Genomic DNA, 123857 nt, shown 5'->3' with positions numbered 1-123857 from the left:
TAACAGGATTTCATTCTTTTCTTTTTTTTTTCAAATTATAGTCCGGCGCTCCAACAGTTTGAGGGACTGTGACCTGGCCCTCTGTTTAAAAAGTTTGAGGACTCCTGGTTTATTGGGTAATGGATGATCACTGCGTACATAGATATCTTGTTTGTATTTGATGCCCTCAGCAGACAAAGATTCAAGTAGACTTCTTTAAAATAACATGTTTATTTTACTCACGACTTCATGTATTTAAATACACAGGCACATTTCTTGTCAGGTTAAACAAGAAATCTTTACCTTGTAATCTTTATCAGTCTCTTCAAAACGATATTGTTCTGTACTAGGGCTGGGCGGTTTCGTTTCGTAATTTCATAATTCGTTAAAAATTCGATATTTTTTTTGATAACGAAGCGATATTGAACCATTTAGGAGCAACTAAAAAAAGAAACAAATTTTTCCAATTCGTTTCGTAATTGTTTCGGAATTGATTCTTTATTGATTCGTTATTGATTCGTAAATGTTTCGTTATTATTTCCGCATGTCTGGTGCAAGTTTTAGGGCTGCTGTTTGTTTTCTCAGTGAAAAAAAATATAATTATCACACCAACAGTCAACAACAGAGGGAGAGGGAAGCTTCAGAAGGTTTTTTAGCGTTTTGCGCGATCGCGGCCGCCGTTAACGAATCGATTTGTAATCGATTCGTAATTGGTTTTTGATTTCCGAAATTTCGTAAATATCGAACTTTTTTAAAGGAAAATTTTGGAATTCTTTTAAATAACGAAATGCAAAAAAACCCTAAAAACGAATCGAGTTTAGAAACAAATTTTTCCGTGTTTGGACAGCCCTATTCTGTACAGCTCTCTTTCATAACAGTCTACTTCCAAGGTACTTAAGCCTCAACAGTCTTTCTAACTTCCTACACTGGCTTCTATACTCAAACTGACTCAAGCCTCTTCTAACTTCCTGCACTGACTTCTGTATTCAAACTGACTCAGAGCTCAACTGTCATTCCTCAGTCATCCTTTTTAAACTGCATTCTAAACAGTCACTGAACCAGTCATATGGTCTGCAGCCCCTCCCACTGCCTCAAGTATATAGAGCTAAGAAAATTGCAAACCAAAGAAGACATACACGTCAAGAAATAAACGACACATTATAAACAGACAAAACATTAAATAGAGGTGGCTTGTGAATGACATTCCTTATATAAAACTGCAAAATCAAGCTTTTTTGGAGATAGATAGATAGATATATTTTCAAGCTTTGGATAGCTGAAAAGGTAGGTACAGAAGATCAATTGTAATCATTTACTAAATCTTGAATTTGAATAGTTGCTATATTTCCATCACTGACCATTAGGTGGCACTTTTGGATAAACATTTTTCACATTTTCTGCTCCTTCAATTTGTCGTTGTGGCCGTTTGTTAACCCGAACATTTAATAATAATAATAATAATAATAATAATAATAATAATAATAATGTCTGCTGGCAGAGGACTCTTACAAGTAAAACAAGCAGTTGAAGAAGAAAAACATGCCCTGGCAGAACAGGGTATAGGGTTACAGCCTGTGCTGGACGGGGTCGCACTCCCCTTGAAGGCACAGGTTCGCAGCTTGGGTGTAACCCTGGACTCATCGCTGAGCCTGGATCCCCAGGTTTCGGCGGTGACCAGGGGAGCATTTGCACAGCTTCAGCTCGTGCGCCAGCTGCGCCCGTATCTTGGGAAGTCTGACTTGGCCACGGTGGTACACGCTTTGGTCACATCCCGCCTCGACTACTGCAACGCTCTCTACGTGGGGCTGCCCTTGAAGACGGCCCGGAAGCTCCAGCTAGTCCAGCGCGCGGCAGCCATGTTGTTAACTGGAGCGGGACGCAGGGAGCACACAACGCCCTTGCTGTCCCAGCTCCACTGGCTGCCGATTTGCTACCGGGCCCAATTTAAGGTGCTGGTGTTATCCTACAAAGCCCTAAACGGTTCCGGCCCAAAATACCTTGAGAACTGCATCTCGGCCTACGAGCCCACGAGGACCTTAAGATCATCCGGGGAGGCCCTTCTCTCGGTCCCGCCAGCCTCACAGGCACGCCTGGCGGGGACAAGAGAGCGGGCCTTCTCGGTGGTGGCCCCCCGGCTATGGAACTCCCTCCCTGCTGAAATCAGACAGGCGCCTTCCCTCATGGCCTTTCGCAAGGGCCTGAAAACCTGGCTCTTTGAAAAGGCCTTCAACTAAGTGCTATGTTTTTGGAATGACCACCGGAATGGACCATGACTACGAGATTGATTATGACCCAAACAAGACGAAGCGGATTTTTAGTTAAGTAGCTGTGTATTAGTAAGATGTGTGTTATGGTCCTGATTTATTGTAACCTGTTGTCCTTTATGTTCTATATTCTGTACACCGCCACGAGTCGCCTTCGGGCTGAGAGTGGCGGTTAACGAGTGCAAATAATAAATAATAAATAATAAATATGTCAAGGAAAGCCAAGAAACTGCTTTAACTGAAGTCAATAATTGGAAACTTCTCAAAGCACAGCAGACAAAGAATCAGTACAAGAAAACTGCACTACAAACCAGAGCTGACAGCTGGCACAACAAAGCATTGCATGGGTAGTTCCTTGACAAAACTGAAGGAAAAGTTGATAAGGAGAAGACCTGGTTATGGCTCACGAATGGAACCCTGAAGAAGGATACCGAAGGCCTGATTCTTGCAGCCCAGGAGCAAGCCATCAGAACCAATGCAATTAAGGCCAGGATCGAAAAATCAACTGATGACCCAAAATGCAGACTGTACAAAGAAGCTGATGAAGCCATGGATCATATCCTCAGCTGTTGCAAGAAAATTGCACAAACGGACTACAAACAAAGGCACAACTCTGTGCCTTTTATGATTTGATTCTGTTGTGAGCCGCTCCAAGTCCTTATGAAGAGGGGTAGTAAAGGTAAAGCTTTCTCATGACACTAAGTCTAGTCGTGTCTGACTCTGGAAGGTGGTAATTTGTCTTGGGGGGTAATTTGTCCTTAAATTGTGCATTCTTATCCCATCCAAATGAGTGTCTTAACAAAAGAATAATTGGGACAGTCCCTACCAAATACAACAACAACAACAAAACTTTATTTATATACCGCTCTAGCTCCCCAAGGGGACTCGGAGCGGTTTCCAAGTAACATAATCAATACATACAAAGAAAAAAGCATAAACATAAAATTAACAAGTCAGTATAAGCATTAAAACCACAATAGCACATATCAGGCTGGTCAGGTGGCACGCACAAATATGGATTATCTTTTTAGGCTATTTATTATTTGGTTTAATGTAAACATTCTCAGTGTTCATTTTTTCCCTTTATTAAAATGCAACCAGAAATATTTGCCAATCATAATCTCTTGCTACATTTTAAATTTCTTTTCTTCCATAAAGAAGTACAGGATGTTTTGACTGAAAATACTATTTATTGTTTGCAGCTGTCAGGACTACTTTATTAATGTAAAAATAGATATTATTTATTGTGGTTTTCATGCTAAAGTCAGTTTCAAAGTGAATTCTTGGTACAGGAATATTCCTGCATCAGGACAGCTTCATTCTTTCATTTTTCTTTCCCTTTTTCCTGCTTCCCACTACTATTTCCAGTGGTAGGAGGCTGCTAAATTCCCTTAAGATAACCACGAAGTTTTGCACTGCAAAACGAATTACAGTACAGGGCCCTGGAAAGGAGATTTTCTCTTACTGGCAAAGACTTGCAATGATGTGTGTGGCTTTTTTAAAAGGCCTTGGCAGTTCAGATGACTTCTCAAATGAGCCAGCCTTTATTATACTGTTTTAAAACTCTCTCTCTTGGAACTTGTCCCTTTTAAAATATTGTATTACATTATAGCAGAGGAAAGTGACAAAACTTTGTTAGTTTTCCAAATCGTTCCAGACTGGCATGACAGCAACAGACTTGGTTGCAATGGAAAATGGGAATTAGAGAAAAGTTGTCACAATATAAGAAGGGAAAATGAGATAGTGAATATAATCGTTGGAGGCAATGCAGTCTAACTGCATTGAACTGCATTATATGACTCCAAATTGACCATATAATGCAGTTTCAAACTGCAGTATACGGCAGTGTAGATGGGACCTCTGATATTCCCTGGATGGTGAAACCGTGCTCTGATTTCACTCTGAATACGTAAGCGTCTACCCAAGGTGCTGAACCTATTTTGGAGCTAGGTTTCAGGACTGTGACTAAAGCTTGGAGAAGATTCACTGTTCACTGAAAGTAATGCTTCTGTCTTCTATATGAACAGAGACAACAGCCTTATGAAAAACTGTTTAGTGCCCATCTTCTCAAAAACATCTCACAACATGGAACGTATTTATTAGATACTAGCTGTCCGCTGCCACGCCTTGCTGTGGCCCAGTGTGTATATGTGTTTTCTGTGTGTATATATATGTGTGTGTGTGTGTGTGTGTATTTGTGTATATGTGTATACATGTGTGTTTGCGCATATATATGTGTGTGTGGTTTTGTGCATGTGCTGTAATGTATTTTTTGTTTTTTGGCTTTTTAAGTATCTCCTGCTGTGTTTTCCAGTGTTTTTATGAGTGATGGTCACTCGATGGCCTGATAGGTGTATTGTGTCCAACTTTGGTGTCAATTTGCCCAGTGGTTTTTGAGTTATGTTAATCCCACAAACGAACATTACATTTTTATTTATATAGATATAAAACATGGTTCTACATGTCTATTGAAATAATGAGCAAAGAATATGATGAAAACCAAAAAGCTCAGAAAAGTGGTCATCTTATCCTTTCTACATTACTGATTTAACCTATCAGACATCACAAAGATGTCTGAGATGCTCTTACTTCGATTCACCTCTTAAGAGTAGGAAAAAAGGGGGATCATTAAACCAAACTCTTCATACTAGGTTTGATTTTTATTCTGTTGGTTGATGTCATTGCCTGATTTTTAACCTACATCCTAAAATCATAGAGTTGGAAGAGACCGCATGGGCCATCCAGTCCAATTGTCTTCTGCTATGCAGGAAAAGCACAATCAAATTACCCCCGACAGATGGCCATCCAGCCTCTGTTTAAAAACCTCCAAAGAAGGAGCCTCCACCACTTTCCGAGGTACTGAATTCCACTGCTGAACAGCTCTCACAGTCAGGAAGTTCTTCGTCATGTTCAGGTGGAATCTTCTTTCCTATCATTTGAACCCATTGCTCCTAGTTTCCAGGGCAGCAGAAAATGAGCCTGTTCCTTCTTCCTTATGACACCCTTTCACATATTTCTACATGGCTATTATGTCTCCTTGAAAGGGTCTTTGAGTGAAATTAGCAATAGCTAAGCAAGGGGCTTTGAATGAAATTAGCAACAAAGGAGAACTGTACTCTTTCTCTGTAGGAAAGGGGCAACACGGAAGAAAATGTTTTAAAAACAAGAGGTGACATTAGAGGTCATACAAAGTTCGAGCTTACGTAGGAAGTTGGGTTGTGGTTAAGCACAGAGTCTGCACGTGCAAGAAGGTACTTTCCATCAAAAAGTCAAGGCAGGGGGGCTGGAAAGCGAGTACTTTCCATGACCAAAAAACCCTTGTATTACCTGAGTATAAAGATTTACAAAAGCCGAGGAGGGGCGCAGCAGTCTGTGGAAGCACATGCAGAAGTGCTGTCTGTCCGCCTCATGCTGATCAGCTTGAATAAACTGTGTCTTACATGAACCTATTGGACTCTGTAGATTTCTTCGAAAAGGGACCTCGCACCCTAGACCCATGATCCCTTACATCCGTGATGGTGAACCTATGACACGTGTGTCAGCACTGACACGCATGGGTATTTTTGATGACACGCAGCGACATGCGGCCTACAAATTTAACATCTGCATGTTTGAGCATTATTCACTCCATAACTCAGCATGGAATATACATTTTTCTTATTTAAACTATAAATATTGCAAAATTATGGGGTTTTTTCCCTCGAAGTTGACACCTCACCCAAGTTATGCTCAGTTTTTTGGCAAATTTTGACACACCAAGCTCAAAAGGTTGCCCATCACTGCCTTACATCCTCTCAACCTTCTCCTCTGCAGGCTAAATAGACCCAGTTCTTTAATACACTTTTCATAGGAATCCATGGTCTTCAGACCTTTGATAATTTTGGTCAACTTCCTCTGGACACGTTCCAGCTTGTCAATATCTCTTTTAAAGGATGGTGCCCAGAATTGGACACAATATTCCAGCTGAGGTCTGAGCAAAGCAGAATAGAAGGGCACCATTACTTCCTGGCTCTTCAATACTGAGTTGTAGAGATCAAAAGAGTTTTGTCATTACTATTGTTTAGTAGCTGTTTTATTATCTTATGCTTTTAATTATTTGTCTGTAAAGCCCATCTGAAGTCTGTTCAAAAGGACAGAAGTTATCCTGGGTATAGCAGTAGGAGTTTAAAAAGTGTACGTGACGTTGCATCGTGGCGCTAAGCACATATGGAAAATAATCCTCAGTTCTTGGCCAGCTTGGATATATGAATCACCAGTAGCTTGGCCATGTTTAGGTTACAAAGACTCACTTTTTTTGGAAACCACAAAATTATATCCTCTTAAAGTGGTTAGTGTTGGCATTACCCGCACCCTGTCTCCTAAAATCTCTTCTTTTGCAGCAAACCCAAATCTTTTCTTACACGATTTCTAATTTGTGGCACCACACCACGCCATTGTAACAGCTTGTTTGTACAAAACCAGGCAGACACCAATGTCAACTTGGAAGTAATAGTAAGATGCCGGTTTGTCATAATTTTCGATTGAGTTCAAGTGTGGTTCATTTCTCCCAAATTACAGAGGAGATCGCCTACAGAAGAGGAATCTCCTCTGTATCATGAGAGAGGGCTTTTGCTGCAGTGGCAACTTAAGTTGTTGAATGCCCTCCCTCTCGAGGCCAATTGGACTTGTTGGATTCAATTTGATACCAGGTTAAACCTTGTTATCCTCTTTAAACCTTGTGAGGCCTAGGGATCATAACCTGGTTGGGCTGTGAAGCATTCCCCCCCTCCCCAGTGCTTTATCTTCCAACGTTTCACAGATGGAAATTGGTACATGTGCAAGCAGAGGCGGCCCTAGGTAACTTTCAACGGTAAGCAAACAGTATTTTGCCCCCCCCCCCCAACCATTCACTGATATATATTTTCTGTTTGTCGTGGAAGTCCTGTGTGCCATATTTGGTTCAATTCCATCATTGGTGGAGTTCAGAATGCTCTTTGATTGTAGGTGAACTATACATCCCAGTGACTACAACTCACATATGTCAAGGTCTGTTTTCCCCCAAGAGTGCCTCAAGAGTGCCCCTTGGCAAAATCAACTATACTGCAAATGCTTACTTTGTGTAATGGGTTGAGCCGCCCCTGTGTGCCAGCAACAACAGAGTGTAGTTAAGCTAAAAGTATTTTTTTTCAGTGTTGGGAGCGACTTGAGAAACTGCAAGTCGCTTCTGGTTTGAGAGAATTGACCATCTGCAAGGACATTGCCCAGGGGATACCCAGATGTTTTACCATCCTGTGGGAGGTTTCTCTCATAATCCCGCAGAGGAAGCTGGAGCTGACAGACAGGAGCTCACCCACTCCCCGCATTTCAACTGCTGCCGGCACAAGGGTTTAACCCATTGTACCATTGGGGGTCCTATAATTAAACAGACAAACTAGGAAAAGCTGCTGCTTTTTGCTTTTGCCTGAACTTCCTGGGGAAAGACAAGATTCTGCTCTCGTTATTTCCTCCTCTGTATTTGCACTTTGAACTCAATTTGCAGCAATTCAAGTAGAATACGGATCGAGGAGAAAAGTGGGAGAAGGAGAGGAACTGGGATATTTTAAATGCAGATGAAAAAAATAGAACGACAAGAGGGTTATTCGGGGATTGTCCCTGCCAAATTCAGATTGAGCTTTACTAAATATGCTGATAGATATTGTGCCATCAGGAAACTGGAAGATTAAGATTTATTATCTCATGTCCTGTTTGTGGAAATAGTCTCAACAAAGTTTATTCAGGCATATTTAAAAAATAAAAATGTCTGAAAGCCAAGTGTGAGTGCAACCAGGGCTTTATTGGTATATAACAGTGGTTCCCAAGCTGTAGTCTACGGACCACTGTTGGTCCGCAAGAATGGAAATATGGTCCATGGCCTCACCATTACTACATTGTTGCCTCACAAAACCCTCTTATAGTGCCAAGCAATGGGGATGTCAGGAGGGGAGAGGCTGACTACCCACGAAAGATTACTCTTACCACATCTGCTCTAGATTATTAAATATGGTTTCCTTTGGGTGAGCAGATAGCAACTACTGGATGGCATATGTTCTGTGTCAGAAACTAGAGCTGATGTGGTCTATCCAATGCAATTTTCTGAATCAGCACCCCAAATAACCAAACTGAATCTAAAGTTGACCAAAAACTGATTCGTAACCCTTTTGGTACTAATATTGTAGAGTGGTTCCTGGTCAAAGAGGTCCTTGGTCAAAAAAAGGTTGGGAACCACTTGTATATAAAGATGGCAGCACTAGAGAGCCATAGCTCTTTTTTGGGCTGATTCTGTCTTTTGGAAATAGAGACAAACTGTTGAGTACTTGTCTTTTTTTTTTTTTTTTTTTTTTGTCCACCAAAACATACATCATCATCTAACTCCTGAAGACTCCATCGTGCTACTTTCTGTTTTCATTTACCGTGCGACATCCTTGTATCGATTTAAAAATAGAATCTGGGCCTTGGAGCTGGAAAGAAGTTTGGGAAACAGAATGCAGCGCCAATAGTCCAAAGGCATCTTGCCAACTGCAGTCTGTTGAATTCTTAGGCAGTGTACTGTTTGAAGCCTCAAGCCAAAGTCTGTGAAGCTGCCTAAAGAAGAAGAGACCTGTATCATAATATCCTCGACAGAATTTTTTAAACAGGAAAAGTCATTTGCGGAGGGATGATCAGGAGCAAGGAAATGGCTCTGCTCCTCGCTTCCTCTTTCTTCAACTATCTTCATCATGTTACAGTAAGCACTGCAGTGTTTCCGATTTAAGACGGGCAGCTAAGATAACATTTCAAGTATCTGCAATTAGCATTTCATGTGCCTTTCACGGCTCACACATAGATATTTATGTGCAAGCGGGCACAACCACCAGACAAAATGCATCGTCATTAAGAGAGTTGAAATTAAAAAGCTGAATATACTGGGTTGTTGTAGGTTTTTTCGGGCTATATGGCCATGTTCTAGAGGCATTCTCTCCTGACATTTTGCCTGCATCTATGGCAAACATCCTCAGAGGTAGTGAGGTGATGCTTGCCATAGATGCAGGTGAAATGTCAGGAGAGAATGCCTCTAGCGCATGGCCATATAGCCTGAAAAAACCTACAACAACCCATTGATTCTGGCGATTAAAGCCTTCAACAATACATTAAGCTGAATACATTTTGGAGCGTGAGGATCCACCTACACTGCCATATAATCCAGTTTCGGAATCCATATTATCTGCTTTGAACTAGTGTATATGGCATTGTAGACTCATTTAATCCAGTTCAAAGCAGATAACACTATGTAACAAAATGTGGAGAAAAAAATATGTTCCTGATTTGAGAATCATATTTCTTGTTTACTTGTGCAGTACTTACTTTGCAAGTAGTTATTATACTCCAGAAATGTTGTTTTGTGGCTGCCACAAACTAAGGCAGGTAGAACTGGCCATGCTGCTTCCATTGCCAGAGTGCTGGACGGTGGAGGGAAGAGTATGACATAGGTCAAGGCTCTGTGAGATAGTCATTGAAAATCTATAGCAAAATGTGCTGCAGGACGTCCTGCAAAGACAAAGCTTTTGCAGCTTCATAAACCTTCCCCAAGTTTTTAGAACCAATCGGGAAATGGCATTTGTAATATAGGAGCAAAAATTGTGTTAGATAGAGTAATCTGCATTCAGAAACTGGATTACATGGCAGTGTAGATCCAGCCACAGTCTTCTTGCCCTAAGTAAATGTGAGTCCCAGGGGTGTAGCCTTATGGGGAAAGTGAGGAGAGAAACAACACAAAACCATCACCATGTTTTTAGAATACTCATACTTTACTATCAGCTGAAGTCTTGTTACCGACATTGGTATTCTTTATTTCCTCTCTTTGTACAAATGAAGTGAATGCAATGTATTACTCTCCAGTCACTGCACTGGCTGTGCAATTCTTGCTGTTATGCACAATGGAGGACCTTCTTGCGACAATACCGGAGGCACTCCAAGTGGCCAGTTACTGGTCAAAGGACATTTAATCAACTACCAAGCTTGCAAACTTTGTGTTTTGTCTGTTTGTTTTGTTAAAAATGTAATACAACTGTCTGGTTGCTCCTGACACGATAAATAAATAAATAAATCCGCAAGATCAATGGGGAGGGAACTTTCCAATCATATGATGGAAAACCTCCTCTGTATGCATCTATTATAAAGATCTGTTTAATTTAGTATTTATAACAGGAGTTGGAATCACGGTGTTGGAAGAAACTCCCAGAATCATCCAGACCCATCTCCAGCCATGTAGGAATACACAATCAAAACACACCCAACAGATGGCCATCCAACTTTTGTTTAAAAACTTCCAAAAAAGGAGGGCCCTTCTACACAGCCCTATTTCCCAGAATATCAAGGCAGAAAATCCCACATTATCTGAGTGTGGGCTTGGATAACCCTGTTCAAAGCAGATTTTCTACCTTGATATTCTGGGATATAGGGCTGTGTGGAAGGGCCTGAAGACTTCTTCACATTCAGAGGCAGGCCTGTAGCCAGGATTTCGTTTCGGGGGGGGGGGGGGCTGAATTTTTTTCGGGGGGGGGGTCGGGGGGGCTGAGTTTCGGGGGGGGGGGGCTGAATCTGAGTGAAAGGGGGTCTAGCCTAGCAAACCTTTTGTATCGTTACCCCAATACCCTCATGCATATGGGATATATTGAGTATGGTGATCAGATCATGATATGAATAAACATAACAGTTTAAATAATGCACCAGTAAGGCCTTTTCGCGAACCACCATGAGAATTTCGGGGGGAGCCCCCCCCCCCCCCCCCCCAGCTACATGCCTGTTCAGAGGCATCGTATTTCACGGTTGAACAGCTTTTACTCTCTTAGGAAGATTTTTCCCTCTAATATTCAGATGGAATCTCTTTTCCTATCATTTGAATCCATTGCTTCGTATCTTAGTTTTTGGGGCAGCAGAAAACAAGCTGTCTCCCTCCTCAATGTGGCATTCCTTCAAGTATTTAAACATGACTATTTAGGCAGCTTTTTGGTTCACTCGTAATTTCTCAGATGTTTTTTCTGTGACATCATTGTCTCTTACAAGCTGCAACAAAATTGTATTTTAAAGTGGTATGTGTCCCTATTCCAGACAATCAGTAAAACAATTTTTATGGTTTCCCAGCTGGAACACGGCTAGTGACTGCCTGTTCTAACTAACTACAGCCAGCCTCCATATCAACAGATTCTGCATCTGTGGAATCAACTAGTTTGAAAATACTCAAACAAACAAATAAATAAAACTCCAAAAGCAAACCCTCACTTGACCATTTTATGTAAGGGATACCATTTTACTGTGGCATTATATAAAATGCGACTGGAGCATTCACAGATCTGGAATCAATCCCTAATGGATAGCGAGAGCCTACTGTACTGCTCAGATCAGCACGTTAATCTATCTTATCTATTCTATACACACAATAAAAGTGAAAATGTGTATGTGTGTATGTGGCTAGGGTGCCCACCTACACAGACAGGCTCCCGCCTCCACAAACAGCTATAATTCAAAGTGCTGACAAGCCATCCAAAGCACTCCCTCCAATGACATTGCAGGTTATAGCAAGCGCCGTGAACATGTAGCCCAAACCCTGCCAATGTCCTCCACCAACATACTGCCCACCACCCAAGTGAAGGCTCTCATATGGGGACAATTTCCTCCTGGATTTCCTGTTTCTCCTCCAGAATGGACACCCCAAGGTTCCTTACTCTCTCCACCCACTGCCTCTCCCTTAACCCTTTCCTACGGCACACAGAAAACAGAGGAACTGATCAGCAACTGAACAAGAAGTTTGGGGAGAATTCATCATGACTTATAGGAGTTGTAGTTCACCTACATCCAGAGAGCACTGAACCCAGCCGACGATGGATGTGGAACAAACTTGGCACACAGATCCAACATGGCCAGTTTTGAATACTAGTGGGGTTTGAGGTGAGTGTAGGAAAGGGTGAATTTTAGGAATTGCAGTTCACCTACATCTTTATGCAGTTTCTAATGGGAGCACTCATTTAAAAAAACCACAGGAAGGACTGACATTTTCTAAGAAACAGCTACAAATTACCAAACTGAAACACCCCAAAACAAACAATTATTTATTTATTTACTTTATTTATATACCGCTTTTCTCAGCCCTCAGGCAACTCAAAGCGGTTAACAACAGCAAAATTCAATGCAAAACATCATAAAACGATTATGGGACAGTTAAAACAATAGCATCATCAACAATTAAACATCAATATAACAATCATTAGCATCTCATCAGTAAAATCAGAATCCAGTCTTATCATCCGTTAATCCGTGTTCCTATATTCATTACACTGCTTAATCGAATGCTTGTTCGAACAGACAGGTCTTCACTTCCCTCCGAAACGCCAATAGGGATGGGATTGATCTGATATTTATAGGAAGGGCGTTCCACAGCCGAGGGGCCACCACTGAGAAGGCCCTGTCTCTCGTTCCCGCCAGGCGCGCCTGAGATGCAGGTGGGACTGAGAGCAGGGCCTCCCCAGATGATCTTAAGGTCCTAGTTGGTTCATAGGAGGAGATGCATTCGGAGCGGTAAGTTGGGCCAGAACCGTTTAGGGCTTTATAGGCTAAAGCCAGCACTTAGAATTGTGCCCATTAGCAAACTGGCGGCCAGTGGAGCTGGTGCAACAGAGGAGTAGTATGCTCCCTGAGTGCTGCTCCTGTTAGTAACCTGGCTGCCGAGCGTTGGACCATTTGAAGCTTCTGAGCAGTCTTCAAAGGCAACCCCACAATGCCTTTTTCAAATAACCCGGTCACTACCAGGTCCCCAAGCTAGTTAAATAATAAATGTATTCAGTTCAGAAACAGACTTTCACAATTGTTAATCCAATATATGCACCACGATTTCACTCTTTAGAAGAGAAAGAAGCCTCTGAAGATGATTAGCATGTAATAGATTGCTTTAAAAACCACGACACAATTTATTATATCGTGACAAATGCATTCATACTTCAGATGTAAAGCATCAGGGGGGAAAATGAGCTTCATTTTAATCTATTTCTGTGCAAAAGTTTTGAGGTGCAAGATTTAATTTTCCCGTCTCTTGTCCCAACCCTTCACTCCATTCCACAGCTGTTAGCACTTGTGAGCTTTTAAGCAAATCTGTCTTGAGTCTTGCAAAGGAGAAAGGCCTGGATCAAATTACACACGGGCTTCCCATTTATTTGAGCCAGGCAATTGTTATGTCCTTAATGGTTCTCCCAGGAACGGAAGAGGAAAACATCCATGGATGTGGTCTGCATTGCAGGACGCAGAGGGCTTGGCTCACTGTCTTATTTTGATGCAATCCCAGATGTTCTAATGGGATGGACTTTGATTCCATTTCCTCCATTATACTATGTGTAGATTGTTGTTGTTGTGTCGCTGCACAGTGTTTACAATTGGCACTGAGCAAGGAATGGAAGCTGAACCTTTCTGCCACCAAATATTGCCAAGAAATGGACCAAGGGGGTCAACTGACAATCCCAGTGAAGGCAAATGCAGAGCCCAGAGTCTGATACAAGCAGTCCTCAAGTTATGAACAAGATAGGTTCTGTAGGTTTGTTCTAAAGTTGAATTTGTTTGTAAGTTGGAGCAGGTACATTTATTCTGACCAAATACATTATCTATCTATATATATATATCTCAGGGCGGCTTCCAGTCAGCAGCAATTCGATGCCTCAATCTATATAAATAAAAATGTAATGTTTTGTCGAAGGCTTTCATGGCCGGAATCACTGGGTTGTTGTAGGTTTTTCCGGGCTATATGGCCATGTTCTGGAGGCAATTTTTCTCCTGACGTTTCGCCTGCATCTATGGCAAGCATCCTCAGAAGTAGTGAGGTCTGTTGGAAGTAGGAAAAATGGGAGAGAAAGAGGGAGGAAAGGTTGGCCACAGGACCGTGTGGCGGGTACAGCTACTATATACATAATAAAAACAAACAGTCAATAATTATAAATAGTTAAAAACATTAAAACAATACAATTAAAATCTACTAAGAATTACCACTCTGGTGGCCCTTATTAGCCGAAAACTGTGGTTGGATGCTCCATCAAACTTATCCATAATCCATTTCCAAGCCATTGTCAACATTGTTATTGTCATTGTCCGCTTAATTACCCGAAGGCCTTACCCACATCCACATTTTAAACTTTTTTTCTAAAGGTGAAGAGGGATGAAGATGACCTAATTTCCTCAGGGAGTGAGTTCCACCAGCGGGGGGCCACTACTGAGAAGGCCCTGTATCTCTTTCTCTTTATATATATACAGTTTGGATAGCATAGGGAAGGATTGACACCCCTGTGGTGTTTGTTTTGCTGTCTATGCCCATTCAAAAGATTTCACCTCACTTTCTCTCCCTGTAATAATTGGATATTGAAAATAAAAAAGGCTTGTTGTGGAAACAAGGACTGATGAGAAAGCGTCTGTGCAGACACTGTTTCCCCATGATAACTCTTTCAGGAGTGGATTTCCCTTCTGAGGAGCAGATTCCTCTCACTTCTTGTTGTCTCACCCCTATTTTTAACTACGAATCGTTTGTAACTTGGGGACTGCCTATAATGACGGAAGCACTAAATTTACTTATTTACTATATTTGTATCATGCCTTTCTCAGCGTCGAGGGACTTATACAACAGGCTGCAATTCAATGCCAAACATACATGTATCAATACACAATTACAATTTAAACCAAACAATTAAAACATAACTTATTAAAACATCAATTAAAATCACATCATCCAAAATGTAATCCAGAGCCATTCCATTTATTAATATATTAATTTGTAACAAAATGAAAGCCCAAAAAATAGCTGAAAATCCAAAACCCATAGGCATAACATTTTAAGAGGTTCAGCTGAAAAATGATTCATGTTGTCCTTTCTGAGGATGTCAACATCTGCCTACAGATTTTCCAGATGTTGTTCCAGATTCAAAACTCACAGGCCAAACTCTTCAATGCAGTGAGTGTTGAGAGTTGGGCTGAAATGACTTTACGCCTTGTTGTCATTGTTGTGTGTCTTCAAGTTTTCTCTAATTCCTGGCACCCTTAAGGAGAAACGATCATGGCAAGATTTATTCGGAAGAGGTTTGCTGCTGCCTTTCCTCTAAGGCTGAGAGAGTGCGACATGTCCGTGGTCCTTCAGTATTTTCTATGGCCAAGCAAGAATTTGAACCCGGTTCCCCCAGAACACTAATTCAGCACTCAAACCTTCATTGGTTATCAGCTTATGCAAACATCCAGGAAAATATGTCACATGCCCTATTACTTTAGTCTCTATTTTACGTATCTAACAGAGAAGTGCAAAACAAACAGTAACTTCTGCATTTCAAAGACAAATGAGCCTGTTCTTGGTTTCATTGTTATGTTATTTTATTGTGTATGATTTTGCTTTATGGTTTTTTGTACTCATATGTTGTATGGATTTTACTGTGTTGTTATTGTGTTTTGGTTTTACTTTATTTTAATATGCTGTTGGGTTTGGCCTCAGCATATTACACCCCGAGTTCCCATTGGGGAGATGATGGGGTATTAAATAAAGTTTATTATTGGGTTGTTGTAGGTTTTTTCGGGCTATATGGCCATGGTCTAGAGGCATTCTCTCCGGACGTTTCGCCTGCATCTATGGCAAGCATCCTCAGAGGTAGTGAGGTCTGTTGGAACTAGGAAAATGGGGTTTATATATCTGTGGAATGACCAGGGTGGGACAAAGGACTCTTGTCTGCTGGAGCTAGGTGTGAATGTTTCAATTGACCACCTTGATTAGCATATAATGCCCTGACAGTGCCTGGAGCAAACTTTTGTTGAGAGGTGACTAGATGTTTATTATTATTATTATTATTATTATTATTATTATTAAATTTCTTAATTCTCATAACTGAAAAGGGATGAAAATCAGGACTAATTTTCTTATCAGAACCAACAAATGACACTGTGCCAAAGTATGCCTACAAGGTCCCAGATGCAATCATACTGGGTTTTTTTGTTCTTTTTGTCGTGTCAGGAGCAACCACTCCTGTTGTGAGAGAATTGGCCGTCTGCAAGGACGTTGCCCAGGGGACGCCTGGATGATTTTTGATGTTTTATCATCCTTGTGGGTGGCTTCTCTCATGTTCCCGCATGAGGAGCTGGAGCTAACAGAGGGAGCTCATCCACCTCTCCCCGGATTTGAACCTGCGACCTGTCGGTCTTTAGTCCTGCTGGCACAGTGCTTTAACCCACTGCGCCACTGGGGGCTCCAATAATACTGTTAATTCTGACAAAATATAGCTCCTCAGATTCCAAGACATTGTTCTACTTCCCACACTTCTCTATATACACAGCAGCACTTTTAAGCCTATCTGGTTTCTATTTTTTGCATGTAATTCAGTTCAGCAGTTTCTCTTCCTTGTCTTCTTTTGCAACTTCCTTGTTCAAGGGCAGTAATCTATAAATCCCTCACTGTGTCCAAGAAGAGGGAAATGTTCTGCAAACGGTTTTGGAGTATTGCCATTTCTAATGATAGATTTGTTTCCATTCATGCAGAGGCTGCCTTCCAGATCTTGTGAAAAGTCTATTGGCCCTTCTACACAACCATATAACCCAGGCCCCCTCCACACGACCCTATATCTCAGAATATCAAGGCAGACAATTTATTTATTTACTTACCATATTTGTATATCGCCTTTCTCAGCCCAGAGGTGACACAAGGCAGTTCACAGTTGGCAACAATTCGATGCCACAACAATTAAAACAGTCATAAATACTATTAAAAACATTTAGCATATAGTATAAAAAAACACTCAGATAATGTGGGGTTTCCTGCCTTGATATTATGTGACATAGGGCTGTGTGGAAGGGCCCCCAGAATATCTGCTTTGAACTGGAATATCTGAGTCCATGCTGCCATAAATCCCAGTTCAAAGCAGATTAATTTTTTTTTTGTCGTGTCAGGAGCAACTTGAGAATTGGCTGTCTGCAAGGACGTTGCCCAGGGGATGCCTAGATGTTTTGATGTTTTTACCATCCTTGTGGGAGGCTTCTCTCATGTCCCCGCATGAGGAGCTGGAGCTGATAGAGGGAGTTCATCCGCGCTCTCCCCGGATTCGAACCTGCAACCTGTCAAGTCTTCAATCCTGCCGGCGCAGGGGTTTAACCCACTGCACCACTGGGGGCTCCGTTCAAAGCAGATAATGTGTGGATTTTATTCAGCTGTGTGGAAAGGGCCTAAGTGGTTCCCCAGAATGAGTTGTAGCTCATTGATGATGCATCTGGTTTCCAGGTGGAAGGTGGTCCCGGTCGGGGTTGGCTTGATGCACCTTCCTCTTGGCACATTTCTCCCTTTCGCCCTCCATTCATGCCTCTTCAAACTCCACAGCACTGCTGGTCACAGCTGACCTCCAGCTGGAGCGCTCAAGGGCCAGGGCTTCCCATTTCTCGGTGTCTATGCCACAGTTTTAAAGGTTGGCTTTGAGCCCATCTTTCAATCTCTTTTCCTGTCCTCCAACATTCCCTTTTCCGTTCTTGAGTTCGGAGTAGAGCAACTGCTTTGGGAGACAGTGGTCGGGCATCCGGACAACGTGGCCGGTCCAGTGGAGCTGATGGCGGAGGACCATCACTTCAATGCTGGTGGTCTTTGCTTCTTCCAGCACGCTGACGTTTGTCCTCTTGTCTTCCCAAGAGATTTACAGGATTTTCTGGAGGCAGCGCTGATGAAATTGTTCTAGGAGTTGCATGTGATGTCTGTAGACAGTCCACTTCTCGCAGGCATATAGTAGGGTTGGGAGGACAATAGCTTTATAAACAAGCACCTTGGTATCCCTACGGATGTCCCGGTCCTCAAACACTCTCTGCTTCATTCGGAAAAATGTTGCACTCGCAGAGCTCAGGCAGTGGTGTATTTCAGTGTCAATGTTGACTTTTGTGGAGAGGTGGCTGCCAAGGTAGCGGAAATGGTCAACATTTTCTAATGTTACGCCATTAAGCTGTATTTCTGGCATTGGAGGGGGAATGGCCGGTGACTGCTGGAAGAGCACTTTGGTTTTCTCGATGTTCAATGACAGGTCGTATGCTTCTGCGAAGGTGTTTAGAGTGGCTTGTAGGTCTTCTTCTGAATGCGCACAGATGACTTTGTCATCAGCATACTGCAGTTCTATAATGTTCTGAATGTGCCTGGGATATAGGACCTGCCTGGAGATTCCATCTGAACGTGAGGAAGAACTTCCTGACTGTGAGAGCCGTTCAGCAGTGGAACTCTCTGCCCTGAAATGTGGTGGAGGCTCCTTCTTTGGAAGCTTTTAAACAGAGGCTGGATGGCCATCTGTTGGGGGTGATTTAAATGCAATATTCCTGCTTCTTGGCAGGGTGGACTGGATGGCCCATGAGGTCTCTTCCAACTCTAGGAGTCTATGATTCCATATGGTCTTCTATCCCAGAATATCAAGGCAGAAAATCCCACAATATTTGCTTTGAACTGGATCATATGAGTCTCCATTGCCAGATAATCTGGGATAAAGATCAGGGATCCTGTGCCCTTCCACACAGCCCTATATCCCAGAATGTCAAGGCAGAAAACCCCCCACAATATCTTCTTTGAACTGGGTGATCTGAGTCCACACTGTCATATATCCCAGCTCAAAGCAGATAATGTGGGATTTTATCCATCTGTGTGGAAGGGTTATCTGAGTCCGTGGGGTTGCCCTTGAAGACTGCTCGGAAGCTTCAAATGGTCCAACGTTCGGCAGCCAGGTTGCTAACAGGAGCGGCACTCAGGGAGCACACCACTCCTCTGCTGCGCCAGCTCCACTGGCTGCTAATCTGCTACCAAGCACAATTCAAGGTGCTGGCTTTAGCCTATAAATCCCTAAACAGTTCTGGCCCTACTTACCTCTCCGAACGCATCTCCTCCTATGAACCGACTAGGACATTAAGATCGTCTCGGGAGGCCCTGCTCTTGGTCCCGCCTGCATCGCAGGCACGCTTGGCGGGGACGAGAGACAGGGCCTTCTCGGTGGTGGCCCCTCGGCTGTGGAACGCCCTACCTGTGAACATCAGACAGGCCCCTTCACTGCTGGCATTCCGGAGGAAGGTCAAGACTTGGTTTTACGAACAAGCGTTTGGCTAAATAGTGCAATGAAATACAGTAAGATGGTACAACTGAGCATAGGAATTGGTATAAAGGATTATGATTACGGATTCTGATTTGTTTGCTGAGGCGCACGTCTATGATAATTTTTGTTTTTGACTTGATATGTTTGTATAATGTGCTTTTAATTGCCTTTTTGATGTTGTTGTGTTAACCTTTACTATGTAAACCGCCTTGAGTCGCCATTTCGGCTGAGAAAGGCGGTATAGAAGTAAAGCAAATAAATAATAAATTATCTGAGTCCACACTGCTATATATCCCAGTTCAAAAAAGGCAGTTATGCTGCCTCACCCTGTGCTTTGAACTGGGTTATCTGAGTCCACACTCAGATAATGTGGGATTTCCTGCCTTGATATCCTGGGATATAGGGCTGTGTGGAAGGCCCCCCATAATATCTGCTTTGAACTGGAATATCTGAGTCCATGCTGCCATATATCTCAGTTCAAAGCAGATATTGTGGGATTGTGTGGAAGGGGCCATAGAGCAGTATAGGAAGGCCCTGGAAGTGTAGAAAGAGCCTGGAAGATAAAGCTGAAGTAGCTTGGCAGCTGCTCTTGGAACTTTGTAATAACTGTCGGCGGGGAAAAAAAGGTACCTCCCTTAAAGGGAAGTCTCAGCGCTGGGCCGATTTGCGTAGCGAGGGCAGGCGTGGCCACTTGCGCCTTTAAGGCGGGGTTTTCCTCTTTTCCCCCCTTTTTGTCGGCGGGCAAGAAAGCAGGCGAGCGCTCCAGCGGCGTCTCTCCGGCCATGAAGCCGCCGCGGTGGCTGGCGCTGCTCCTCTCCTGGCTGCTGCCCTCCTTGGCCGGGGCCTACTTCCCGGAGGAGCGATGGATGCCGGAGTCTCCGCCGCGGGCCCCCCGCGTCCTGGTGGCGCTGCTGGCCCGCAACGCGGCCCACTCCCTGCCCGCCGCCCTGGGGTGCCTCGAGAGGCTGCGGCACCCCAAGGACCGCATCGCCCTCTGGTGAGTCCCTCTGCGCAGGCGCAAGGAGCCGGCACGAGCACCAGCGCGCGCCCCCGCCAGCCCCAGCCCGGGCCCCTCCACTCCTCCCCCGCCCTGCAGAAGGAGCTCACGTTGGGCTGCCAGGACTCAAGGCTGTGGCATCGCAGGAGTTGTGGTTTCCCAAGGTCTTGAGCATTCTCTGTCCAAAGGGTGCTGATTCCCCCACCAAACTACAAATCCCAGGGTCCCTGAGCCATTGCAGTCAAAAGTGGTGCCAAACTGCATTCCTTCTGCTATGCAGATGTTAGAATCATAGAATCCTAGAGTTGGAAGAGACCTCAAGGGCCACCCAGTCCAACCCTCTGCCAAGAAGTAGGAAAATTGCATTCAAAGCACCCCCAACAGATGGCCATCCAGCCTCTGTTTAAAAGCTTCCAAAGAAGGAGTCTCTACCACACTCTGGGGCAGAGAGTTCCACTGCTGAACAGGTCTCACATGGAATCCTAGAGTTGGAAGAGACCTCAAAAGCCACCCAGTCCAACCTTCTGCCAAGAAGCAGGAAAATTGCATTCAAAGCACCCCTGACAGATGGCTATCCAGCCTCTGTTTAAAAGCCTCCAAAGAAGGAGTCTCTACCACACTCCATGGCAGAGAGTTCCACTGCTGAATGGCTCTCACATAGAATCCTAGAGTTGGAAGAGACCTCATGGGCCATCCAGTCCAACCCCTTGCCAAGAAGCAGGAAAATTGCATTCAAAGCACCCCTGAGAGATGGCCGTCCAGCCTCTGTTTAAAAGCTTCCAAAGAAGGAGCCTCTACCACACTCCGGGGCAGAGAGTTCCACTGCTGAACAGCTGTCACATACAATCCTAGAGTTGGAAGAGACCTCAAGGGCCATGCAGTCCAACCCCCCAGCCAAGAAGCAGGAATATTGCATTCAAATCACCCCTGACAGATGGCCATCCAGCCTCTGTTTAAAAGCTTCCAAAGAAGGAGCCTCCACCACACTCCGGGGCGGAGAGTTCCACTGCTGAACGGCTCTCACATTCAGGAAGTTCTTCCTCATGTTCAGATGGAATCTTCTTTCTTGTGTATGTATGTGTGTGTGTGTGTGTGTGTGTATATATATATATATAGCTTCAATAATTGTAGTAATAATAATAATAACAACACGGTGTAACACGATGCCATTTCCTAATTGGTTCTATCATTAAAACATGGGGAAAAAAGTTTATTCAGCTGCAAAAACTTTCATTTCTGTGGGACATCCTGCAGCACATTTTGCTCATGTCTTTCAATGACTATCTCATATGTGTGTGTATGTGCACATACATATTTGTGTGTGTGTATATATATATGCATGTATATACATGTGTGTATATGTGTGCATGTATGTGTAGCCATATCTATCTATCTATCTATCTTCAATAATAATAGTAATAATATTAACACTATGTAACATGATTTTTGCTCCTGGATTGTGAATGTCATTTCCTAATCGGTTCTATCATTAAAGCATGGGGGATAGTGTTGTTGTTGTTGTTATTTGAAGCACAACAAGATGAGTCCACAGCAGACAAGATCACTCTACTGGCTGTTGTTTTGATCACAAATTTGACACTTTCCAAGTGTCTAGGACTGTGTAATGTATTAGCGAATAATATGTGCAGATCCCAGTATGGTGGCTTTTTGCAGCTGGCAGATGATAATTTTGTCAGCGCCGATTGTGTTTAAGTGCAGGCCAAGGTCTTTAGGCACTGCACCCAGTGTGCCGATCACCACTGGGACCACCTTGACTGGTTTGTGCCAGAGTCTTTGCAGTTTGATCTTTAAATCCTCGTATCGGGTCAGCTTTTCCAGCTGTTTCTCTTCAATCCTGCTGTCACCCGGGATTGCAACATCGACAATCCATACTTTGTTTTTTAACACGATCTTGAGGTCAGGAATATTGTGCTCCAAAACTCTGTCTGTCTGAATCCGGAAGTCCCAGAGTAGTTTGACGTGTTCATTCTCTTCAGCAGACTACAAATCTCAGGACTTCATAGCATGGCGTTGCCTTGAATCCCACTTTGGGTGAAAGGTAACATATGAATAAAATGTTGGAGCTAAGAAGAGGAGGAGGATGAAGAAGGAGAAGCAGTAGTGCAGTAATTGTGAAGTATAGATTCATTATGTGATTGTAGTCCTATCATGCACTTCTACTCAGAGTGAAATCTTACTGTGTGGAATTGGTCTTACTTTAGCAGTTTTACACAGGAGTTAATTCTACTTAGCACTGAAGGAACTTCACAAAACAGTCCTATTCACATCCAGGACAAAATAAGCTTGGAATTCAGTACGATTGTGCTCCATCGGAAATACGTTATGGAGCTACTAGGTTCTGAATAAATGTGGAAGTGATAAATTGCCTCACTGTGGATGAAAACTTCCCTTTGCACACATGGCCTTTTGTTCTAAACCCAGACTCATGCAATTAAATGCTGGGCGGTAAGTCAAAACTTGTGTAGGTCCTATTGATTCATCTAACTGGGACTAGCAATTAAATGGAAGTTCTTATCTTTGGCTCCCCTGACTGTGATTTGAGAAGAGGTCCGTAATGTAAGTCCACAAGTAAGGCAGTTTCTAAATGCATACAAAGCATCTTCTGTCATCCGTTTTAATGGGTGGGCATGTATCGTACCTTCGCCCATTATTACAGATCCGTTTGTTGTCCTTCTATGTCACCTGCAATCTTAGAGCGCATCTACACTATATAATTAACGCAGTTTGACACCATTTTAACTGCCATTGGATCCTAGGATTTGGAGCTTAGTGAGGCCCCAGCACTCTTCAGCAGGGAAGGCTAAAGACCGTGTAAAACTCCCATGATTCCATAGCATTGAACTCTGGCAGTTAAAAGGAAGTCAGGCTGCATTAGAATAATAGAATCATAGAGTTGGAAGAGACCTCATGGGCCATCCAGTCCAACCCCCTGCTAAGAAGTAGTAAAATTGTATTCAAAGCACCCCCGACAGATGGCCATCCAGCCTCTGTTTAAAAGCTTCCAAAGAAGGAGCCTCCATCACACTCCGGGGCAGAGAGTTCCACTGCTGAACAGCTCTCACAGCCAGGAAGTTCTTCCTAATGTTCAGATGGAATCTTCTTTCCTCCGTGTGTGTGTGTATGGCTTCAATAATAATAGTAATAATAATAACAACACTATGCCATTTCCTAATTGGTTCTATCATAAAAACTTGGGGGGGGGGAGGGTTATTCAGCTGCAAAAACTTTTATTTCTGTGGGACATCTTGCTGTACATTTTGCTCATTTCTTTCAATGACTATCTCATATGTGTACATACATATTTGTGTGTGTGTGTATATGTGTCTGTGTGCAGGGGCGGCTCAACCCATTACGCAAAGTAAGCATTCGCAGTGTAGTTGATTTTGCCCAGGGGCGCTCTTGAGGCGCTCTTGAGGGAAAATAGACCTTGACATATGCGAGTTGTAGTTATTGGGATGTATAGTTCACCTACAATCAAAGAGCATTCTGAACTCCACCAATGATGGAACCGAACCAAATATGGCACACAGAACTCCCACAACGATCAGAAAATATATATCGGTGATTGGTTGGAGGAATACTGTTTGCTTACCGTTGAAAATTACCTAGGGCCGCCTCTGTGTGTGTGTATATATATATGCATGTATATACGTGTGTGTATATGTGTGCATGTGTGTGTAGCCATATCTATCTATCTATCTATCTATCTATCTATCTATCTACCTATCTTCAATAATAATAATAAGAAAGCAGAGAGTTCCACTGCTGAATGGCTCACACTGCTGAACGGCTCTCATTAATCCTACAGTGTGGATGCACCTTCAGTCCTAGCTAATTCTGAGGTTTCTGGGATATACAGGCCATTCTTCCCCAACATTTTCTGGCCAACGGTGGCAAAGTCCATTTTGCTGCTGTACCTGGCTTTACAAAGTGTTGACACAACCCACTTTGTGTTGTTTTTGGCTTACCCTCTCATATGTGCCCCTCTGTGAGCCACAACCTCTTTGGCTCTTTTTTTGAACTAGCCATAAATCCACTCTTTTATCCATTCTTTTTACTTTGAATCTCCTTCTGGTTCTCTGATTTTCTTTGCCTGCATGTATAGATATGGACCATTCTAGTTCTCTTTCTATCAACCTTTTCCCCCTTTCCGAACCAGTTTTCCCTCCTATTTTTCAAATGGTAAACCTTATCTCAATTTAAAATCCCAAAGCAAAAACAACTAAAGTGTGCCTGTCTTAGGGCCCTTCCAGACAGACCCTATATCCCACGATCTGATCATAGGTTTTCTGTTTATCCCGGATTTTCTGGCAGTATAGACTCATATATTCCAGTTTAAATCAGAAAACCTGGGATTAAATCCTGGAATATATGTCTGGAAGAGCCCATAAAAACAGTTATTTTGTTGATATGCAGAGGAATGAAACTCTTACTGTTGGCTACAATTTAATTAGAGTTTGGGAACATCCTTCTTTGGAATACAGTTTCCTAAATTCCCAGCGAGGGATTCCGGAGAATTTTAGTCCAAAAGGTCAATTAACTTTTCCAAACTCTGGAAGCACGATTGCTCTAATAGAGACAATTGTTTATTTGAGGAATCATATTGGGTTTGTGGTGGCGCAGTGGGTTAAACCACTGAGTTGCAGAGCTTGTCAACTGAAAGGGAGCAGGTTTGAATCCAGGGAGCAGCTTGAGCTTCCGCTGTCAGCCCCAGCTTCTGCCAACCTAGCAGTTCGAAATATGGAAATGTGAGTAGATCAATAGGTACTGCTCTGGTGGGAAGATCACAGTGCTCGATGCAGTCATGCTGGCCACATGACCTTGAAGATGTCTATGGACAACGCTGGCTGTTTGGCTTAGAAATGGAGATGAGCCCCAACCCCCAGAGTCAGACACGACTGGACTTAATGTCAGGGGACAACCTTAACCTTTTTCCTTTAAAGATAATATATTAAGAATTTTTTTTCTAACTGGGGATAGTCAGTCTTTGAAGGCATCTAAAGATCTCCTTCAAGCCCTCAGAAACCACCCCCATTAAAAATGCGCTGTATATTGTTGTCGGCTTTCATGGCTGGAATCACTGGGTTGTTGTAGGTTTTTTCGGGCTATATGGCCATGTTCTAGAGGCATTTTCTCCTGACATTTCGCCTGCATGTATGGCAAGCATCCTCAGAGGTAGTGAGGTCTGTTGGAACATGTTCCAACAGACCTCACTACCTTTGAGGATGCTTACCATAGATGCAGGCGAAATGTCAGGAAAAATGGGCTGATTTTCAAATAATTTAAACCCCAAATCCATCCAGAAGGTCCTCAAAAAAACAAATAAAATCAGCCCAAACCAAAATGATAACTAGAAACAAATTTTGTGTATCACGAGCAACTTGAGAAATTGCAAGTTGCTTCTGGTGTGAGAGAATCAGCTGTCTGCAAGGACGTTGCCCAGGAGACACCCAAATTTGAACCATCAACCTTTCGATCAACAATCCTGCCAGGACATTAGATCAATACCAGTGTGCCAAAATACACTGTAGTGCCACATGGGAAATGTCCCCATCCATTTCCCTATTTCCCATCCTGATCTAACCCCCTTTTCCCATTCAACAAATTCTTTTTCATGTCTCTCTTTAGAAGTGCATAACTCTGTAGATAATAGAGTTGCGAGATGTTATTTGAGGAGTAATCTTCATTCTATACTATGGATATGATTATGGTTATAAATAGCAGAAACATCCAAATGTGACTTGCAGTGTGGAGTGGTATCCAACTTCAGCTTATCCATATCTATGAGAAGCTTTGGGCCATGTTTGGGGAAAGTAATTGCAGAGCGGCGGTGGCTCTATTTCAAGGATGCTAAACATGTTTCTGGCCACACAAAGAAGGCAGCTGCCAGGTGATGGAACTCACAGTTCCATTGAACATAATGGGTAGCTCGTGTTCCAAGTGTCCCTTATTTTTTCAAAAGCCCATATTGTAATCCTTTTTCAGATTCTATGAACAGATATCCCAAGCCCATAGCATTATGCATTCTTGAAATTTCATCTTGACAGCTCCTTTGATAGTTTGGAGATGTGTTTGAACAGATGCATATGACTCCCTTTCCCAGTTTCTGTGTTTAGGAGTGCAATATAAATCTAGATTGCACCTTTGAATACAGATGAATTAATTGAGAGTAACATTCCCCCCTCCCCCCAAATTTTCTGTTCATGATGATAGATGCATGTAGTTTTCTGACATATATGTAGAAGTGAGGCTGATCTCCATTGCTCTGTGAGGCACAGTGGGTTAAACCCTTGCGCTGGCAGGATTGAGGACCGACAGGTCAGAGGTTCGAATTTAGGGAGAGTGGGTTGAGCTCCCCCTGTCAGCTCCAGCTCCCCATGCTGGGACATGAGAGAAGCCTCCCACAAGGATGGTAAAGCATCAAAACATCCAGGTGTCCCCTGGGTAATGTCCTTATTTAAATTACATCAACAAAAGTAACACAAAATAATCCCCTTCTTCTCCAGTAGCCTGAAGATCGGCAGTTTGAATCTGCGGAATGGGGTGAGCTCCTGTCTGTTAGCTACAGCTTCCCATGCGGGGACATGAGAGAAGCCTCCCAAAGGATGGTAAAACATCTGGGCATCCCCTGGGCAATGTCTTTGCAGACGGCCAATTCTCTCACACCAGAAGTGACTTGCAGTTTCTCAAGTCCTAACACACACACAAAAATTGCTCTGTATCCAAATGCCAGTTTAGGAAGAAGGAGCCCCCCGGTGGCGCAGTGGGTTACACCCCTGTGCCGGCAGGACTGAAGACCGACAGGTTGCAGGTTCAAATCTGGGGAGAGGAGGATGAGCTCCCTCTATCAGCTCCAGCTCCTCATGCGGGGACATGAGAGAAGCCTCCCACAAGGATGATAAAAACATCAGATCATCTGGGCGTCCCCTGGGCAAAGTCCTTGCAGACGGCCAATTCTCTCACACCAGAAGCGACTTGCAGTTTCTCAAGTCGCTCCTGACACGACCAAAAAAACAAAGTTTAGGAAGAAGAATTTTCCTTGACATGGAAAACTGCAAGAAAAAGGTTAAACTTTACTTGCTCAGATATCATTTATTCCTCCCTCCCAACAAACACACATTTGTTTTCTGAAATGAACAGAACTTTGATTTTAAAATTTAGATATATTTACCCTCTGATTATTGTTTAGTAAATCAACTTTCTTTTTTTCCTCCCTGCTTTGTAATGTTTAATGGAAAACTGTTTTAAAACCAGTTTTCCAGGTGAAGGGACTATGGCTCTCTTTATCCCCAACCAGCATGGCACAGATGATGGCAAGGGATGATGTGTGTTGTAGTTAAACTTACCTGGAAGGCGATAGGTTAAGGGAAACTGCTTTAACACAATCTGCTCACTTGTGATGGTACTAATTAGCACTGGCTTGTCAAACAGGCAAACTTTTGTAAACTGAATGTATGCCTTGTATTTACATTTTCTCCTGGACTGGCTGTGTATCCTGGTAGTTAATACATTTAATCCACCCTAAGTCCCCTTGGGGAGATAGAGAAGAATATAAATAAAATTGTTGTTGTTGTTATTTATATACATCAGCGCAGGTAAATTAGTATGTCTGTGTATGTGTATAGAACTAACAATGTTAAAACCAGTCCTGTATTATTCCACACACAGCAATGATCCTCAAACTTAAGTCATCCAGATGTTTTGGTCTTTGGCTCCCAGAAGCCCCAGCAAGCTTGGCCAACAGTCAGGAATTCTGGGAACTAAAATCACAAATATCCAGAAGACCAATCTTTGGGGACCAGTAGAGCCTATATATTCTGAAAACACAAAATTTCGGGGCTAGGCTTAGTACAATATGCCCTCAAAATGGGCTAAACCACAGTGCTGCAGAAATATCCTGCCAGTCAATAGGTCAGTAGTTCAAGCCCAGGTCGGGGTGAGCACCCACCGTTAGCCCCAGCTCACCTTCCCACCTAGCAGGTTGAAAGCAGAATGTGAGTATATAAATAGGTACTGCTTTTAGTAGGGAGGTATTAAAGGCACTCTTAAGGGCATCGATTGGGAGGAAACTCCTTGGCATGGAAGATAGAGTGACAGCACCCCCTGTGGCTGGAGTTGAGCACAGCCTCCAAGATGCTGGAAATACGATGGGGAAAAACTGCCTTTACCTCTATCTGTGTTGTCTGTCCTTGTTAATTGTATAATGGGCATTGAATGTTTGCCGTATGTGTGTTCCGTAAGCTGCTCTGAGTTCTCTTTGGGTTTTTTTGTGTGTGTTAGGAGCAACTTGAGAAACTGCAAGTGCCTTCTGGTGTGAGAGAATTGGCCGTCTGCAAGGACGTTGCCCAGGGGATGGCCGGATATTTTGATGTTTTACCATCCTTGTGGGAGGCTTCTCTCATGTCCCCTGCATTGGTAGCTGGAGCTGACAGAAGGAGCTCATCTGTGTTCTCCCTGGATTCGAACCTGCAACCTGTTGATCTTCAGTCCTGCCGGCACAAGGGTTTAACCCACTGCACCACCTAGGGCTCCCTCTTTGGGATGAAAAGAGCGGGGTATAAATACCGTAAATAAATAATTAATAAATAAATTCCTGGCTGATCTTAGAATCTAATCAGGGCTATAACTGTTCAGTACTTCGAAGGGACACCACCAAGGAATACCAGGTGCCATAGGGTATATTTCAGAGGAAAGAACTAACAAAACCACTTTTGAGTATTGCTTACCTAAGAAAACTCTGTGAAATTCATGCAGTTGCCATAAGTTAACCAACAGCTTGGAAGCACCTACACGTGCCCATAATGTGTCCTGATTAAGGTACAAACTCTGTAGCACTGATATCTTTGGGGTTCTGGAGGAACTGTTGACAGGGAGGTGCAGAATGAGATTTTCATCTGCTGGACCATGTTTTCATTATCCAATGTCTCTTTAGGGTGGCAACCGATCACAACGTGGACAACACAACGGCTGTACTTCGGGAATGGCTAACAAATGTTCAGAGCATGTATCACTCTGTGGAGTGGCGGCCCATGGAGCTCCCCAGGTGAGCAAAGCAAGAACTGTGGTGATTCAGGGAGGGATATAAGGCTTATCTCTAAGTATGGGGAGGCAGAGGTGAAAGCCTGGAAGCCACGTCTGAAGATGGTGCATCAGAAATAAGTAACAACACAATAGACTACTCGCCAGTGCAGTATTCTCTATTATGTATTTTGTGGGTTACGTGGATAGACAGATAGTCTGCTAGAGAAAGAGAAAGCAAAGATAAGAAGAAAAAGAAATGTTCAGGTGGGTGGAATACAGAAGGTTCAAAATATGGTTGGTTCTCTGTATCCACACATTCTGTTTCCATGGATTCAACCATCAATGACTTAAATTTTCTTTCAAAGCCCAAGAAGTAAATATTGATTTAGACATTTTAGATAGGAGATATTCCCCCATTGTGTATAAATTTAGGGGTCCTCAATCTTTGGGTCCCCAGGTTTTTTGGACTACATCCCGCAGAAATCCCAACCAGTTCACCAGCTGTTAGGATTTCTGGGAGTTGAAGGCCAAAACATCTGGGAACCCACAGGTTGACAACCACTGGTACAATGGATCTTGGGTATCTGTAGATTCCTAATATCCACAGGGGAGCTTGGAACTAAAGCCCAGCAGGATATGGGGAACCCACTGTACACTGTAGCACATCATGTCTAAAAATTACATTTGGAAGCTACGCTTGAGTTGGACTGTACTGACACTTCCTTAAAATTGAATCTGATTGGTTACGTTAAAAAATTACCCATATTCTGCACCCAGGGTTCTGTTGCTTATGTGAATATGTGCACAATTTAATGTCATGCATGCAACAATTCGGCGCTCCATGCGGTCATGCTAGCCACATGATCTTGGAGGTGTCTATGGACAACGCTGGCTCTTCGACTTAGAAATGGAGATGAGCACCACACCCCAGAGTCAGACATGACTGGACTTAATGTCAGGGGACAACCTTTACCTTTACTATGCAACAATTCACATTGTTTTACTTAATTCATATTGCTTGTCAGGGGGATGGATGAGATTCTATGCACTGCAGTTAGATGTTCTGAAAATTTACTTTAGCCACTCATCTAGCTGTTTAATAGATAGTTGCCTTTTTTTTTGTTGTTGTTCAAACTTGACTATATAGCTATAAGGGCTAGAAACCTGATTTGAAAAACAACAGCAAACCACAGATTCTCAGGAAATTAAATTTATCCATACCGTATCATTTGTCAATCACAAAATAATATCATCTCTGTTAATAGCCAGCACTCTGAGAGGAGTTAAGGTTTCCTGAATGCTTTCTTTTGTCCTTTTAGTAACTTAAGTACAAAGAAAGTACAGATAACAGTGAAAGTTAATAAACCTAAATAACCACTTGTGAAATCCTTCTGGTCCTCTCTTTGTCTGCTTTGTTTTCTAAACCTTATTGAACTTAAATCTCTCATGTTTGTACTCTTGTTGTTGCTGATACAGTTTTCTGCTCATTTTAAAGCTCCTTTTGTGAGGATTGTTCAATTTTATTTCGAGTTGCATTTTTGTTTGTAACTTGGCTCGAGTTTAATTTTTAGATGTTTGCATCTAAAAGTTTACGAAAAGAACAAACCTGCAGAGCCAGGATATGCAAATAACGATTAAGTTTAGCTTACCTATGTGTCAGTTAATTCTTGATATGGTTCAGTGAGAAGATTCAATGCAGTTGTTTCAGGGCTAGGCCCAGTTGTTTCTTTGCTTGAATTGATTTTACAGGGTTATTGATTTTATGTAAAAATAAAATTCAGTGTTTTGACTTCTTCATTTTTAGTTGCTCCCTAAAATCTGATTTTTGTGAAATTGCCCACATTACACAAATTATATTTGTTTGCATGTGTGTTTCACATCATTTCTGCTGCTTGTGTTCATGGAAGAAGAGAAAGACTATGGCTGCTAAACCTCAATTGAAAGCTTGTAGCCTTCCAGGTGTTGTTGGATTTCCACTCCCATCATCCTTCACCATGCTGGCTTCGATTCATGAGTGTTGCAGGCCAACAACACCTGAAGAGCCACTTGTTGTCTCAGATATGTGCAATTGCCCCATGTATTGAATCTTCCAACTTGGAGTAAAGGCATGGACTAACTTAAGTCAGTTCTCTGAAGTTGATCCTTCGCCACTTCGCTCTAAATATTGATTTTGGAAGCTACAGAGTATTGTTCTTCCTTCAGCTCCTTCTTGAACCTTTAAATAATTGAATATCACAGGGCAGACATCCTGTTATTTTCCAGTGATCCTTCTACCAAATCCATAAACACACTGTTCTTGGCAACAAATTCCTTTCAATTCTTAGTAGAAGCCAACAGGCAGACTTTCCTTCATACACTTGGCATATTATTCTGGTCATTTATGGAGGCCTACATGGTTTCCATCTATTGGGGGCAGGCTGGTGGGGATGAGTGGATATTTCAAAGCCTTTAAATCTGAGCCTCTTTATCCACGCCAGGTCATATCAAGATGAGGAAGGCCCCAAGCACTGGTCCAACTTCCGTTACGAACATGTCATGAAGCTTCGTCAAGCGGCTTTGCAGGCAGCCAGGAAAATCTGGGCTGACTACATCTTGGTGAGGAAAAGATCTGGAGGGCAGTCTGGTGGGAAGAGAATTGGTTGTTAAAATGGGATTTCCTTCTTCCTTGGATCTTCTCTTAAGGCATTTTTCGTATGCGGTGTTGCAGCCCTGTTTTCTACATACCATGGACATGTGACCCATGATGCTTCCCTACTCAGCCATAGACTTGAGGATTGTTGCTCAAGAGACCAGTATTGTCTGGGCAGTTGTATTTCCTATTGCAGGTGCAGTTGAGGAAATGGAAGTAGTTTACCTGAGCTTGTTGTAGGTTTTTCGGGCTGTATGGCCATATTCTAGAAGCATTCTCTCCTAATGTTTCGCCTGTATTTATGGCAGGCATCCTCACAACCTCTGAGGATGCCTGCCATAGATGCAGGTGAAACATCAGGAGAGAATGCTTCTAGAATATGGCCATACAGCCCGAAAACCCTACAAAAACCGGTGTTTCCAGCCATGAAAGCCTTCGACAATACATAAATTACCTAACTTTTCTAAGGATACTATAATGCAAAACTGGGGTGTGTATGGCCTTCCAGATATTAAAGTATGGTATATAAGTATGGTAAACAAACAAACAAACAAATAATAAAACCAGAATAAAAGTAATAGAAATATAATTGGATGGTTGTAGGTTTTTTCGGGCTATATGGCCATGTTCTGGAGGCGTTCTCTCCTGACGTTTTGCCTGCATCTATGACAAGCATCCTCAGAGGTAGTGAGGTCTGTTGGAAACTAGGAAAAATGGGTTTATATATCTGTGGAATGACCAAGGAGGGACAAAGAACTCTTGTCTGTTGGAGCTCCTGCAGAAGTGAGAGGATCCCTCTTGTCCTTTGCTGAACGTAGCATTTGTTGGATTTTCTTGGTGGGTCTGTAGATAGTTTGTATGTTGTGTTTCCTCATCAGCTTCCCTATGTGGTCAGTGGTTCCCTTGATGTATGGCAAGAACACTTTTCCTCTGGGTGGATCTTTGTCTTCTGCTGGAGTCTACCATATACCATGCAGCTGTGACAACCTACATAGGGACCACCAAACGCAGCATTGCCCAAACACGAATCAAGGCACATGAAAGGCACTGCAGACTACTTCAACCAGAGAAGTCAGCCATAGCAGAGCACCTGATGAACCAACCTGGACACAGCATATTATTTGAGAACACAGAAATGCTGGACCACTCTCACAACCACCATGTCAGACTACACAGAGAAGCCATTGACATCCACAAGCATGTGGACAATTTCAACAGAAAGGAGGAAACCATGAAAATGAACAAAATCTGGCTACCAGTATTAAAAAACTCTAAAATTACAACAGCAAAACAACAGAGAGGAAACAATCAAGGACATCTAGTCACCTCTCAACAAAAGATTCCCCCAGGCACTAACATGCCACACCAAACAACTGCCAGGCCATCAAATGCTAATCAAGGTGGTCAGTTGAAACATTCACATCTAGCTCCAACAGGCAAGAGTTCTTTGTCCCACCCTGGTCATTCCACAGATATATAAACCCACTTTCCTAGTTCCAACAGACCTCACTACCTCTGAGGATGCTTGCCATAGACGCAGGCAAAACTTCAGGAGAGAATACCTCTAGAACATGGCCATATAGCCCAAAAAAACCCACAACAACCCAGTGATTCTGGCCATGAAAGCTTTCAATGAGAAATATAATTCCTCTTATTTAATGGTTTCATACAGTGTTGTTCTCTTCTCAACCCTTGTATTCTTTTTCTTCTCCATCCTCTTGTTTTTGCTGTTAATTTGTTTAATTGGTGTCCTGTAAAACCAACCAGAAAGGAAAATACCAGGTTTAAAGTTAACATGCATTCATTGTATTACCTTGCATAATGTTATAGGATATAATTAAATGTGTATTTGGCCAATGTAGGTAGAGATTTATCTTCTTCCCAGCATCTTCACTTCCCTAAATCTGGCTATTTGAAAGGGTTCACTATCACAAACACTAGCCTTCCTCCAAACCCCGTTGAAGTACCCTGTCTTCTCTGGCGTGTGCCCTGCTTCCTCGTGTTTCCATTTCCCAGGCGGGAACAGCTGTGTTGAGATGTCAGGACAAAGTGGAGCCCCGTCAGAGCAGCTGTTTTTGCTGGGCATTCAGCCCCTTGGCTTGCCATGCCTTGTACTTCCGTTTTGGAATTAGATGCTGGCCTACAGCCCAGAATTACTGGTAGCGGGGTGATTTGAGCACTATCTATACCGCTCCCTGCAACAGGCTAGACAGTAGATTATTGTGCCTTTCTTCGCTCATGAAAAGCGGCAGCACCTGTTTGTTGTCAGGTTCATTTCAGACTTGGTAATATCCATGGCTCTTTAGATATAGCACACAAAGTGCACTCTTGGCTCCAGTAGTAGAATGGAGTCCTGAAATAATTCCTTTATTGTATCAGTTTCCCTCCCGAGCTTAGCATGCTCTTACCTTCCATTTTTCTAATGCCAATGCTTCACACTTGCGAATCCCTTGTTGCCTCCTTGTCACTCCTTAGATGCCTCCTCCTTGTACAATATTTGCTCTCCTTTCTTAGCCTTCTTTGTTTAATAATAATAATAACAACAACAACAACAACAACAACAACTGCAAGAGGCCACCTTACTTGGATCTGCACGCATCATTCGAAAATACATCACACAGTCCTAGACACTTGGGAAGTGTTTGACTTGTGATATTGTGATACAGAATCCAGCATATATATCTCATTGGCTGTGACATTCTGTGTTTTTGTATCAGTAAAATAATAATAATAATAATAATAACAACAACAACAACAACAACTGCAAAAGGCCACCTTACTTGGACCTGTGTTTTTGTGTCAGTAAAATAATAATAAATAATAATAATAATAATAATAATAATAATAAATCCATAGATTCAGGCGAAACATCAGGAGAGAATGCCTCTAGAACATGGCCATATAGCCCAAAAAAAATCTACACCAACCCAATAAAAACTCTATTTATATCCCACCCCATCTCCCCAAGGGGATTTGGAGTGCCTTTACAGCAGTGTGAATAAACAATAATAAAACAAATAACTTATTTAAATTACATAATAAACAATAATAAGACAAATAACTTATTTAAATTACATAAACAAAAGTAACACAAAATAATCCCCTTCTTCTCAAGTAGCCTGAAGATCGGCAATTTGAATCTGCGAGATGGGGTGAGCTCCTTTCTGTTAGCTACAGCTTCCCATGTGGGGACATGAGAGAAGCCTCCCAAAGGATGGTAAAACATCTGGACATCCCCTGGGCAATGTCTTTGCAGACGGCCAATTCTCTCACACCCAGGCATGTAGCCTGGTGGTCCGCGAGAAGGCCTTACTGGTGCATTATTTAAACTGTTACGTTTATTCATATCATGATCTGATCACCATACTCAATATATCCCATATGCATGAGGGTATTGGGGTAATGATACAAAAGGTTTGCTAGGGTAGACCCTCTTTCACTCAGACTCAGCCCCCCTGAATCAAACTCAGCCCCTCCCGAATCAAAATCCTGGCTATGGGCCTGCTCACACCAGAAGCAACTTGCAGTTTCTCAAGTCACTTCTGACATGAAAAAAAGTATATCACCTGAGTATACGCAGGGGAGGCCCTGCTTTCCGTCCCGCCATTGTCACAGGCATGATTGGTAGGGACGAGACACAGGGCCTTCTTGGTGATTTCCCCCCGGCTATGGAACTCTCTTCCTGGTGAGATCAGATCGGCCCCTTCTCTCTTGTCCTTTAGAAGGATGGTAAAAACTTGGCTGTGGGACCAAGCTTTTGGGACAGGGAAATAAAGCAGCAATAGAAACAATTACCAAGCCAATTAGATTTGATGCTGATGACCAGGACGGTTTTAAATGGTGTATTTTAATATTGAGATAAATGTTTTTAATGTTTATGTATGCGTATACGGATTCTTGTCCCGACATTGAATGTTTGCCGTATATATGCTGTGCTCCGTCCTAAGTCCCCTCCGGGGTGAGAAGGGTGGAATATAAATATTTTAAATAAATAAACAAACAAATAAATATGAAAATCCAAGTCTATCATGAGTGCAAACTAGAAACTGAAATAGAAAAGAAATGAGAGTACAAGCATTGGTTAGCTAGGTTTTCATGCTGGTGAGCAAATAGGATAGTTGCTGTATATTCTGGAGACTGAGAATATATAATATTGATATTGTAACATCTCTAGATTTAACATTGTGCTTTTTCTCTCTCCTTCTCTGTCTCGAATTAACACGCACCTCTGCAGTTTTTGGATTCGGACAATCTGCTGACCAACCCTGACACCTTGAGCCTTTTGATAGCTGAGAACAAGACTGTGGTGGCCCCTATGCTGGACTCCCGGGCGGCCTATTCAAACTTCTGGTGTGGGATGACCTCACAGGTATGCAGGTTGAGGATTCTCAGGCTCCTCTGCATTCCACATCTCTGTGAGTTCATGGGAATTGAGGCCCCGGCCAGTGGAACATGACATGTCCCTGTGGTTTGTGTATATTGAGACAGGAATGCAGGGCTCTATGTACACAGTGCCTGGCAGTACCCTGGAGATGTGTGTGTGACTATAGCCCCTAGGTAAAGTTTAAAAGCTAACAGAAGTCTAAATGTAATCTAGAAAAGATCTTTCCATGCCACAATTCCGTTCTTTCCTTCATCCCAAGATCCATTTTCTCCTTGTTTAGAACTAAACAGCAGGTAGGCCCTACAATTCAAGTGAGTCCACTTACCAGTTCATGGCCATGGTAGCCATGAGTTTCTTGGACGTATCCAACAAGGTGGCCTCTATTTAAATCTTAACACCACTCAGGATAATAGACCTTGTTCTTTGATCAAGATCCTGTATAGTTGAGTCCGCTTGTGAGATTGATGTGGCTCCACTGTTGCCACTGCAGTTATGCTCAATCACTTTCCCACAGTTATTCCATTGCTTATCCTTCTGGGACGCCTCGCAGGAATGGGTCTCGGAGGTACTGCTCTGCAGTGGCTCCGGTCATTCCTCGAGGGTCGGTCTCAGAAGGTGTCACTGGGGGACTCCTGCTCTACCCCACAACCTTTGTCTTGTGGGGTTCCTCAGGGTTCAATACTGTCCCCCATGTTGTTTAACATCTACATGAAGCCGCTGGGTGAGATCATCCGGAGTTTCGGGGTGCGGTGTCATCTGTACGCAGATGATGTCCAACTCTGTCACTCCTTCCCACCTGCTACTAAGGAGGCTGTCGAAGTCCTGAACCGGTGCTTAGCCGCTGTGATGGTCTGGATGGGGGCGAACAAATTGAAATTGAATCCAGACAAGACAGAGGTGCTCCTGGTCAGTCGCAAGGCCGAACAGGGTATAGGGTTACAGCCTGTGTTAGACGGGGTCGCACTCCCCCTGAAGACACAGGTTCGCAGTTTGGGTGTGATCCTGGACTCATCGCTGAGCCTGGAGCCCCAGGTTTCGGCGGTGACCAGGGGAGCATTCGCACAGTTAAGACTCGTGCGCCAACTGCGACCGTACCTTGGGAAGTCTGACTTGGCCACGGTAGTCCACGCTCTGGTTACATCCCGTCTTGATTACTGCAACGCTCTCTACGTGGGGTTGCCTTTGAAGACGGCCCGGAAGCTCCAACTAGTCCAACGGGCGGCAGCCATGGTATTAACAGGGGCTGGGCGCAGGGAGCACACAACTCCTCTGCTGTACCAGCTTCACTGGCTACCGATTAGCTACCGAGCCCAATTCAAAGTGCTGGTTTTGACCTTTAAAGCCCTAAACGGTTCTGGCCCTACATACCTATCCGAACGTATCTCGGCCTATCAGCCCACCAGGACCCTTAGATCTTCAGGAGAAGCCCTTCTCTCTATCCCACCTGCTTCACAGGTGCGGCTCGTGGGAACGAGAGATAGGGCCTTTTCTGTGGTGGCCCCCCGGCTTTGGAATGCCCTCCCTACTGAATTAAGATCAGCCACCTCGCTAATGGCATTTAGGAAAAAACTAAAAACCTGGATGTTTGAGCAAGTCTTCAATTGACCTTCGTCGTGATGTTTTATCTGACCATGGATTAGCAATCAAGACAACGAATTGGATGACGATTTTAACTATGAGATGTCCCGATCTGTATTGGTGGCCCAATACTGCGTATGTTTTTTGTATGTATTCTTAATTTTAATTTTATATGCTTAAGCGAATTGTATATTTTAACATTGTATATTTTAACATGTTGTAAACCGCAATGAGTCGCCGCACAGGCTGAGATATTAGCGGTATACAAGCATACCAAATAAATAAATAAATAAATAAATAAATAAATTATGGTGCAAGAGTCAGAGAAGTGTCAAGGTTTGTCTCCATGGCCAGATCAAGATCAAGCTTCAGACATCTTTTTTGTATTTCGGAATTCCAGCTAATGAATTCTCAACTTGCACCAACTTCCACAATGACCATGCAAATAGAAGTTGGACTTAAGCTTATGTATATCATTAACAGGGCACCAGCTTATACCTATCAACTCAAGCGGTGAGATGCACTATATCTTTTGGATGACTTACCAGCACAGTTTATTTAAGTTGGATAGAACAGCTGATAAGATGTGGTATCACTGAATAACTTGTCAGACACAATTGTTTCAGACATACCCAACTGCTCCCTTCCACCTAGAGCAGTGGTTCTCAACCTGTGGGTCTCCAGGTGTTTTGGTTTACAACTCCCAGATAGTTCGGCCAGTTTGCCAGCTGGGAGTCGAAGGCCAAAACATCTGGGGACTCACAGGATGAGAACCACTGATCTAGATCTTGGTGATAAACGTTAGATCAGCATACTTGTCCAAAATGGAATAATGAATTACAGCAGGTTTCCTTTTCTCTGGCCTGATTGGTATTAGAGTGCCAGCAGTTAAGCTCTAATGGGAAATCAGTACAGTGGAAAAACGTGCAAGAGGGTATGATCCATTTGTCTATCACCTGTATCACAGCTTCTTAAACCTTTCCACCTCTTCTGGCCTCAGAAATGTTTGCATGACCCCAGGTATATAGGTATATAAAATAGGTATACAAACTAAACATTTGCTGTTAACAAATCCACATTTGTAAGGCTTGTTAAACAGACTGATTTTCATTTTTATGATGTACAGCTGTAAACACTGCACAACAGATTCAAGTAAATGTCTAAAACAGCCACTAGGTGAGGTTCAGAAATAGTTTTAGGACCCCAACATTGAGCTCAGGGGACCCCATATGTGGTTGGGACCCACAATTTAAGAATCCCTGATCTATATCATCTCTTCATCTGGTTTGCCAAATGCCCACTGCCATTTTTCATCCCTTCCTCATGTTCCTCATCACAAACCCATGGGTTCCTTATTTATTTACAACATTTATATGCTGCCCTTCTCACCCCGAAGGGGACTCAGAGTGGCTTACAAGTAATATGTAATAAAATATATTATATTATTACCATATCAAAATATTAGTATTATATATTACTATATGGGAGCCCCTGGTGGCGCAGTGGGTTAAAGCGCTCAGCTGCTGAGCTTGTTGACTGAAAGGTCGCAGGTTCGATTCCGGGGAGCTGTGTGAGCTTCCTCTGTCAGCCCTAGCTTCTGCCATCCTAGCAGTTCGAAAACATGCAAATGTGAGTAGATCAATAGGTACTGCTCCAGCGGGAAGGTAACGGCGCTCCATGCAGTCATGCTGGCCACATGATCTTGGAGGTGTCTATGGACAACGCCGGCTCTTCGGCTTAGAAATGGAGATGAGCACCACACCCCAGAGTCAGACATGACCGGACTTAATGTCAGGGGACAACCTTTATCCTTATATTACTATATTGTATTATAACATTATACTGTAATATTATTAGTAATATTATATGTAATATAAAATATATGATTATAATATATTATTATTATTATTATTATTAGTAGTAGTAGTAGTAGAAGAACATCATAATATATTATGATCACAGAGCAGCGGTTGGCGCTGGGGGAAGGGGTTCCCAACTGATGACACTGGAGGCAAGATGGAACTGCCTTCCTGGCCCCTCTCTTCACTCTGATCTCAGAGCAGCAGTTTGTCTTGGAGGGGGGAAGGGGCTCCCAACTGATGACACTCCCAACTTATGACAGCATGGTGAGCCCCTGTGTTTTATGTCTGCTTTTCTTTGCAGTTAAACTCCTTTGAAATTCTCCCTCCCTTAGGGCTATTACAAGCGCACACCTGCCTACATCCCTATCAGGAAACGTGACCGCAAGGGCTGCTTTGCTGTTCCCATGGTGCACTCCACCTTCCTCATCAACCTGCAGAAAGAGGCCAGCCAGAACCTCGTCTTCTACCCACCCCATTCAGACTACACTTGGGCATTTGACGACATCATTGTCTTTGCCTTTGCCTGCAGGCAGGCTGGTGAGTTGGAAATGCTGCCTTCTCTTACTGGGAAGGATAGCAACCTGTCTTGTATATCTGTTGAGCAGCCGCAGTCTTGTTCGGACAAACCAGCATCATTTAGCTGAGAACCACAAATAAAGTAAACTGGGGTAACTTTGGTGTGAGCGCTGTCATGTGGACTGTAGTATGGTGGTGCCTTGCACATATCCTTGCTTTGGTTACCTGCCAACTTGTGGTTTGCTCCCTACTCTGTGCTTTATTTATTTATCTGTTTACGACATTTATATGCCGCCCTTCTCACCCCGAAGGGGACTCAGAGGCGTTTACAAGTTATATGTACATACAATATATTATATTATTAGCATATCACAATATTAGCATTATATATTTCTATATTGTACCATACCATTAAACTGTAACATTATTAGTAATATTTAATATATGATTAATATTTATTTATTTATTTACTTTCAGTATTTATATTCCGCCCTTCTTACCCCGCTGTAAATACTCCGTAATGCTAGGGGGGAGCGGCTGAGGTAGTCCTATGCTGCTCCCGAGCAGTAAATATCACACTTTTAAGTCTTCTATTCTCAAATTAGGGATGGACAAGTGACTATCTAGTATTGCATCTGCCATCTTCTCTAGCCAACATAGCCATTGGAGAGCTGGGCCTTCCATGAGTGTCTGGGGTGTTGACTGTCCCTGGGCCTGAGATTTATCACATGATGGGAATGAATCTCTTAAGCTTAATTACAGGAAATCAGTATTTTTAACTAAAATACATTGGACATTTGGGGGCCCTTTTTTGCCTTTGTCCCTGCCTATATTGGGAATGCAGTGCATTGAGAACTTTGAAATGGAGTTGTGCTATGTATGAAGCCAAAAGAATCCAAGTTATGGTGGTGCAGTGGATTAAATTGCTGAGCTGCAGAACTTGCTGACCAAAAGGTTGGTGGTTCGAATCTGGAGAGCAGTGTGAGTTCCCGCTGTTAGGCCCAGCTTCTGCCAACCTAGCAGTTTGAAAACATGCAATTGTGAGTAGATCAATAGATACCACTCCAGCAGGAAGGTAACGGCGCACCATGCAGTCATGCCAGCCACATGAACTTAGAGGCGTCTACGGAAAACGCAGGCTCTTCAGCTTAGAAATGGAGATGAGTACCACAGCCCAGAGTCGGACATGACTAGACTTAATGTCAGGGGAAACCTTTATCTCTACGTATTATCGTATCGTATCTTGTCTCTAAATGAGTGGATAGTACGTGAGCCATTTTGTGGGCAGCCAGCTGTGGTGCAGGATCTCTTGAACAAGAATTTCCCCAGGTTAATTCATATGGAGGTGAGACTTTAGTATTACATGCCAGTATAACATTGGTATATGTCTCATTCACTCATTGCAGAAGGAGCAATTTACTGTCTCCCTCATGCAGATACCTTCCCCCCTCAAAGCAACATTTCAGATGCTGTCCCGTTGCAACAGTGCTGTTTGCTGGCTGGTGGAAGGCAGGAAATAGCAGAGCAGCTTCCTGGTTTATGCCTGAGGTGGGAAACCCAATGATGAAGGCATCCTTAATCACCTCTGGAGGATGACATTATTGCTGTGCACTCATAATAATAACAATGCTCTTATATGCTTGTTCTCCTCCCTCCCATTCCATTTGTTTAGAGGTCCAGATGTATGTGTGCAACAAAGAGGTGTATGGCTTCCTACCTGTGCCTCTGCGATCCCACAGCACCCTGCGTGACGAAGTGGAGAGCTTCATGCATGTGCAGCTGGAGGTCATGGGTGAGGACTCTATGTAATGCTTGGTTTTTGCATTTTTTAAAAACCAGAGGGGAAACTTTTAAATCCTTGTGTGTTATTGTCTATATGTGAGTTATATTAATTGTGGGATGTTGACGGCAGGAGTTTGTTTCCTTCATGACAATGCGTGTCTGCACACCGCTCATGCAACACAAGAGTTGTTGACTTCATTTGGTTGGGATGTTTTAAGCCACCCCTCTCAAAGCCCTGATCTTGCACCCAATGACTATAATCTGTTCACTAAATTGAAGGAACACCTGAGTGAAAAACGCTTTCCCAACAATGACGAGGTGAAAATCAAAAGTGATGAACTGGCTGAAAAAGTTGGAGGGAAACTTCTATGATACGGGCATCAAAAACTCATTTATTTTATTTATTTATTGCAGTTACTTATACCCCACCCTTCTCACCCCCGGGGGGGGGGGAGGGGGGGACTCAGGGCGGCTTACAAACAGAGGCACAGATTCGATGCCTATCAAATTATACAAGCATACATAAAACAATTTAAACACTTAACAGATTAAAAACATCAATACATAATATAATAAAAACAGTCTCACGCACAGTGATTCAGAGTTCCGAAATGTCCATTCATTCCAACAATTCCATTCATCCCCTTGCAACAGTGACAAAATTTATTGAACTGAATGGTGATGATGTGAAAAAATAATGTAATACCTATACTACAATCCATGTAAGTTTTATTAAAATACATTCATTCTTTGTATTTTTAAAAAATACTGTAATCTTACATTATGGATAACCCTTGTACATTGCAACACTACATTGTTGGGTGTGTTCAGCTTGGAGAAAAGAAGGCTGAGGATATGATAACCATGTTTAAATATTTGAAAGGATGTCACATTGAGGAAAGGAGCCTTGTTTTCTGCTCCTCTGGAGACTAAGACACAATGGAACAATGGATTCAAATTGCAGGAAAAAAGTTCACCTAAACATTAGGAAGACTTTCCTGATGGTGGGAGGTTTTCAGCAGTAGAATATGCTGCTTGTGGAGTGGTGGAGTCTACTACTCCTGAGGTTTTTAAGCAGAGGTTGAATGTCCATCTGTCAGGGGTGCTTTGATTATGAATTCCTGCATGGCATACGGGGGTTGGACTGGATGGCCCTTGGGGGTCTCTTCCAACTGTGATTGTATGATTGTAAGTTTCAGCTGCACCCCTACATGCCTCAACCTCGCTGCAGTCAACAGGACCTACTTCTAGCAAGCACAACTCTAGAAGTGCTGCTGAACTCAAAAGACCCAACAGCTTTTCAAAATAACCAGACATTTTATTTCCCAGCTGCAGCCTTCATGCCTTTCCAATCCAGGGGAATGTGGTGGAGCTACTCACGCTGAATATTTTTTAGCATAAGGCCTCGGATATCAAAAGGCGCCTGTGTGACAACTCACCATCTCTTCTGGAGGAGTTTGCTGGACTCATTCCCTTAAGTTTGCTGCACAGGCGCTCTTTGTCCATCCTGCAGCTGCACAAAGGTCCTTTTACAAGGTCCAGGAACTGTCCTTAAAGGGGAAGTGGTGCCTTAAGGTTCTTTCACGTGGCTTGATTTGCAGTATGTCAGGAAAATATGGCTACATTATTCTGATGTAACAGGACAGTTTTCAAGAGAATCTCCATAGGTGTGGTTGGTCCTGGGTGGCATAGTTTTCCCAGGGTACTCTATCACTCCAGAAAGCATTTTGTTTTGAAAAGTTTTGAACAAAAAGAAAACATCTGTACGTCTCAGATTTTTCTTTCCACCTTTTCTTTGATAGAAAAACTTTTGTTTAGTTGCAGTCATTTTGTGACCTGGGATTTGGACCACTGTGGAAGAAGTGACTGGCTTTTTGTTTTGTTTCACTCTCCTTAAACAACATGGTTGCTGCTTCTGATGTTTTGACTAAGGGATCACATTATTTTAGGCAAAATTGCAGTGCGTACTAACGTCATTTGCTCTTTGTTTTGTTTCACTCTCCTTAAATAACATGGTTGCTACTTCTGTTGTTTTGACTAATGAATCACATTATTTTAGGCAAAATTGCAGTGCGTACTGTTGTTGTTGTTGTTGTTCGTGCTTTCCAGTTGCTTCTGATTTGTGGCAACATTACAGCAAACCTCTAAAAGAGTTTTCCTGGCAAGATTTAATCAATTTTTTTTGAATGCATTACTTTCCTCTAAGACTGGAAGAGTGTGACTTGGCCCCTTCTACACTGTCATATAAAATCCAGATTATCTGCTTTGAATGGGGTTATATGGCAGTGGAGACTCAAATAATCCAGTTCAAAGCAGATAATATGGATTATCTGATTTGATCATCTGATTTGATCATAGGAGCCCCCGGTGGTTAAAACCCTGTGCCGGCAGGACTGAAGGTTCAAATCCGGGGAAAGGTGGATGAGCTCCCTCTATCAGCTCCAGCTCATTCAGGGACATGAGAGAAGCCTCCCACAAAGGATGATAAAAACATCAAATCATCTGGGCGTCCCCTGAGCAACGTCCTTGCAGACGGCCAATTCTCTCACACCAGAAGCAACTTGCAGTTTCTCAAGTTGCTCCTAACACACAAAAAACCCCTAAAGGGGACTCAGAGCAGCTTACAGAACACACATGCGGGAAACATTCAATGCCACGACCAAAAAAACCCCAAACATCTGGATTTTATGGCAGTGTGGATCCAGCCTTACTGTGTCACCCGGTGGAAATTTGAATCATGGCTGAGTGGGAATTTGAATCATGGTCTCTAGCGCATTACTCCATGTTTTTTAAAAAAATATTTTTATTGCAGATAAAAAGTTGCTCCCTAGAGAAAGGAGCTTCCAGATAACTCAGTGTGATAGAAGTAAATGGTTTATCTTATTACATAAAAAGAATGGGAACAATGTACTTTAGGAAAGTAGGAAACATGAATACCTAATCAGTTGAAAGAAGATGAGAAAAAAAACAAGAAAGAAAAAAAGAGGGAAGGGGAAGGGGGGGGGATATAGAGTAGCTCCCATGTCTTCCCAGGTTGTGGAATCCTCTTACTATTTTTGAATGTACCAATTTTTGTCGTCAGATTCATGTTGATATTTCCCTTGAGTTTTGTTTACGTTTTAATAATATATATTCCTGTACTTTTCTTTTTTTATAAAGTCCAGGACTTTCCCCCAGTCCATTCTGTGGAAGTTTACTTTTCTATCTGACATATTTTTTAGTAAGAATATCCATATTCATCGTATCCATTACTTTCATGATCCATTGATCTATTGATGGTATATCGTCGTATTTCCAAATTTTGGCTAGTGATTCACGCTGTCGTGTCAAGTAAAAAATTTTTTTCTGTATTTTTGTCCATAGAGAAGTCTTTTATCCCTAGGAGAAAATACTCTGGTTTTAGGTCAAATTTCAGTTGTAGGATTAATTCTATTTTTTTGTGGATTTGATGCCAGAATTTCTTAACCTTTTTACATTTCCACCACATGTGGATGTGATTACCTATATGTTTTCCACACTTCCAGCATTTCTCTTTTATTTTGTTGTTGTTGTTGTTCATTCGTTCAGTCGTCTCCGACTCTTCGTGACCTCATGGACCAGCCCATGCCAGAGCTCCCTGTCGGCCGTCACCACCCCCAGCTCCTTCAAGGTCAGTCCAGTCACTTCAAGGATGCCATCCATCCATCTTGCCCTTGGTCGGCCCCTCTTCCTTTTACCTTCCACTTTCCCCAGCATAATTGTCTTCTCTAGGCTTTGCTGTCTCCTCATGATGTGGCCAAAGTACTTCAACTTTGTCTCTAGTATCCTTCCCTCCAATGAGCAACTGGGCTTTATTTCCTGGAGGATGGACTGGTTGGATCTTCTCGCAGTCCAAGGCACTCTCAGAACTTTTATTTTATCCTTACTTTTATTTTACCCTTACTGAATTTTGATATTTTTTCAGGTATCAGATACCATCTATAAAATTATTTTTACCAGTTCTCTTTAAGTTCTGTTAAGTAAGAGTATTTCAGTTTCTTTTTCCACATCTCTTCCCATTCTGGCATTGTTATAGATGTCTTTAAATGTCCACGTGAGAAATCCTCTTCCAGCAGCGCAGAAGCAGAAATAATATACTCCCTTGTCTTGGCAAGCTCCTGCACAGAAAAGCCTAAAAATGTAACTGTTGCCAGAACTCCCAGGCTCAGCTAGTCTCTTGGGGATGGCCCAGCCAATCGGCTTTGTGCTTTGCATTTTTCAGTTAACACACTCACCAACTGATTTTTATATGCTCCAACAGAGGCAAGTATCTGTTTAGAATAGTGGTTTTCAACCTGTGGGTCCTCAAATGTTTTGGCCTTCAACTCCCAGAAATCCTAACAGCTGGTAAACTGGCTGAGATTTCTGGAAGTTGTGGGCCAAAATACTTGAGGACACACAGGTTGAGGACCACTGGCTTAGAAGCAACTCAGAGGGAGTGAATAGCTTCTTAAACCACAAGAAATTAAAAGTTCAGTCTGTTAAGGGAAAATGCCACTTTTAAAAGCTATGGTATGCCTGAAGGTTCAGTTGAGGCAGTCATCATCTGTAGGGAAAGATTTATGCTTGTGTCTATATGCATTGGCAGTAAGCCAAGAATTTGGGAGCGTTCATCATAAAATATGTCTCTGTTTTTGTTTCTTTTTGTAAAAAAAAGCATCCTGAAAGATGTATTTGCCTCAGATATATGAACCCTTGGGGGGATTTTTTTTGGTAGAGGTTATATGTCATATCATCTGACTTTATGTTCCTTTTTTTTTACAGTTAAGTACCCACCAGTGGAACCTTCTAAGTATGTGTCTGTGCCTCCAAAAGTCCCAGAGAAGATGGGCTTTGATGAGGTGAGAAACTACAAGAGTTTATTCTGAAAAAGAAATCAATATATGCTAATTTATGTAGTTTGCCAAATATTCCTCGAGGGAAAAAGTTCAAAATTTCGTTTCCTGGTGGTTATATGGATTTTTAAAATATTGGTCCAGTTAATCGCCCATCTTGCATGGTTCTTGCATGAGCCATGTGATGTGGCGGCAAAAAAAGCCAATGGGATTTTGGCCTGCATCAATAGAGCATAGTGTCTAGATCTAGGAAAGTCATGCTACCCCTGTATTCTGCCTTGGTTAGACCACACCTGGAATATTGTGTCCAATTCTGGGCACCACAATTGAAGAGAGATATTGACAAGCTGGAATGTGTCCAGAGGAGGGCGACTAAAATGATTAAGCGTTTGGAGAACAAGCCCTATGATGAGCGGCTTAAGGAGCTGGGCGTGTTTAGCCTGAAGAAGAGAAGGCTGAGAGGAGATATGATAGCCATGTATAAATATGTGAGAGGAAGCCACAGGGAGGAGGGAGCAAGCTTGTTTTCTGCTTCCCTGGAGACTAGGACGCGGAACAATGGCTTCAAACTACAAGAAAGAGATTCCATCTGAACATGAGGAAGAACTTCCTGACTGTGAGAGCCGTTCAGCAGTGGAACTCTCTGCCCCGCAGTGTGGTGGAGGCTCCTTCTTTGGAAGCTTTTAAGCAGAGGCTGGATGGCCATCTGTCAGGGGTGCTTTGAATGCAATATTCCTGCTTCTTGGCAGGGGGTTGGACTGGATGGCCCATGAGGTCTCTTCCAACTCTTTGATGCTATGATTCTTTTGGGAAGTTTTTGTTGGATGGGGTGCTGAGGCCGGCTGCACTCAGAAGTTCTGAAATCAAAACTTTGAATTTTTCCCATTTTGGGTGTTTAGAGTGCCTGCCTTATATGATCCTGATATCTTTAATGGGGACCCATGGGGAAATGCCTTCCCGTGAGACTGAGTCTACTCATGCTATGGAATGAACTATTCAGATCTTAAGCAAGAGGAGTAATTTTTATATATGTCGTGTGTTTGTATGATGGTGGACACCCATTTTTGAATGCCCTCCTCACTAAGTCCCAGCAAATAAGGAAGTAGCACGTAGAACGTTTCTAGCTCAATCTGCTACCTACGTTGTTAGTTTTCTGCTAGATTTAAAATGTTATTTTTAAAAAGAGACAAATGCCATTTTTGTCGCCTTGAGCCTCTTACTTCCTCATCCTGTTACCAAACATGGTTGGGGCCTATCAGGTTGCCTCACTCCCTTCTTTGCCTTTGGGCCCCATAATGCAGTTTCAGAATGTAGATTCACCTCCTTGAACTGGATTATACAAGTTTACACTGAACGGTTTGGGACCCGCCTATCTGCGTGACCGCATTTCTGTGTACGAACCCACACAATCTCTTCAATCTTCTGGAGAGGCCCTACTCATGCTTCCACCTCCTTCGCAGGCGCGATTGGTGGGGACGAGGGAGAGAGCCTTCTCGGTGGTGGCCTCCCGATTCTGGAACTCACTTCCCAAGGACATCATGCATGCCCCAACTCTGGCAGTCTTTAGGAGGGGCCTGAAAACGTGGCTGTTCCAGTGTGCCTTCCCAGAATAAGGAAAATTCTCAGCAATATGTCCTCAGAATGCACTTTACTACTGGTTTAGGATTGACTGTGTTCCCCCATCTCTCTTTGGAAACCCTATACCAGTTATATCCTACCTTGTTCATGCCCAGCGTTTATTTTTTAATTTTTAAACTATTACATTTGGCCTGGCCATAGGTTTTTAGATCCTTGTGTTATTGGTTATTGGTTATTGTTTATATGTGATTTATATTAATTGTATTGTATTTATTGTTTTTGTTTATTGCTTTTGTTTATTGATGTACCGTTGGGCTGGGCCTCATGTAAGCTGCTCCAGGTCCCTTGGGGAGATGGTGGCGGGGTATAAATAAAGTTTTATTATTATTATTATTATTATTATTATTATTATTATTACACTGCCATATAATCCAGTTCACTGCACTATATCACAGTGTAGATGGGGCCCTTCCTTGGTGACTTTTTCATGTGTCTCTCCCTTCTTTTTAGGTCTTCATGATCAACCTGAAGCGACGGACAGACCGCCGAGAGCGGATGCTGCAAACCTTGTACGAGCAGGAGATTGACTGCAAAATCATAGAAGCCGTGGACGGGAAGTGAGTGACAGGGAGATGACATTCCCACCTCTGGGGTGGACAGAATGCTTTGGGGGGCTTTAGCCTTCGGAGATAGGATGCAGCGCTTGTGCCTCAGTCTCGCCAATATGAGATATGTGATGTAATTGGAAAGTTAGACTCATTTCAAAGAGATAAAGCTAGATATTTGTTAACAAGGCAGAGAAATTTGGGAAAGGGACAAGTGCAGACTCACTGAATAGGAACTGCTGAGAATGTCTGTGTCTGGTGGTCTTTTTTTAATGTCAGGAGCAACTTGAGAAACTGCAAGTCGCTTCTGGTGTGAGATAATTGGCCGTCTGCAAGGACATTGCCCAGATGTTTTTTTAAATAATCTTTATTTAAGTTTTCATTTAAAAGCAATACAGAACAGAAAGAAAATAAAAATGTGTAAGATCAATTCAAATTTCAAAAAAAAAAAGTGGAAAAGGAGAGAAAAAAAAGAAAAAAGAGTGTTTGACTTCCTGATATCTCCTAGAGGTCTTCTTCACTTTCTTCTTATTCTCTGCCTTCTCTCCTTCTCCTTCTCTTACTCTTCCTTCCCTTCCCTTTTACCCTTTCTCTCTTTGTTGTTGGTTTTAAATCAAAATCTTCCTCGACACACCCAGATGTTTTACCATCTTGTAGGAGGCTTCTCTCATGTCCCTGCATGAGGAGCTGGAGCTGACAGATGGGAGCTCACCCCGCTCCCGGGATTCGAACCACTGACCTTTTGGTCAACAGTCCTGCTGGCACAAGGGTTTAACCCATTGCGCCACTGGGTTGTCATTAAGATAGGAGTGGGAAAACGTAGGATCTCCCCCAGTTTCTCAAGACATCCACCATTGTCAATGGCAACAGATGTAACCTCAGTGGGGTAGATTTGTTCCTTAGGGGTGTGAGGGGACAATCCCTCTATGGTGGCCTTTGCCGTTCTCAGAGGACTCCTCAGATGACTCCAGAATCAGATCTGGGCTGTCCTCTTCTGAAAGCCTAAAAAAAGCCATCTCAAAATAAAAGTTGTACCACTTTAACTGACACAGCTCAGTGCTATGGGATCATAAGGTCTTTAGTCCTCCTTGCCAAAGAGTTCTGGTGCCTTGCCAAACTACAAATCGCACAATTCCAAAGGGTTCAAGTGGGATCAAACTGCATTAATACTATTGTGCAGATACCTTGTGCACAATAGGATGAATGCATAAGGCATCTGCACGATAGCATTAATGCACAACTTCAAAACTATTGAAAGAAACATGGAGATATATTGTCGAAGGCTTTCATGGCTGGAATCACTGGGTTGTTGTAGGTTTTTTGGGGCTATATGTCCATGTTCTAGAGGCATTCTCTCCTGGCAGGTGCATGAATTAAAATAAATTGGGTCTGGCCCCCTCCCCTGGATAATATGTCTCACACTAACTGTTCCCCCCTCACTTCTTTTTCTTTTCTCTTTCTCTCTCTCTCTCTCTCTTCCCAGAGCAATGAACAGCAGCCAGGTAGATGCCATGGGCATCAAGATGTTGCCAGGTTACAAGGATCCATACCATGGGCGCCCACTCACCAAAGGGGAATTGGGTTGTTTCCTCAGCCATTATAAAGTTTGGCAAGAGGTAAGTGAGGCTTATCATGTAAAACTGGATTGATGAACTTTTGGTTCTCCAAGGCTTAAGTCTACGGCTTCCACAGTCCTTTCCCTTTGACCACGCTGGGTTGGGATGGTAGTTTCATAGTCATCATGTCTGGAGATGAGATCCTTTTCGATCCCTAAAATAAAATAGATCTGTGTGTCATAAGCTGGATTCTGCACACTCCAGACCATCGTAAGTGGGTACAGAATTATGTCTTCTAAAAATCTAATGTAGAAATACAGCAAGCTTCTGCTCTTTAGGGTTGTTTCATCTAGTCCGTCAAAGTTAGTAGCCAACATTTGGTGAAATCTTTTTTTTTATAATGAATTTTTATTTAACAATACAAAAAAAATACATACCATGCACACACAAAACATGTACAATTCCCACCACCAACACGAGGATTGTTTTCTTTTACATTTATATTCTTTTTGATACAATCATTATAGCTTATCTTTATACGTTTCCATCCTGTATACTATATAACATTTGTATCTTATTTCTTATGGCTTGATCTCCGGAATGACTCATAATATAGTTCTTTACCCTTATCCGTCTTTCTTCCATTTCTCTCATTCTATTTTCCTTGATTTTTAAATCATTTAATTTCACATTCATAATTTCAAATTCCATTTGCTCCACCATATATTGGTACCATTTATTTACTGTCCATTTTTATTTATCTTTCCACCCTAATACTATTACTGTTTGTACACTTTCTATTATTGCTTCTTTTATTTCCCTTTTATTTCCCATTTCCTCTTTTCTCCCTAATACCGCTATTTCTTTTGTTATGACCCACTCATTTCCTAGTATTTGATTTGACAAATTTGCCAAAAATATTGTACATATTCACATTCCCACATCATGTGCATAAACCACCCTTTCTGATGGCATCCATGCCAGCACTGACTACTCCCCAACATTTGGTGAAATCTTGAAAGCGTAGCAACTATTTATGTGATTTTGTTTAATAAGACGGAACTTCTGAACCATGCCTCATTGATTATCATAGAATAAAAAATGTAAATAAGGGATTTGCATAAATATGTCTCATATAAAGAAATTTCCAGTTTGCAGAACCCAGCCTTAAATGTTGCAGAATATAGGCTAATAAAGAGCAGAATTCCGATGCACGGGTTTAAAAAAGTGTGTAGAGCAATATACAGACCTGCTTCTGATCTGCTAAGTTCCACGAGTACCCTTTTGCCACATAAATGGGACATTCATATAAACCCTGAGATAGAAGTAGATCAGGTTGGAATTGTAAAGCATAAACCAGAAGTATCTTGCTTTAGGCTGCAACTTGGAAGTTTCTGAATCTGTATAATTAGAAAGGAGATTCCATCTGAACATGAGGAAGAACTTCCTGACTGTGAGAGCCGTTCAGCAGTGGAACTCTCTGCCCCGGTGTGTGGTGGAGGCTCCTTCTTTGGGAGCTTTTAAACAGAGTCTGGATGGCCATCCGTCAGGGGTGCTTTGAATGTAATATTCCTGCTTCTTGGCAGGGAGTTGGATTGGATGGCCCATGAGGTCTCTTCCAACTCTATGATTCTATGATTTTAGGATCTCAGTTTCCTCCTGGGATGGGTGAAAAATGTTCAGTATAGGTAACAGTTGTCTTGTTTCAAAGGGTTTGAACCAAAATAAATGTTTAACCCAGTATATGTCAGCGAAAGGTAAAGATTTTCCCCTGACATTAAGTCCAGTTGTGTCCGACTCTGGGGGTTAGTGCTCATCTCCATTTCTAGGCCGAAGAAATTGTGTTGTCCGTAGATGCCTCAAAGGTCATGTGGCTGGCATGACTGCAAGAAAAGCCGTTACCTTCCTGCCGGAGCGGTACCTATTGATCTACTCACATTTGCATGTTTTCAAACTGCTAGGTTGGCAGAAACTGGGGCTAACAGCGGGAGCTCACCTCACTCACCGGATTTAAACTGGCGACCTTTCGATCAGCAAATTCAGCAGCTCAGTAGTTTTACCCACCGTATCTCCAGGGACTCTGTATCTGTCAGTAGAAAGACATAAACACTTCAGGGTTCCACAGTATTCCTTAGTTCCAGGGCTGATCTTCTGTATTAGCACTGTTGGGATGTTAACTTTATTTTGGCACAAGAGCCAGATTTAAGCACTGATTTGGAGCCGTGCCTGTTTTGTTGTTTGTCCTTGTATGACTTCACATCACTTCTGATTTCTGGGGGAAATAGAATTAATGCACAGGAGTGATTCCTTCATCTGGATTTCTTTGCATTTCCTAACTCTGTGCTGCCATCTATTGGGCATGCGTTGGGACAGAGAGAGGCTTTTCTCACTCTTTGTCTGGTGATATGATCAATGAAATAGGATAGGACAAGGTATAGGTGATGTGATTTAGCCACTTAGTACTTGGGTGAAAAACCAAAATACAAATGTTTTTCTAAAGCAAATCTGTATAAATAAAAATGTAATGTTCGTTGGTGGGATTAACATAACTCAAAAACCACTGGACGAATTGCCGCCAAATTTGGCCACAAGACACCTACTCATCCAAGGAGTGGCCATCACTCAAAAAAATTGATTTTATCATTTGGGAGTTGTAGTTGCTGGGATTTATAGTTTACTTACAATCAAAAAGCATTCTGAACTGCACCAATGATGAAATTAAACCAAACGTGGCACACAGGACTTCCATGACCAACAGAAAACACTAGAAGGGTTTAGTGGGCATTGACCTTGAGTTTGGGAGTTGTAGTTCACCTACATCCAGAGAGCACTGTGGACTCAAACAATGATGGATCAGGACCAAATTTGGCATGAGTATTCCATATGCCCAAATATGAACAGAGATGGCATTTGGGGGAAATAGACCTTGACATTTGGGAGTTGCAGTTACTTAGATTTATAGTAACAGAAAATACTTAAGGCCATCCAGTCCAACTTCCTTCACCAGGGCAAGGAAACATAATCAAAGCCCTCCTGACAAAGAGCCATCCATCCATAGATATAGATAGATGTATATGATTCACACACAGAGAGATATATAGTATCATAGATTTGATAGGGACCCCTAAAGAAGGACAATTCTATGTTCCAGAGTGGGCAAACCAGACAATCTCCACATCAACACTGACAAAGAAACAGCAAGAAATACTGTTTACCCACAAGCATAAAGAAATTACATATATTAGAAATCAACACTTTCTCATTACTTTATTTCCCAGATCACCAGACTGGGCCACAGCAATGTGTGGCAGGGGACGGCTAGTAATAAAATAAGCACAGATAAGGATTTGTTTTTGTTTTTTCTTTTCGTTGATGTCAGATTGTTGAGAGAGGCCTGGAGAAGTCAGTGGTGTTTGAGGACGACCTGTGTTTTGAAATCTTCTTTAAACGGCGCATCATGAACCTCATGTATGACTTGGAAGAGGAAGGCCTGGACTGGGACTTGATGTAAGTAAATGGCGTGGTTGACATTATTATCATTACAGCTGGTAGGGAAATCATGACATTAAGATCACACGTCGCCCACCATATGCGGGTAGTCCCAGAGTTACAAACATCAAGCTTATGTTTCATTCATAGTTAAGAATGGGGGTGAAATAACAGGAAATGTGATAATACCACCCCTAGGAAAGGAAATCCACTCCTGAAAGAATTATCATGGGGAAAAGTTGTCTCCAATGAAGCTTTATCGCCCAATCCTTGTTTCCACAACAAGCTTCTTGCAAAGGAATCCATAATACAATACAATACAATACAATACAATACAATACAATAGAGTCTCGCTTATCCAACCTTCTCTCATCCAACGTTCTGTATTATGCAATGCAGTCTGCTTCCTGCCCGGATCCACAGCTGTTTCAATACATTGCGATGTTTGGATGCTAAATTTGTAAATACAGTAATTACGACATAATGTTACCGTGTATTGAACTGCTTTTTCTGTCAGTTGCTTGTAAAATGTGATGTTTTGGTGCTTAATTTGTAAAATCATAATGTAATTTGACGTTTAATAGGCTTTTCCTTAATCCCTCCTTATTCAGCATTTTCGCTTATCTTGTGTTCTGCTGGTCTGTTTATGTTGGATAAGTGGGACTCTACTGTAGTCCAAAATTATTAGCTTGATAGACCTATGTAAGATCATTTGTGGCTTAAAAGAACTAGTTTAGCTGTATTGTTGAAGGCTTCCATGGCTGGAATCACTGGGTTGTTGAAGGTTTTTCGGGCCATATGGCCATGTTCTAGAACAGTGGTTCTCAACCTGTGGGTCCCCAGATGTTTTGGCCTTCAACTCCCAGACATCCTAACAACTGGTAAAGTGGCTGGGATTTCTGGGAGTTGTAGGCCAAAACACCTGGGGACCCACAGGTTGAGAATCACTGTTCTAGAAGCATTCTCTCCTGACATTTCGCCTGCATCTATGGCAGGCATCCTCAGAGGTTGTGAAGTCTGAGGATGCCTCACAACCTCTGAGGATGCCTTCCATAGATGCAGGCGAAACATCAGGAGAGAATGCTTCTAGAACATGGCTATATAGCCTGAAAAACCTACAACAACCCACTAGTTTATCCATTGGATTTCATTTACTGAAAGTAAATTTGACTTGCCCTGGGTGATGAGGTTAGGAACTATTTTGAAATTCATCTGATATAAAATTATTCAAATGATAAGAATGACAGCAGCTGATTGCGGTCTAATAATTGAAACGTCAACTAAAATTACAAAAGGAGTAATACAGTTGTGGATCATTTTTGAGCTTCTATTCTAGAGGAAGAAGTTAAAATAGATTATAGAATCATAGAATCAGAGTTGGAAGCAGGAATATTGCATTCAAAGCACCCCTGACAGATGGCCATCCAGCCTCTGTTTAAAAGCCTCCAAAGAAGGAGCCTCCACCACACTCCAGGGCAGAGAGTTCCACTGCTTAATGGCTCTCACAGTCAGGAAGTTCTTCCTCATGTTCAGATGGAATCTCCTTTCTTGTAGTTTAAAGCCATTGTTCTGTGTCCTAGTCTCCAAGGAAGCAAAAAACAAGCTTGCTCCCTCCTCCTTGTGACTTCCTCTCACATATTGATACATGGCTATCATATCTTCTCTCAGCCTTCTCTTCTTCAGGCTAAACATGCCCAGCTCTTTAAGCCTCTCCTCATAGGGCTTGTTCTCTAGATGCTTGATCATTTTCATCGCTGTCCTCTGGACACATTCCAGGGATTGCATGTCTGCCTGTCCAGCTGTTTTTCAATAGGAACTTCATGTTGTTGCTGCATAACATCTACACAAAATTATAGAATTGGAAGAGAACACCAGAGCCTTACAGTCAAACCCCCTTCCATGCAGAAACTCACAATCAAAGCACTCCCAACAGATGGCCATCCAGCCTCTTCTTAAAAACCTCCAGAGGAGACTTCACCATACTCCAAGGCGGCATATTCCACTGTAGAACAGCTCTTACTACCAAGAAGTTCTTCTTAATGTTTAGGTGGAATCTTTTTCCTGCCATTTGAACCCATTTCTCTGAGTCCTAGTCTCCCTGGCAGCTGGAAGCAAAAATTGTCTCCTTTTCCATGTGACAACCTTTGAAATATTTTTACATGTTCCTTTGAAAATGGAGTTTCTGAAAGGAGTTCCTTCTTGTTCTTTCTCTCCTCTCTCTTAGCTATATTGGTCGGAAACGCATGCAGGTGGAGCACTCCGAGAAAGCCGTGCCTCATGTTCGCAACCTCGTGGAAGCCGATTACTCCTACTGGACGCTGGGCTACATCATCTCCCTCCAAGGTGCCAAGAAGCTGCTGGATGCCCAGCCCCTCTCCAAGATGTTGCCTGTGGATGAGTTCCTCCCAGTCATGTTTGACAAGCACCCTGTGTAAGGCTGGGCATGGACATTCCTGGGAGCAGGGAAGTGGGAGAGAGGAAAGCGGGGATCTTGATGCCAGTAGCAAAGCTTCTGGTGGACTTGTGCTTTCATAGAATCATAGAGTTGGAAGAGATCCCAAGAGCCATCCAATCCAATGCCATTCAGAAAAAGCACAATCAAAGCACCCCCAACAGATGGCCATCCAGCCTCTATTTAAAAGCCTCCAAAGAAGGAGCCTCCACCACACCCCAAGGCAGAGAGTTTCACTGCTGAACAGTTCTTATGGTCCAAAAGTTCTTCCTAATGTTCAGGTGAAATTTCCTTTCCTGTAGTTTGAACTCATTGCCCCAAGTCCTGTCAGTGTACTTTGGCATATGAGTCTGGTTTCCTAAAATAATGGGAAGGGAAAAAAGTTAATGCAGGTTGAGTATTCCTTATCTGATATGCTCCTGACTAGAAAGGTTTAGATTTTTAGATGTTAGAATGCCTGTTTGTGTGTGTGTGTGTGTGTACATATATATACACAGACTTTCATTTTCATATGTGGACTTTTGACAGTTCAGAATGCATTGACCTTGCTTTATTCCAAATCTTTTGTCTCCATTGTTCTACATCTTATTATTATTATTATTATTATTATTATTACTACTACTACTACTACTACTACTACTACACACACACGCACAAATACATACATACACATACAACCTACTGGAAGCAAGACATAGGTAGAAAGTATGATGAAAACATAGCCATTCCCACTAGGAAGCCCCACACTTGTGTATAGTTAAAATACAAGCCACGGTAGTCCACGCTCTGGTTACATCCTGTATAGACTACTGCAACGGGCTCTACGTGGGGTTGCCTTTGAAGACTATCCAGAAGCTTCAAATGGTCCAACGGACAGCAGCCAGATTACTAACAGTAGCGATGCTCAGGGAAGCATACAACTCCTCTGTTGCACCAGCTCCACTGGCTGCCAGTCTGCTTCTGGGCACAATTCAAAGTGCTGGCTTTAGCCTATAAAGTCCTAAATGGTTTTGGCCCAACTTATCTGTCTAAATGCATCTTCCCTTATGAACCTGCTAGGACTTTTAAGATCGTCTGGGGAGGCTCTGCTCTCGATCCCGCCTGCATCACAAAAATGTTTGGTGGAAACGAGAGACATGGCCTTCTCAGTGGTGACCCCTCATCCATGGAACACTCTTCCTGGGGACATTAGATCAGAGTCAAGACTTGGTTGTTTGAGCAAGCATTTGAAAATGCAAGGTAAAAGACATAGGAATTGGAACGACTGGACGACGAGATGGGACAATGTTTTTTATTAAGAGACGCAAATGATCTATGTTTCAATATTGTTGTTATGGTTTTATGTTATGTGTTAATGTTTTTAAATGTTTTATGGTGTTTTTGGGCATCAAATCCTTGCCATTGTAAACCGCCCTGAGTCTCCTGAGGGCTGAGAAGGGCAGTATACAAACACAGCAAATAAATCTATATAAATAAAAATGTAATATTCGTTTGTGGGATTAACAGAACTCAAAAACCACTGGATGAATTGACACCAACTTTGGACACAAGACACCTAACAACCCAATGTATGTCCTTCACTCCAAAAATTGATTTTGTCATTTGGGAGTTGTAGTTGCTGGGATTTATAGTTCACCTACAATCAAAGAGCATTCTGAACCCCACTAATGATGGAATTGAACCAAACTTGGCACACAGTTCTCCCATGACCAACACAAAATACTGGAAGTGTTTGGTGGGCAGTGTCCTTTGGTTTTGGAGTTGTAGTTCACCTACATCCAGAGATCACTGTGGACTCAAACAATGATGGATCTGGACCAAACTCTACACGAATATGCAATATGCCCAAACATAAACACTGGTGGAGTTTGGGGAAAATATAATCTTGACATTTGGGAGTTGTAGTTGCTGGGATTTGTAGTTCACCTACATGTATGTCTTTAACTCAAAAAATGATTTTGTCATTTGGGAGTTGTAGTTGCTGGGATTTATAGTTCACCTACAATCAAAGAACATTCTGAACCCCACCAACGATAGAATTGGGTCAAACCTCCCACACAGTACCCCCATGACCACCAGAGTGCGCCACACCAACACGTGGAATGGGACGGCTAGTAAATAAATAAGTTTACATGTGTAGCAAGGGAAAAGCTTCTTTCCATCTCACCTCTGCCTCTTCTCCTTCCCACAGCTCGGACTACATGGAGCACTTTGAGAATCGGAACCTACTGGCCTTCTCCGTTGAGCCCTTGCTGGTCTACCCAACTCATTACACAGGCGACGACGGTTACATCAGTGACACAGAGACCTCTGTGGTGTGGGACAATGAGAACATCAAAACCGACTGGGACCGGGCGAAGTCCCAGAAGATGAAGGAACAGCAGGAGCTGAGCAGTGAGGCCAGGAACACTGATGTGCTCCAGTCTCCTCTCGACAGCGCAGCCCGCGACGAGCTATGACCCTGCGGGGGGATCAGAGGAAGCCGGGGTGGGGAAGGGGAGAGGCTGTAGGAAAGAGGGCATTGGGTGTGAGCATGGTGGGAGGAGAAGACCTCTCCCGTCCTCAAGGTTTTGAGGGTGGGGGTTTTCTCCAATGTCGGTCTTTTCTATCATACCTTGTGGCAAGACATAAGGGTAAACTCCACTCCCAGCAGCATGGGCAACTCAGTATGGAAACAGTCAGTTTGCTTGTCCTCCCATCACCCCTGTCCCTCTTTTTTAGAAAAAAATGTTGCAGGTGTTAACATCCATGTTTATGTAAGAGAAGTTTTATTCTCTGAACAATCGGTACCATACAGGGATCCATATATCTGCTAAGAGGAGGGGACGGCAGCGGTTAGTCCTTGAGAAGAGGGTCTGAGACACAGCCCAGGTGGACAGATCCCGGTGTCAGAATACTCTGTGTCAGAAAAAATACCTTGATGTACGATTGAGACCTGTTTGGTTATTTTTATATAAATTTTCTACAAGTGAAGCTTGTAAAAGAATGCTGACTATTCTTTTCATGATACCTTGCCAGTGTTGAGGTTGCGGCCTTGTGCTTTGAATGTAGAAAAACACAAAATGGCAAAGGCCTCCATGTGCTGATTGACAGTCTTCCAAGAAAGCGACTTGCGTGGTAATGTGTACTTTTTTTTTCCGTGTCGGGAGTTACTTGTGAAACTGCAAGTTGCTTCTGGTGTGAGAGAATTGGCCTTCTGTAGGGACATTGCCCAGGAGACGCCTGGATGTTTTACTATTCTGTGGGAGGCTTCTCTCATGTCCTCACAAGGGAAGCTGGAGCTGACTGGTGGGAGCTCCCCCCGCTCCCCAAATTCAAACCACCAACCTTTCAGTCAGCAGTCCTGCCAGCACAAGGGTTTAACCCAGGTATCCTTAATAATAATAATAATAATAATAATAATAATAATAATAATATAAAACTTTATTTATACCCCACTCCATCTCCCCCAGGGGGACTTGGTGCCGCTTACATAAGGTCATGCCCATCAATACAGTAAACACAATATAATACAGAAACATAACAAAACCAAAAACATAAAATACAAAACCAATATAATAAACAACACAACAAAATCAAATCAAAACAGTAAAAACATTCAAACTGCGGCCCTCCAGCTGTTTGGGCCTTCAACTCCCAGAATTCCTGGCAATTGAACAGCCTCATTAGGGCTTCTGGGAGTAGTAACTTGTACTTTTTTCGTGTCAGGAGCGACTTGAGAAACTGCAAGTTGCTTCTGGTGTGAGAGAATTGGCCATCTACAAGGACATTGCCCAGGAGACGCCTGGATGTTTTACTATTCTGTGGGAGGCTTCTCTCATGTCCTCACAAGGGAAGCTGGAGCTAACTGACAGGAGCTCACCCCACTCCCCAAATTTGAACCGACAACCTTTTGGTCAGCAGTCCTATCAGGACAAAGCCATCCTCAAACTGCAGCCCTCCAGCTGTTTGGGCCTTCAACTCCCAGAATTCCTGGCAATTGAATAACCTTGTCAGGGCTTCTGGGAGTTGGAGGCCCAAACAGCTGGAGGGTCACAGTTTGGGGATGCCTGGTTTATCCCATGCCTGGTTTATTCCATTGCGTGGGATTGTACTACTGAACAGGTAGTTACACAAAGGAATTCGCATACCATCAAGGAAAACTATGCATTAGGCTTGGGTAACAACGGAAAAATTTGTTTCTAAACTCGTTTCGTTTTTAGGGGGTGCATTGCGTTTTATTTTTTTAAAGAATTCAGAATTTTTTCTTTAAAAAATTTCAAAATTTACGAAATTTCGTAAATTTTGAATCGATTCGTTAATGGCGGACGCGATTGCGCAGTATGCTAAAAAACCCTCCAAATGGGACAGGGGGAACTTCTGAAGCTTCCCTCTCCCTCTGTTGTTGAGTGTTGGTGTGATAATTTATTTTTTATCACTGATAAAACAAACAACAACTATAAAACTTGCACCAGACATACGGAAATAATTACGAAACAATTACGAAACAATTTTGAAACAATTTTGAACCAATTACGAAATAATATGAAATAAATTGGAAAAATTGTTTCGATTTTTAATTACTCCTCACAGTAGTCCTGCATGGCTCAATATCGGATCGTAAGCTAATTTAAATACGAATTAATAACAAATTACAAAATTAACGAACGAAACCGCCCAAGCCTACTATGCATCCTATTCTACATTATGACAAGTTAATCTATAGCACTGGTCTGTCACAGTGTGTTGAGAGCTTGAATTGTGTTGCCTCTGCTTGAAGGGTTTCTCCATTGGTTGTGGTGGGAGCAGAACCACCACCTTTTCCATTTTAGTCTACAAATCACTTTTTTGAGTAAAAAGAAAAGATTGAAGGAGGAGAAAAGAGCAAGAGAATGACCTTAAAATGAAAGACGTGTCTCATGCTGCAAGCCAGGGTAAAAAAGGTAGGTGATACAGTGGAAAGTGAATGGCCTGTATCCTCTTGAAGGATGACAAATTGCTATCAATCATCTACTGGAAGGGCAAGAATCAATTAACTGGCTTTGAATTATCTTCTCATTGAGATTCAGTATTTTCTCCATGAATGTCTCTTAAGTCAGGATTGTTAAGGGGAAACTCCCTCTCCATGTACATGTGTACAGTTGGGAAATACTGCAAAATATTGATGCTAGGAGGAATGTCAGCTTATCCAGGGAAGTTTGAGGAGGTCACACAATGGTTTTACCTTCATGGAAGCTGGAGGGACATAATGCCATCTAGTGCACAATACAGACTGGACTTCCAGTAATAAGTGGGATGCCGCAAGCCATGTGCTTGTGGTTGCTTTGCTCAGGAAGGACCACATACTTTGCATAGTGCATGTTTGTATTTATTTATTTATTTACTATTTTACTATGCCATTGTGTATAATGGGACTTGAACATCCATTGATTTTAGTATCAATGCAGGGCCCAAGAACCAAACCCCAAAAGATGTCTAACCACAGAAATGTTTTTTTCCCAATGTAGGACATTCCAGATTTTCTGGATGGCCGTTTCCATCTTCTTCATGGGTATGGCCAGTGCTGGCTATGATTAAACACATTAGAGGAAGGCCACAACTTGAGGAATATTGGCTTGGAGATAAATGTATGAGATATAAGCTCCCGCAGAGCTCTTCTATCATATTTGTCTTGATTCTGTGAATCCTCCTGGCAGATGTGGCTTCAGGATGAGTAAGACAGCACAAGCTCTGCTTTAAAACTAATAAGTGTATGTATTCACAAAATACTGTGAATCACACTGGCAATAACGATCCGCATAGTTAAAAGCAATCGTATTCCCCGTACTAACCTATGGATGTGAGAGCTGGACAACATAGAAAACTGAGCAAAGGAAGATAGATGCTTTTGAACTGTGGTGTTGGAGGAAAGTTCTGAGAGTGCCTTGGACTGTGAGAAGATCCAACCAGTCCATACTTCAGGAAATAAAGCCCGACTGCTCATTGGAGGAAAGGATAGTAGAGACAAAGATGAAGTACTTTGGCCACATAATGAGAAGACAGTAAAGCTTAGAGAAGACAATGATGCTGGGGAAAATGGAAGGAAAAAGGAAGAGGATGGATGGCATCCTTGAAGTGACTGGATTGACCTTGAAGGAGCTGGGGGTGGTGACGACCAACAGGGAGCTCTGGCGTGGGCTGATCCATGAGGTCACAAAGAGTCGTAAACGACTGAACAAATAAACAACAAATTCACAAAATGTGTTAGATCTTTCTAAGACACTGCTTAATGTTGCGGTTACAAAACATTTCACAACATTAAAAACCACCCATTTGCGCAAATCTGTTGGCAACAATATGCAATGTTTACAATGGATTCTGCAGTAAATGCTTTAGCTGTAGTCTACAAAAAGGGGAAATGGCCTGATTAGCAAGCCTTGCAAATGCTTCACAGCTAAATGGCTTGTACAAAGGCCTAAGTAAACTGCACAGTTCCCCAAATGACTAATTGGTTTCCAGGATATGGCTTTAAAAAACCAAACACATCTCTTGAATCACAGGGCAGTTTGTGAAACCCTGTAATATTCCTACCAAATTGCAGTCAGTTTGTAAAATGTATTGTCAAAGGCTTTCATGGCCGGAATCACTGGGTTGTCAGGCTATATGGCCATGTTCTAGAGGCATTCTCTCCTGACGTTTTACCTGCATCTATGGCAAGCATCCTCAGAGGTTGTGAGGTCTACATTGAACATCTCTACAGGGAGAAACTGTTCCAAGACACACGAACAACCCAGTGATTCCGGCCATGAAAGCCTTCGACAATACATTGAACGTATTGTCGAAGGCTTTCATGGCCGGAATCACTGGGTTGTTGTAGGTTTTTTTGGGCTATATGGCCATGGTCTAGAGGCATTCTCTCCTGACCTTTTGCCTGCATCTATGGCAAGCATCCTCAGAGGTGGTGAGGTGATGAACCAACCTGGACACAGCATATTATTTGAGAACACAGAAATGCTGGACCACTCGAACAACCACCATGCCAGACTACACAGAGAAGCCATTGAAATACACAAGCATGTGGATAATTTCAACAGAAAGGAGGAAACCATGAAAATGAACAAAATCTGGCTACCAGTATTAAATTACAACTGCACAACAACAGAGAGAAAACAAACAAGGACATCTAATCACCTCTAAACAAAAGTTGCTCCAGGCACTGTCAGGCCATTATATGCTAATCAAGGTGGTCAGTTGAAACATTCACACCTAGCTCCAGCTGACAAGAGTTCTTTGTCCCACCCTGGTCATTCCACAGATATATAAACCCTTTTTCCTAGTTCCAACAGACCTCACTACCTCTGAGGAGGCTTGCCATAGATGCAGGCGAAACGTCAGGAGAGAATGCCTCAAGACCATGGCCATATAGCCCGAAAAAACCTACAACAACCCAATACATTGAACATCTCTACGGGGAGAAACTGTTCCAAGACACATAAAAATTGGAAAAACTAAGGACCAGGAAAGCACATCTACTGTGCTCCCTGACTTTCCTACAACTCAGTTTGTAAAATATTTTCAATTTTATTTAGACTAGAATTTCTTCACATATGTATTTAAAAAATATCTCAGGACAACACAATAAAATCAGTTTCTCTATGGGTTCTGTGAGAGATGAGGATTGTGTTAAGTGATTTCAGGTGTTGCAAGAATCACAAGCGTGCAAAGCACCAAAGATCAAATGAAACACCTACAACTTGAAGGCAAAGGAACAGAGGCTTTTATTCACCTTGGCCAAAGAGGATGCCAGCAGAGTCTGCCCTCTAAAGGCTGACAAAATCCAGTGTAAGCATACTGAAATATTTATAGGACTTTGACAGCAGTTTAAAACAAAGGACTTTTGCCACCCTGAGCAATGATTGACCCAGCCCAGGGTCGGCTAGGATCCGTGCGCTGGTTGACTCTGGCACACCATTCATCATCGCCACTGATTGGCTCGTGAGCCTGGCAGGAACGTTAATATATTGTCATTGAATAGAAAGAAGTCACCATAGTACTAGCATTCAGAATCATAAAATGAATTTAACCAGTTGGATATTCAGGGCAGGTGTACTAAATACTGTGCTGATGGCCAATAATTTCATGGTGTTTAAAAAGGAAACATCGAATCTGCAGCCACGTGATATACCACATGCCTATTGAAGTTTCTGTTAGGCAAAACTACCCTAAAATAATGCAGAGCATCCAAAAACAAACAGGATGCAAAAGTTGAGCATCGGCTCATTAGCATGCAGAGCGAGAAGTGCAGTGTGATGTGGCTGTGTCATGAATGACTTTTCAATAACTTTAAAGTATGAGTTCTTTTTAATTGCAATTTCCAGTGTGAGAGGGTACATCAGATTACAGAAAAATATTTAGACATACAGACATACAGATTCTATGCAACTACTTTGGATTCACAAACAACTTACAGGTACATTGGCTAACAGACAAAGGGGAATTACATTTTCACTCAGCATTCACACCACATGTACCCGCATTCATCCTCTGGCATTCAAATATTACCATATCATTTTCTTCCTTCTTGGAGAAGCACCTGTTAGGCCAGATCCTGTTTCCCTGCAGCCAGCTAACGTATAGTTCCAAAACTTCCATAACTTTCAAATGCCAAAACTTCTTCCCTAAGCAAGGACCAGATCTCAGTTTTCCATACAGGAGAACCTGACTCCCTGCACAAAATCTAAGACTCCAAAAGTGCACTTCTTCCTATCCCTTGAGAAAGAAGCCCCCAAGTAACCAGAGTGTTCCCATGCAAATCTGCCACTCTCCAAATACACCATCTCTCTCCTTCCCGTGGAGCAGAGAGGTGGGTGGAACAGACTCCTCAGGTCTGCCACACTTTGAGCATTATTAGACTGAGTCTTTTATAGGAATATTCTGCTGATGTAGTCCCAAAGTTGTAAATTAATTTTAGACGTCTTCCATCTTGGCTCCATCTTAGTTTCCTAGCCAGATGTTGATTCTGTTTGATTGGTGTTGACAAACACAAGGCTTGTGTTGACTTCCTTCTTAACATAAGGAATGTTGCAAACATTTCTGTTATCATTGTCCCAGTTCTTATCAGAGCTTACTTTTCATTTCTCATTAGCAACTTTTAATTATAGTCCAGCAAGCAGGTAGTTAGTCATTGCAGGCCTGGGTCTTTTACTGGTGTTTCCAAAATTATTAGCTCCATAGATCCTTCCATTCATCCATTCATTCCCACATATCATATGGAGCCCCTGGTGGCACAGTGGGTTAAACCCCTGTGCCAGCAGGACTGAAGATCAACAGGTCGCAGGTTCGAATCCAGGGAGAGTGCAGATGAGCTCCCTCTATTAGCTCCAGCTCCTCATGTGGGGACATGAGAGAAGCCTCCCACAAAGATGATAAAACATCAAAAACCCCTGGGCGTCCCCTGAGCAACATCCTTGCAGATGGTCAATTCTCTCACACCAGAACCGACTTGCAGTTTCTCAAGTCGCTCCTGACACGACAAAAAAAATTAAATTCATATTTATCAAATCTGCACATTGACTTTTTTATTACATATTCTCCTCTTGCATATGGATTTAATTTAAATATGTGAGAGGAAGTCCTAGGGAGGAGGGAGCAAGCTTGTTTTCTGCTGCCCTGGAGACTAGGATGCAGAGCAATGGCATCAAATTACAGGAAATAAGATTCCACCTGAAAATTAGGAAGAACTTCCTGACTGTGAGAGCTGTTTAGCAGTGGAACTCTCTGCCTCGGAGTGTGGTGGAGGCTCTTTCTTTGGAGGCTTTTAAGCAGAGGCTGGATGGCCATCTTTTGGGGGTGCTTTGAATGCGATTGTCCTGCTTCTTGGCAGGGGGTTGGACTGGATGGCCCAGGAAGTCTCTTCCAACTCTATGATTCTACGAAAACAGATAATATGGATTATCTGCTTTGATAACCTAGATTATATGGCAGTGTCCTTTGAAATGAGAAACGTTCAGCTTGAGAGAGAGCCACCATTGGTGCAGTCTTCCCACAAAGATAACTTTCCTTCATTTGATACTGCCATTATACTTTATTTGAACTATGATGTTTTTGCCAAAATATGAATAGTTTGGAAACAGTGATAACTGGAATGTGTTCAGTGAGCCCATGATAGCTATTTTTGTATCTACAAAATCTGTTAAGACGTCAATCAGTGAAAATACATAAGGGAAATCTTGTTGACCATCCAAATTGGATACCACTTTGATTACTGCTTTGTTTATTGGTCTGTTTTCATTTTCAGCCTCACAAACAAGAGTGCTTGTTATTCAAAGGGGAAAAAATGGATTATGCTTCCCTTGCTCATTAAATTTAACCAGATTTTCTCATCCTCTGGGACTTGCCTTTGCCTTTCCAAAACACAGCTTGCTTTCCGCAAGAGACTACAAATAAATTCCCCCTTCCCACCAGTATTAGAAACTTTTGCAGACTTTTAATAAGGCCCTTTGTGCTACCCTAAAAAGTATACTTTTTAAAAACATCTTGTCATTAACTAACTTTGTCATTGTAGGCAATTCCCTAGATAGGTAATTAATTTCATGAGAAAGAAGCAAACTTTCCTGCTCTGTTGAGTCCTTTGATGTTGCGAGTTGATCATGTACACTTATGACCAAGTGCTCCTCATGCAGCTTGTGGTCCTATGGCTGATGCACTGTATCTCCCAGCATCCTTTTTGGGATAGCTGAAATTTGCAATCCAGCATCAACAGAGGGCACACAGATTGCCTGACTCTGAAGCTGTAGGTTTCAACCCCTTTGATTCACTCAAAGTCACATCCGATAGTACTGTTGTAATGGATCACGGGTTTAGGGTGCAGAGTCCCTTTTCAAAGAAATCCACAGAGTCCAATAGGTTCAGGTAAGACACCGTTTATTCAAGCTGATCAGCATGAGGCGAACAGACAGCACTTTTCTAAGTGCTCCCACAGACTGTCACGCATCTCCTCGGCTTTTACAAACCTTTATACCATCACGTAAACAAGAATATTTTTGTAATGGAAAGTACTTTGATCTTTACTCTTCCTGTTCTATCAACGTCTTGATGGAAAGTACCTTCTCGCACCTGCAGACTTTGTGCTTAACCACAAACCAACTTTCTATGTAAGCTTGCTAATATAGCGACTTTTCAAAAAACCAAAACCTTGAACTTTGTATGACCTCTACATGTCACATCTTGTTTTTAAAACATTTTCCTCCATTCTGCTCCTTTTCTACAGGGAGGGGTACATTTCTCCTTCGTTGCTAAAGGCTTCAGCTATTGCTAATATCACTCACATCCCATTGTTTAGCTATTGCTAATTCCACTCAAAGACCCTTTCACTGTAGTAGGTGAGCAAATTGACAGAGCCACTTTCTGCAGTTAGCACACAAATTGTTAGCAAGGTCTTGTTGCCTACACAGTTTTTCTAATACTCCAGCTGTGACAGACCAAGGGGTATTGTCTCACGTTGTGCAGGGTTGCAGTCTTGACATGGAGCAGGGACGTAGTTATCTTATTGGGGTTGAGTAGCATTGTTTCCCACAAATAAGAATTCTGTCGTCCGCTCCCCCCCCCCCCCCCATGTAATTTTCCAACAGTCCCCAAATGTCTAACATTGCAATCACTTAAAACTTCAGTGGAGCTTTTAGAAATATAGTTAGATGCCTTCCGTTCCAAATATCCTGTTTTGGCAAGGACAGTCCTGAAACATCATGCCATGTTTCAGATGTTTTTACACTCTCCTAATTTCTCTCTTCTACTTTTGCCCATTGTCCTCACTTTCAATTGCTGCAAAGTGAGTTCAAAACACAAAATAGTTTGCACTCAGCTCAACAGTAAGATGATGGAGAAGCTTCAAACTACAAGAAAGGAGATTCCATCTGAACATTAGGAAGAACTTCCTGACTGTGAGAGCTGTTCAGCAGTGGAACTCTCTGCCCCAGAGTGTGTGAAGGCCCCTTCTTTGGAGGCTTTTAAGCAGAGGCTGGATGGTCATCTGTCAGGGGTACTTTGAATGGGATTTTCCTGCTTTTTGGCAAGGGGTTGGACTCAATGGCCCACGAGGGCTCTTCCAATTCTATGATTCTATGATTCTAGGAGGGGGCACGTTAATTCAGGCAATCAGCACTCGGAGCAGCAAAAGTCCTTTGTTTTGAAGTGCTATCAATTTCCTATAAACATTTCTGTGAGCTTTCATTGCAGCATGTCAGTTTTGAGAGCACACACTCTTCTGGCATCTACTTTGACCAAAGTGAATTTCCTTTACTTTCAACTAGTCCATGTTTCATTTGATCTTTGGAGCTAGGCACTCTGGGCCCCAAACCCGCAGTTCTTTCAGTAGCAGAAGTCACATATCAATTTGATTACAAAAGTTATAAGATTAAGCCATTACATTGGCCTTTGACAGAGAAGGTTAATTCTGCTTGCAAGACACAAGCTTTGGGCACATTCTTTCTGGATATCTGCAAGCATTTTAAAGTTGCACTACTCTGAAGAAGAAAATTAAATATTTCTAGGCAGTTCAACTGTTTTTGAGATTAAAACTACTGTATTTCTTTGCTGTTAAGATGTCATTAATCATAAGATTCACCCCATTTTAAAGATATTTATAGGGGGAGGGGGAAGCATGTCTTAGAATCAACACCCTGAGATTTTCTAAATCCCACCTTAATCTATATAAATAAAAATGTAATGTTCGTTTGTGGGATTAACAGAATTCAAAAACCACTGGACGAATTGACACCAAATTTGGACACAAGACACCTAACAACCAAATGTATGTCTTTCACTCAAAAAAATGATTTTGTCATTTGTGAGTTGTAGTTGCTGGGATTTATAGTTCACCTGCAATCAAAGAGCATTCTGAACCCCATCAATGATGGAATTGAACCAAACTTGGCATACAGTTCTCCCATGACCAACAGAAAATACTGGAAGGGTTTGATGGGCAGTGTCCTTTGGTTTCAGAATTGTAGTTCACCTCCATCCAGAGATCACTGTGGGCTCAAACAATGATGCATCTGGGCCAAACTCTACAAGAATACTCAATATGCCCAAATGTGAACACTGGTAGAGTTTGGGAAAAATATAATCTTGACATTTGGGAACTGTAGTTGCTGGGATTTATAGTTCACCTACAATCACAGAGCATTCTGAACCCCACCAACAATAGAATGGGGCCAAACCTCCCACACAGAACCCCCATGTGGGCCATAGCAACGCATGGCAGGGAAGGGCTAGTCTATATAAATAAAAATGTAATGTGTGTTTGTGGGATTAACATAACTCAAAAACCATTGGATGAATTGACACTAAATTTGGACACAATACACCTATCAGGCCAACGAGTGACCAACACTCAAAACACTGGGATACACAGTGGAAGAGACTTAAATTGTGGCGGGATTGTGGCGCAGCTGGCTGAGTGTCAGCTGCATTAAGATCACTCTGACCAAAAGGTCATGAGTTCGAAGCCAGCCCGGGTTGGAGTGAATTTCCAACCAATTGTGTAGCCTGTTGTTGACCTTTGCAACCCGAAAGACAGTTGCATCTGTCAAGTAGGAAAATTAGGTACCACCTTAAAGTGTGGGGAGGCTAAATTAACTAATTTATGAGGCCATTAAAAGAAAGACTCCAGCAAGCACTCCAGCAAAAAGCATGCGGGGAATGCGGAAGTGCTTCATCAGTGTCGCAGATGGACGATGAAAGCGACAGCTCCCCTGGCGGCCAGAAAAAGGTAAATAGCTTCTGTCTATGTCTGTATATGTTGTATGTCAAAATTGACATTGAATGTTTGCCATATATGTGTACACTGTAATCCACCCTGAGTCCCCTGCGGGGTGAGAAGGGCGGAATATAAAAGTTGTAAATAAATAAATAAAGAGCCAAAAAATAAAAATAAAAACCACACACATGTATGCAAACACACATTTATAAACATATACACAAATATATACACACACATATGCACACACAAAGAACATATACACAGACTGGGCCACAGCAATGCATGGCAGGGGACGGCTAGTTCCATCATAAAAATCATTATCATCAATCATTTATCTCCCTAAGGATTGAGGTGGGAATAATAACAGATTAAACAAATAACATTAATTAAAAGAATGCTTTAAAAACAACCAATGTATACATATCAAAAACACTCAATTGAACACTGATAATTTTAAAATCATTTGGATAGATCTGCCAGTAGTGAGTGGCCTTTACTATTGTTATAAACTCGAAGAGCATATCCAGCTGTCAACTTTCCTTTGGCAGGTCATTCCACAGTCTACGGGTGGCCAAAGCAAATGTCCTATAGATAATAGTTGTCAGCCTAGTTTGGGGTGGCTGAAGCAAACGTTTCCCTAGAGGGCCTGTGTATATATAGTGGCTAGTATCGGAGAAGGAAGTCCCGTAAGTAACCTATCAAGCCTACCAAATCAAGTAGGGCTTTGAAGGTAGCAACTAACACTTTATATCTTTCCTAGAAACTAATTGGTAGTCAGTGGAGTTATTTTAATCTTGTTATAATATGATTACTCCTAGTGCCGTGGTTTTATGCTTCCCTGCTCGTCCTTTCTGCCCTCCCTTCTTATTATTTCCAGTTCTGGTGAGGTCAAATCAATAGAGTGGTTACATCTTACGAATGCTATTGGGAAAGGGAATTCTGCTGGAGGTTTGTACACTCCAGGAGAGACCTTATATAGTAGCAGCAGACTTCCAGCATTAGGTAGACACCGTGGTATTTTTCCTTCCAGGCACCTGGCTGTTTGCTTGCTTGTTGTCACCTCCACAGTGTGATTCTCAGCAGCTGCCATTGAGAAGGTAAGTCTTCCAATGTAAGGTACAGTTCTGGAAGACTAGTGAATAAGATGTAGGATTTTAAGCAACCAACGGTACACTTCTATCAGTTGTTGTGTGTTGTTTGACATTATTTGTGCAGATGTATGAAGAATGTTCTTCACAAGGATGATAGAGAACGTAGTGGAATGTAAAGGTATCTCTGAGCAAAAGTAGTATTACAGATACAGAAAATATATGCACCAATACAAGCATCAACTTTGAGAGTATTTTAACAGTAGGTTCTTTGACGACATCCTGAAAGTACATAACAGGAGGCATGTCCCAGTTGATTCAGTGAAATGTCTTTCTGTATAATCATGTGTAGGATCGGTCTGTTAGACTGAAATATACACTATCCCCCTTCCCAATATTTAAAACAGGTTGACGTCTCTCATCAAAAATTCTGAAATCCAGAATACTCAGAAATCCTAATTATCCGCATGAATGGATGAGGTAGTGACATCTTTGGTTTCTGATGGCACCGGTTATTTAAAATATTGTATAAAATTATCTTCAGGCTATGTTTATGAGTTGTATACATTAACATCTCATTTCCAAGATTTGCATTATGTACATAAATGCAAATACAGGTATTTCAAAATACAATAAAACAATTCTGAAACTCAAAACATTTCTGGTTCAAACTGTTTTGGATAAAAGATATTAAACTTGTATTATAAAATTTGCAAGCAGTTTAGATCAGATTTGCATTCTACTATGTGTTTGAGTTATGGCATTAGAATATAATTCAGTCCATGTTTATGATTAAGGGATGCATAGAATTCAGTAGTGATACTATTCTAGATTTTTTTTCATGTCAGGAGCAACTTGAGAAACTGCAAGTAGCTTCTGGTGTGAGAGAAATGGCCGTTTGCAAGAACATTGCCCAGGGGACACCTGGAGGTTTCTGATGTTTTACCATCCTTATGGGAGGCTTCTCTAATGTCCCTGCATGGGAAGCTGGAACTGATAGAGGGAGCTCATCCACGCTCTCCCCGGATTCGAACCTCCGACCAGTTGGTCTTCAGTCCTGCCAGCACAAGGGTTTAACTCATTGCACTACTGGGGGCTCCACTGTTCTAGATGATGAAAAGGGATTCTAGACATGATTTCCTTTGCAGCAGATAGGAGTGGAAGTTTGTGAGGAAACCAAAAGATATTTGTTCTAAATTGAAACCTCTACATCTGCTTTGGTTGATGTGGATATACTTGCTTTTGGATTCTGATAGATTAAAAAATTAGAATATTTCTTAATAGCCCCGGACTGCCCGGCAAATGAACCAATAATACAGGCGTTCTGACATTTAGCCACTTTGACAACACAGCAAATCAGCCAATACGTAAAGATGTACAGGTGTTGCTACAATGACAAGTAACAGCATTTTATCAGTCTTCCTTTTTGCCAATTCCCTTGTTAGATCAAGTCCACCCAGACCCATTATCAATATTTTTAAAGTGAATCTATTTGAATCCTCTTAGAATGAAATTATTCAGACATTTCTACATACAACCTTCTCCAGATGAATGCATGTAGGTTTTCTGTTTTGCCTGATTCTCCAGTTTCTGCCCTCTTTATTCATATGCAGCCAGATCAAATGCAGAGACAGGATGCTGATGTATCTGACTGCTTATCATATCTGATACAAAGACAGCAAAATGGCAATCCCTTTGCATCAGATGTGGCTTCACGAGCTATGCAGTACTGATAGTCCAATCGAATTTCAACTGAGTCAAAATAAAGCAAAGGATGCTTACAGTGTCACTCAAAAAGGAAAATAGAAATTATTTTATAACCGAATTGTAAATTGTCGGATTTGAGCCCCCGGTGGCGCAGTGGATTAAACCACTTAGCTGTTGAGTTAGTTGACCAGAAGGTCGCAGGTTTGAACACACTGCACGCTGGCACCATGAGATGCAGAGCCAACCTTAAGAAATGGGGCTACAAAGTGGAATCCATAATATGCGAGTGTGGAGAAGAGCAAACCACAGTCCACCTGCTGTAATGCAACCTGATCCCTGCCACATGCACAATGGAGGACCTTCTTATAGTAACACCAGAGGCACTCCAAGTGGTCAGCTACTGGTCAAAGGACATTTAATCAACTACCAAGCCCGCAAACTTTGTGTTTTGTTTGTTTGTTAAAAAATGCAATAAAACTGTTTGGTTTGCTCCTGACACGATAAATAAGTTCATGGTTTAATGATTTTATTTCTTTTTCAGCCAGAAATTCAGGAGGGTACCCAAAGATTCATTCATAGTTTGGACTCATGGAGAGGTGAGCTATTTTTTTTCTACCTCAGACTCCAAGATAGTGTCATCTGTGCTGCCATTTGCCTGGTTGAGCTGAAACCTGGTGGCATAGCTTTAACATCAGACAAAATTTCAGAATTTATATATAGTTTTTTGAATGTCAAAACATTCTCCAATTTGCTTTTGATATTCAATATTGATTTTTTTTTGAAGAACATAAACCCAAGTTACTGAGTGAAAGATAGTCTAAACAAAATGACCAAGAGTAGAATCCTGCTGTCATTGGGAGACTATCCTAGAGTTTGTTTTATGGATGGGATTATTATTATTATTATTATTATTATTATTATTATTATTAAACTTTATTTGTACCCCGCTAGCATCTCCCGAAGGACTCGATGCGGCTTACAAAGGCCAAGGCCTCAACACACAACATAACAATACAAAACCTAAAGCAAGTTATGTGGCTCTTGGATAGATCTTGTACTGTAACTCACAGCATTCCTCATTATCAGCACAGCAACGATGACCAGGACTGCTGGGAATTGCATTCTACAACATCTGGAGGGCTGGACAAACCCCATCTGTGAGTGATACTGCAAATTACTATGGACAGCTCCTTCCTCATTCAGAGGGAGCCTACTCCAAAGGCTTTCTTTTGCCTAGCAATGCAAAGATCTACCACCCAAAGCACCCCACTCTTCCCTACATCATCTGTCTGCCCAACTCAAGCTTGTTTAGGAATTCCCCCATCATTGATTCTCTCTGCCCAATCTTTATATAATCCACTCTACTAGCAGTAAATATGAATTAATTGAAATTACTTCTTTTTAAAACCCCTAGAGTAGGAAAGAACACTGGTAAGTAAAAAGGAGACTGAGAATGGAATCCTCCCCTTTCCACCTCCCAATGGTATTTTTAATTTGCTTAGGTTGTGTATTGTTATGTTGTGTTTTGAGGCCTTGGTCTTTGTAAGCCACATCAAGTCCTTTGGGAGATGCTAGTGGGGTACAAATAATAATAATAATAATAATAATAATAATAATAATAATAATAATAATAATAATAACAATAAATAGAGCATGGGAAATTAACAAAGTCAAAGCTGCGATCAGTTTTACAAAATTTAAGAACCAAAAATGTATCTAGTTGATGGACTAATAGATGAGAGAAAAGACAACTGGTTTGCTGAAAGAAAATAGATGTTCACTGAAAGCCTCGGGTCTTAATTTGTGTGTGTGTAAACAATAGCATTATTCACATTTTACTGATGCATTGACATAACTTAGGGAACAAGTCAAAGACTAGGTATATGTTCAAGTTAGCATTCTCCAAGGTGGTGTTCTTGAGACTCATTAGACATAGCATTCAGTACATGACTAATGGCCACGCTGGCTGGGAAAAGATAGGTGTTGAAGTCTAGCATGGGTCAAGAGTGCCAGTTTGTGGAATGTGGACCTAAGTAATAAATCGTTTAACCCCATGGCACAATGAGTTAAACTGCTGAGCTGCTGAACTTGCTAACCGAAAGGTTGGTGGTTCAAATCCTGGGAGTCGGGTGAGCTCCCACTGTTATCCCCAGCTTCTGCCAACCTAGCATGCAAATGTGAGTAGATCAATACCTTCCGGTGGGAAGGTAATGGCACTCCATGCAGTCATGCTAGCCACATGACCCTGGAGGTGTCTACAGACAACGTCAGCTCTTTGGCTCAGAAATGGAAATGAGCACCCCCACCCCATCCCCATACTCGGACTCGACTAAACCTAATTTCAAGGGGAAACCTTTACCCTTTACTAACCACACACAGCTTTTATTTATCGGGAATTTAAAAGGTTTACATGTAATAAGTCATTATCTACAGGGCAGGCAACTTTTAGTCCCCACTCATATCTTTTTAGACATTAAGCACTAGAGGTAAACCGAACAAGATCCCAAAAGCTGTTTCAGAACCTTCAATCTCTGTTTACACATCTGTTAAGATGAATGTAATTAATATATGCACGAGGAAGCTGTCATTGTGGACTTATTTCCAAAACATACAGAGTCCTCTAAATGTCCTCTAAATGTTCTGTAGCTCTGCCCTGCTCTGTTCTCCTTTCCTACATGCTATGCTCAAAATCTCATTTTTTTCAAAGCCCAGGAGACATGAATGTCCATAAAGTTCATTGTGCAAATTAACTGTGTATCAAAAAGAAAAGCGTAGAAGTATTGCATGGGATAGATGTTGATATTCATGCTTTCTAGTCATTTCCAACGTATGGCAATTTAAAGGCAAATCCATTGCAGGGTTTTTCTTGGCAAGATTTTTCAGAAATGGACTATTTTTGTCTGAGACTGTGAGAACATCTGGTGGGTTTTTAAGGTCAATCAGGGATTTGAACCTGGGTTTCAAGAGTCATTGTCCAATAGACAACTCAAGCAGCTGTCAAAATCCAGATTTAAAGGTACAGTTGCACATTTGAGGTGTGGGTAATGGTATGTGTCAATCATACCTCTGTTTGCATGGCCTGGACAATCTTAAGCTTAAATACACTTTAACATGCCACTACATGATGCTGTTTTCTCCACACTTCCTCTTCCACACAGGCATTTAACTATCCATAGGTTGGTCTCCATTGTTGAAAATGACTTGAATGCACAAAAGAACAATGTTAAATTTTGTCTGCCTCTCTCCCTAAATATGTGCATGCATATTGTAGTGCAACATGCTGATGTATTTATTAACAGACCTCTCTGGTTGAGCCCTTCTACAGAAAGTGAGAACGTGACCACCGTGACAGCCTTCATCCTCCTGGGCTTTACAGAAAAGCCAGAAATGTGCCCTCTCTTCTCAGTCATCTTCCTTCTCCTGTATGTGCTTACTGTCTTGGGCAATGGCTGGATGATCACTTTGATAAGAGCTGAGAAGCATCTTCACACTCCCATGTACTTCTTCCTCAGTAATCTCTCTGTCTTGGATCTTTGTTACTCCTCCGTTATTGCACCCAAAGCGCTGGAGGTTCACCTGCACTGCGGCAGGGCTTCACTTTCCGTGCCAGCCTGTGCCACTCAGATGTTCTGCTTCACCATGCTGGTGACTGCTGAGTGTTTCCTCCTGGCAGTCATGGCATATGATCGATTTATGGCTATTTGTCACCCATTGACCTACGTCTTGCTCATGACCCAAGGCCGCTGTACCTGCCTTGTGCTGGGCGCCTACTGTTGCGGTCTTGTGGGCTCTCTAATTCAGACAAGTGGGGCTTTCCGCCTGTCTTACTGCGGACCCAATCGGATCAACCACTTCTTCTGTGACATCCCTGCAGTCTTGAAGCTCTCCTGCTCGGACACCTGGCTTTCTGAAGTGATCCTTTTCATTTCCACCAGTGTCATTGCTGTGGTGACCACAACCATCATCTTCATCTCCTACACCCAGGTTTTGCTTAATGTCCTGAGGAGTCACACTGGTCAAGGGAGACGGAAGGCTCTTTCTACCTGCACGTCCCACCTCACCACTCTTGGTCTCTTCTATGGCACTGCCATCTTCATGTATGCCCAGCCAAGGACCAAGGCTGGGTCACAAGACCAAGATAAAGTTGTGTCCATGTTCTACACTTTGGTGATCCCTATGCTGAACCCATTGATCTACAGCTTGAGAAACAAGGATGTGAAAGAAGCTATGAAGCATCTGAGAAGCAGGAAGATAGTAGACCTATTCATGAAGTAGCTTTTAGGATTTTTTTTACATACATCATTGTTAGGTAGATAATGCTCTATTAATGAGAAATGCATTGTCTGTAACTCCATTGTGCATTACTGTGTGGAAAAATACAGTTCTAGTGGACATGTGGTCACACACATCCACTGAAGGGTTAAGTAAGTGGTGACATGGAACTGGAGGGATAAACTAAAGGAGCTGAGTCATGATCATGTGACAGGCATGATGAGAATTGTATCATTTCCTGTTGTGCTCTCCCTCTTGCCATGATGCCCTCTTGCCATGCGATTGTCATGTGTTTTGCTTCTTTCATTACCTTCTCAAGGTTGGTGGGGACGAGAGAGAGGGCCTTCTCGGTGGTGGGCCCCCGCCCCTGGAACGCCCTTCCAAGGGAAATAAGACAAGCCCCATCCCTCCCCTCCTTTCGTAAGAGCTTGAAGACCTGGTGGTTTCAACAAGCCTTTGAAAACGACCAGTTCTAACTCAGACCTACACATTGTCGAATACAGCCTTATTCTTCCTACCAATTACCCAGATTCCTTTCTCTAATCGGCCCTGGAATGAACAGCCACAGACCCGTACCTAATATTATTGTTGCCTGCCATAGCATTGCACTTAATTCCCAGGCCCCCTAGAATTTTTGGGCTTGCACAAATCTTGGCCCAAACTTTAAAATTTTTTAATTGCCTTGAACAGGCAGGATTACTTTTAATATATGTGTGTTATGGCGACAATTTTTATGCTTATATTTTGTTTTGTTAATCTTATGGTTATGTTGTTTTTACTTGTATGTTTTGTGATGCTATCTGGGAACCGCTCTGAGTCCCCTCGGGGAGATGGAGCAGTATATAAATAAAGTTTTATTGTATTTATTATTATTGTTGTTGGACGTTGCTTGTGAGTATAACTTCGTATATACTGATAGCAGACCAGGGGATCCTGGTGCCTGTTTATAGCTGTACATAAGCAACAAATCGAGATTAAACATTCAAATGTGGGTTTGGATGAAAACAAGAGTTGGAGTGTTTTCTTATTAAATCAGTGAGCACTCAACATGGTCAGAGGCTGTACTGTAAATCTCTGCTAACTACTGATAAAGACTCTGCAGTGTTTGGTTTGATTAATGAGCTTGCCTTGAGACAATCAATCCCATGCACAGCATTGGGAGGATATGATAGAAGGAGAAACTATAAATCACATACCTAACCAGTGGGATTGTTGTTTTCCCCCTTACAATCATACCCCACCTTTCCTCTATGCATTTCTTCCAAGATGTATCCAGGGATAATTTTTCCCAGTCACTATTTTCTTATGAAATCAATTTTGGTGGTGATAATTATACATTTGTTTTTTTTTAACATGCTGGAAGTCGGCTTGTGAGATAGGCTTATCCACTTCCCCTTTTCTCTGTATTGTTGCTCAGACATACTCAGAAAGAAATTCTAGCAGCAGCTGCTGTTTACCTTGCCAGTTGTAGGCAAGCTCATACAGTAAAACAAGTTATGGTAGATCCTATTCTACCCCAGCTTAAAGTTTATTATTATTATTATTATTAACTTTATTTGTACCCCGCGAGCATCTCCCGAAGGACTCGATGCGGCTTACACAGGCCGAAGCCACAAACACAATACAATAGAAAACATAACAAGCAATAACCAAAGCAAATTAAAAACAAAAACAAATCAAATCAAATCAAAATTAGCAAAACAACAGTAACTATACATCAGGACATATTAAAAACTGGTTCGGCCGGTGAGAGGTACAAGGTTAAAAGTGCTGAAATGGTAGGAGGGGCGTCGGGATTAAAGTACGGTGTGCAGCAATATTAACTGTGCTAAAGTGCTATTAGGACTTGGGATGGGGTTCCTAATCCGGGAAGGCACAACGGAACAGCCAAGTTTTCAGGTTCTTTCTGAAAACTGCTAGTGTAGGGGCCTGTCGGAGATCTTTTGGGAGGGCGTTCCAGAGTCGGGGGGCCGCCACGGAGAAGGCCCTGTCCCGCGTCCCCACCAACCGCGCTTGCGACGTAGGCGGGATCACGAGCAGGGCCTCCCCCGATGATCGAAGCGAGCGTGTAGGTTCGTAAATGGAGATACGGTCACGCAGGTAGGATGGTCCCAAACCGTTTAGGGCTTTATAGGTGAGCACCTGCACCTTGAATTGGGCTCGGAAGATGAAAGGCAGCCAGTGGAGCTCCTTAAACAGAGGGGTAGACCTCTCTTGATAATGAGCTCCAGTTAGCATTCTAGCTGCTGCACGTTGGACCAGCTGCAGTTTCCGAGCCGTCTTCAAGGGTAGCCCCACGTAGAGCGCATTACAGTAATCCATTCTAGAGGTGACCAAGGCATGGACCACCCCGGCCAGATCAGCCTTCCCGAGGTATGGTCACAGTTGGCGCACGAGTCTCAGTTGCGCAAAAGCCCTCCCGGATACCGCCGACACCTGAGCCTCAAGTGTAAGCGAAGAATCCAGGAGGACACCCAAACTGCGGACCTGAGGTTTCAGGGGGAGTGTAACCCCGTCCAACACAGGTAACCACCCTATACCCCGATCCGGCTTACGATCGACCAAGAGGACCTCTGTCTTATCGGGATTGATCTTCAGCTTGTTCTTCCTCATCCAGATCGACACAGCGGCCAGGCACTTGTCTAGCACCTGAGAAGCCTCCTTGGAGTTAGGTGGAAAGGAGTAGTAGAGTTGTGTGTCATCTGCGTAGAGATGGCACCCAACTCCAAAACTCCGGATGACCTCTCCCAGCGGTTTCATGTAGATGTTAAAAAGCATGGGAGACAGAATAGAGCCTTGCGGGACCCCACAGGACAAAGGCCAGGGGTCCGAGCAGGCGTCACCCAGCTTCACCATCTGGGTTCGTCCCTCCAGGAAGGACTGGAGCCACAACAGAACCGTGCCCCCAAGGCCCATCCCAGAGAGGCGACCCAGAAGGATACCATGGTCGATGGTATCGAAAGCCGCTGAGATGTCCAGGAGAACCAACAGAGTCACACTCCCCCTGTCCAGCTCTCTGCAGAGGTCATCCACCAAGGCGACCAAGGCTGTCTCGGTGCCGTGACCAGGCCTGAAACCAGACTGTGACTGATCTAGGTAATTGATGTCATCTAAGAAACCCTGGAGCTGGGAGGCGACCACCCTCTCCAGCACCTTACCCAAAAAGGGGAGGTTGGAGATAGGCCTGTAATTATTCAGCACCGTGGAGTCAAGAGAAGCTTTTTTAATAAGTGGGCGAACCACAGCCTGCTTCAAATTAGATGGAAAAATTCCTTGCTCCAGCGATGCATTAACAATCGGTACAAACCAATCCAGCAGCCCCCCTCTGGCTGATTTAATGAGCCAAGATGGGCATGGGTCAAGAGATGAGGTGGTCGCCCTCACAGCCCCAAGAATCTCCTCTACAGTTTCAGGAAGAACAAGCCTAAAAGAATCCCACAAAATTGGACAAGCAGGTACCTCCGTCACCTCTTCTGGCACTGCGATGGAATTGGAGTCGAGCTCGAGACGTATCTGGGCGACTTTGTCTGCGAAATGGTGTGCGAAATCGCGACACCGAGCTGCAGGGTCGTCAGGGACCTCCTCCACCGCTGGTGGGTGGAGGAGCTCTCCCACGACCCGAAATAGCTCCGATGATCTATTTGCTGCAGACGCTATACGGGCGGTCGTGAATTCCTGGCCACCCGTATAGCCACGGAGTATGCCTTAAGAGAGGCTCTAGCCCGTGCTAGATCAGACACATCTCGAGATTTCCTCCATTTGCGCTCTAGCCCCCTTCTCGTATGCTTCATCACCGCCAACTCCTCGGTAAACCAAGGAGATGGCCTGTCACGACGCAACGAGATGGGGCGTTCAGGTGCGATCGTATCTAACGCCCTGGCCATCTCCCCATTATAGAGAGTTACCAAGGCGTTGATAGAATCACCAGGCTCCAAGGCAGGAAGAACCCTAAGATTCCTCAGGAATCCATCCGGATCCATCAGTCTCCTAGGGCGGACCATCTTAATTTGTCCTCCACCCCTGCGAAGGTTTAGGGTCGCAGTAAGTCTAAAAGTGATCAGATGATGGTCAGACCATGACACTGGAAGGATGTTTTGCTCTTCCACTCTGATCATTTCGTTGTCAGCCACAAAAACAAGGTCGAGAGTATGTCCAGCTTGATGAGTGGGGCCAGATATTATCTGTGACAGGCCTATGGTCGTCATGGTGGCCATAAAGTCCTGAGCTGCGCCAGATAGAGTGGTCTCAGCGTGGATGTTAAAGTCTCCCAGCACCACCAGGCGCTGGGAGACCAAGGCCGAATTAGAGATCACCTCCGCTAGCTCAGACAGGGAAGCTACTGGATCTCGGGGTGGGCGATACACCAGCAGGAACCCCACACTGTCACGGCTCCCCACCTTCAAGTGGACACATTCAAACCCAGAAGCCTACGGGACAACGCATCTGGTCACGGCGATGGATTGCCGAAAGACCACTGCGACCCCTCCTCCCCGCCCCCCTTGTCTGGCCTGTTGATGCACTCCAAAACCTGGTGGGCATAGCTGGGAAAGGTTTACACCCCCCACCTCGTCCAACCAGGTCTCGGTAATGCATGCCAGGTCCGCCCTCTCATCCAGGATCAAGTCCTGGATGGCTGCGGTCTTGCCATTGACGGATCTGGCATTAATCAAGAGGACCTTGAGACCAAGGGGGCTGCCAAGGAGCCTACCACTACCCACCTTTTCCAGGGTCGCAAAAACTCTGTTGCGCTTCTCCCTGGGATGTTTGTGGACCGCAAATCTCCTTCCCCACACGACTCGAATGGCACCCCCCTTCTCTGGAACCTTCCCCCCCCCCCCCCCGCCCGGCCAGGATCTAGTCAGCTCTCGGCGGAGGAGGTCGGGCTGGGGAATAATCTCCCTTGGGCATTTGGTAGGGATGAATCTGATGTTGAGGTAGATAAAGAGACATCGAGGGAGCTGAGTGGGCTGAATAAAGGGAGCGTTCTTGAGCGGGGGAGTGTGGCTAGCTGAGTAGGAACAACCGGGGCAGATGGGGTCTCAAAATTATACGAACCAGGAGGGGGGGCCCTAACTGGTGAACTAGTTGTGGAGTTTGCCCGGGGGCCAGATGGAACATGGTGGGGTGAAAACCCGGGATCAAACAAGGGGCGAATGTGGGGGTCCACAACTACCCTCCTAATGGTGATGCCCCATTTCTTCAGGCCAGGTTGTTTGGCCATTAGATCACCAAGCCAAGTGTTGTCTTCGGGTGAAATTTGAAGACGGGTGGAGCGGTCAGAGGATTGATAATCCCTCCACAACCACACTATGGCTTTTAATCTTATATCCTGTGATCTTTTTCCCAGGATTTGGGCCAAGGAATTACAAACTGCCCTCTTGGAGGTCCATCTGCCTCTGTTTATCATAAGATCGGCAATGTCCACTGCAAAATTGTCCGTGGAAAGATGTTGATTCCGATCGTAAAGTGCGGTAGGCTGATCCGTGAGGCCAGATGTTGTATTATTGGCCGTTCTCTGAGTAGCCAACACAGACCGCTGCCACTCCCAGATGTTCCTATTCCTATGTATGCCCAGCAGTTCTCCTTTTCCCTCAGATGTCTCATGTCTCCTTTTCCCTCAGTTTACTGCATGATTTATGTAGACTTGCTTGCTGCTCCAACCTGGTACTCAAAGTCAGTGTAGATGGGCCCCATGTTACTCCAGCCCTCTTTCACCATCTTTCCAGTGCCGATATTGCTTTACAAATCCAGCTAAATAGCAAGAGCAAAAGTAATTTCTGGATAGGGCTTCAAAAGACTTTGTAAAAAGGGACTTCTTTATCAGAGGCATGTCTGTATCTGAAAAGGCTAGGTAGGCACTATCTGAAAAGTCACATGATACTTTTCAGATAGTGAATCTGAATCTACTATTTTCTGAATCTGAATCTACTATACTGAATCTAGTATTTTCAAGTGAAAGCACATATTGTAATTATCTGGAGAATGTGTGCATTTCAGTCCAGTGATTGGCATAAGAAAAACTGAGTCATTTTCCTGCATTTGGAATCGATTCATTGGTGTCTTTACACCCTTAAATCCTATTCACTTCATTAAAAAAAAAAAAACATCAACAGGACACATCTTTCTATCTGCCATCCATCCCAAACACGTGTCTCAGATGCTTTTGGATGGCATTTTTTATAATTAGCTGTAGGTTAATCATGGGAGTTAACAGTCCAAAAATATTTGTTCTGGAGACCCAATTTTGAGGATGGCTAGCCATAGAGATCAAAATGAGCAACAGCAAAGGCCTTTTGACAGAGACCAAAAATGCTCCATTCCCTAGAAGCCCACCAAATCCCAACCTTGCATTGCATTCTATTCAGAAAAATATATTTTTCTTTAGATAGACATTTCTCAGAATTAAGATCCATTCTGTTTGGGAACTTTTCCTCCTTATGGAAATCAATTTAAGACTTTAATATTTTTTTCAGTTATCTTGAGATATTCAAGATCATTGAAAAGATGAATGAGATATGATTTCATCAGATCAGGTGCTGTAGAAAGTATAATTTAACCGCTTTGAGTCGCCTGAGGGCTGAGAAAAGCGGTATATAAATGAAGTAAATAAATAATAAATAATTGTTTAAAGGTGAAAGGTAAAGGTTTCTCCTTGACATTAAGTCTAGTCATGTCTGATTTTGGGGGGTGGTGCTCATCTCAATTTCTAATCCGAAGACACCATAGACATCTCCAAGGTCATGTGGCCAGCATGACTACATGGAGCGCCATTACTTTCCCACAGAAGCGTTATTGATCTGCTCATAATTGCATGTTTTCAAACTGCTAGGTTGGTAGAAGCTGGGCCTAACAGCGGGAGCTCACCCTGCTCCCTGGATTTGAACCACCAACCTTTCGGTCAGCAAGTTCAGCAGCTCAGTGGTTTAACCCGCTGCGCCACAAGGGGGCCCATAATTGTTTAAAAAAGATAACTACTACCTTTAAGGAAGAGGATGCCTTGTATTATACTAATGTACAACTGTTAGAAAGCCTCAAAAAGTATCATTCATTCCAGCCATATTAATTAAAATTAACTGCTCTCTGGTTACTCAACTAAACTGTAGTTGAATCATCTACTCATAATTACTAATAATTACTAATAATATTACAATATAATATTATAGTACAATATAGTAATATATAATACTGATATTGTACTATGCTAATAATATTATATATACAAACAATATATTATATTATTAGCATAGTACAATATCAGTATTATATATTACTATATTGTACTATACTATTATATTGTAATATAATATATTCTTTGTATATATATCTTGTAAGCCGCTCTGAGTCCCCTTCGGGATGAGAAGGGCGGCATATAAATGTCGTAAATAAATAAATAAAGAAATACTCACTGATACTTGCAAGCCTAAATGTATTCATTTTAATTATGTGGCTGCTTTGAAATGTTAATTAGTTTTGCTGGTTTGATCAGGGACATTTACACCTACTAGGAAAAGTAAACAACTCTGAGAACAAACGTTTTTCTGTAGCTGTTGCACTTTGACATGTAATGAGTGTAGTCAAACCAGTGTTGCGTGTCAAAACATTTTATTAAGTATACAAACCAGAATGGCATATATTTAAAGCTTAAGAAATAGCACCGAATAACAAAACTGTCATTATATCAGAATCAAAGGAGATGTTCCCGAATTCAAACAAACACAATAAAGCAAGTTTAGAATTTTACACAAGCTATAATTCTATTAGCGGCATGCAAATCCTTTAACATTCGTTTACTTTGGTTCTCAAAGGCCAGATCTGGACACAATAGTAAGCTAGAGTATTATAGGTGGTTAAATTCTGGCTTGTTGTTTCTGAAACGATCCCTGTTAACAAACCCCAAATATTTAAACCACAATCAGAAACTATAGTTTATTGTTGGCTTACATGAATTCTGCATTACTAAAGCCATGGCTTATTTCTCCAGCTGGCAAAAAGGGCAGGAAAAATATAGATTAGAAACGAAGAAACGAAGTGTGGTTCGTAGCAAACCATGATGTGCTAATGTGGATTTGCATGCTCCACACAAGAGGACATCCAGTCAGTAAGAATCATGTTATATAAACATTGACATACAGAAAATATATTAAAGCACAAATTACATTCATGTTACTTAAAAAGTCGTGTTTCATATCGAAATTGCACACCTCTGCCCTCCCCTGGAAGGAAAATGTCAGTTATTAATTTTAAACACCAAATTATCCAATTTGGAGTCGCCGCGGTGCAATGGGTTAAACCCTTTTGCTGGCTGAACTGCTGACCTGACCTGAAGATCGGTGGTTCAAATCCACGAGATGGGGTGAGCTCCTATCTGTCAGCTCCAGCTTCCCATGCAGGGACATGACAGAAGCCTCCCACATGATGGGAGCATCCCCTGGGAAACGTCCCTGCAGATAGCCTAATCTCTCACACCAGAAGTGATTTCCAGTTTTTTATCAGTTGCTTCTGACAGGATAAAAAAATAATCCAATAATACCCAATTTTCCACTACTTGAACCCATGAGATGGGGTGAGCTCCTATCTGTCAGCTCCAGCTTCCCATGCAGGGACATGACAGAAGCCTCCCACATGATGATAACACATCCGAGCATCCCCTGGGAAGTGTCCCTGCAGACGGCTTAATCTCTCACACCAGAAGCGACTTGCAGTTTCTCAAGTCGCTTCTGACACGATAAAAAATAATAATAATTCAATAATACCCAATTTTCCACTATTTGATTAAACTGGAAGTTCATTTTTTTAAAACTGCAAAATATTTACTGCAAACTAGATAGATTCTCCAATACAATCACTCTGGGAACCCTGTTTTCACAATCTATTTGCCACTTATCACAAAAAATACTTTCTCTATCTGGATGCTAGCAGAGACTTTCCAGTGACAGCACACCTGGCAAAAGCTATCTGTGCAAATGGTGCAAAAGACATGAAATATTTTTTTCCTCTTCGTGTACAAGTAAATCATGTGAGGAGAGAATGGGGAAGTGCTAGTCAGCTTTACTTGCTCCATTTTCCCGTTTGGAAGCACAGCTGACCTTCTGCTGCAGAACTTTGGCCTTCTTATCAGCACAGGACTGACAGAAGGGCGGGATATAATGTCTGGAACTAGGTTGGAAGTCCTTATCTTTCCCTTCGTTGTGTTTTGATTTTTGTAAGAACTTCTTGACAGTTCATAACTGTACAAAGATATGAGGCAGCCTTATGTTACAGCTCTAGTGCACCTTAAATGCAGAAGGACTTGGAAGAACTGTGGTATTATTTCCAGTCCTCTGGTTGAACTGGTGCCATTCCAGAGCTTATCTGTGTGAACTAAGCTACCTCCCTTTCCCTCAGAGTAAGGCAACAGTGGAGCAGAGAACTAGATTGTGAGTTTCAAATCATCCGTAAACAAATAAAATTCCTGGGTTGTTGTAGGTTTTTTCGGGCTATATGGCTATGTTCTAGAGGCATTCTCTCCTGACATTTCGCCTGCATCTATGGCAAGCATCTTCAGAGATAGTGAGGTCTTTTGGAACTAGGAAAATGGGTTTATATATCTGTGGAATGACCAGGGTGGGACAAAGGACTCTTGTCTGTTGGGGCATAGGTGTGAATGTTTCAACTGACCACCTTGATTAGCATTTGATGGCCTAGCGGTTGTTTGGAGTGGCTTGTTGGTGCCTGGGGCAATCTTTTGTTGAGAGATGATTAGATGTCCCTGATTGTTTCCTCTCTGTTGTTTTGCTGTTGTAATTTTAGAGTTTTTTTTAATACTGGTAGCTAGATTTTGTTCATTTTCATGGTTTCCTCCTTTCTGTTGAAATTGTCCACATGCTTGTGGATTTCAATGACTTCTCTGTGTAGTCTGACATGGTGGTTGTTAGAGTGGTCCAGAAATGCTGGACCACAGAAATGCTGGACCACTCTCACAACCACCATGTCAGACCTACACAGAGAAGCCACTGAAACCCACAAGCATGTGGACAATTTCAACAGAAAGGAGGAAACCATGAAAATGAACAAAATCTGGCTACCAGTATGAAAAAACTCTAAAATTACAACAGCACAACAACAGAGAGGGGAAAAAACAAAGACATCTAATCACCTCTCAACAAAAGATTGCTCCAGGCACCAACAAGCCACACCAAATAACTGGCAGGCCATCAAATGCTAATCAAGGCAGTCAGTTGAAACATTCACACCTAGCCCCAACAGACAAGAGTTCTTTGTCCCACCCTGGTCATTCCACAGATATGTAAACCCATTTTCCTAGTTCCAACAGACCTCACTACCTCTGAGGATGCTTGCCATAGATGCAGGCGAAACGTCAGGAGAGAATGCCTCTAGAACATGGCCATATAGCCCGAAGAAACCTACAACAACCCAGTGATTCCGGCCATGAAAGCCTTCGACAATAAATAAGATTCCAATTCAAGTTTTACATTCCCGAAAAAAGTCATAAAGACATGAAGAAAATTTTCCCTTATTCATTTTCATACAAAAACATCCTGTAATGGCCCATTATTTCAGACAGTATTCCCTTTGGAGCCATTTATAGTAGCTGAGTGGTTGTAAAAGCATGATAATTGACTTTGGTATAAGGAAATGTAGTTGTGGAACTAAGAGCCGGATCATGTACGGTATCTGCCCTTCGGAAGAGTGAATAATGCAGAACTTTGGGGTTTGCAAATGCTTCCTTTGTCAACAGGGGAACTTACTAAGGTGCAATATTTAGCCCAAGATATACCGTCAGGAGGCTTAAACATTCAAGCTTGGGCACTTTGAACACTCCCACATTCTTTAGGCATAATAAACTAGTTATGTCAAGACTTGTCTCATTTGGATTACATTCATGAACAGGAAGCTAGGAATCTGACTTTATCCATTAAGCACCAAAACACCATAGTAGAAGAAACTCATATACACTACATTGGTCAATGCACAGAAGAACTGCTCAATAAGCAGAACATGATTCTTCTCCCAGTGACGAGTATCCCTGAATTTTTTTTAAAAGGACCACTACATAGCCACCTGGGGTTGAGTATTTGTTGTAGTGGCACCAAGAAACACAACAGTCATCCCTCCACCGGACCCTGATGAAAGAGGAAAAACTGTAGACAAAGAAATTGTTGTCCCCCCCGCCACCCCGAGAGAACGCCTTTATAGGTATCTCTAGGTCTCCGAGTATGACTCAATGCTCAACCTACACTGGAAGCTGGCCACCAAATCACACTGGAGAACCTAGGGATTCCCAGCAAAATGTTTTCTCTAAAAATCTCCAGGTTCCCCAACATGAGTGGAGGAGGTAGAGTAACACCGAAAGAAGCAGAAAAAACATCAAATTTGGAAAAGTCAAAACTGCAAATGTGGAGGGATGACTGTATCCTGACAAAGTATGGGGCTTGTTACCATGGTGATCTTCAAGGAAAGATCTCACTGCTTCAAGAACATCTTTTACGGGACATAAAAATAGCAACAATTAGCACTTGGAGTTGATAAGGCACCTTTCACCAATGTGTTGCCTGGGAAGCAGGCCTCTCAATTATTTTGTCTTTCCGAGTGCATGTATGGCTGCATTTTCCAATATCTCCACCTTCTGCCCATCCTTTCCTGGCATGACCACATTATTGATCATGGCTTGGGCCACCGTCACTGTGGGAATCGTCATAGTTGTGGGGGAGATGCATGCGTAGATTCCCAGAACTTTCCTGGTCATCCACTCACCAGGCCGAGATTCTTGACGATCACACAGAAGCACCCTGTAGGAGGAGACAACATGGAGGACCAACTTCCACTTTGACTTGGTGACCCCGTGAATGAAGACCTCCAAGCAGAGGCGGCCCTAGGTGATTTGCAACGGTAAGCAAACAGTATTTTGGCGCCCCCCCCCCCCAACCAAACACTTATATATATTTTCTATTCGTTGTTGGAGTTCTGTGTGCCATATTTGGTTCAATTCCATCATTGGTGGAGTTCAGAATGCTCTTTGATTGTAGGTGAACTATACATCCCAGTAACTACAACTCGCAATACAATATGAGGACACCCATTATAGAGGAGAATGGCAAAGGAGATGAAAGATCACTCCCCAAAAGCGCAACGGAAAAGCCCCACAATATATGCTTTGAACTGGGTTATCTGAGTCCACACTCAGATAATGTGGGATTTTCTGCCTTGATATTCTAGGATATAGGGCTGTGTGGAAAGGGCCCTAAGTGTGGATGGGAATATTGAATCTGAACTCACTGAGTGACACTGTGCAAATCATTATCTCCTCCTCAACCTTATCTATTTGGTAATAGTTGCCATGTGGTTTGTATACTATCCCAAGCTGATGCCTGAAGTTTGAAACAGGATGGACCAGTAAATACATTAAATAGATCTTGGAAGCCTTTGGAAGTAAAGCAGAAGGCCAAAAAAACGACAATTTTCTTGAGTTTGTGGGTACCTGATCACTGTTCATAGATTTGTTATCTGCTCTTGAAAACTAGCCTACCTTGATAAGAATGAAAATATCCATCTCTCCAGGTTCTACTAAGAATACCTATGCAGATAAATGAAACTGAAGTTACCTTTATCTATATAAATAAAAATGTAATGTTCGTTTGTGGGATTAACAGAACTCAAAAACCACTGGAAGAATTGACACCAAATTTGGACACAAGACACCTAACAATACAATGAATGTCCTTCAATAAAAAAAAATTGATTTTGTCATTTGGGAGTTGTAGTTGCTGGGATTTATAGTTCACCTACAATCAAAGAGCATTCTGAACCCCACCAACGATGGAATTGAACCAAACTTGGCACACAGTTCTCCCATGACCAACAGAAAATATTGGAAGGGTTTGGTGGGCAGTGTCCTTTGGTTTTGGAGTTGTAGTTCACCTACATCCAGAGATCACTGTGGACTCAAACAATGATGGATCTGGACCAAACTCTACACGAATACTCAATATGCCCAAATGTGAACACTGGTGGAGTTTGGGGAAAATATAATCTTGACATTTGGGAGTTGTAGTTGCTGGGATTTATAGTTCACCAACAATCACAGAGCATTCTGAACCCCACCAATGATAGAATTGGGCCAAACCTCCTACACAGAACCCCCATGTGGGCCACAGCAACGCGTGGCAGGGAACGACTAGTGTCTTATAAAAAGGGTATGATTACAAGAAGCCCCCCCGCCACACACACACATCTGCATTGTGAACTTTTTTTTCTATAACAGCCAAGTGGAATTTTGATTACTTTCTTCAAGCAAAAGTTAAACCATGCCTTTTGTATTGTATTCAACTACTTGGTGGGGTGAAGCTCAAATAAGCTCAGAACTGCAGCGAGTCAATATGTGCCGCCTTCACAAGAGGCAAAGTCTTATCTGGAAAGGGCCTGAAGGATGACCAGGATCTTTGCATAGCAGTGGGTGTTTGCTCTTTCTAACCTCCTTAATCTATGCACAGAAGATGGGGAAACATCTGACTACTGAATGGGCTACTAGCCATTTTGGGTTGAGTTGATGCATTTAGAAGGCCTCCTCTGACCTCCCAGCCCCTCCAGACACACCTCATGATACTTACGCTGGCCTAAATATGGAACAACGGTCGAAGCCAATTGCTTGGACTAGGGCCTCAGCTTCACCCTGTAAGGGGGGTGAGAAGAAAGAAATTAATTGTTAAGGCATGGCCCCTCACTTTTTCACCAAAAGAGTAAGGGAGAAAAAACCTGAAATAGCTATTCTTAGAAAGGCAGGAGGAGCTTACAATGGCCAGGATCAGCTGACTGACGAGACATTGTTTTGGCAACATGTTTGATTCATCATTCAGAAGTCAATGACCACGGACAAAAGAAGCCTGGCTTGGCATAATCAGTGAAGCAAGAGATACTCTAAGCTTGTGAGCCTAATCTAATATTATACAGGGGTTTAATACTACTATTACTACTACTACTACTACTAATAATAATAATAATAATCTTTATTTATACCCCGCCACCATCTCCCCTATGGGGACTCAGAGTGGCTTACATGAGGCCAAGCCCAAACAACAATTACAATAAAGAAAAACCACAAACACAAACTGAAAACGCAACGAATAAACAGTAACATAAAACAAATGAATATGTAACAATATACAAATTACAATATGCACAGGCACAGTAACAATGGGTGGGCTACATGTAGTGATTAAAAGACAAAGTAATTTAAACTAATTAAACCAGTTTACTGAACTTTCTTGAGTTCCCAAACAGGGTTCCCAATGTCACCAGGCATTGAATGTTCTCTTTCTGTTCAAAATCAGAAAGTTTAGGAGTGCTCTTTCCCTCATGTACAGGCAGCCCCTAAGTTACGAACAATATTCTGTAGGTTTGTTCTGAAGTTGAATTTGTTTGTAAATCGGAACAGATACATTTTTAAAATGTAACTCCAGCCAAAAATGCATATTTTAGCTTTGGATTTTTTAAAAAATGGCTTGTTGTGGAAACAAGGATTGGTGAGTAAACTTTAATTGAGACACTCTCTCGCTTACTGTTGTCTCACCTCCATTCTTAAGTATAAGTGGTTTGGAAGTCAGGAACTGCCTGTAGTGTATGCTTTGCCAGAAAATAGATAATAGCAAATGAAGCTGATCCAAAGAGAAAGTACGATGGAGCAAGATTTCCCCCTGCTTTCACAGGATATGCCAAAATAAGGATGTAACTGGTGGAAGTTATGACAACTTTGAACCAAAAGACATGGTTAACCTACTCTGGGACAAGTTCCACCAACCTATAAACACCACCTTATCTTGGCAGTGATACCTGCTCTTTTTTCCTTAAATCATGAACGCAATATATACCTATCTATTGAACACAGCTGTTACAAAATCACATTAGGACCAAGGAAGTGTCTTGTTGAAATGCCATATTTTCTGAGAAGTTTCTTGGGTGATCTCAGACCAGTCACCAACTCCCTGCTATCTGCTTCTCAGAGTTGTTGCAAACATCAAATGAAAGGGAACCAAATGTAGAGTTTTTTGGCTCCTTGGAGAAAAGTTGGGACAGTAATGTTAGCAACTGCAGATTATCTTATTTTGGATGTCATTGGGAGGGGATATCATCCATTGAACACACCTTAACTCTGAGATAGAGGAAGCTGCTGGAGCTATCAGCCCCCTTGCTTGACTGCAGGACAAAATGGCGGCAACCACCGGCTTTGGCTAGCTTTGCAGAGTGCTCAATGTAGTCCCGATCAACCCGCACAAATCCATCCTGAGAGCAGAAAAAAAATCAGTTATCTTTTTTGGAGCATCATTCTATCTTTTTGTGTGGGGTGAACCAGAATAAGAGGGTTTTAATATATTAAAACATAGGCCGTATGTTGAGATATATATGTAAACTGGCAAGTGCCCATAAGTTCCCTACAGGATTCAGATTGGGGAGACCTGAATTCAAATGCTCAGTCATCTAAGAAAGCTATTCTCTCCCAGTCTAATTGACTTCACAAGATAGATTACAGCCTATCATGAGGTTTTTTTGTTTGTTTTTTTGTCGTGTCAGGAGCGACTTGAGAAACTGCAAGTCACTTCTGGTGTGAGAGAACTGGCCGTCTGCAAGGACGTTGCCCAGGGGACGCCCGGATGATTTGATGTTTTTATCATCCTTGTGGGAGGCTTCTCTCATGTCCCCGCATGAAGAGCTGGAGCTGATAGAGGGAGCTCATCTGCCTCTCCCCAGATTCGAACTTGCGACCTGTCGCTCTTCAGTCCTGCCGGTACAGGGGTTTAACCCACTGCGCCACCGGGGGCTTCTTATAACGAGGTAAGCCAATGCCTTCATCTTGAGCACCTTAGAAGATAGATACCCACGGGTCTCCAAAAAAGGTAAAGGTTTCCCTTTGAAATTAAGTCTAGTCGTGTCCAACTTGAGGATGGTGCTCATCTTCATTTATAAGCTGAAGAGCCAGCGGTGTCTGTAGACATCTCCAAGGTCATGTGGCCAGCATGACTGCATGGAACACTGTTACATTCCCGCCAAAGCGTTACCTATTGATCTACTAACATTTGCATGCTAGGTTGGCAGAAGCTGGGGCTAACAGCAAGAGCTCACCCAGTTTCCCGGGTTCAAATCACCAGGTTCAAATCACCAAGTTCAGCGGTGCAGCAGTTTAACCTGCCGCACCACCATACTCATATAAATAATATGGGTCTCTATACTCACATAAATAATCAACGTTTGTATCATGAATTAGGTCAACTATTCCCCTTCCCTTGTGTCTTTTCAGCATGGCTCTTTGTCCTGCTGCTCCTTGCTTCCTCCTAATCAGTTTATGGTTCTCAGTTCCTGCTTCACAACAGATATTCCCCTATTTTCCAGAGACCCTTACCGCTCCAGCTTTGGCTCTGGTTGTCCCCAGGCAGCAGAAGCCCACATCGTGGCCTTGAAAAGCAGCAGCCGATTCATCCAGTTTCTCAAAGTCTACAACCTCTTGGGACTAGAAGGAGGGGGGGGGGGGACACAACAAGCGAGAAGAGGAAAACATGACTTGAACATGCATGTGAAGGGACAGAAATATATTCATTCCCACTACCCTTAGCATTCCCCTTGTTTCCAAAAGGGAAACAGAAGACTTTATCATCAATCTAGGAGTTTTTGACATGTTCGGAATGCAAGCTCTAATTAGTCCACAAGGAAAAACATTTGCTAAGAAGTCATGTGACAATGCATCAACAACTGGCATCCACTGGAGACAGGAGCATGGGCTAAACGCTGAGGGAATGGCTAATTATGTTATCAACCCTACTAATTAAATACAAGTTTTGAAGCAATCCTCATACATGGATTTCTTCAGAACATACTGTAGTTGGGAGTTCTCCCAATTGAATACTTCGTATTTTGGGTAACTTGATCTTCAATGAACCATTGCAGTCTAACAGCTTTGTTGGTTCTACTGGAGATGAAAACTGCCAGAACTGGTTTGTTACTCCAACAGCTTTGTATTTTTGGATTTTCCTTGTAAACACAGTTATAGAGCCCCATGATGAATGGGTGCACCCCAAATGAATGACCTCCTCCTACTGGCTCTATTATTCTTGTCGGGAGAGTCAAAGGAGAAAGCATCTGAACTCATGTTTCCAGCATGACATGCTTGGCAAGCGCAAACTCCCCCAAATAAAGAGAAAATGGGAGTCACATGGATTCAGACAATGGATCTTGCTCATAAAACAACTTCTGCTGATCCCCTGCTTTCTCACTGGGGTGGGGAAGAGAAGAAGGGTAAGGCAACTGCCCACGTTTCTTCCTAAAATAACTGCATAATTGCTGTTTTCTGCATTGATGATGCTCTGGTGAGTATATTGCAACTGCAGAATCCATATAGCTCTGCCCAGGGGGAAATGATCTCTCCGGGAATGTACCAAGTCCTTCAAGCAGTTTGATGGCATGTTTTTCCCAGTAGTTATCATAGAGTCACCCTAGAGCAGTGGTTCTCAACCTTGAGTCCCCAGATGTTTTTGGCCTACAACTCCCAGAAATCCCAGCCAGTTTATCAGCTGTTAGGATTTCTGGGAATTGTAGGCCAAAAACATCTGGGGACCCCAGGTTGAGAACCACTGCCCTAGAGGATCTAGCAAATTCTTTGGGAAGATACTTCCCTAGAAAATTCTAAGTCCTCCAGGGAGACATTATGTTTACTTACTTACTTATTTATTTATTGTGCCCTTCTCACTTTGAAGGGGACTCAGGACAGATCACAGAACACATTTACGGCAAACATAATAATAACAATAACAATAATAATAATCTTTATTTATACCCCGCCATCATCCCCCTGGTGGGGACTCGGAGCAGCTTACATGGGGCCAAGCCTGGACAACATATTACAGCAATAAAATCAAAACATAAACAACAAACTACAACAACAACATCAGAATACATTAATAATAAGAAGAAAAAAACAGTCATAAAATAACATTATAATAAACACTATCACAATAACGATAACTAGGATCTTGTGGGTTTTTTCGGGCTATATGGCCATGTTCTAGAGGCATTTCTCCTGACGTTTCACCTGCATCTATGGCAAGCATCCTCAGAGGATGCTCCTCTGAGGATGCTTGCCATAGATGCAGGCGAAACGTCAGGAGAAATGCCTCTAGAACATGGCCATATAGCCCGAAAAAACCCACAAGAACCTAGTGATTCCAGCCATGAAAGCCTACGACAATAACGATAACAGTGGGCGGGCCACATGTACAGGATAAAACAATTTAAAAAACGGTGATGAGATAAAATAGGAGCAAGACATTTACGGGGAACTCATAAAACACATAGATTTATGAGGTTGAACTTCCTATTTGGTGGGCGCGAGCTCCAGTACTGAGGGGTGCAAAATGTCATGGTGTGCACTTACTCACCAAAGGCGCAGCGGAAGAGCCAGGTTTTAAGGTTCTTTTTAAATGTTTCTAGTGAAGGGGCTTTCCTGATCTCTCCAAGTAAAGAGTTTCAAAGTCAGGGAGTGACCGAAGAGAAGGCCCTCTCCCTTTTACCCACAAGACAAGCTTGTGAGATTGGTAAAGGTGATAGGAGGACCCCCTCCAAAGATCGAAGGGCCCGGGTTGGTACATGGATTATACAATGCCGATTATAAAATAACAAAATAGACAAAAGACAGAGGTATATTTAGGCTTTTTCTCATCATTCGGCATCTTTTGGAGCCTGTGCTCAGTTCCGGCCACAGGGGGGTGCTGTCGCTTCATCTCCTTACCGAAGAGCTTTCTTTGTTCGTAAACTATCCTCCAAAATACCGTGCCTAAAATACCTCCCCGCTTAATGTAATTCCTATTCATCTACTCATGTTGCTGTTTTTGATCCACTAGGTGGGCAAGGAAGCTGGGCTGAAGGTCAGGAGCTCATCCTGACCTGGCTTCAAACTGCCAACCTTTCCGTTGGCAAGATTTACTGCAGCTGCAGCTGGTGATTAACCTGCTGTGCTTTAGCTGCTGTGCTAAAGACTTCAGGTGATTTGATGGTGTTCAGTTGTAGCCACGATTTCAGGTATCTGCAGTCTGGCTGGGAATGTCTGCCTCACAGATACCGGGGTCTTACTGTACATAAGATTACAATCTGTGATGTGCTTCACCACTGGCAAGTAAAGGCAGTTTTCCCTGGGACGCTACTTCCAATAATCTTAACTTTGCTTTCAAATTTTGCATCTGCATCACTTTGGGAAATCGGCACAGAATGTTACATAACTTTGGTTAAAACACACATCAATGAAAATCCAATTCAGGGAAGTGTTTTAAGGATTTTGTCCCCTCTGCTTGGCTTTCACCTTGCTGCGTTTTCCAGGTATGAATGGGAGATGGAGTATACATCAGGTTCCTTAGAACAAAAACACAGGCTATACGTATACAGCAGAATAAACATTTTAGATTACAGTCGTACCACATTGGTGTAGAGCTGCCCTTCCAAATCCAGCTTCCGACGTCCAATGAGAGTCACCCTGGAGAACAAGTGCTGTCTCAAAATCTCGGCCAGTAGTTCTTTCCCAGTTTCACCAGAGGCACCCAGTATAAAACAGGTTTGATTCTTTTTCTGGAAATCTTCCCGGAGGCTCTTCAGCTCATCTGGATTGGGGGCAGCCATTCTGATGGCCGGAGGAAGAGCGAATGGAAATATAGTGTTTAGACAGGCAAGAAAAACATCACTTTCAAATCTATGGAATAAGGTTGTACTTTTTGAAAATGCGGTAGGACATATTCTTTTTTCAGCACAGGTATATCCAGGACTCTTCCACACAGATATGTAATCAAGGCAGAATTTCCCACAATATCTGCTTTGATCTGGGTTATCCAAGTCCACACTTCCAAATCTTGAAGTCGGATTTGGCTGTGATGGTCCATGCCTTAGTTACCGCTAGACTGGGCTATTGCAATGTGCTCTATGTGGGGCTGACCTTGAAAACAGCCTGGAAATTTCAACTGGTCCAATGAATGGTAGCCAGACTACTAACTGATGCAAATTACAGGGAGCAGTCAACCCCCCTCTTTAAGGAGCTCCATTGGCTGCCATTTATTTTCCGGTCCCAATTCAAGGTGCAGGTTCTTACCTACAAAGCCCGGAACGGTTTGAGACCTGACTACCTCTGTGATCGGCATTTCCTTTTACGAACCTACATGATGCCTTCAATCTTCTGAAGAGGCCCTTCTCTAGCTCCTGCCCCCTTCGCAAGTGTGACTTGTAGGGACGAGGGAGAGGGCCTTCTCTGTGGTGGCCCCTCGGCTCTGGAACTTGCTCCCCAGAGAAATTAGGCAAGCCCCCACCCTGGGAGTCTTCAGGAAGAGCTGTTCCAGTGTGCAATCAATGAATAAATGAATAAAAATCCATGACCTGACCAAAACCTGCATAAAATGCCCTTGGAAGCACTTTATTTTACCTGTTAGTGCAATTAAACCCTACTTCGTCCCTCGGATCCTCTGTACAGATACATTACATTGCTCTCTCATCCAGTTTTTTTAAACTTTTAGTCTTGCAACTGGCCCTGCCCACTGTGATCAACTTTCTGTGTTCAAATATTGTGATTTTATATTGTTCTGATGTGTTTATTTATACTGTTTCTTGTATTTTATATTATTTTCTTATATTTTATTGTTGTATTTTTATGTTGTACATTTGCACTGTTGTATTGCTAGGCTTGGCCTCATGTAAGCCGCCCTGAGTCCCCTTGGGGAGATGGTGGAGGGGTATAAATAAAGTTATTACTATTATTATTATTATTATTAATCCCAGTTCAAAGCAGAAAATCTGGGATTTTATTCAGCTGTGGATGGGGTCTTAGTTGCCAGAATTTCCATGAATGACTAACGCACCATATTAAGTCATAATGTTTGGACCTCTTCCTCCAGAAAGTCCAAAGAATTGAGAGCCTATTCACACTTATTATTATGTGTGAATAATAATAATAATAATAATAATAATAATAATACTATGATTCCACTTTCTCTGCCTTGGCTGCATCCTATGGAATACTGGGATCTCCAGTTTGGTTAGAGTTGCTCTCAGGCCAAAAATTCTAGATGTCCTTCCCAAAACTGCAAATCCCAGAATTCCACATAATGTTGCTCAGAGAAGTTGAAGTGGAAACCACAGTCTGGAGTATTTTCTCCATTTCCTTGTGAATAAGCCCCCGGTGCATCTAGATCAGTCATGGGCAAACCTGGGCCCTCCAGGGGTTTTGGACTTCAACTCCCACAATTCCTAACAGCCTACCGGCTGTTAGGAATTGTGGGAGTTGAAGTCCAAAACCCCTGGAGGGCCCAAATTTGTCCATACCTAATCTAGATGCATCTAAATGCGGTTAAACTTGACTTTAACTGTCATAGCTCAATATTATGGGAGCTGCAATTTTACAAGGTCATTAGCCTGCCACAGTGTTGGTGTTTCATCAAACTACAACTCCCGGGATTCCATAGCACATGGCAGTTAAAGAGGCGTCAAGCTGTAGTCATTGCACAATGCAGATGCGCCTTTGATGGACCTAGTGGGAGTTCAATATACTTCAGAGTAGATGTGGACATGCGTCCTGTGTTAGGCTAAAATTGTGACCCTAGGCATGTTTATTCATATCCAGGCACCATTCATTTCTATGGTGCTTCCTTACTGGGCAATTGGAAACAGTCTGAACTGGGCTATTCTACATTTCCAAGGCACCTAAGGAATACTGCTGGATACTGTAGACATGATTGGCCATGCACAGCCCTTTCCAGAGGTCCTCCCAGCCGCAGGACGCCTTTCAAGGCTTTGCTTAGATTGTACAGCCGGCCCTCCATATCCACGGATTCTGCATCCACGGATTCCACCTTGAAAATAAAATAAAATAAATCCCTAAAAGCAATCTTTGATCTTCCCACTTTAAACAAGGGACAATCTACCCTTTTACTATGCTTTTGAACACAATGGGACTTGAGCCTCCATGGATTTTGGTATCCATGAAGTTCTGGACTAATTGTTCAATGTAACCACAAAGGAAAATATAGGATAGCCTGCTCACTCCCTTCTGTTCAATAGGAGAGACCACTAACCTCATAGAGGCAACTATCACAATCAGCCCCAGTTGTTTCAAACCTTGCTTGGACACATCTACACTGCATTATTTATTTATTTACTTACAACATTTATATCTCACCTTTCTCACCCCGAAAGGGACTCAGAGCAGCTTACAAGTTATATGTACTTACAATATATAATATTATTAGCATAGCACAATATTAGTATTATATATTACTATATTGTACTATACCACTATACTGCAATATTATTAGTAATATTACATGCAATATGAAATATATAGTTATTACATTGAATTATTATTAGTATTATGTTGTGTTACATTATAATATTCTATGTGTATACAATATATTATATTATTAGAACATTATTAGAACAGCACAATATTGGTATTATATATTACTATATTGTACTATACCACTATACTGCAATGTTATTAGTAATATTACATGTAATATGAAATATATAATTATTATATTGTATTATTTTTAGTATTATATTGTATTACATTGTAATATTATATGTGTATACAATATATTAGAACAGCACAATATTAGTATTATACATTACTCTATTGTACTATACCATGTAATATTACATGTAATATGAAATATATAATTATTATATTTTATTAGTAGTATTATTATATTGTATTACATTATAATATTATATGTGTATACAATATATTATATTATTAGAACAGCACAATATTAGTATTATACATTACTCTATTGTACTATACCATGTAATATTACATGTAATATGAAATATATAATTATTACATTGTATTCTTATTATTATTATATTGTATTACATTATAACATTATCAATATTATATGTGTATATAATATATTTTATTATCAGCACAGCACAATATTAGTATTATATATTACTATATTGTACTATACCACTATACCACAATATTATTAGTAATATTACATGTAATAATAAGTGGGTTATTGCACTGTGGGTTAAAGCACTGTGCCGGCAGGACTGAAGACCGACAGGTCGCAGGTTCGAATCCGGGGAGAGGCGGATGAGCTCCTTCTATCAGCTCCAGCTCCTCATGCGGGGACATGAGAGAAGCCTCCCACAAGGATGATAAAACATCAAAAATCATCCAGACGTCCCCTGGGCAACGTCCTTGCAGACGGCCAATTCTCTCACAACAGGAGCGGTTGCTCCTGATACAACGATGAGGAGTATTATATTGTATTACATTATAATATTATCAATATTATATGTGTGTACAATGTATTATATTATCAGCAGAGCCCAATATTAGTATTATATAGTACTATATTACTATATTGTCCTATTTCTGCCAACCTAGCAGTTCGAAAACATGCAAATGTGAGTAGATCAATAGGTACAATATTATATTTTTATTAGTAGTATTATTATATTGTATTACAATATTATGATCAATATGATATGTACATACAACATATTATATTATTAGCATAGCACAATATTAGTATTATGAATTAATTAAAAATAATAGAATTAATTAAATATGTAGAATTAATGCAATTTAACCACTTTAATTGCCATGTCTTAATGCTATGGAATCTTGGGAGTGGTAGTTCTACAAGGTCTTGACCCTTCTCTGCCTAAGAAGGCTGGTGCCTCACCAAACTACAAATTCCATTAATGCAATATTATGCAATTTGACCCCACTTTAATTGCCATGTCTTAATGCTATGGAATCTTGGGAGTGGTAGTTCTGCAAGGTCTCAACCCTTCTCTGCCTAAGAAGGCTGGTGCCTCACCAAACTACAAATTCCATTAATGCAATATTATGCAATTTGAACTCACTTTAACTGCCATGCCTCAATGCCATGGAATCCTGGGAGTGGTAGTTCTGCAAGGTCTTGTCCCTCCTCTGCCTGAGAAGGCTGATGCCTCACCAAACTACAAATTCCATTAATGCATTATTATGCAATTTGACCCCACTTTAATTGCCATGTCTTAATGCTATGGAATCCTGGGAGTGGTAGTTCTGCAAGGTCTTGATCCTTCTCTGCCTGAGAAAGCTGATGCCTCATCAAACTACAAATTCCATGGCCTTGATCCATGACAGTTAAAGGGGAGTCAAACTGCATTAATTCTACAGTGTAGATGCACTCAGGGATGGGGAAGCATTAATTAAAGGAGTAGGCAAGCAGGAGGAGAAAGGGAAACTGCAGATCCCCCTGGAGTAAAGGGGGGAGAGGAAGGAAAGCCTCACCTGCAACAACAGTGGAGAGTCTCCTACCAAGAAAGAGTCGCCCACTCTTCTTCCGGGTGTGCCTGCCTGGACTCACTGCGCAGGCGCAGATTGCAGAACTTTGTTTTCCTTTGCAGGAGGGAGGTTTGCTCAGCAGTGATCCAGAGATTAAAATTATGTTGCAATGAAGGGCGAGCCTGGGAGGAAACTGCAACAGTATATTGTTGTTTTTTTTCCATCTCTTTGTATTCTGCCCCCGCATTGCAAAGAAAGAACTTGCAAAGTCATCTCACAGTGTTCTTTTGCTTAAGAAAACTATGAAATTTATGGAGTTACCATAAGAGTAAACTGAATACACACATAGAGCCAGGGTATTTATTTATTATTTATTGAAAACTTTTATATCCCGATTTTCTCACCTCTGTAGAGGGACTCAGACCGGTTTACAGCAAGAATTCAATGCTACTAATACAAGTTAAAACATAATACAACAATACAAGATTAAAATACATATATACCAAATCACCAAGGTAAAATCATGTTCAACTCAGTCCGCATATGTGGTCACTCACTTTGGTCTGTAACCAGTCTCAGACATTATTCTGGGAATGCTTCATTCCATAACCAGGATTTCACTAGCCTCCTGAAGGACGAGAGGGAGGGGGCAGATCTGATCTCGCTCAGGAGAGAGTTCCATAGCCGAGGGGCCACCACAAAGAAGGCCCTGTCTCTCGTCCCCACCAAATGCACTTGCGAAGATGGTGGGAGATCTTAACGTCCTTGATGGTTCATAGGGGAGAATACGACCCCTCTGTTACGCCAGCTCCACTGGCTGTCGATCAGCTTCCGGGCACAATTCAAAGTGCTGGTTTTGACCTATAAAGCCCTAAACGGCTCTGGCCCAGTTTACCTTTCCGAACGGATTCTCCCCTATGAACCACCGAGGCTATTAAGATCTTCCGGGGGAGGCCCTCCTCTCGGTCCCACCACCCTCACAGTCACGGTTGGTGGGGATGAGAGACAGGGCCTTCTCGGTGGTGGCTCCCTGGCTTTGGAACTCCCTCCCACTAGAGGTTAGATCTGCCCCCTCCCTCCTGACGTTCAGGAAATCACTAAAAACCTGGCTCTGGAATGTGGCATTCGAGGACTGAACCTAGAACCTTCCCTATGATGAATTATGATGAACTGTGACCACGAACATGACTATGACTGACTGGATTGACGATTTGGTGTAGGAAACTGTAATGATGTAATGATGTAATGATAATGATGTTTTTATTGTACTGTGTTGTACTATTTTAATACCTGTGGTTTTTATATGATTGTACTTTATATATGCTGTAAACCGACCTGAGTCCCTCGTCGAGGTTGAGAAGGCCGGAATAGAAAACCTCTAAATAAATAAATAAATACGTTCGGACAGGTAAACTGGGCCGGAACCGTATAGGGATTTATAGGTTAAAACCAGCACTTTGAATTGTACTCGGAAGCTAGTAGTAGTAATTGTATTGATTAGCCCTTAGGCCATATCACAATAAGAAACAGAACAACAAGGCCTGACAAGACTTGATCACACTCCACATAGTAAGTTAAAATAATACACTTATAACATTCAGAAGCTAATTGGCAGCCAGTGGAGCTGGCGCAACAGAGTTGTGCGCTCCCTGTACCCAGCTCCCATCAGTAGCCTGGCTGCCGAGCGCGGGACTAATTGCAGCTTCCGGGCAATCTTCAGGGGCAACCCCACATAGAGAGCGTTGCAGTAATCTATACGGAATGTAACCAGAGTGTGGACCACCATGGCCAAGTCAGACTTCCCAAGGTACGGGCGCAGCTGGCACACAAGTTTTAACTGTGCAAAAGCTCTCCCGGCCACCACTGAGACCTGGGGTTCCAGGCTCAACGATGAGTCCAGGATCAGTCCCAAGCTGCAAACCTGCGCCTTCAGGGGGAGTGTAACCCCGTCAAGCATGGGCTGTAACCCTATGCCCTTTTCGGACTTACAACTGACCAGGATTACCTCTGTCTTGTCTGGATTTAGGATACTACACTTGGAGGACCATCATCCTCGGACTACGAGGGATCGCTTAAGTAAGTAAGTAAGTAAGTTAGACACACATATAGATCTACATGGTACCCATAAGGGCCCCAATATCCTATAAAGCAGTGTTTCTCAACCTGGGGGTCGGGACCCCTTGGGTGGTCATGAGGAGGTGGCTTAGGGGTCACCAAAGACCATCAGAAAACAGTATTCTCTGTTGGTCATGGGGGTCTCTGGTTGGTGGGGTTCAGAATGCTCTTTAATTGTAGGTGAACTATAACTCCCAGCAACTACAACTCCCAAATGTCCAGGTCTATTTTCCACAAACTCCACCAGAATTCACATTTGGCCATCTTGAGTATCCATCCCAAATTTGGCCCAGATCCATCATTGTTTGAATCTACACTACTCTTTGGATGTAGGTGAACTACAACTCCCAAACTCAAGGTCAGTGCCCATCAAACCCTTCCTGTATTTTCTGTTGGTCATGGGAGTGCTGTGTGCCACTTTTGGTTCTATTCCATCATTGTTGGAGATTTAGAATGCTTTTGATTGTAGGTGAACTATAAATCCCAGTAACTACAACTCCCAAATGACAAAATCACCCCCCTCCCCAACCCCACTAGTATTCAGATTTGAGCTTATCGGATATTTGTGCCCAGTTTGGTCCAGTGAATGAAAATACATCCTGCTTATCCTATATTTACATTACGATTCATAACAGTAGCAAAACTACAGTTATGAAGTAGCAATGAAAACAATGGTATGGTTGGGGGACACCACAACATAAGGAACTGTATTAAGGGGTCACGCCATTAGGAAGGTTGAGAAACACTGCTATAAAGGGACCAGATCCCATCTCATTTTGGAAACTAGGCAATGTGTAGCACACTGCTGGTATATTCCTTATATCGTTTGTTGAAATTAGAAATATATTCAGTTGAATCAAGAACCCACTGCATATTCTTGTGGCTAATCAAGATCTGTACAAGGACCAAGTAGCAACAGTAAGAACTGACCACGGAACAACAGACTGGTTCAAGATTGGGAAAGGCGTACGGCAAGGCTGCAGACTCTCACCCAACCTTTTTAACTTGTATGCAGAACACATCATGCGATGTGCGGGGCTGGATGAATGCAAAGCTGGGGTGAAAATTGCTGGAAGAAACATTAACAACCTCAGATATGCAGATGACACCACTCTGATGGCCGAAAGCGAGGAGGAGCTGAGGAGCCTTCTAATCAAGGTGAAAGAAGAAAGCGCAAAAGCTGGGTTGCAGTTAAACATAAAAAACCAAGATTATGGCAACAAAAATGATTGACAATTGGAAAATAGAGGGAGAAAATGTGGAGGCCGTGACAGACTTTGTATTTCTAGGTGCAAAGATTACTGCAGATGCAGACTGTGGCCAGGAAATCAGAAGACGCTTACTTCTTGGGAGGAGAGCAATGTCCAATCTCAATAAAATAGTGAAGAGTAGAGACATCAGACTGGCAACAAAGATCCGCCTAGTCAAAGCCATGGTATTCCCTGTAGTAACCTACGGATGTGAGAGCTGGACCTTAGGGAAGGCTGAGTGAAGGAAGATCGATGCTTTTGAGCTGTGGTGCTGGAGGAAAGTTCTGAGAGTGCCTTGGACTGTGAGAAGATCCAACCAGTCCATCCTCCAGGAAATAAAGCCCGACTGCTCATTGGAGAGAAGGATAGAAGAGGCAAAGTTGAAGTACTTTGGCCACATCATGAGGAGACAGCAAAGCCCAGAGAAGACAATGATGCTGGGGAAAGTGGAAGGTAAAGGGAAGAGGGGCTGACCAAGGGCAAGATGGATGGATGGGATCCTTGAAGTGACTGGATTGACCTTGAAGGAGTTGGGGGTGGTGACGGCTGACAGGGAGCTCTGGCGTGGGCTGGTCCATGAGGTCACGAAGAGTCGGAAATGACTGAACGAATGAACAACAACATAGTCATCAGCTGGGCACAGTAAGTTTACAAACTCTGATTTAAATGTTTCCAACCTGGGTTTTTTTTATCAATCTTAAATTGTTCAGTCATTTTCCTGTAGGCAAACTGTTTCATAACTCCCCTTTATTAAGTCCTTTCTCATCTTTAACCTATATCTATCATCTACTACTGTTGACAAATGTTGACAAATGTTTATAGGTCAGCAAGTTTACTTGTAAAGAAATGTCTGTTCTGACCAATGTTTCATATCACTGGAGTTATTCCTGACTGTTCTGGTAATGATGGGATTCCTGTTGCTGAAGCAATGTGTAAAGTGGTCCTTCCTGCAATGGAAACAGACCAATGTGACCTCTTGCGGGAAGAACCAGGACAGTGGAAACAAGGAACCTGAATTGCTGCATAGGAAAACCTACTACCAGTGGGTGAGCATTAGGTAAGAGTGAAATATCTGAAAAGGGTGTTGTCTGGATTGCATCCTATCCCCCTACACTCTACTCATGTGAGTAGGCAGATAACCCAATTAAAAAGATCACACCCTTTTTGTTCAGTACTGATGAATACGAAATACCTTCTTGAGCCTGATTCTGCATTTGTAATTGTTAATTAGATTTCAGAAAAGGGTCTACTTCAACACCTTCTATAATTGTATCTTACAGAATCCCTTGAGTAAAATTTGCTGGGAAGTAATGCACTATAATTGAACCGATATGACATGTACCTGTAGATATCAAAGTATCGTGTTCTTTGGACAGACAGATATGAAGCCTTCACATACTCATTCCCTAACAGCCAAACCAGAAGGGTTTCAATTAGTTTCTTCAAGCAGAAGTCAGATCTTTATTTGGGATTCTTGCTCAATTGCATGGTCGGAAAAGAAGGTTCAAATAAGTCAAGATCTGCAATGGGTCAACTGGCATAGGACTGTCTGGGAAGAGCCTGATGAGTTTCCATGTTGCCTGTATGATCCTCAAGTAATGACTGCCTACCCACAGTCTATAGCCATTCATACCTCCTGATTTTTTGTTGTTGCTGTGTGCCTTCAAGTGGTTTTCCACCTATGGCATTCTTAAGGTAGACTTTTCACTGGTTTTACTTAGCAAGATTAATTCAGAGCAGATCTGCATTTGTTTCCCTCTGAGATTGAGGGAGTGTGACTTGTAACTTGTCCACAGAAGAGGATACAGAATAAAGAACATTTAATCTAGAGCAGAGCGGAAGGTGAGCCTGGAGGAAAGGATGAAGATAAATAAATATTTAGGTTTCTGGAGGATATTTGCAAGTTGCAGCAACAAAGCCATGAAATCCTGAAAATTGTTGCCAGCTGCTCATCTAGTAGCTGAGCTGGAGATTTGTAGGTATCCTCTCCCTTTGCCTAGAACTGAGACTGAAGGGGACAACTAGGACCACGGATAAAAGGATCCATGCCTGGTGAGCATATGCTAAACTGAATGGGCCAGGATAGAGAAAAAACTCTTCAGGTCAAATACAAGTCACAGAGATTTAATTCAATTTGGCCAAAAGGGTTGCAAGTACAAGCAAATACTTCAAAAGTACAAGCATACACATACAGAGAAAACACTATGTCTTATATAGTTTGACAACTATTCAAAACTTCTGCTCCCTTCTCTGATTGGTAGAAAGAGGGGCTGGCCTGGAACTGCATTCTGATTGGTCGGGAGTTCAGCTGACGTTGCTACTTCCAGGCGGGGATTCTCTTTCACAGGAAAATGACAGCTGGGGATTGGCTGGACGAGGGGCCAATCAGATGATGTGCTGCCTCCCTAGGAGCAGGTGTCAGCAGAAAATACAATGTTAAAGAACTAATAATTAACTTTGGTTTGCTCAACTATCAAGACCATGTTTTACAAAGATTGGAGCTTCCAAAGAGAAAGGAATGGGGCTCCTGAAACAAAAGTTGATGATCTTGGGCAGCCAAGGACTGGGTTGTCAATAAAGAGGTTTAACAATGAACATATTCTGTGCTTCTGTTTCCATGGTCAGCAATCTCTCAGCCTCAAGTGAACCATTTCACAAAGAATTCTGGGTTTATCATGTACTACATGAGAAATCACTTGAACAAAGGATTTTGACTATTACATGGCTTGGGAAACAGCCAGAAGGATTTGCCCAACCTTGTTATTTTAAAGGAATTATCTCAGCAGATTATGGAAAAGTGACTGCCTCTGGGCTACATTTTGAAATATTTAATAAGGAAGTTTGTACATTTCATATATAAGAAATCAATGCAGTACAAGGAAAGATGCAAGTTACACAGAAAGTCAAAACAGATATATTTTATTAAAGGGTTAGAAACAATGAAGTATTGGGTGGGGGGTGACGCTGTTGCTGGTCTGCTCCCAGTCTCCAATGTTTCAAACTTTTGAAAGTTTACAAAAAGATTTTAAATATTTATTTATTTATTTATTTATTTCAAAGTTTTCTATACCGACCTTCTCACCTCATTGAGGGACTCAGCCCGGTTTCCAACCATAAAAACACATACAATCAGTAAAATATCATAGTTCACAATTACAGTAACACATTTAAAATAACAATATATTTAAAACTACGGTGGTCAGTCGTCATATTAAAATCAAATATACATCATCTTCCATCCAAAATCCTAGGGTGTTGTCTCATTCATCGAAAGCCTGTCTCCATAACCACGTCTTCACCCGTTGCCTAAATGTCAGGATAGACGGGGCAACCTCTGGTGGGAGAGAGTTCCAGAGTCGTGGGGCCACCACTGAGAAGGCCCTGTCCCTCATCCCCACCAGGCGCGCCTGTGCGGCCGGTGGGAACGAGAGCAGGGCCTCTCCAGACGATCTTAATAATCTTGATGGTTCATAAGGGAGAATACATTCGGAGAGGTAAACAGGGCCGGAGTCGTTTAGAGCTTTATAGGTTAACACCAGCACTTTGAATTGTGCTCGGAAGCTAATTGGCAGCCAGTGGAGCTGGTGTAACAGTGGAGTGGTGTGCTCCCTGTACCCAGCACCCGTTAGTAATCTGGCTGCCACGCGTTGGACTTGCTGCAGCTTCCAGGCAGTCTTCAGAGGCAACCCCACATAGAAAGCGTTGCAGTAATCTAAGCGGGATGTAACCAAAGCGTGGACTACTGTGGCCAAGCCAGACTTTCCAAGGTACGGGCGCAACTGGCGCACAAGTTTTAGTTGTGCAAAAGCTCCCCTGACCACCGCTGAAACCTGGGGCTCCAGGCTCAGCGATGAGTCCAGGAGAACTCCCAGACTGCGAACCTGCGCCTTTAGGGGGAGTGTGACCCCGTCCAACACAGGCTGAAACCCCGTACCCTGTTCGGCCTTACGACTGACTAGGAGTACCTCTGTCTTGTCTGGATTTAGTTCCAATCTGTTGTCCCTCATCCAGTCCGTTACAGCAACCAAGCACCGGTTCAGGACCTGAACAGCCTCCTTAGTAGTAGGTGGAAAGGAGTGATAGAGTTGGACACCATCTGCATACAGATGACACCGCACCCCAAAACGCATCCCAACGGCTTCATGTATATGTTAAACAACATAGGGGACAGTACTGAACCCTGCGGGACTCCACAGTGCAATGGCCGAGGAGTCGAGCAGGAGTCCTCTAGTAACATCTTCTGGGAGCGACCCTCAAGGAAGGATCGGAGCCACTGCAAAGCAGTACCCCCAAAACCCATTTCCGCGAGGTGTCTCAGAAGGATACCGTGGTCGACGGTATCGAAGGCTGAAGAGAGGTCCAGCAGAACCAACAGGGACACTCCCCCTGTCCAGTTCCCGGCGAAGATCATCCACTAAGGCCACCAAGGCTGTCTCAGTACCATGTCCCAGCCTAAAGCCAGACTGCGCCAGATCTAGATAGTCCGTGTCCACCAGGAACTCCTGGAGTTGCGAGGCCACCACACATTCCAGGACTTTGCCCAAATAGGGGAGATTGGAAACTGGCTGAAAGTTGACGAATTGAGTGGGGTCTAGTGATGGTTTTTTCAACAGCGGTTTAATAACAGCTTGTTTTAAGCTGGCTGGAATATTGCCTTCCCGAAGGGAGGCATTAACCACCACCTTTACCCGCTCTGCCAAACCCCCTCTGGCTTCTTTCACCAGCCAGGAAGGGCAGGGGTCTAGGATGCATGTGGTAGGCCTCGCCTCTCCAAGAACCCTGGTGACCTCGTCAAGTTGAACAGATCAAAACGAATCCAACAAAACTGGACAAGCAGATGCTTGAGTTACATCCTCAGAGACTGCCGTTAACGTGGTGTCAAAGCCCGAACGGATCAAAGCGACTTTGTCCGCAAAGTACTTAGCAAATGCTTCACAGCGCGCTGCCGAGTCGTCAGGGGACCCACTCGAGGTGGGATTCAACAACCCTCTGACTACTTGAAACAGCTGTGCCGGATGGTTCCTTGCGGACGCAATATTGGCCAATATATTTATTGTGTAGTTCTTGGCAAACTAGATCTTGCAAGGGGGGGGGGCATCATGGCTGGACAAGAAGACTGGAGGATTTGCAGCCTCCTTCCATGAAAACTAGATGCTCAAGACAAAGCTCTGATATCTGGCAGCCCTATACATACCCATTTATGGAATGTAGTGGTTGTAAAGGCAGAGTAGAATTGGGGAGCCCAGATCTCTAGCTTAAACTGGAAGTTCTCTGACTCACCCTAGACCAGGGTTCTTCAAATTGTTAAAGGTGAGGGTCATTTCATGGTCCCTCAGACTATTGGAAGGGGGGAGACTATCGTTTGAAAAAAAAATCCTATGCACACTACTCACAGCTTATTTGTAGTACAAAAAATATGAAAGAATAAAATATTTAAAGTGAAGAAAGATTTTAACCAACATAAACTTACCGGTATTTCAATGGGAAGTCTGGACCTGCTTTTGGCTGATTAGATAATCAAATTAATTATGATTGTTGTTGTTGTTGTGCCTTCAAGTCATTTCAGACTTAAGGCAACCCTAGGTCTAAAATTCAGGATGGGGGCTGGCAGGCCCGTAGCCAGGATTTCATTTTTGGGGGGGCTGAGTTTTTCTCAGGGGGGATTTCATGGGGGGAGTGAGTTTCGGGGGGGGGGGGCTGAGTCTGAGTGAAAGAGGGTCTGCCTTAGCAAACCTTTTGTATCATTACCCCAATACCCCCATGCATATGGGATATATTGAGTATGGTGATCAGATCATGATATGAATAAACATAACAGTTTACATAATGCACCAGTAAGGCCTTTTCGCGAACCACCATGAGAATTTCGGGGGGGGGGGCTGAAGCCCCTCAAGCCCCCCTCCCCCCAGCTACATGCCTGGGGGCTGGGTAAATGATCTTGGAGATCGGCATCCGACCTGCAGGGCTTAGTTAGACCATTCCCTATTCCAGGTTCAAACCTCTACCAACAAGACCAATAACATTGTTTAAATATTCCAATTTAAGAATCTTTGTGTGTTTCACCGCCAGTTACAGTTCCTCTTATATTCGGTTTGGCATTGAAGCTGAGACATCTTGCTACAAGCAGATGAAACCATGATATGGGTGGGCATGGCTGGAGGAGCTAAAGGAAAGCCAGGATTTGGCCTGATATTCCAGATTGGTTAAGCGAACTATGAGATTACCTGTAAAATATGGAAGCAGCAGAAACCTCCTTTGGCTCAAACTGACAGTCAGACCTGTCAGTCCTGAGTAAGCCTTGCAACATCATTCAAATGAATTGCTAATTAAATTATCTCTGCAATGCCTTTGCAACCTAGAACCCGAACTCTGGAGAGCACTTGGCGTAAGAAAGAGAAGAGAGGAGTGTGGTTTCCAATTGGGTACGTAAGCTTTCAGCATAAATGTTGGCTAACTCTAAATAGTGACTTTAGTTATTCAGTAGACACTCAGTTAACCAGAACTCAAGCAAGAGGCAAAAAATCATAGAAATAATGCTTTAAATAAAATGTAAAATAATGCAGTAAACCAATTTTATAATACAGTAAAACTGTGTAATATTAAGTTTGTCTTATTTGCTTTTAATTAGTAAATTTCAGTAAAACTGTGTTATATTAAGTTTGTCTTTATTTGCTTTTAATTAGTGAATTTCAGTATAAATGTCAAGTCAATACTAAGTTTATAGCATGATATAGCATGAAGTATAGTATTCGACCTATTTTTAATGACAATTCTCAAGTAACCAGAACTACAATTACTTGGTATCTGCCAATCTCTTTGAATGCCAGTTAACTGAGAGTCTATTGTAAATTGAAAGTGCTAAAATCTGCTTAGTACTGCAGAGCAGTCTATAGTAGTGCAAGAGACCTGAGTCAAAACATCCTATGCCATTGAAATAAGGTTGGGCAACAGCAAGAGAATTAATGCTATTAAGCATTGCATAGCTTAAATATAGGAGCCTCCGGTGGCGCAGTAGGTTAAACCCCTGTGCCAGCAGGACTGAAGACCGACAGGTCATAGGTTCGAATCCAGGGAGAGTGCGGATGAGCTCCCTCTGTCAGCTCCAGCTCCCCATGCAGGGACATGAGAGAAGCCTCCCACAAGGATGGTGGTTACCCCTGGGTAACATCCTTGCAGACGGCCAATTTTCTTCCACCAGAAGCGACTTGCAGTTTCTCAAGTCACTCCTGACAACAAAACCTTAACTATAACTATCTGACACTGCCATTAATCAAAACAAAATAGCTGCCTCTAGGTAGAAAAAATTGGGTGTTCTGGAAGGATAGCAACTGGTTAATTATTTGTTTTGCTATTGTAGTTTTACTGCCAGGAATGGGGAAAGGTAGGCGGGCAACTTCTTTTCTCCTGTGCCCAAAATCCTTGTCACTGGTTTGCCATAATATGCATCTTGCTTTGGGTGGATGTAGGGTGCACCATTTGCTGCTACTTCTCAGACAACAAAATGTCATGGATTGGCATGCCAGTTACATATAGATAAGAGTACATAGAGATAAGAGAGGATAAATAATTAGGCTACTAGCAGGTGGTATGCATGTGCTCATGCATGAGAGATTTGCAAACTCAAATAGGTCCAGAAACAACCTGCAAGCTTGTTAAAATAAATGGAATTCTTGTTCTGAAAACGAACGTTTACCTTTTTAAAGGTGGTCAGTTGAAACATTCACACCTAGCTCCAGCAGAAAAGAGTCCTTTGTCCCACCCTGGTCATTCTGTCATTCAAGACCATTGCATGCCTTCTGCCCCCCAATTTTCCCTAATCCTTTGTAAAAGGATTACGGTAATTTGAAGGATTGTTTTCTGGAGTCTAAGGTGTGTTGAGCAACATACCAAAGCATTTCATGAAGAATGTATTGTCGAAGGCTTCCATGGCCGGAATCACTGGGTTGTTGTAGGTTTTTTCAGGCTATATGGCCATGGACACAGAATATTATTTGAGAACACAGAAATGCTGGACCACTCTAACAACCACCATGTCAGACTAGACAGAGAAGCCATTGAAATCACAAGCATGTGAACAATTTCAACAGAAAGGAGGAAACCATGAAAACGAACAAAATCTGGCTACCGGTATTAAAAAACTCTAAAATTAAAACAGCAAAACAGCAGAGGGAAAACAATCAGGGACATCTAATCACCTCTCAAGAAAAGATTGCTCCAGGCACTGCCAGGCCATCAAATGCTAATCAAGGTGGTCAGTTGAAACATTCACACCTAGCTCCAGCAGACAAGAGTCCTTTGTCCCACCCTGGTCTTTCCACAGATATATAAACCCTTTTCCCTAGTTCCAACAGACCTCACTACCTCTGAGGATGCTTGCCATAGATGCAGGCAAAACGTCAGGAGAGAATGCCACTAAACCATGGCCATATAGCCCGAAAAAACCTACAACAACTCAAATAATGTTGTGGCATCAAATTGATGCCAATCCATATGCAGCCTTAAATCACCTTTGGGCTGAGAAAGATGGGATAAAAATGCTATAATAAATAAATTACATAGTGTAAAAACAACAGTTTAAAAACAACTGTGTAGCCTATATATCACCTCTGAGTATTTCTTGCCTAAGAAAGCCCTATGAGATTCATGTCATTGCCATAAGTCTACAGACAACTTTGAAGCCATACACACACAGTTGAAGGCATACACACACAATTTTACATAGTTTTAGTCGACTTAAAATAATATCCATTAAATATTGCTTCTATCTGAACAAATGTCATGTTGTTTCATATCCCCTGCAGGTATATTCCTTTGTACTATGGAGATTGAGGAGTTGGAGCAAACGGAGGCTTTTGACAACTCACCTTGGCCCGTTACTACTCTCCCTGACTGGATGTCATGTTTACCTGACCATCTCTCTCTGTCCCAAATTTCCATCCCCGGCACTCATGACTCCATGAGTCTGTTTGGTGGCTCAAAGATTCGATGCCAGAGTTGGCCACTTGAAGCACAATTAATGGCTGGTGTACGCTTCCTGGATATTCGTTGTAAGCTAGAAGGTGGCAACTTCCTTATCTACCATGTCAACACCTTCCAAAAGGCCACTTTTTCTGATGTCCTGAAAGACACTTTGAATTTCCTCCAGCAACACCCCCAGGAGGCAATACTCATGAGGGTGAAAGAAGAACTCCCAATTATTCCCAATATAGGTTTTGCTCCTCGCTTGCGGCGTTATTTGGATGAAGAAGGAGGGGGCCGAGTCTGGGCAAAAGAGGCCCTTCCTACCTTAGGTCAAGTCCGCGGGAAGCTTGTCATCTTGGAGGAACTAAAGAACGAGGTGTTAGGAGTCCCCTATGAGGAGCTCAGTGTTGGCGACGCTTGGCACGTTCTCTCTCCGGAGCGCAAATGGGAGCAGGTGCAGGAGCATCTTGGTGTAGCAACTACTGGTAACCAGGCTGTCTTGCACCTTACTTTTTGCTCTGGGAATGGGCTCTTCACTAACCCCGAGGCATTGGCCAAAGAGATCAATCCACGTTGTTACGAATATTTGAGAGCCCGAACTGGAGAAGCAGTACGCTGGGGTGTGGTGATCATGGATTTTCCTGGTGTAGGAGTGATTCAAACCATCACAGAGAGTAATTGCAAAACAAGGAGTGTTCACACAACCGCTTCACATTTGTGATAAAACAAGGCAGAAGGAGGAATGAAGTTTATGGGACTTTTCAACATTCTACTTGGAATATCTGGCAATCATCGGATTTAGTTAGAAGACATTCCAGTCAATCTGGAAAAACTGCTTTTTTGGACTATATGTGTCAAAATACATACAAAATATATGTCATGCCTTCAAGTTTACATAGGTATGGAATCAGGGGCGGCTCAACCCATTACGCAAAGTAAGCATTTGCAGTATAGTTGATTTTGCCCAGGGGCGCTCTTGAGGCACTCTTGGGGGAAATAGACCTTGACATATGCGAGTTGTAGTTACTGGGATGTATAGTTCACCTAAAATCAAAGAGCATTCTGAACTCCACCAATGATGGAATTGAACCAAATATGGCACACAGAACTCCCACGACGAACAGAAAATATATATCAGTGATTGATTGAGGGGGGAAGGGGCAAAATACTGTTTGCTTACCATTGAAAATTACATAGGGCCGCCTCTGTATGGAATAGTCACAGGTGTTCCTCCCTCTGGAATATACCCTACAACACCTTTGGTGGTTTCTCATCCAAATTCTAAACACCTCCTCGCTCCTCCTCTTAGAATCATAGACTCATGGAGTGGGAAGAGATCACATGGGCTATCTAGTCCAACCCCTTTTGCCATGCAGGAAAAACACAATCAAAGCACTCCTGACAGATGGCCACCCAGTCTTTGTACAAAAGCCTTCAAAGAAGGAGACTCTGAGGTAGAGAGTTCCACTGGTGAACAGATCTTATGATCAGGAAGTTCTTCCTAATGTTCAAGTGGAATCTCTTTTCCTGCAATTTGAACCCATTGCTCTGAGTCCTAGTCTCAGCAGCAGGAAACAAGCCTGCTCCCTCTTGCTTATGACACCCTTTCAAATATTGAAACATGGCGATCATGCCTCCTCTCCACCTTCTCTCCCCAGCTCTTTAAGCTGCTCCTCATAGGGATTCATAGTCCCCAGACCATTGATCATTTTAGTCGCCCTCCTTTCTCTTTTAAATTGTAGTGCCCAGAATTGGACACAGAACTTCAGGTGAGGTCTGACCAAAGCAGAATAGAAGAGTGTGGTGCCCAGAATTGGACACAGTATTCCAGGAGAGCAGAATACAAAGGCACCATGACTTCCCTTGATCTAGACCAGGGGTCCTCAAACTAAGGCCCGGGGACCGGATACGGCCCTCGAAGTTCATTTACCTGGCCCTCACTCAGGGTTAACCTAAGTCTGAAATGACTTGAAAGGACACAACAACAACAACAACAACAACAATCCTATCTCATCAGCCAAAAGCAGGGCCACAATTTCCATTGAAATACTAATAAGTTTGTATTTGTTAAAATTGTTCTTCATTTTAATTATTGTATTATTTTTATGTGTTTTTGTACTACAAATAAGATATGTGCAGTGTGTATAGGAATTCATTCATGCCTTTTTTCAAATTATAATCCGGCCCTTCAACTGTTTGAGGGACTGTGACCTGCCCTCTGTTTAAAAAGTTTGAGGACCCCTGGGTGAGAGCAAAATTAACAGTGCTGAGCTCTGTCTATGGTGCTGATCTTCACTATGCTCGTGGTGCTGAATCAATAGTATATATGTGCTTAAAAGTAAAGAAGTCAAATTGTTCTCAGTGTTCCAGAGAAACCTCTCCCCCTACATTATCCCCCCCTCGCTATATATATATATTCCTAGATCTATATGTTATTTATATTATGTTGTACTTTTTATAAATTTCACTCAGACAAAGGCATTCTTCACATCACTTTCACCTACCACTTCTCTCTGTGATTAGATTTCAGACTATATTGCGACATTTTGCTACTCAAAATCTGGTTAATATACTTTGTGCATAATGGAAATGTATGAAATATGCAGCAAAAATATTTCGTATTGATTTTATATATTTACAAGCTTGGGTTAAAAGTCAGTTTTTAACTGTACAAAATGCATAAGGTCGTGAATTAACTACAACTGACATTATCCCCAAGAAAGTCCATCAGTACTTAAAGTTTTTTTTATGTTGGGCAATGTTGCTCTAGATCAGGGGTCCTCAAACGTTTTAAACAGAGGGCCAGGTCACAGTCCCTCAAACTGTTGGAGGACCGGATTATAATTTGAAAAAAACATGAATGAATTCCTATGCACACTGCACTTATCTTATTTGTAGTGCAAAAAACACTTAAAAACAATATAATAATTAAAATGAAGAACAATTTAAACAAATATAAACTTATTAGTATTTCAATGGGAAGTGTGGGCCTGCTTTTGGCTTATTAGATAGGATTGTTGTTGTTGTGTGCTTTCAAGTCATTTCAGACTTAGGTTGACCCTGAGCGAGGGCCAGGTAAATGACCTTGGAGGGCCGTATCTGGCTCCCGGGCCTTAGTTTGAGGACCCCTGCTCTAGATGCATAATCAGTGGGGTTCAGTGTTCTTTCTGGTTATAGGGTAAACTACACCTCCCACTATGGTGGGTCAGTCCCTTCAAACCTCTCCAGTAGGTTGAGTTAGTCATGAGGTTTCTGTGTGCCAAGTGTGGTCCATGTCTATCATCAGTGGAGATCACCGTTTCTCTGGTTGTGGATGAACTACAAATCCCAGAAAAGAAGTTCAGTTTCCCCCCAAACCCCTCCAGTAATCAAATTTTGGCATATAAGGTATGTGTGCCATGTGTGGTCCAGATCCATCAGTGTTTGGGTTCACAGTGCTCTCTAGATGTAAGTGAACTAAAACTCCCCCAAATCAAAGTGAATTTTCTCCAAAAGCTTCCAGTATTTTTTGCTGGTCATGGGGGATCTGTGTGCCAAGTTTGGTTCAATTCCTTCTTTGGTGAAGTTCAGAGTGCTCATTGATTGCAGGTGAACTATAGATCTCAGTACCTACAACTCAAAATATCCAAGCCAATTCCCCTCAAATTTGGGAATATTGGGAATGCATGCCAAGTTTGATCCAGGTCCATCATTGTTTGGGTTCATAGTACGCTCTGGACATAGGTGAACTACAACTCCTATAAATCCCTCCAAAGACCTCCAGTATTTTTGTTGGTCATGGGGGTTCTGTGTGCCAAGTTAGTTTCAAGTTCATTGTTGGTGGAGTTCAGAGTGCTCTTAGATTGCAGGTGAACTATACATTCTAATACCTACAAGTCCTATAAATCATTCTGAATTTCCCCCAAACCTCTCTAATACGTTCAGTTGCTGATCAATTCCTCTGTTTGTTTTGTGCCATAGAAAAGAATATGAAAGGATTGTGAAAGAGACAGTGGGAGGGGTCATGCAAATTCCACTCCAATGGAGAGAGTAAGGAACACTGGGATGTTTGTGGTGGAGAAAAAACATAAAATCTAGGGAGAAATAGTCCCCGTATGAAAACCTTCTTGGGTGGTGAGCAATATGGTGTTTGTGTAGGACATTGGCTGGGCTCTTGTACATGTTTATGGTGTTCTCTATAACTTGCAATATCATTGAAGGAAGAGCCATTGATGTCTCCTGAGCAGTAGGAGCTATATCTGTTTGTGGAAGGGGGAGCTTGTCTGTGTAAATGGACACACCATACATACATATTTTCACTTTTATTATGTGTGTAGATATACATTAACTAAGTTAATTGTTCCAATATTTTTCTATCAATATATTTCATTCTTCACATCATGTATATAGTAAGCATTGATTTGAGAAAATGTTCATAGTTTAACAGATGCTGGACTGGAAAGTGAGACTTATGTTCAATGTGTGTGTATAGGAGGTAGGGAGCTTTAGTTAACAGGCACAATAAAATAATATGTGTATCTGTAGGATTTATTTAATGTTGTCTTAATTATTTTTAAATATTTATTTTAGTAGGAAATCTTGCTTTCTGTATAACTCAGGATGTGGTTATGGGGTTATGATAATACGAAACCATTGCCCCTCCAGATGAGAATTCTGCTCTCCTTGGAAAACCCTAAATTTCCAAATTTCTAGTATTGAGGAGCATGAGACGCTGAAAACCAGTTGCCCCTAAAACTCTTCCATTTATGACATTCACCTTCTCGTGGTCACTTTGCCTGTCCATTTTCTTTGGAGGTCTAAACTATGTCTGAATGCTCAATTGAAGTTGTAAGTTACTGAAATGCTAGAAATTTCAAAAAGGAAGGACAAATTCATTGGAAGGGGCAGAATTCCAATTATGGGAGGACGTTCCAGAAACTTTCATGCAACAAGCATTTTGATTGGACAGCGGGGACCTTCTATAAGATTCCATGGAGAGAAACCACCCAAAGGGACAGTCTATACTTCCTTGCTAATACTTCACTTAATGAGCTCTGTGGCTGAGTGGAAATTAGAATTTACTAAACAACATCCTTGTAAGCCTTTAGAGAACAACAGCCCAGCTTGTTTTTCTTCAACAGCACACTGAAATCCTTTTGAGACTTTGGCAGGGGGGGGGGGCACTTGGAGACCTCTCCTTATGGTTGACACACCCTTTTAAATAGTCGTGGATCAGTTTATTCCCTCTTTGCTGGAGTCCTCAGAAATTTTGATTAACATGTGTTCAGATTTTAGGAAGGTGAAAAGTTTCCGCATAGTTAAAGCAATGGTATTCCCCATAGTTACCTACGGATATGAGAGCTGGACCATAGGGAAGGCTGAGTGACAGAAGATAGATGCTTTTGAACTGTGGTACTGAAGGAAAGTTCTGAGAGTGCCTTGGCCCGCCAGAAGATCCAACCAGTCCATACTTCAGGAAATAAAGCCCGACTGCTCACTGGAGGGAAGGATAGTAGAGACAAATTTGAAGTACTTTAGCCACATCATGAGGAGACAGGAAAGCTTAGAGAAGACAATGATGCTGGGGAAAATGGAAGGAAAAAGGAAGAGGGGCCGACCAAGAACAAGATGGATGGATGGCATCCTTGAAGTGACTGGCTTGGCCTTGAAATAGCTGGGAGTGGTGACAGCTGACAGGGAACTCTGGCGTGGGCTGGTCCATGAGGTCATGAAGAGTCGGAAATGACTGAACGAATGAACAACAACGTGCTACACTGTGATGATGAGCCAAAATCTCTGCATGCTGTTTTTGCTATTACCCTATGTTAGTGGAATCATAATCCCCCTGGGACTTACCATGCTTATTTTCAGTCCCCCACTTCTGTGATTCACACCTGATCAACCACTTCTTCTGTGACATCCCACCTGTGTTGCTCTTGGCATGTGGTGAGACACATGTCAATGAAATGGTTATGTTTGTTGTGTGCATGACAAACATGCTCATTCCTTTCTTGCTCACTCTGCTTTCCTGTGTCTTCATTGCCAATGCCATCTTCAGGATTAAATGCTCGCAAGGGCAGAAGAAGGCCTTCTCCACTTGTGTTGCACACCTGGTTGTGGCTGTTCTCCATTATGTTTGTGCCATTTTCATATATAGCTGGCCAAGGGCCAGCTACTCTCTTGATGAAAATAAAGCGGCTTCTTTGATTTATACCCATGTTACACCCATGTTACACCCATAATTTATAGCCTCGGGAACAAGGAAGTCAAGGGCGCTCTCAAGAGGGTGTGGGAAAGGAAATTTATTTCCATGACTATGTAACAATATGATACCTGAGGTCTGGTGTTTCAGAAATAACTAGTGTTTCCATTGTCCAGAGATGCATTAATTGTGTACATAAAAGCTAGTGTCAGAAATTGATTAGGTGCGTTTCATAAGCAGGAACAAATTGCATAATATTTATTTTTGTGCATTTGAAATAAATGCTTTTTTTTAAAGCAAACTACAGATTTTTGCATTCTTCTATCCCCTTGCCATTTAATCTTGTTGTATATCTTAAGCTAATAGACAAAGTTTGCATTGGATACTGCTATAAACCCAAACCAAACCATGGTATTCCATCCCTCGATGCACCAGAAATATCGGATTATGTGTCCACCTTCAGTCCTTGAGTGAGTAAATAATAATAATAATAATAATAATAATAATAATAATAATTTTATTTATTACCTGCCTCTCCTCGTGGCTCAAGGTGGATCACAGTACAGAGATATTCTTATTATGTGATTACAGCTTTAGCAAGAACCATAGGTTCAGACCCCGGTGGGTCAAATGTTCCAGAAGGCCAGATGAGACAGAGAAGGGTTGAAGGCAAAATCAGAGTTTTCATTCTTGTGTAAACATAGTATATTTACTATATTTCGTTTGTTGTTCATTCGTGCAGTCATTTCTGACTCTTTGTGACCTCATGGACCAGCCCATGCCAGAGCTCCCTGTCAGCCATCACCACCCCCAGCTCCTTCAAGGTCAAGCCAGTCACTTCAAGGATGTCATCCATCCATCTTGCCCTTGGTCGGTCCCTCATCCTTTTTTCTTCCATTTTCCCCAGCATCACTGTCTTCTCTAAGTTTTCCTTTCTTCTCCTGATGTGGCTATTCAGGTCTACTGCACTGGCTATTGATTGGCTCAGAAAACATCTGGCTAGGATCTGTTCACCATGTAGTCCAGGGTTTTTGTTGGTCTTCGCTGTGGCAGGATTTTGTTTCCTTGGAACCTTACTTTACAACTCAATACCTGATCTGGGAGCAGCACAATGGGGCTCAAAGAGAGGGATAATCTTCGGCTTCTCTTTCTCCCCATTGTGCTGCTGAGAAAGAGAAGCCGAAGACTATCCCTCTCTTTGAGCCCAAGGAATGCAAATACAAATACACATCAGCACCTACTCTCCTCTTCAACTGATAATGTAAGTTCCCAACTTACCCCTCCGGTTATAGCTCTAATACCAACAAAAATAGATTCTCTATACTGACGGAAGATTATCCTGAGACGCCGAAGGAAAACTGAAACACGGCAACTCCCCCAAGGACAAATAGCTATGATAAGGAAACTAGCCCTAGCTGTTTTGAGTTGCTTTCCCAGCATGTGTTTTTATCTCAAGAGTCTATGGCGGCTGTGGCAGGAAAATTTGTGTCCATTTATAGATCCAATCATAAGAGGGTATGATTGGAATGGAATGTGGTAGGCAAATGATATAGATTTAATATTCTAGCTCTGATGGATACAGTGGTGTTAGTTCAGATAAAACAATGGATGCTTAAGGTAATTGCCATCTCAATGGGTATCACAGGGCTGCATGTGGTTTGGAGGCATATTAAGGCCTGGCAAGACTGAAGATATCGTTCTAAAATTAAACCTGGAAAATGGCATTATGGAGGAGGTAAAAATTTGATTAACTTTGGCTGAAAAGTGCTGATGAGAAAACTTCTGAAGTGACAATAAATGACCTGGGAACTTTTGATGTAAACAACACATGTTTACATAGTCAAAGATAATGATTCTTTAAATTAAGGAAGTAAAAAAATAACTAAGTTAAGAAAGTTGGGCAACATCTATTCCGGAATAGATTAAGCTCCAGCAAGTCTGAGCTGAATGAGAGGTTATCAAAACAAGTAATGGATAACCAAAAGTTGCTACATAAGAAAGCCCTGGTCTGTGTGTCTACTTCTTTCTCTGAAGTTCCTGATATATTCTGCCCCACTGAAAATGGATTTGAAAACATTTTTAAGGTTCAAAAAGTATTCATTACATAGTTGGTGTAGTCAGCAGAATCCTTACAGCGTGACAGAGTGTTTTAGTGTAACATAAAGGAATAAGATTGAGACACCCAGTCAAATAACTGATAAAGAAGATGGGTCTGCAGATGATATAATTTGCACAATTGAAGACCCACACAAAATTGGAGAAATGAATGACAGTACTGTTAATAAGAACATTTGGAGAAGTATCAGGATTTTAAATAAATATGGAAAATCAAAAGCAATAATGAAAAGTATGCCAAAGAAAAAACAAGAGTTATTAAAAGAAATTTGGAATACACAAATAACATTAAAGTGAAAATATCTCAGGATCATTCGAACATCAAAAAATTCACAATGATTACAGAATAATTATGAGGTGAAATGGAGAGGGATTAAAAAAGATTACCGTATATTCCGGCATATAAGACGACTGGGCATATAAGACGACCCCCAACTTTTCCAGTTAAAATATAGAGTTAAGACGACTCCCATGCATAAGACTACACCTGCGTATAAGACGACCCCTGACTTTTGAGAAGATTTTCTTGGGTTAAAAAGTAGTCTTATACGCCAGAATATACTGTAGATCACTGGAAGAATATAAACCTATCATTGTTGGGCAGAATCTCAAGCATAAAGATGAATTTATTACCAATAGTGATATTTCTTTTTCAAAATCTGCCCATAATAGAAAAGCAAAAGATCTTAAGAGAATGGAATAGAAATATTACAAAATATATACAGCAAGGGTAAAGGCCAAGGAAAAAATTTTAAAAATATGATGGATGAAAGAAAAAGAGGAGGATTGGGCATGCCCGATTAATCTTTATATTTTGAAGCTTGTGCCTTAACCTGGATTAAAGAGTGGATAGAATTAGAAAACAGAAAAATATTAAATTTAGAAGGGATAGAACTGAGAACGGGGTGGCATTCATACCTTTGGTATGGTAAAACAAAATTAGAAAAAAAGGTAATCACTTTATCAGGGCAGCCATATCCAAAGTGTGGGAAAAATATAAAAACGATTTTATGCCAAAACGCCCCTATGACTATCATCCTTAGAAGATTGCTAGGATGAGACAGATGGCCCAAATATAGAGATATATTGAAGTAGTAAAAAGGATAATATCTAATGAAAGCACATTAAAATTGAATCAATCTTACAAAAATATATTTTGGTACCACTACTGACAAATAAAGGAATACTTCATAAAGGAGAAAGTAATAAACTTCTCATAGAATGAATCATTTTGGGATAGAATAATGCTAATGGGGAAAAAGTGTCTGAAATATATAAGAAGCGATTGGACTGGAGCACAAAGACAGAAGGTGTAAAAGAATATATGATAATATGGACAGAGAACATTGGCAGATTTATAGGAATGAAAGAATGGGAAGAAATTTGGAACAAAAAGCTATAAGACACATATGCGTATGATCTAAAAGAGAATTTGATAAAAATGATGCACAGATGGCACATGACACCGCACAAATTGGGAAAATGCTA

The 123857-nt window shown here is 42.3% G+C and overlaps 4 protein-coding genes and 1 pseudogene across 4 annotated transcripts; 4 read left to right on the top strand and 1 right to left on the bottom strand.

The window, feature by feature from the left end:
• Positions 1-20060: 20060 nt before the first annotated feature.
• Positions 20061-59641, top strand: COLGALT1 (collagen beta(1-O)galactosyltransferase 1). Its single transcript, XM_060763113.2, has 12 exons — positions 20061-20342; positions 29296-29406; positions 31862-31979; positions 36248-36382; positions 40170-40374; positions 42026-42145; positions 46918-46994; positions 49077-49183; positions 50655-50787; positions 54107-54234; positions 56441-56647; positions 58860-59641. Exons 1-12 carry the CDS (start codon positions 20128-20130, stop codon positions 59125-59127), a joined length of 1824 nt encoding a protein of 607 aa, XP_060619096.2. The 5' UTR covers positions 20061-20127; the 3' UTR covers positions 59128-59641.
• Positions 59642-76420: 16779 nt separating this feature from the next.
• Positions 76421-77455, top strand: LOC132765465 (olfactory receptor 5AR1-like). Its single transcript, XM_060759748.2, has one exon. It carries the CDS (start codon positions 76433-76435, stop codon positions 77453-77455), a length of 1023 nt encoding a protein of 340 aa, XP_060615731.2. The 5' UTR covers positions 76421-76432.
• Positions 77456-88815: 11360 nt separating this feature from the next.
• HTATIP2 (HIV-1 Tat interactive protein 2) lies at positions 88816-101839 on the bottom strand. Its single transcript, XM_067464209.1, has 7 exons — positions 101754-101839; positions 99167-99315; positions 96902-97103; positions 93843-93950; positions 92591-92728; positions 91060-91121; positions 88816-89241 (listed from the first exon to the last, which is right to left on the bottom strand). Exons 2-7 carry the CDS (start codon positions 99283-99285, stop codon positions 89025-89027), a joined length of 846 nt encoding a protein of 281 aa, XP_067320310.1. The 5' UTR covers positions 99286-99315; positions 101754-101839; the 3' UTR covers positions 88816-89024.
• Positions 101840-111195: 9356 nt separating this feature from the next.
• LOC132766530 (1-phosphatidylinositol phosphodiesterase-like) lies at positions 111196-115941 on the top strand. The gene is made up of 2 exons (XM_060760878.2): positions 111196-111534; positions 113914-115941. The coding sequence occupies exon 2, from the start codon at positions 113931-113933 to the stop codon at positions 114792-114794; it is 864 nt and encodes a 287-aa protein (XP_060616861.2). The 5' UTR covers positions 111196-111534; positions 113914-113930; the 3' UTR covers positions 114795-115941.
• Positions 115942-119819: 3878 nt separating this feature from the next.
• On the top strand, positions 119820-120543 carry LOC132765466 (olfactory receptor 10Z1-like; annotated as a pseudogene).
• The last annotated feature ends 3314 nt before the right edge of the window (positions 120544-123857 follow it).

The sequence above is a fragment of the Anolis sagrei genome, chromosome 2 (assembly GCF_037176765.1).
Source record: "Anolis sagrei isolate rAnoSag1 chromosome 2, rAnoSag1.mat, whole genome shotgun sequence".
Classification (NCBI taxonomy): Eukaryota; Metazoa; Chordata; class Lepidosauria; order Squamata; family Dactyloidae; genus Anolis; species Anolis sagrei.
This window is presented reverse-complemented; position numbering and strand designations above follow the sequence as displayed.

Excerpts from the sequence above, each read along its gene's own strand:
- COLGALT1 (XM_060763113.2), top strand. The coding sequence starts at position 20,128 with ATGAAGCCGCCGCGGTGGCTGGCGCTGCTCCTCTCCTGGCTGCTGCCC. Across the intron at positions 36,383-40,169 it reads GGTGTGGGATGACCTCACAG|GGCTATTACAAGCGCACACC; the intron begins GTATGCAGGTTG and ends TCCCTCCCTTAG. Across the intron at positions 54,235-56,440 it reads GGCCTGGACTGGGACTTGAT|CTATATTGGTCGGAAACGCA; the intron begins GTAAGTAAATGG and ends CCTCTCTCTTAG.
- LOC132765465 (XM_060759748.2), top strand. The coding sequence starts at position 76,433 with ATGTGCATGCATATTGTAGTGCAACATGCTGATGTATTTATTAACAGA.
- HTATIP2 (XM_067464209.1), bottom strand. The coding sequence starts at position 99,285 with ATGGAGGGCCGGCTGTACAATCTAAGCAAAGCCTTGAAAGGCGTCCTG. Across the intron at positions 92,729-93,842 it reads CCAGAGCCAAAGCTGGAGCG|GATGGATTTGTGCGGGTTGA; the intron begins GTAAGGGTCTCT and ends TTCTGCTCTCAG. Across the intron at positions 89,242-91,059 it reads TGTTCCATATTTAGGCCAGC|GGTGCTTCTGTGTGATCGTC; the intron begins GTAAGTATCATG and ends CTCCTCCTACAG.
- LOC132766530 (XM_060760878.2), top strand. The coding sequence starts at position 113,931 with ATGGAGATTGAGGAGTTGGAGCAAACGGAGGCTTTTGACAACTCACCT.